Genomic DNA, 119,145 nt, shown 5'->3' on the forward strand with positions numbered 1-119,145 from the left:
AACTATGATTGTATCACTGCATTCCAGCCTGAGTGACAGTAAGACTTTGTCCACCCCCACCCAAAAAAATTACCATCATGATCACCCCATAAAGCTTTCTTGTGCCCTTCTCAGTTGCTTTCAATTTTTGCTAATAATACACAACTTGTTGCTAACTTTAAAGACCTGATTAAATAAAATATGGCACCTGCTTTGTCCTCCTTTGACCATGGGGGCAGAACCCTTGCCTGCAAAGGCCCCCAACTGTGGTGAGCAGACCTTATGATGAGTTCAAGTGTAGACTTTGGCTGGGGGTTCTGGGACAAGAAAGCAGCACCAAGCCGTGGGTTATTGTGGGCTAAAGGACAACAAGGTACAGAGAGTGGTCCTGGCTATCTCTGGGCTTGGGATTAGGGTTGCAGTTTTGGGTTCTGACAGTGAGGTTAGAAACAGGCCAGGGCAGAGGAGATGGAGCAGGGGTCCCATGAGTGGTGAGCACTGTATTGAGGCTTTGTATGTCCTTGTCTATCCTGAGGGCCTCGCCTGAGCCCCCATGGACCCTGAGGCCCAGTGATGGGTGCCAAGCTGTTCCCACAAGAGTTGTCCTCGTATTTCCTGCTGTAGTCCAGACTAGAACAGGCATTGGAGGCAATGCATGTGCCTTTCGCGGGCAAGATGAATACAAAAACAACACCAAATAGACTGCAGGTAGTGTTGGGCAGATGTGCTTTCAACCGTCTGAATCGCTATGTTGTTATGAGGCAGAGAGGGGGAGGGTATAGACACAGGCATTTCTGGCTCTTGCACACTGCTGTTCTTTTCTTCCCATTGCAGAGGGTGTGTGGGGCACTGTGGGCAGGATGGAGCTGAGGGAAGGCAGAGCTGGTATTTGTTGAACGTCCACTGTATTTCAGGCAGTGAGAGCATTCTGTATGTCTTATAATAACCCATTTTACAGATGAGGAAGCTGATGCTCCGAAAGAGGACTGGCTTCTCTCAGGTCACACACTAGTCAGCAGCAGCCCAGGGGATAGGAACTCAGGCCGCTGGACTCCTGGACCAGTGCTCTTTTTAATGCAAACCCTGCCTCCTGTGACTAGGGTGTGCACGTGCATATGTATGCCTGTAACAGGTTAGATCCCTGTGTTGATGTGTCTATATTGTATCTGTGTCTATGCATCTGATCACAAAGAATCCCTCTCTCCCTCCTTCCTTTGCCCTTCTTCCTCCCTGCCTTTTTTTCTTCTTTCTCTTCCTCTTCTCATCCCTTCCTCTAACAGCTACTTAGCATCCAGTTTGTGTCAGGTACTACACTCAATACCAGGGCTACAAAGAAGGATATGGCACAGCCCCTGGCAGCAAGGCTTTATTCCCTTACTGGATAAGGCAGACACATGGATGCGAGAGCTCAGCATGGACTGCTTTGGGAGGACAGAAGGGCAGCTCCTTATTTATTTCTTATTTATTGAAACAAGGAGTGCATTGGTGTGATCAAGGCTCACTGCAGCCTTGACCTCCTGGCTTAAGCCTAGACTTAAGCAATCCTCCCACCTCAGCCTCCTAAGTAACTGGGACTAGAGGCACATGTCACCACGCCAAGATAATTTTTTTTTTTTTTTTTTTTTGAGACGAAGTCTCACTCCATCACCCAGGCTGGAGTGCAGTGGCCGATCTCGGCTCACTGCAACCTCCACCTCCCGGGTTCAAGCGATTCTCCTGCCTCAGCCTCCTGAGTAGCTGGGATTACAGGAGCCCGCCATCATGCCCAGCTAAGTTTTGTATTTTTAGTACAGACAGGGTTTCTCCATGTTGACCCAGCTGGTCTCCAACTCCTGACCTCAAATGATCCACCTGCCTCGGCCTCCTAAAGTGCTGGGATTACAAGCATGAGCTACTGCACCTGGCCCATACCAAGCTAATTTTTCATTTTTATTTTTGTAGAGACAGGGTCTTGCTGTAGAGACAGGGTCTTGCTGTAGAGACAGGGTCTTGCCCAGGCTGGTCTTGAACTCCTGGCCTCAAGTGATTCTCCCGCCTCAGCCTCCCAAAGAGTTAGGATTACAGGTCTGATCCACTGTGCCCAGTCAAGGCAACTCGTGATTTAATGTGTGAGTTGGGAGGAGGTGTCAGGGAAGTCTTCCTGGAGGAGGTGATTCTGAGCCAAACCTTGAAAAACATATGAGAGTTCACTGGAGGCAGGGCTTGTTGAGGCCCTTGCTTAGAAAGGGCAGAGTGTGCTGACATGTGGAGGTGGAAGGACGCACGAAGCATCTGGAGGAACTTCAAGCGTGGGGGAGACAAGCCTGTGTCCTTGGGCAGGGATTTAAAATTTTTACTTATTGAGTCAGTCATGTCATGACAACAACAAATTAAGAGAAGAAAGTAGGGATTTCTTAATCTTTAAAAATGTTGCTTTCTGATGCAAGGCAGGAAGCGGCGTTCCTCAGATACTTGTGTGGGCGGAAAGACTGAAAGCGTGGGACAAATAACTGCTTTGCACAGCCGGGCACCATCCACCTCGAACTCCACCCTTGTCCTGTCTGAAGCCACGCGGGCCAGGGCCCCTGGCCAGGGCATCTCGGACATTCTGTGACAGCCAGAAAAGACGAGGGACTCAACTGCCTCCACACCCTTGTAAAAGGCAAGACCCCAAACTGAACACACGGTTCCTGCCAAAGCCTTGCTGAGTGGAAACATTCTCCCCCTTCTCCCCCCGGTGTGGCATTCATTAATACCTGGCCTTTTCTCGTTGCCAGGTGGTGCTGTGCAAACCATCCTAATCTTGGCCTTAAAAATAGCACCACCCAGGCACTGACCACTCCCTCCCGCTGTGGCGTTTAACCCTTTCTAAGCCCACCCATGTGATAGGTCTGAAGGGGATGGGTAGGGATCTATAGATGCTCAGCAGGGCAATGTTTACTTACTCAGCTTTTGTTACAAGGACAAGAAGTGACTGGATTTTGTTGTCAGATAATCCTGGGTTAACATCCTGGCTCCGTACTTTGGGCTTTGAGTTGTTTTACTCTCTGTGATGTGTCTTCCTCCCTTTCTTATAAGAAAAAGGAGAAATCATTATGGTACCAACCCTCCAAGTGAATTGGGGAGCTGGATACTGTGTGGATGGTACTTAGCTTTGTGTCTAGCTGTTCCATGGTGAGCAGGCCTATGCAAACCGACCCCCAAAGGCGGAGGAAGTTGAGGGGCCAAAGAAAGAAGCTGAAAAATCCAGTTTCTTAGAAAGAAATGTTGAATAGGGACTTATGACCAGAAGCCACATCTGTGTCTAGGATGGCGAGACAAGATGGTGAATCCCCACAATTACACCCCAGACCCAGAGTTTATATATCATAGGAGAGGGGTACAGTGCTTCAGAAGGAATGGGTAGGGTGATTGCTTAAGGTCAGGATTTATGGTAAGTACAGTAACATCAAGATTGTTTTGACCTAAGGGCAGGATAAGTACATGCTCTTATACAAGGAACAGTAGATAGACCAGAAACCTTCCGAGACTTTCCTGGAACTGGAGTTAATCAGAATCCAACATGGGGGATTAGCACCTGAGATGGAGTTGCCTCAGCCTCCACACTGGCCCACAGCAAGTGCTGCACAAATGCTTGTTGTTGCTGTTATTAATCAGCCAAGGTTCTATATCTCTAAGTATTTTTTCTTTGTTTTAGAGCCATGAATTAAACCAAGTGATTCTTCTTGTCATAACCAGAGGGTCATGAATGCTCTTGGAAGTAAACTCTCTTGCCTTGGAGAGAACATTCTGTTTCCTAATCTGTGGCTTCTAGGAGCTAAGAGAGATACTGTGAATATGTTTTTTAAGTTCCATTTAAACCTGGGCCTAATCACATAAATTACGCTAAGGAAATGTCTGGAAGAGCTCTTTGTAAACTCGAAACTACAAACAAATGTAGAAACTCATTACATGGCATTAGTCATTTATTATTCTTTCATTTATGCATTGATTCACTCAGTAAATGTTTATCAACCCTTTATGGGCCAGGCATGCTCTGGTGCTGGGGACCCCACAGTGAACAGGCTGATCAGGTCCCTGTGTGGGACCTAGATGGGGCGGATAGGTGGTATGCAAGTACCCAAGCAGACTAACAAGACAGCTTCAAATGCTGGCAAGTTCTATGAAGAAAATAAAATAAGGAGAGGTAACGGTGAGTGCCTGGTTTAGGTTGAGTGGTCAAGAAAGATCCCACTTAGGATGTGGAGTCAGGGAAGAGCCAGCCATGTGAAGACCTGGAAGAGGACCTTTCCTGTAAGAGAAAACAGCTAGGGCAGAAGCCTTAGGGTGACATGGGCATGGCTTATTCAAGAGAGAGCCAGAAGGCCAGGGTGGCTTTGGGATGCAGCGAGCAGGAGAGGCAGAGGTGGAAGCTGAAGTTTGGGAGATAAGGGTGAGATCATTTAGCTCCTTTGGGACACTGTAAGGAATTTGGGTATTATTTTGAAAAACAATGCAAAGCCTTTGGAAGGGGTGGAGCACAGGGCATTTTTAGGGCAGTAAATACATCCCTCTGTATGATACTACAGTGGTAGATCCATAACGCTACGCACTTGTCAGAACCCATAGAACTGCACAACACAATGGGTGAACCATCACGTAAGCCATGAACTTTAGCTAATAATCATGTATCAGTATTGGTTTATCAATTGTAAAAATGTACCACACCAATGCAAGATGTTAATAGTATGGGAAACTGTGTGTGTGGAGAGCGAGATCAGTATTTGGGAGTTCTGTACTTTCTGTGCAGTATTTCTGTAAATCTAAAACTGCTCAGAACAACCAAGTTTATTAAATTTTTTTAAAAGTGGTTGGGTGCAGTGGCTCATGCCTGTAATCCCAGCACTTTGGGAGGCCAAGGAAGGAGGATTGCTTGAGGCCAGGAGTTCGAGACCAGCCTGGGCAAAATAGACCATGTCTCTACAAAAAAAAAAAAAAAGCCAAATGCGGTGGCATGTGCTTGTTGTCCCAGCTACTCGGGAGGCTGAGGGTGGAGGATTGCTTGAGCCAGGAGTTTAAGGCTGCAGTTGCTATGATCATACCACTACACTGCAGCCTGGGCCACAGAGCAAGATGCTATCTCAGAAACAAACAAACAAACAAAAAAATAGTTTTTAAAAGTAATTCAAGCCCTTGCAAATGTTATGCTGGTGAATGTCATGATCCAATTTATATTTTCAAAAAGCCTACCTGCTATTATGTGAAAAATGGGTTATGAAGGTCTACGTAGGAACCAGAATCCCAGTTAGAAGGTGAAAGCCATAATCAGGCAAGAGGCACTGGTAAGAGGAGGGTGGCGGCAGTGAAGATGGAGAGAAGCAGAAAGAAAGTGGGATAGCTTCTGGGGATAGAGCCAACGAGAATCACTGATAAATTGGATGTGATGTGGAAGGTCAGAGAGACAGAGGGATCAAGATGAATAAAAACTCACAGAGGGCTTATTCTGGCAGGCACTCTTCTAAGAACCTTACAAGTATTACCACATTTAGTCCTAAACAAACCTTGTGAGGTGGATGTTAGTGCACTAGCCAGCCTATAGATGACAAAACCAGTCCACAGAGAAGTGCCTCTTTGCCTGCCTATGATCATGCACTTGGGCAGGGACAGACCTGCGAGATGAACCCAGGCATTTTGGCTTCAGAGCCTGTGCTATGTTCTTCCCACCTTGATACTGAGTATTTTGGCTTGGGAAATTGATGGATGCGAGTGACAACTACCAAAATGTGGAAGTTTAGGGAAGAAACATTTTGTTAGGGGGAAATCAAGAGTACTATTTGGCAATGTTCCTTTTTTTTTTTTTTTTTTTTTTTTTTTTTTTGCCTCACTGAATAAGAGCCAGGCAATGTTACTTTTCAAATTTAAGTTAAACCCCAGCTGAAGATGTTAGGCAAGTGGTAGGAAAAAACAGTCAGAATTCAAGGAGAAGTCCAGGGCTGGCGAAGTGAACTTGGGAGTTGCTGGCATGTGCGTGGTATATTTGCCTGTGGACTGGCTTCAGTTGCGTGTTGTAATTGTATAGTACCTTAGTGATGGAATATTACTTTGAAAGGATGCAAGCCCGATGGACAGTTTGAAAGAAAAAAAGGCCAGAGAGAGAGGGCAGCATGGTCTAGATGGAAGTCAGCTAGAATTTTCGTATGAAGTTAAAACCTTTGGTTTGAATCTATATGTTGCTGTGGGCCAGGGAAAGAGGGGAAGAGAGCCCGGGAGCGGGAATCAAGGGATCAATGGCTTCTGACTGCACAGCCTTGTACGCACACTTTTTGGACATGTAACTTCTCTGAGTCTCAGTGTTTGCATCGGTAAATGGGAACGTACAATAAAATCGTCCAAGTTTTGGCCTCAACCTTCTCTCTAAGTTGAAAGTGCTAAATGCAGAGAGAATTTATTATCATCATGTTGTGATGTTACATTACTAGTTAAAATTGTTAAATTGTATTCTGCATCATGATAATACAGTTCGCATGACCGAAAGTGTACAGCATAAAAAATTCCCAAGGCATTTTATAGATTGTGAGACAGCTCCTTGCTCAGACCTCTGAGCAGCCCTGTCAGATTATTGGGTTATTGTTTCCATTTTGTGGACATGGAAACTGAGACTCAGTAAGGTAAAAGGACTTGCAGTTGACAGAGCCGCTTAGTACAGAAGCTGGGGCTGACTGGTCTGACTCTAAGCTCTTTATTTTGCCATTGTTGGAACAGAATAGGAGATGACCCTGTTGTGTCATTTTAAGGACAGACTTTCTTTTTGCCTTCTGAATATTTTTACTTGCCACAACAAACATGTATTACTTTTATAATTAACATTTTGAAATTAAAAATTTTTGTAATTTTAATTTTTTTAATTAAATTTAAATTTGTAATTTTAATTTTAATTTTTAAAAATTAAATTAGAATTTTTAAAAATTTTTAATTAATTTTTTAAAATTTGTAATTTTAATTTTGTAATTAAAATTTTTGTAATTAAAAATTTACTTTTGGAAATAAAATCTTGTAATTAAAAAATAGGAGAATTAGAAGGAAATACAGGTTATTGGTTATGAAACTTTAGCAAGCATCAGAATCACTTGTTGAACAGATTTCTCAGTTCTGTGGGCTGGAAGGGCCAACAAGGTGAGCAGGCTTCTGCTTAGTTAGCTGTTGGCAGCATGCTTCCTCCTCTATTGCCTCATTCTCTCAGTAACACTGTGCAGTAGAAGTTTCTAATTTCATCTGGCAGACAATTAATTTCATCTAATTTTCATCGTAGCAGACTAAGGCTGTGAATGACCAAGATCACACAGGAAGCTCTTGGTTGAGCTTGAAGTGGTGCTTGAACTTCCTAGTTCTAACCAGGGCGGGGCTCTCTCAGCTGCGTCTTCCTCCCCCTCTCTTCTGGCTTGCAGTGAGCCTGGACTATGGAGTGTTGGGCAGGGTGGAGACTCTTCTTTTTCTGCAGGATGCCCTGAAGGGCAGAGGGGTGATAAAGTTTCCACCTGGAAGCACAAACCACCCGTATTAGGAAAAATCAGGGCCAAGTCTCAACTACACTTGGAATAAATTTACCTTCTGAGAGTGAGAAAGAACAGATCTTTGGAAAATAGAGGGAGAGGCGGGAACTGGATTCAGGTGCTGATGACAAGAGAGAGCTTAGACTTAGTGGAGGAGGGAGGCTGTGGGGCCCTCCCAGGCTTCAGGATCCAAGAAGGGCAAGGCCAGCCTCCATAGCCCTGGGGTGCTGAATTGCTCCTCAGCCCCTCTGCCAGAGCAAGATGGAAGTGGGGCCTGAGTCTGTCCTGGCCCCACTGCACCCAGGCCATTGTGAGAGAGATTGTGGGTGTGAGCTGAGCAGGCGACACTGACAGAGGCGCTCACTCCCTGCAATTTAGAAATTCCTTCACTGCACTCCAGACTCAGCCCTACAATGTCCCCTGTGCCTGCTGACAAAGGCAGCTTTATCCCCAGAGTGCTCCCTCCTCCCATGCTTCCCTTGCGACCATGGGCCTGGGTTCTCCAGCAGCAGCAGCTAAATCTTTGCAGCTTTGCATGGAATTTCAAGGGCTTCCTACAGTTGCACCTACACCCTCATTAAAGCCCCCAGGAAGCCCTGAAACATTTGGTGCTGAGCACTGGGAAACAATTCCATTCTTTAGAAGAGAGGTCCATACAGAAACCTCAGGCTAGCATGTACACACGGCTCACAGAGACTGAGCTTAGGAGAGATGTGTGGGATGCTCTTTGTGGGGCAGATGGGTTAAATGCCACCCTACGATTCTCCAAGGGGCTACGTGGGGGAAAGGCACTCCGGTCTCATGACAGTAATGCCAACAGGACACACACAAAAGTGCCCCACTCTTTTATGCTGCAATTTTCAACATGCTCTGTATACGTCAGGTCATGGACTCTCACACTTGAGCACGCACCAAAATCACCCGGAGGCTTTGTGAAAACAGAGTGCCAGAGGGGCTGCTTCAGGAGGTCTAGGCCAGGGCCTGTGAACTTGCATTTCTAGCAGATGCTGCTGATGCAGCTGGCTTGAGGACCGCTGAGTTACATACGCCTCTGAGAGCCAGTCTGTTGTTTTGGGAAAGGACGGCACAGACAGGAAATGAGATGCTATGGGAAAAGCCTGGGCTTTGGAGACAGGTGGATTTTGGCTTGCTAACTTGCTAACTGTGTGACCTTGGGGAAATTGCATGGCACGTAGTAGGTATAGGCTTTAATGAACGTTTGTGCAGTGGCTTTCTTTGTCTGCCAAGTAGGTGATATATTTACCAGATTGATGGCAGGATTGTATGTGATGACTTTTTTTTCCTCTTTTTATTAAATTTTTATATAATTTGAGATGAGTTCTCACTATGGTTTGCCCAGGGTGGTCTTGAACCCCTCCAGCTCAAGTGATCCTTCTGCCTCAGCCTCCTCAGTAGCTGGGATTATAGGCTGTGCCACAGCTCCCAGCATGTAATGAGGTTTATGGAAAGCTCCTAGCAGTGTGCCAGGCACATTGCAGACACCGAGTCATGTTTGCTACCTTTCTGCTCTCCTAGTCATTTCTGTGTTGTCCAAAGAAGGCAGGGGCAGCTGGGCTGGACCAAGGAACCTCACTGTGGTTCTGTAGCTCTGCACTGGGTTTGCCTCCTGGGTGTTGCCGGCCAGCCCAGCAGATGGTGGACCTTGTTCTGAGGCTGAGCTTCTCAGCACTGGCAGCCCCCTTTTTTGGATCAAGCCTTTTCACGTGGAGCAGTCAGATGGCTCAGATCGGGAGTCTTCGAGCAAATCCATGCCAGGTGGGACACATTTGTCCTGAGTCACCTGTCCAGAGCAGGTGGTGAATATTGTGTCCTACTCACAGCATCTCAACTATCGGAACCTGGGATCTGACTCAAAGGCCGGCCTCCGTCTGAGAACTTAGCGTCCATTTCTCAATCCCTGCCGGCTCTGACCGAGGCCTGGGCCACAGGCTGTCCGGGAATAAGTGGTGCTGCAATCCCTGCTGGGCAGCTGGAGAGAGGAGCAAGGGAGGTGGCAGCCCCGGGGGACTGTGCATAGGGAGGTAGGTGGGCACCAGGTGAGTGAATGTGTGTCAGGCAGCTGCTCTGTCCAGGTGGCCGTTACCGGAGGGAGGAGGCTGGCCTCTCTGACCTGAATGGGGAGGGTCTTGGTTGCTAGGACGTAACTTCATATTTGGAAGTGGTGCTGGGGTCAGGGGCAGGAGCGGAAGCCAGGATTGTGTTGGTAGGAATCTGTGTCACCATGTCACACAGGTACAGGAGGAAGCAGCTTCAGAAGGCCAGGGCGGGCAGAGGGATATCGCTTGACCTGGCTCTGCAGCACGGGGAGAATTCGGTCCTGAGATTTCGGACTTTTCAGCCTAGTCTCATCCTTGGTAATGGGGTGTGGAAGGAGGTGGAGGAAAGGAAGGCAGCGGGAGAGAGAAAGGCCACGGGCACCTGATGGTGGCTTCTCTGCTGCCTGGCCAGACTCCTTTTCTCCAAAGTGGGCACAGCGGGTGGGCATCTCTGCAGATCTGCAGATTGACCATGGGAAAAGTGTTCACTCTGCTTGCTTTTTGATAATGGTCCCGTGACTAATTCCTGCATTGGTAGGTCCCAGGATTGGTGTTTTTTTGTTTTTTGTTTGTTTTTTTCTTTTTTGGTCCATAGCAAGTTTGCTTTCTGTAGCTGGAGAATGAGGTAACAGCACAAGAATAGAGGTTCCCTGGGGAATACAGGGAAGCATCTGCTCCTACTACCCTTATCAGGTGAAATCCTCCCACTTCAGGCTGAGCCACACAAAGACGACCCCTTTGTCCCAGGAGGCCAGTTCAAGCTCCCACCGGGTTCCTGGAAGCAGCCTGGGAGCTGCCGTCTCTGTGGCTCCCCTTCCTATTTCTCCAGTTTCCCCTGGAAGGAGAAGACTGTTCAGCCTGTTTCCTCCTCTCTGTTCTCCTTCTTTACCCTGAAGTTAAGTGATGGTCAACATTTATGAGCACAGTAGAAGGCACCTCCCCTGCTACAGATATGATGTGGGCATGAGCTGTCAGGTGGGTCAGACCCTTGAGGCCTCTACTGTTCATTTATTCAATCCCCAGTGAGTCTTTTTAATAAAACTTAGTACCCCAACCATCTCCTGGCCACTCTTCATGCCCCAGGCACCACGCTAAAATATTCACATACCTCATTTCATTTAAACCTCACAACAACCTGGAGCTTAGGGAGTGTATCCCCAAACTGAGAGGTGAGGAGGCTTGCACAGGACCACTCCGCTAGACATTCCCAGGACCCGAACTGAGCCTGTCTGACTCCAAAATCCATGCTTTTACTGGCTTTGTGGCATGTCTCAATAAATACTTAAGTTTCCTAAACACAAAGATGGTCATATATCCATAGGGTTAAAAAAAATCTCCGTTGGATGCAATTAACTATAGAATTATTATTTTCTAATTCTTTGTATTCATGGAAACCTTTTTAGAATTAAAATCTATCATGAAAACTCATGTATAATCAGTTAAGGCAGAAATTATTTTGGCAGAGGCAGACCAGGACCTTGAGACCTGCCCTTTTGTCAACCCCTCCCCCTTTCTGGATCCCAGCAGTGGCCCAGGCGTATAGGAGTGAGAGGGAGGGAGGTACACTTTGAATTGAAATCTACTGGCCGGGCACAGTGGCTCACGCCTGTAATCCCAGCACTTTGGGAGGCCAAGGTGTGTGGATCACCTGAGGAAGGGGGTTCGAGACCAGCCTGGCTAACATGGTGAAACCCCATCTCTACTAAAAATACCAAAAATTAGCCAGGCATGATGGCAATTGCCTGTAATCCCAGCTGCTCTGGAGGCTGAGGCAGGAGAATCGCTTGAACCCAGGAGGCGGAGGTTGTGGTAAGCTGAGATCATGCCACAACACTCTAGCCTGGGCAACAGAGCCCGACTTCATCTCAAAAAAAAAAAAAAAAGAGAGAGAAATCTATTCACCAGTAGGAGAAGGTCCTCATTCCTTAATTGGCCTGAATTGGCTATTCATTTCTCTCCTCTCTGCTCACACTCCAGGCTCCACTGCTCTGAAGAGATTTGCTTTGACCCGAGTACAGAAGGATCTCTTCACCTCAAAATGCTCATTCAGCTTTCAAGCCCTAGCTCATGGGTTTCAAATTTTTATGGATTTTGCAATATTTGCATTATATACTTAGCCTCGGTTCAGCATCTCTAATCTGAAAATCCAACATCCAAAATCTCCAGTGAGCATCTCCTTTGAGTGTCATGTGGGTGCTTAAAAATTTTCAAATTTGGGGGCATTTTGGACGTCAGATTTTTGAATCAGGGAGCTCAACTTGTAATACCTTAAATTTGTATTGTGCAGGCTAGGCACAGTGGCTCATGCCTGTAATCCCAGCAGTTTGAGAGGCCGAGGCGGGCAGATCACTTGAGATCAGGAGTTCCTGACCAGCCTGGCCAACATGGTGAAACCCTGTTTCTACTAAAAATACAAAAATTAGCCGGGCGTGGCAGCACATGCCTGTAATCCCAGCTACTCAAGAGGCTGAGGCAGGAGAATTGCTTGAACCCGGGAGGCGGAGACTGCAGTGAGCTGAGATCATGCCACTGCACTCCAGCCTGGGTGACAGAGGGAGACTCCATCTCAAAAAAAAAAAAAAATATATATATATATATATATATATATTTGTATTTGTATTGTGCATTTGAGTTGGTAATACATTTTCATATATAGGTTATGTTTTGCTATTAAAAAGCAATTCATTGTGAATAGCAATATGCTCATAAACATGGGGAGAAAATAGGCGTGGGGGCAAAATAAACAGTTTCAAGAACTTGGAGTTTTGGTTAGCTAGGAAGGCAGCTTGAAATCAGGAATTTACTTCAAGTTCTTCTTTCGAATTCCTGTTGAAATAAGGACGAATCTATGTCAGTCTTGTTAACTAGACAGGGTTGCTCAGTGTATGCCAGAAACACTGAGAAGTCTCAGTGGATGTCTCAGGTGGATGTGAAGGACGCTGGGTGGAAGAGCGGAGCCCATCAGGAGGGAGGCGCTGTTCTTGCCACAGCTGGAGATGCTGGAGGAGAGGTCTGCTTTGAATGGGAGCAACTGGTAATGCTGGACGGTGACCTTATGCTGGGATCTAGCATGGAGATCTCCATCGGTCTTGCCCCTGGCTTAGTCTTGGCATGTGCAGCTGGGATGGAAATGCTCCTCCAATGGACAGTTACAGCAGCTAGGACATGGCTACCTCGCTCAGCCAATAGGAGGCGGTCACCTACAAACATCCCTTCCAAAGGTCCAAGGCTCCCCTGAGAACTTGGATGCTGGGGAATGATGCACCTTCCCTGCTGCTCACTGCACCTCTCACCTGGCAAAGAAAAACCACAGGAAATCTAAGCCCTTTCTGCAGTCTGGCATGAGCATATGAAAGATTCCAACGAGGAATTTCAGAGCCCATCCCAGCTCCGAATCTGAGTAAGCACAGACCTCTTGAGTAGGGCTGAGCAAATGCGGCAAAATCAACGCACATATGAAAAGATTCAGTGGCCTGAAGAAGGGAGCTAAATGAGGAATCAAAGCAAATACCCCATATGGAATTGCTATAAAAAATCAGAGAAAACCTGAAAGTAGTGGTTTTCAAGCATGACCCACTAGTGGACTGAAAATCAAGTTAGTGGGTTGGAACCAACTTCCTTTTTCTAAAACAAAAAAAGAATAGCATACATCAGATTGCATCAGGTTCTTAGCAAAATCATATTTTATATTATCTTTTTCATACCAAAGATATTTTATATTATTTTTATTATACCGTAGTAAAGGTATTGTTTCATGAAAGATTTTGGTTATATTTATTTATTTATTTATGTATACATATAAATCTTATGTGTATGTGATCCATGTACTATGATGTAAAATGTAAATTATTATTGTAAGTCAAGATTTTTTAATTTTTAAAATTCTTTAAAAATTATTTTTATTTATTTATCTATGTATTTATTTTTTGAAACAGGGTCTCACTCTGTTGCCCAGGCTGGAGTGCAGTGGTGAAATCCTGGCTCACTGTAGCCTTGACTCTGTGAGCTCAGGTGATTCTCCCCCTTCAGCCTCCCAAGTAGCTGGGACTACAGGCACATGCCACCACACCTGGATAATTTTTTGTATTTTGATTAGAGATGGGGTTTTGCCATGTTGGCCAGGCTGGTCTCAAACTCTTGAGCTCGAGTGATCTGCTCGCCTCAACCTCCCAAAATGCTGGAATTAAAGTTGTGAGCCACCATGCCGAGCCTAGGTCAAGATTTTAAAAGTTTCATAAATAGTCCTGTAGAACACTGGGTGGAGTTTAGGATGGTGAAAATGTGTCAGAAGAGTATTGTAACTAAAATATTCCTGATCTTGTCTTTCAAAAAGATGGCCTTCTTCCCATTATCCAAGGCAAGGATTTCAGCCCTGAGTCAGCCATAAGCTGATCTCTCTTTTTTTCTGTACTTACCTCCTCATAAATGGATTAAGAGAGCCTCAAGCAATGGTGAGGGTTGGAGAAGGTGGGCAGGTGGCCCAGTCCTATGCACTTTCTCTCTCTTCCTTCCTTCTCCTCATCCTCCGAGGATGGTTGTAGCCAACTCCAGCCAAACTGCAGATGCCAGAGAATCCTGCGGCAGTTGCTGAGAACACAGGATACCTGTCACATTTACTGAAGCAATGGCTGGACAATGCATCCCCTGCATTGAGCTAGTTGTCAGAAGCAGAAAATAAAAAGTGTGTGTGTGTCTCTGTGTGTGTGTGTGTGTATGTGTGGTGAAAAAGAGAAATATATCTAAAAATAATCTTAAAAGAGATGATATATAATTTCTTACCAAAACCCAAGCCAAAGCAATCATACATACACCCACACTCATGCACGCATTCCCCCCAACCCACACACACACACAGAAGTAAATGACAGCAGTTGGACCATCAAAATCTGAAAAATTCTTTCAGGCCAAAGACTCCATAATGCTCTATAGCTGTTATTTTGCATTTCTTTGAATTTCCTGTCAGTTCTATTGAGAGATCATGAGATGTCAATTTAATGCCCCTGCCCTTAGTTCTCCAGGAAGGAGATCTTAGTTGTCCATCCATGAACAACTTTTTGAGCTGCTTTCCTACTTCTATTTCTTCCAGTAGGCAGATCATATTTTGGGTTTCTTTGTTTTCAGTTTGTGGTTTTTGTTTTTGTTTTTCCCTCTTTTTCTTTTTAGGTTGTAGTTAAGTGGTGTATGCAAATTTATTAGCAATTTATTATATTGCCACTTTGTATTTTAATCTTTAATATTAAATCTTGCTTTTGGTAAAAATGCTGTAATTAGTAAAATGTAATCAGTTTTGACCCATTCTCTGCTCTTCAATAACAGCTTGTTGAGTATTCTTTCTGATTTATTCTAGCATCAAACACACACACATGCACACACTGTGCTGCAGCATGTTTTGTTTTCCAATTCTATGTAGCACAAAACGATTTAACCTCATTCTTCTCCAGGTCTCAACAGTATTCCATATATCTTGATGATCAATTACAACATAAGGCAAGTAAGCATAGGCAATTCATCAGATTTGAACCAGAGATGGGGTTACTAAGTGAACTATTAGTTCCCCAGAAGAATTAGCCCAAGCAAAGGTGTTGTACAGTATGTAAAATGCCTTTTCCTACTTTATACATTTTATCTGGCCAGAGAACACCTTTAAACATTAAATGCAATCATCCTTAGTCATTCAACAAATATTTACTGAGCAATTGATAGAGGCCATTCGCCAAGCTAGTCCTCATGGATCAACTTGAAATATGACAGACATAGACTCTGCCCTCAGGGAACTTAGAATTCAGTAGACATGACCAGTGGTGACACAAGCCACTGCAGTAGCATCAGATGAGTGCTTTGGTAGCAGAAGAACCTGTTCTCAGAGCACGGACAGCTTTGGGGGTCTGTCTTGGTATGTGATTTCATTTTAAAGAAGTGTTATCCAAAAACAGGGTTTGAAGAGTGATGAAAATTCAGCATCGTCAAGGACTATAGAAAATTTGGAAGGCATTGGAAGCAGCCTGCGCCAAGTCCTGGAACCTAGAGAGTGCATGGGACATTCAGGGGACTGAAAAGGTTTAGTGCTGTAGTAGAACGGAGTTCAAGATAGGGCAGAGCAAGAGCCTGGAGAGGTTGGGGGAGCAGACCATGATGATAAAAAAAATTGACAGGCCACAAAACAAGACAAACTTTAAGTTATGTCTCAGTGATGGTTGTTAATACAATTTTGAAATAAAGCAAATGATAAAAATAATCTTAGACCGGGCGTGGTGGCTCACACTTGTAATCCCAGCACTTTGGGAGGCCAAGGTGTGTGGATCATTTGAGGTCAGGAGTTCGAGACCAGCCTGGCCAACCTGGTGAAATCCCATCTGTACTAAAAATACAAAAATTAGCCGGGCATAGTGGCACATGCCTGTAATCCCAGCTACTCAGGAGGCTAAGGCAGGAGAATGGCTTGAATCTGGGAGGCAGAGGTTGCAGTGAGCCAAGATCACGCCATTGCACTCCAGCCTAGATGACAGAGCAAGACTCCATCTCAAAAAAAAAAAAAACTTGAGAGATGATATATAATGATATATGATGTCCCCTAAATAGTCAATCACTCTGAGAGCACCTAACACCTCACCTCTTGCATAGGGAAGAGGCATTAGTGCCATTCTTGCAATCAATGAAGAGGAAAAATACAGGCTTAAATGTTACTTTGAAAAATTGTTTACATAGCCACCAGTAATATCAAATACAATGAATGAAACCTATGATTCATTAAGAAGGAAAAGAAAGTGTGAATAAGTTGACTGGAAAACAAGAAAAGGAATAATTAAGGAGCCATAATAAGAAAAACAAAATATGTGAGAAGAAAGATGAATCAATGAAGCTCTGTAGTAAGATTACACATTAAAATAAAAGAGAGTCTCAGATTCAGTTTAAAAAAGGGAAACAAAAAAAGCCTAAAGAAACAAACTTTCTCTCCCCAGTCCAATTATATCCCACTTTCAAGAAACACATTTAAAACTTAATCACATAAAGTTACAAATAAAGGGATAAGAAAATACTGTGCAAATGCAAATTAAAAGAAAGTGAGGTGTCAGTGTTAATTTTGTCAGACAAAATAAAAATTGAGGCAACTATTAAATAGATCAAGAATTACTTTTTACAAAATGATAAAAAGAGCACTCAATGAAGGCATGAAAATCAGAAAACTTTGGGTAAACATAAATGTAAAACAATGTTTTGTTTTACATTGAAATACATAAAACAAAAAATTAGAGATATACTCCAAATATGGTGTTAGATTTCAATGTACACCACTGTTAAGATTTTTTCAGATTAGACAAAATGTACATAAAGAACTTGAATTCTATGACTTATAAAATTGAATATGTGCTTACATATATATGCAGTCATGTGTTGAATGGCAATGGAGATAAGTTCTGAGAAATTTCATCATCGTACAAACGTTACATAGGGTACTTAAACAGACCTGGATGGTATAGCCTACTACACCCCAAGGCTATATGGTATAGCCTACTGCTTCTAGTCTACAAACCTGTACAGCATGTTATTGTAGGCAATTGTAACACAGTGCTAAGTATTTGTGTATCTAAACATTTATAAACAAAAGGTATGGTAAAAATATGGTATTTTAATCTTATGGGACCACTATCATATATGCAGTTCTTTGTTGACCATAATGACTGCATTTTAATATCACATTTGAATATATACATATTTGAAACTCAAAACACAGAATAATCATTCTTTTCAAATGTGCACAGAACATGTAAAACACTTAGTCACATCACATACTGGCTAACAAAGTAAACCTTAATGAATTCCAACAAATAAAAATATCTAAGACACATCCTGTAGCACGATGCAATTAAACTGGAATTTTCTATTACAAAATTATAAGAACAGCAAGACTAAATCTGGGAAATTTAACTACGTGAAATTAACAATAACAACAAAAATCTCCTGAAGAACTGACTTTAAATTGGGAATCAAAACTGCAATTACAGACCATTCCTAAAATAATATTTAGAATATTATATTTCAAAATTCCTGGGTTGTGGCCAAAAGGATGTTTAGAAGAGAATTTTGGGCTTTAAATAATGATGATGATGACATGGTGGCAATAAAAACCACCCAACAAACCATGCTAAGAAATTTACATCCAGGCCGGGTGTGGTGGCTCATGCCTGTAATCCCAACACTTTGACAGGCTGAGGCAGGCGGATCACGAGGTCAGGAGATCAAGACCATCCCGGCTAACACAGTGAAAGCCCGTCTCTACTAAAAAAAAATCACAAAAAATTAGCCGGATGTGGTGGCAGGCACCTGTGGTCCCAGCTACTGGGGAGGCTGAAGCAGGAGAATGGCGTGAACCTGGGAGGCGGAGCTTGCAGTGAGCCAAGATCGTGCCACTGCACTCCAGCCTGGGCAACAGAGCAAGACTCCATCTCAAAAAACAAAAAGAAATTTACGTCCAATATTTCAATTTATAATCACAATGTTGCTGTGAGATGGCTAATCATCCCCGTCTTACAGATTTTTAAAAAGTGAGTCACAAAAAGGCTAAGTAGATTTTTTTAAATTTCAACTTTATTTTAGATACGGGGGTACCTATGCAGGTTTGTTACATGGGTATATTACAACTACTAGTGAGCATAATACCCCATATGTAGTTTTTTTAACCCATGCCCCACCTCCCACCCACCCCCTCTAGCAGTCCACGGTGTCTGTTGTTTGCATGTTTATGTTAATATGTGGCCAATCTGTAGCTATTACTTACAAGTGAGAACATGAGGTATTTGATTTTCTGTTTCTATGTTAATTTGCTTAGAATTATGTGTGGTCTCTAGCGCCATCCATGTTGCTGCAAAGGATGTGATTTCATTCTATTTTATGGCTGCATAGTATTTCATGGTGATATGTACCACATTTTCTTTACTCCACCGTTAATAGGTATCTAGGTTGATTCCATGTCTTTGCTATTGTGAATAGTGCCACAATGAGCATACGAGTGCATGTGTTGTTTTTGTTTTTGTTTTTTTTTGGTATAGTGATCTGTTTTTCTTTGGGTATATATGCAGTAATGGGATTGATGGGTCAAATGATAGCTCTGCCTTAAGTTCTTTGAGAAATCTGTGAACTGCTTTCCATAGTGGCCAAACTAGTTTACATTCCCATCAACAGTGTATAAGCATTCCTTTCTTTCTGCAACCTCACCAGCATCTGTTGTCTTTTGACTTTTTAATAATTGTCATTCTGACTGGTGTGAGATGATATCTCATGATTTTTATTTGAATTTCTCTAGTGATTACTGATGATGAGCATTTTTTCATGTATTTCTTGGCTGCTAGTATGTCCTCTTTCAAAAAGTGTCTGTTCATGTCCTTTGTCCATTTTTAATGGAGTTATTTGGTTTTTGCTTGTTGATTTGTTTAAGTTCCTTATAGTTTCTGGATATTAGACCTTTGTCAGATGCACAGGTTGTGAATATTTTCTCTCATTCTGTAGGTTGTCTTTTTACTCTATTGATAGTTTCTTTCGCTCTGCAGAAGCTCATTAGCTTAATTAGGTGGCATGATCTCAGCTCACTGCAACCTCTGCCTCCCAGGTTCAAGTGATTCTTCTTCCTCAGCCTCCAGAGTAGCTGGGATTACAGGTGCCCACCACCATGCCCAGCTAATTTTTAAAATATTTTTAGTAGAGATGGGGTTTCACCATGTTGGCTGAGCTGGTTTCGAACTCCTGACCCCAAGTGATTTGCCCACCTTAGCCTCCCAAAGTGCTTGGATTACTGGCGTAAGCCATCGAACCCGGTCTGTATTTTGGTTTTAAAAATGTTTTCGCAACTCTTATCTCATTGTCTCCTTTTCCCCCAAACCCTGGGAGGAAGGTAGTATAATATGTTAATGATGCATATTATCAAATATATGTATAATAGCAGTATTGCTATTTCTGAAGGGCAATATGGCACAGGGGTTAGGGGTGTGGGCTCATTAATCTGACTGCCTGGGTTGTGGTCTTTCTCAGTTACTAGCTGTGTAATCCTAGACAATCCACTTTACCTCTCTGTGCCTCAGTTTTCTCACCTGTTAAATGGAGAAAGTTAAAAATAGTATATATCTCATATGGATATTATAAGGATAACATTATAGGCACTTACATGAGAAAATTCACCTAAAACAGAACACTGCACATAGTAATTGCTTGATAAATATTATGATGATGATTATTTCTATTTTAGCCTGGGGGCACTAATTCTGAGGAATTAAGCACTTAATGAATTCAATCACATTTATTGAGTCTCTTCAATGTGCTGGACAGTGTGCAAGAGTTAATCGTTGATGGTGCTCAGAGGATAATGATGGAGACAGGGACAAACCAGATCATTCTTATTTCTGATGTGGCCGAAGTACAGGCACAGACTTGTCAGGGAAATCATGGGTACACCGAGGAGGGCAGACAGTGTGGGGAGGGGCGTCCTGGGGCAGGTGGCTGTTGAAAGCAGGATATTCCAGGAAACCAGTCTGGATGGTGGTAAGAGGTGAGAATGGGCAGAGGGATATGGGCTCGCAGGGGCTTGCAGGAGCTCACAGGGGCTTGGAAGAATTTGCTGGGGGTGGCAGAAGAGGTGATGAGCACAGTGGAGTCAAGTTTGAGGCAGGGATGAACTGGGACAACAGAGAGGGGCATTGTCCAATTCAGAACCTGAGCTCTCTTGTTCTTTTTTTAAGGAGCACAGGTGATCCTTAAAGATCCGAGAGTGAATTCTAAGCAAGGGAGGGTTTCAGTTGTCTAAGCAAGTCCTGCAGTCAAAGGTGCCAGGTTGGCAAGGCCAAAGGCAACAGCAGGTCCTCATATCCTTTCTGGAGAAGCTCAGAGTACTCAATAGCCCACACCCACTCACTTCTCCCTTCTCACAGGGACACTCTAGTCCATGCCCTGTCTGCCTCTCTCCCTGCCTCCCCTCGCCAGAGTGGCCCTGCACCTAGGCATGACTCAGTTGGCCCAGATGAACTCTGCAGCCTCTAGCAATGCCATAGTTACACTGATTTCAAAACAACATCTGGAATTGTCACTTTTTGTTTTTGTTGCAATTGCTTTTGGGGACTTAGCCAAAAATCTGCCAAAGCAGATGTTGACAAGGGTACTTCTTAAGTTTTCCTCTAGGCTTTTTATAGTTTGAGGTCTTATATTTACGCCTTTAATCCATCTTGAGTTAGTTTTTGTATATGGTGAAAGGTAAGGTTCTGGTTTCATTCTTCAGCATATGGCTAGCCAGTTTATCCAGAAACATTTATTAAATAGGGAGTCCTTTCCCCATTGCTGGTTTTTGTTGGCGTTGTTGAAGATCAGATGGTTGTAGGGGTGCAGTTTTTTTTCTGAGTTTTGTATTTCGTTTCATTGGTCTGTGCGTCATTTTCTATGCCAGTGCCATGCTGTTTTGGTTACCGTAGCCTTATAGTATAGTGTGAAATTAGGTCATGTGATGCCTCTGGCTCTCTTCTTTTTGCTTAGAATTGCCTTGGCTATTTCTGTTCTTTTTCGATTCCATATGAATTTTCGAATAGTTTTTCTAATTCTGTGAAGAAGGACACTGGTAGTTTGATAGGAATAGCGTTGAATCTTTAAATTGCTTTGAGCAGTATGGCCACTTAAACAATATTGATTCTTCCAATCCGTGAGCATGGAATATTTTTCCACTTGTTTCATTTCTGATTTCTTTCAGCAGTATTTTGTAGTTCTCCTTGTAGAGATCTTTCACCTTCTTTGTTATTCATTTTCTTTGTGGCTATTATAAGTGGGATTGTGTTCTTGATTTGACACTCAGCCTGGACATTATTGGTGTATAGAAATGCTACTGATTTTTGTACATTGATTTTGTATCCTGAAACCTTGCTAAAGTTGTTTATCAGTTCTAGCAGCCTTTTGTTGGAGTCTAGGGTTTTCTAAGTATAGATTCATATTGACAACGAAGAGAGATAGTTTGGCTTCTTCTTTTCCTATTTGTATGCTTTTCATTTTTTTCTTTTGCCCGATTGCTCTGGCTAGGACTTCCAGAACTATGTCGAATAGGAGTAGTGAGAGTGGGCATCCTTGTTGTATTCCAATCCTCAAGGGGAATGGTTCCAGCTTTTTCCCATTCAGTATGATGTTGCCTGTGGGTTTTTCATAGATGGCTCTTATTATTTTGAGTTATCTTCCTTAGATGCCTAGTGTGTTGAGAGATTTTTTAGGTTTTTTGTTTGTTTGTTTGTTCTCATAGACAGAGTCTCACTCTGTCACCCAGGCTGGAGTGCATTGGTGCGATCATTGCTCACTGCAGCCTCGACATTCTGGGCCTGAGTGATCTTCCCACCTCAGCCTCCTGAGTAGCTGGGACTACAGGCACGTGCCATGCCTGGCTAGTTTTGTGTTTTGAATTCTTTTTTTTTTTTTTTTTTTTTTTTGAGACAGAGTTTCACTCTTGTCACCCAGGCTGGAGTGCAGTGGTGCAATCTCTGCTGACTGCAACCTCCACCTCCCGGGTTCAGGCTATTCTCCTACCTCAGCCTCCCAAGTAGCTGGGATTACAGGCATGCACCACCATGCCCAGCTAATTTTGCAGTTTTTAGTAGAGACAGGGTTTCGCCATGTTGGCCAGGCTGGTGTCAAAATCCTGACCTCAGGTGATCCACCCACCTCAGCCACCCAAAGCACTGGGATTACAAGCATGAGCCACCGCGCTCGGCCTAGTTTTTGTATTTTTAGTAAAAACAAGGTCTCACTATGTTGTCTTGGCTGGCCTTTAACTCCTGGGCTTAAGCAATCTGCCCCTCTTGGCCTCCCAAAGTGCTAGAATTACACGCATGAGCCACGGCACTTGGCTATGTTTAGGTGTTTATTATTATTATTATTATTAAGGAATGTTGAATTTTATCAGAAGTTTTTTTCTGTGTCCATTGAGATGATCATGTGGTTTTTGCTTTTAATTCTGTTTATATGGTAAATCACATTTATTGATTTATGTGTATTGAACCAATCTTGCATCCTAGGAATAAAGCTTACTTGATCGTGGTGAATTAACATTTTGATATGCTGGATTTGGTTTGTTGAGGATTTTTACACCTATGTTCATTAGGGATATTGGAGTGGAGTTTTCTTAGTTCATTGTGTCTCTGCCACATTTTGGTATTAGACTGATTCTGGCTTCATAGGATAAGTTACGGAGGAGTGCCTCCTCCTCAATTTTTTGGAATAGTTTCGGTAGGATTGATACCAGTTCTTTGTACATCTGGCAGAATTTGGCTGTGAATCCATCTTGTCTAGAGCTTTTTTTTTTGGTTGATAGGTTTCTTATTACTGATTCAATTTCAGTGCTTGATATCGGTCTATTCGGAGTTTCAATATCTTCCTGATTCAATCTTTGGAGATTGTGTGTTTCCAGGTATTTATCTATTTCCTCCAGATTTTCTAATATGTTTGCATAGATTTGTTCATAGTATTCTCTGAGGAATGTTTGTTTGTGGGATCAGTTATAATGCCATCTTTATTTATTTATAGATACATCTTATGTGTGCTTATGTGATCTATGTACTATGATGTAAAATGTAAATTCTTACTGTAAGTCAAGATTTTTTTTTAATTTTTAAAATTTTTTAAAAATTATTTTTATTTATTTATTTTTTGAAGCAGGGTCTCACTCTCTTGCCCAGGCTGGAGTGCAGTGGTGCAATCCTGGCTCACTGCAGACTTGACTCCCTGGGCTCAGGTGATTCTCCCACTTCAGCCTCCCAAGTAACTGGGATTACAGGCTCCCTCCACCGCACCCAGCTAAGTTTTGTATTTTTAGTAGAGACGGGGTTTCACTATATTGGCCAGGCTGGTCTTAAACTCCTGACCTCAAGTGATCTGCCTGCCTCAGCCTCCAAAAGTGCTGGGATTACAGGCATGAGCCACCATGCCCGGCCCTTCTCTTTTTAAATATAGCTAACTCTCTATCAATCTTATTTATTTCTTGAAAAAACAATTCTTGGGTTCACTGATCTTTTGTTTGGATTTTTGCACCTCAATTTCATTGAGTTCTTCTCTAATTCTATTTACATCTTTCCTTCTATTAGTGTTGGGGTTAGTTTGTTCTTTTTTTGTTCTAGTTCATTTAGGTGCAAAGTCAGATTGTTAATTTAACATCTTTCTAATTTCTCGATGAAGGTGTTTAGGGCTCTAAACTTTCCTCCTAACACTACTTTAGCTGCATCCCAGAGATTTTGGTAAGTTGTATCCCTATTTTCATTAATTTAAAAGATTTTTTTTAAATTTCTGCCTTAATTTCTGTGCTCATCGAGGAGTTATTTAGAAGCAAGTTGTTTAATTTCCATGCATTTACGTAGTTCTGAGGAACCTTCTTGATACTGATTTCTATTTTTATTGCACTGTGGTTTGATAATGTGCTTGGTATGAGTTCAATAACTTATTTGAAGTTATTGAGACTTGCTTTAGGACTTAACATATGGTCTATGTTAGAATATGTTTCACGTGCAGATGTGAAGAATATATATTCCATGGTTGTTGTGTGGAGTTCTATAGATGTCTAATAGGTCCAACTGGTCAAGTGCTGAGTTTAAGTCCAGAGTGTCTTCGTTGGTTTTCTGCCTTGATGATCTGTCTAACATTGTCAGTGGGGTGCTGATGTCTCTCACTATTATTGTATGGTTGTCTAAGTCTTTTTGCAGGCCAAGAAGGACTTGTTTTATGAATCTGGGTGCTCCAATGTTGGGTGCAGTATATATTTAGGATAGTTAAATTTTCTTGTTGGATTGTATCCTTTATTATTATATAATGCCCTTCATTGTCACTTTAACTTTTATTGGTTTAAAGTCTGTTTTAAAAATAGTGACTCCTGTTCTTTTTTGTTTTCCATTTGCATAGTATATCTTTCTCCATCCTTTTATCTTGACTCTATGGGAGCTACATGAAATAGGTCTCTTGAAGATAATAGATGGTTGGGTCTTGTCTTTTTATCCAGCTTGCCCCTCTGTGCCTTTTAAGTGGGAACATTTACAATGTTAGTATTGATATGCGTGATTTTGATCCTATCCTCATGTTGTTAGCTGATTGTTATATAGGTTTGATTGTGTAGTTGCTTTATAGTGCCTATGGGCTATGTGCTTAAGTGTGCTTTTTTTTTTTTTTGTGGCAGTAGGTATTGTTCTTTTGATTCCATGTTTAGCATTCCCTTAAGAATCTCTTGTAAGGCTGGTCTAGTTAAAACAAATTCCATCAGCATTTGCTTGCCTGAGAAGGATTTTAGCTCTCTTTCACTTATGAAACCTAGTTTGCTTCACTTGTAAAGCTTAGTTAGCTATATGCTTAAGTGTGTTTTCCGTGGTAGCAGGAGTCATCCTTTTAATTCCATGTTTAGCACTCCCATAAGGACTTCTTGTAAGGCTGGTCTAGTTTAAACAAATTCATTAAGCATTTGCTAGTCTGAGAATGATTTTATTTTTCCTTCACTTATGAAGTTTAGTTTGGCAGGATATGAAATTCTTGGTTGGAATTTCTTTGCTTTGAAAATGCTGAAAATAGGCCCCCAATCTCTTCTGACTTGTAAGGTTTCTGCTGAGAGGTCTGCTGCTGCCTAATAGGATTCTTTCAGTTTATGATTTACTCTACTCTCTAATTGCCTTTAAGATTTTTTTTTGTTTGCATTGACCTTGATGAATCTGATGACTATGTGTCTTGGTGATGGTTGTCTTCTGTAGTATCTAGCCAGGGTTCTCTATATTTCTCATATTTGCATATCAACCTCTCTAGCAAAATTAGGGAAATTTTTGTGGACTATATCCTCAAATATATTTTCCAAGGTGTTTATTCTCTCCCCTTTTCTCTCAGGAATGCCAGTGATTTGTAGATTTGATCTTTTTACATACTCTCATATTTTTTAGAGATTTTGTTCATTTTTCTTAATTCTTTTTTCCTTCCCTTTGTCTGATTGAGTTGATTCAAGGAATCAGTCTTAGAGCTCTGAGATTCTTTCCTCAGCTTGATCTATTCTGCTGTTGATATTTCTGATTGTAGTATGACATTTTTGTAGTGAGTCTTTCAGCTCTAGAAGTTCAGTTTGGTTCTTTCTTAAAGTGGCTATTTTGTCTTTCAGCTCTTGTAACATTTTACTGGATTCCCTGGATTGATTGGGCTTCAACTTTCTCAGGAATCTCAATGAGCTTCCTTGCTATCCAGATTCTGAATTCTATGTTATTTTAGTCATTTCAGACTGAGCAAAAAACCATTGCTAGGGAACTAGTGGACTCATTTGGAGGTAAGGGGACACTGGCTTTTTAAATTGCCAGAGTTGTAACTGGTTCTTTCCCGTCTGCAAGGGTTAGTGTTCCTTTAACTGTGGTATAAGTTGATTATACTCAGTTGGCTTTGTTTCTGGATGTTTTCAGAGGATCAGAGCTCTGCACAGGATCTGTGTGTGTGGGTGAATTCCTGTGTTTGGTTTCACAGATGCATATATTAGTAGGATAATTTTTGGTGTTGCAGCTTAGGCTGTGATCCAGTAGATGGTGTGGAAGAGTGATGGCCAATAGCTAAGCTAATAACCAGTCACACTACTCTTTTGTATTTCCTCATGTTGGCAGGTGTGCTCTGCAGTCAGGGGTAGAGACAAATGGCCCCTTCACCAGGTCTGCTCATGAGCCTTGGGGAGACCCTTTTGATCACCAGTTATGTGCCCGTGTTTCTTTTGTTAGGTGTTCTGGGATGCAGGGCCCCCTCTGGGAAAGGCTGTAACTGGAAGATGTTCTTCACCCTTTCTGGATTGACCCTGTGGAGGGAGGCATATCTTGTTCCCACCCTGGCCCAGGAACCCATTTGTCTCACCCCTTGCCACACTCTGAGGGTAGGGGATCCTCCCTCACTCGGGTGCCAACCACAGATCCTGGCTTTGTATTCCTGAGCTGCTGTACTGTAGCCCTGGGGCGCCAGGACATCCCATGGCTCTGTCTGAATCCATGGTTGCATTCTGGCTGCCTGGGGATTCTATGTGCTCCAGATCACCAGGAAAGTACTCAGGTGGAGCAATGCACTCAGGCTGGGCCAAGGAGGCTGTGCTGTGCACCTGCTCCTGCAGGGTGGCTAGGCATGGGCCCTGGGAAGGGCTAGCACGTAGGAAGGCTTGCAGAACAGATGTGCGTCATTCCCAGGGAAGCCAGCCCTGCTCTCTCCTGGCTGGAAGGTCAACTGGGGCCAGCGCCTCCCAGAGGGGAATAGAGAGTCCTGGGGGATGACCATCTATGGCTGCTCTCTGCTGGAGCTGTCCAGTGCACACAAACTCCTCAGCTCCATGCTGTCTGAAGTCCTGTCTTTGCCTGTTCCCTGGGGAGATCCCCCTCCAGCTCCCATGTCCTTGTGTGATGCAGGGTCCCCTGTAGCTAGAATCACAGAGGCTGGTGGCAAGAGTGAGGCATCCTTCAGTTCCCTCACTCACCCCTTTCCCAGGAGCTGTTTGGGCCAGGAACTAGCCCTAATAGCATTTGGGTACCCCTGCAGGGTTCCCAGCTTCCTCCCTCTTCAGCCTCAGCTTCAGCATCACCTCTACCCACCCTTGGCTTTTTCTTTTTGAAGAGCTGCCCAAATTATGGTGGCTTACTTGATAGTTTGGTCTCTCTCAGTGGGAGCAACACTTCCTGGCTGCATGTAGTCGACCATCTTGTTTCCGCCTCCTGCTGTCTTTGAAGAATGCTCAGCCTCCATCCGGCTGGGCCACCTCTGTCTGTCTTAGCAGCAGCAGCAGCAGCAGGAGGAGGAGGAGGAGGAGGAAGACAGCAATGATGAGGCTGCCTACCGAGCATTCATGAGGACCTCCTATGAGAAGAACCCAAAGCTGCTCACATCCCTGGCTGCTGAATAGGTCTACTGTGCCTGGCACCCCAAGCAGCCCTCCTTATAGCCTTGCAGCCGAGCCTCTTCCAGCCTCCCTCCTCTCCACTGCATACTAACTAGATTTCTTCAAGGTCAGGAATAAAAAATTGTTGGAGTGGGATTGACACCTAGGTCTACTTAGGCTGTAAAGCTACAGCATGTAACCATGACATGATATGCTATCATTTCTAAAATAGAATAAATTTAAGGAAACTAAATATTCAATTCTTGAAGATAGAAAAAAAACAAAAGCAAGAAGGAAAAAAGTAGCTAAAGCAGAAACAAATATGTTGGAAATCAAACCCCAAAAAGCAGATGTTTTCACTGCTTCTAAGAATGAGTCCTTGGAAAGGACTGATAGAACAGATAGTCCTCAGTGAAGATAAAGCAAGGCAAACAGAAGGGGAGGCCAACAGAAATGCAGAGCACTGGTTAGGAGAGCATATGCACAGATTTTAGAAAATATTTAAAATTATGAGTCTGTGATGGACAACTCTATACTAACAAACCTGAAAATCTGGATGAAAGAGTACTTTTATGACAATGTAAGTGATCAAAATTAACAGAGGAAATTTTTTTAAAAATTAAAATAGACCAACCAAGGAAGTAATGGAAAAAGTTTCAAAGAACTACCTAAAGGGGATGCCAGGACCAAAAAATTTTATGGAAAAAATATTTCAAGCTTTTAGGACTAGGTGTACTTTAAACTATTAAACTATTTCAGAAAGTAAAAGAAATGTCCAGCTTTTCATTGCTCTTTTTATAAAACCTAAGGCAACCCAAATGAGATGGCAGACCATTCCTATTTGTGAATATAGATATAAAAGTCCTAAATAAAATGTTAGCAAACTCAATCCAGTTATCTATTAAAAGAGATGCACACTGTGATCTAATGGGACTTAAAACAATAACAAAATATAGGTAGCTCAATTGTAAGAAAGGCATTAGTATATTTCTTCATTTTGACAAATCAAGAGGAAAGACACCTGATAGTGCCAAAGAGCTAAAAAAGCATTTAATGAACAACCACCCATTCTTGATGAAAATGCTTCCAAAATTATCATTAGTAACATGTATTTCCTTAATATGATTAAAAAAATTACGTCTCAATATATCTACACACCAGAAAACACTGCAGGAATTTCCATTAATGTCTGGAAAAAGAAATGAAAATTGTGTATTGTCATCATGATTTACTAAGGTTCTAGGAACTTTAGTCAGTAAAATTAGAAAGCAAAATGAAATAAGTGACCCAAATATTTGTAAATGAAGCAAGTTTGTTAATGTTGAGGTTACATGATTGAAAATTCAAAATAACCTACTGAATAGTTATTAGAATTAATATGAGATCTGCAAGTTTGCAAGTTATGAAGTAAATATGCAAAAGTCACTTACATACATACAAAGACTAACCAATTAGAAAATATATTTTACAAATAATTCAATTCAAACTAGAAAAAAATGTTCCGGAAAAATGTAATTAAAAATATTTAGAGCCCAAATAAAGAAGAGTATAAAATGTGATTGAAAGTCTGAAAAGAAAATTTGAATGAATATAAAAACAAAACAACAATTTTCTAAAAAGTCCCTGGATGGGAAGACTTTCTCCCCTAATTCATCTATAAATGCAAAGCAATTCCAATCAAAATTTCCACCAGGCATTTTAGAACCTGATAAAAATTATTTCATAACTACTAGCTGACAAAAATTAAGCACAAATTTCTATTTTGTTCCTGCAAATAGAAAATCTTTATTTTCTCATCATAATTGTGACATAATTGTTGTAAAAAGAAATCAAGTGTAGAAAATTACACAGAAAGGAAAGACTCCTTGTAAATATCATCCCCCAGCACCTTGCTGTACCTTAGTTATTAATAGTTTGATTTTATTGATGTAAGTAAGTTTTTTGTAAATAAAACTCAACTCCAGCTATTTTATGGTTTTTCAGTTTTACAATATATTGCAGACATATTTCCATATCTATATATGTATCTATTTTATTCTTGTGATTGGGTGCATGATATTCCATCATACAAATGTATCATAATATATTTAACAAAATCTCCCATTCATATACATTTAGGTTTTTTCTCCTCTTTTACTGTTTTTTGAGTAACAATTTTTTTTTAATCCATACTACATGCAAGGCAATAAGCTAAGTATCTCTCAGAATTATTTTCTTTAGCCTTCACTGTTGTTAGCATTGTCATCTCTAAGCCATAAAGGTGTTAAATACTTTGCTTAAGTTGTCCAGATACTAAGCAACAGATCTGGCGTACAGAGGAAGGTCAATTTCAGAGCCTAAGTCTTTAAGCAGTATATTTATAATCCTGCTTGTCCATCTTCCCGATTATTAACAATTACTAATTGACGACACTGTGTGGACATCCCTGTGTGTAACTTTGTGCAGTTGACCTCTCATTTCATTCTGCAATGACGCTGACTGAGTGCGTCCTAAGTGTGAAGTCCTGCTCTGGGTGCTGGGATTCCATGAGGAATGAGCTTTAGCCAGTCTTTCAAGAACAATGATGAGTGGATATGCCCTTATTTATCTGGGTGGAAATGCCTTTATTTATCTAGCTCCTTCTTGTGATTGACTATATAGCAGGGCTTTACCATATTGGAGGTAATATATACTGAGTGGGAAATCCCTTTCCTGACTTATCCTGTGCCCTAGGGGCCTGGATCTTGTTGAGGCCCTCCTGATGTCCCACTCATGCCTGTGCACTGATGGTTAGGTTCTCCTTCCAGGATGCTGAAAGTGCAGTGGTCCCTGTGAGGGGCTTCTCCAGGATCTTAAGGACTTTTCTGAGGAGCAGCATTGAGAATCTTCCCTGATGGCTCTTGACTTGTGTTCTGCTCTGAGGTCAGCCCACTGTGGCTCCTTGTCACTCTGATGTTGGTTGGTTACCTGGAGCCCATCATTCTGTGGTCCTAGCTGAGATGGTTTCCTTGAGAACACTTCACATGATGTTGGTGCAGGAAAAGTCTGTTGGAAAGGGCCTCTGAAACACTCCTCTACCATTCATTCACTGAACATGCAAATGCCCCTTCTTTGTGTCAACCCCCATCAAAGCTTTGGGGACAAAAAATGAATAAGACGATATCTATCTCTCCTCTCCAGGAGGTAACAGTATAGAGGAAGAAAGATGACAGATACGAAACTAACTTCAACACAACTTGCTTAAATTACCAGTTGGGAAACTGAGGTCCAGAGACATTGTCTTCCTAGTCCTCTGTACAGTGTATAGAGACATACACAGAACTACTCCCAGCTGCAGATCCAATGGAATCCTATTAAAGATACTTCTTTTTTTTCGAGACAGGGTCTCACTGTTGCCCAGGCTGGAGTGCAGTGCTGTGATTTCGGCTCCCTGAAGCCTCCACCTCCCAGGCTCAAGCAATCTCTCCATCTCAGCCTCCTGAGTAGCTGGGACCACAGGCACATGCCATCACGCTGGCTAGTTTTTTTTGTTTGTTTTTTTTTTGTTTGTTTTTGTATTTTTGGTAAAGACAGGGTTTCACCAGGTTGCCCAGGCTGCCCTTGAACTCCTGAGCTCAAGCAAATCACCTGCCTCGGCATCCCAAAGTGTCGGGATTACAGGCGTGAGCCACTGTACCCCACCTAAAATATTCTTTTAGAAAGAGAAAGAACCATACATTTATTCATATCTTATCATTGAGTTATTCTTTAATTGACAAAGACAAAAATTACCCCCTGGGCTAGAGTGACCAAACTTTAAAAATTGCCTTTGATGTAGGACACTGTTGGAGAATTCAGCAATCGGAAACACGTTTTACCAGCTAGTTCTTCTCTCTCCATATGGTTATTTACCCTCCCAGAGATCTCCAGTGAGTTAAATGTATTTTATCCAGATGGAAATACTGTGGCCTTTCCTCTAATAGGTTAGCTTTGCCTAGCACAAAAATAGGCACATGACAGTTTCTCAACAAGTGCTTGTGGAAAGAAAAAAAAAATGAAAAGGAAGGAAGGAAGGAGGAGGAACGGAGGGACAGACTAACGGATCCTGCTTCACAGTACATATTCTGCAAGTTTTCTGAACTTCTTTAAAGGGGAGGAACTATCCATTTCTTTTCAATTCAGCTCTATCCTTTTGGCTCTGCATTTTCTAAATAAATGACAGCTCTGCCACGGTAAAAACATATACTGATAACCATGATGATGAGTCAGTCCTGTCCCACTTTTTTTTGGCACAGTGTCCTTACCCAAGATGTGATGGGGAGACCCCTTCCAGATCTAGTATTCTGTGGAAGATATTAAAGAGCAAATACACTAGCCCAGTTGGGGAGGCGTGGGGAAGCCTCCAGGGAGTTGGAGAGCAGTTTTCTAGGGAGTTGCAGTTCTTCTCAGTTTTTCTGCTGGGAAGTAAAAGCAACTGATCTCATTAGCTTAGCCATGTTAGAAACCTTCATTGTGCACCCCCCCGCCGGAATCCTCTGGAGGAGACCCACAAGGCTGTCTTGTGGAGGGTCCACCAGAGGCAGAGAAAATCTGTCAAGAGTTTGACAAGTTGTCATAGAGCCTGGGGAAAAATAAGGGAAAGCTCATTAGTTCCAACCTTTCGAAGGCAGCTGGACTAGAGGAATGGCATGGGCTTGCCCCCCAGCTCTGCTGACATTTGGTTCCATTAGGGAGCAATAGCTGGTTCCAATGTCCTGAGCTCAATTACTGAAGCTAAGCTGAACCATGTGACCACAGCACTGTGTTTTCAATTATTCTCTCTCCCTTCCTCTCTCTCGATGCCAGGCCTGGAGGGAAGGCAATCTCCCACAGAAGTCCAATTCTGGCTTCTCTACTACAGCTCTTTTGCAATTGTTCTCTTCCTTAAAAAAAAAAAATTCCATAATGACAAGGCCGATTTTGAAAACTGCCTTCACTCTTAACCAAAGGATTAATGCCTTGCCCCCTGGTTCATTGCCATCTCCCATCCCATGGGCCCTGCCATCCCACATGAGAGCCTAGGTCATGAAAGTGGTGATTCTCTTGGGAAGAGCTTATTTTTTCAAAGCTGCCAGTACTCATCAGACACTCCTGCAAATGGTGCATTGGGATTAGCACAGTTTCCACCAAGGAATTTGATCCCTCTGTTCTCTTAAATGCTACATGCAGCCAACTATTCCACCACTGAGTGAAGCACACAGCCTTGCACCTAGCCCCAAAGGTCCCCAAATGTTTCTTTTGTCCTGGAAAATGCCTAGTGAGTGACCTTGCTATTGCTGGGACAGTTATTGTACGTTGGAAGAGGATGTGGAAGAGAAAAGGAATTGGGTTTGCATTCCAAGAACCCATGCAGACTGTGGCAATTCTTGGTGGGACAAGAATGCAAGAGGCTGTTATACCAGAACCTGGCACTGGGGGATGGAGGGGGCAGAGTTGAGGCCTTGACTGGGTATGACTGGCTTCTCTCCTAGGCTTGGGGTGGGATAAGAGAGTTTCAAAAACCCTCTCGGCCCTTGGATGTCATTGTTTTCCATGCCTTATGCCAGCAACGGCAGAGAGAAGAGCTACTATTCCAGGAGGGTTTTTTTAAAAAAAGCAAAAAGAAAGTCTATTGGTTTGCATAACTGCATAGGTTGATGTGGTTTCAGGCATGGCTGGATCTAGATGCCCATATGATAACATCTGAACTCAGTCCCTCTCAGATTTTCTCTCTGGCCTCCTTCCTTTATCTCTACCTCTCTCCCCATCTCTATGAGTTCTGTACCTTCTGTGTTGGCTTCACTCACAGGCAGCCTCTCTACATGGTGGCCCTCAGCATCCCCATGTTTATATCTTCCATGTTTAGCACCAGCAAAGTCCAGAAGGATTTTAACACAGCACTGATTATCTTACAAATTTCCAAATGCCTAATGGACCAGTGTTAGCTGTGACCAACACACACACACACACACACACACACGCACACACACACACTCACATACACACACATATCTTTCCCCGTGAAACCCTGGTGAACTATGGGAACTCCTAAGGAAGTGATCAAAATGGAAAGATGTTTGGACATATTTATAGCGACGCTGGTGTGGAGAGTCACTAGTTTTGGGAAGTGGAATTGGCAGGATGCAGAGAAACTCTTGGGTTGGGGATGGGGGCAGAGGAACATTCACAATTTGCATTTGGAAGATGACATCTGGAACTAAAGGCAATAATGAGGTAAAAGAGAAAACTACTCTAAAAGCTTGAAACGTATGTATTCTTCTGCCAATGGATCTGAGCATTGATATACTGGTTAACAAATCCTCTCAAAATGTAGCAAGTTTTTTAACCAAGCAGATTTGGCCTCTGGACTTTGGTTCATGGCACTGGGGTTTGTAAAAGGCAGACCTGATACAACAGTTTCAGTGGCTGTAGGGAAAGGAAGCTGACTCTGTGGGCTGAGGCTTGGAGAGGAGGTAAGCATGAGGGGAGGAAGTACAAAGTGCAGAACAATTTGCTCAAGAAGCCATGAAGGGGATAAAGGAAAAGCAAGTGACAAGAGGAGGACATGGAGTTAACATGTAGTGTTTGAAAGACAGAAAAGATTTGAGTGTGTTCATGTGCTGAGGATAAAGATCCAGCACAGAGGAAGAGACTGAGGCTAAAAGTGAGAAAGGCAATAATCAATGAGACGGTAGAGCCAGGGTAAAGCATGCAGGCTTAAGAGCCAGATTGCCTGGTTTGCTTCCTGCTTTTACTGAGTCCTAGCTGTGTGATCTTGAGAAAGTCACCTAACCTCCCTGTGCCTTAGTATCTCTTCTGTAAAATGAGGATATTGATGGAGCCTACCAGAGAGTTTATGAGAACTAAATAGTAAAGCAATGAGAACAATGCCTGGCACACCATAGTGAAGTTTTCGAACAGATATTGTTGGAAATGTATTATCAAGCTGATTACTGAAACAGTACTACTGTTGGCCAGAGCTGGAGGCCCAGTTGGTGGCCACAAATGTTTCATGGTGCCAATCTGTTCAGGAGTGAGAGTGTCTCCTTCAAGGCTTAGAGACCCACAGTCAGGCATGAACTCTGCAGAGGCTTGGATTTGTCTGTGATTGGAGTTTTGCTATCATTTGAGATGGAAGGACATAGAGTACAAAACTTAGGCATGTTGACAAGAGGGTCCTTGATAAAATGGATCAAAATCGAATTAATTTATACTAAAGCATCAAGCACAGTGCCTGATATATTGTAGACTTTCAATCAATCATTAATTCATTTTTGTTTATAGCTATTGATTACTGGGATGGTTGGTGAATAAATTGATAAAATCAAAGAGCTAATACAGAAAACAATAAATGTGTGCAATTTGTTGAAAAACTGTCTACTTTTAGGCAGAAATTCTCTTTTTGGAGGATATGTGAAAGGGTTTTGATGTAATGAAATGTTACTAGGTCTCTGCTATTCCTTATTCAATACTGGATGTGCGCAAACAGCAGTACCAATGGGCCAAGAGCATCCCACAATTTGTTGTTCCGGCCACAGCCTCTCTTTTGTGGCTTGGGCCTGAGTCAGAATTTTTTAGGATACAGCATCAGGGCCCCTTTCGCCACCTGCTTCATGGAAACTGAATCCATGGGAGGCTCCTCTTGGCAAAGCTGAGCCAGGATGTTGGCCTGACTGGAAAGCCCATCTTTGGTCTCTCTGGCTGTGAGAATTTGACCCAGTGGGGATAGGTGATGAAGCAGGAGCCCCTGGGCCTGACCGTGACTCTGGCCAAGTGTTTGACTTTAGGCCTGGAGAAAGGCACTCATGTTTGCCAGGAGCCTGTTATGTGCTCATCCCTTTGGCAGGCGCTTGCCAAGTGTCACCTTCTTTTATGCTCACATCAACTCTGGCAGGTCAGTGTTAGGTAAGACTTCCAACCTTCCTAGCCTTGGGCTCTTCATCTGTCAATGGAGGACATAAGACATTAGTGGTCTTCAGACTCAGCTCCATGGATTCTGGGGTTTCTTTGGAGATGCCATGGGAGTTACCAAGGGTGGAGTTACCAAGGGGACCAGGGAAGTGGAACTTAGTCTTCGGTTTTCCCATCTTTGGTCTGCTCTATAGACTGGAGTTCACCGCACACTTTTGTTTAAAGAATGGCTTCCAAGTTTAAAAACCTCACAAAGTACTAGGCTCTATGATCCCTAAACTGTCTCCTGGAACTTATTACTGGCTCTTCTGCTAGTGCCTTGGGTTGGTACTTCCCCTCCTTGCACCTCAGTTCCCCTGTCTATAGAATGAGAAGCTCTGGGGCTAGGTCTCCGTGACACTGGGAGTGGAGTGGGTGTTAACCGCTTGGGTTAACTGAGCCCCATTTGGCTGGCACACTGGAAGGGCCAGTGATCTTAAAGGATGATCTGCCCATCTGTCCTGCTTCACGGGCACCAAGAACCTGTGGCTCAGATCCAGGACTCGTGTGCAGCTCCACTTGTCAGCAGCAAGTCACATTGCTTCTTCCCATTTCTTCTTTCCTCTAGGGACTCATGAAGTGGCAGCTAAGCCCTGTCCAGTGGCCACCCGTCAGCCAAGGGCCAGAGACCAGGAAAGGAAGAAAGGCAGCTTCACTTCCTCTTTGAGGATGGAGTCGCACAGCCGCACTGGAAAGAGCAGAAAATCCGCAAAATTTCGGTCCATCTCCAGGTCCCTGATGCTCTGTAATGCTAAGACCAGTGACGATGGCTCTAGCCCTGATGAGAAATATCCTGATCCCTTTGAGATTTCCTTGGCCCAGGGCAAGGAGGGAATTTTCCACTCATCTGTGCAGCTGGCAGACACATCGGAGGCTGGGCCCAGCAGCATTCCTGATCTAGCACTGGCCTCTGAGGCTGCTCAACTCCAGGCAGCTGGGAGTGATCGAGGCAAGACCTGTAGGAGGATATTCTTCATGAAGGTATGCCCAGGCTTTGCAGGCCTGAAAGAGCCTGCAGTTGGTTTCTGGTGCTGTGAATTAAAGTCTTTGAATCCATTTATTCAAAAATCAGGAAGCTGCAGAGTTATAATTCTGAAAGAGAGCAAGAAAAAAGTTGAGGCAGGGCCCAGTGGAACTATAACAATGAGTATGGGAGTGAATCAGGCTCAGTTAACCTTCCTGCTTGAGAGGTTCAGGGAAGCACTATGTCACTCCAAGGTAAACTGAGTCTAGATCCCTGATGGAAAATGCCAGATGCAGTAGTCAATACACTGGGAAGCTCTCTTCTCTAGACAGGCATTAATAGAGCATACCATAGGCAGGCCAAATCACATCTTTCTTGTAGACTTATAGAAACAGACTTATAGGGCCTGGGCAGAGAAGGAGGCCTTATGGCAAGCAAGGTAAGGGGTGCTGGATGAGTGAGTTTGTTCCCTGAATGCTGACTGTGAACATTTTCCAGGTACCCTCTGCCATTTTCAGCATAGGTGTAGATGCTGAAGGTGGCAAGTGGAGCCATCAATAGGGGAGAGGGAAATAAGCAGTGTTTGGGGACCTGCCAGAATTCAGAATGTTTTCCTTTCTGTTATATCATATTTCAATTTTTGTCATCATAATGAGATGGAGATTGCAGAATACCAGAAATCTAGACTGAGTAAAATATTTTGCTATCAAGTGCTGTGGCTTCTAGCAAAGGTGAGATTTCTCAAGGGTCCAAATGGCCCTGAACCATGGGGTCAGTGCTGCTAACTCAGTGATGAGCCCACATAGAGACATTTCTCCTGTAGCCTACTGCCAGTCTATGAATATAAATAGGGAAGGCATTCCAGTACCTTTGAAAGGCGTCTGTCACCTCTGTACAGCTTGCCTTCTTCAGGAGGGAAATCACTATTTAACACGCATAATAAACAACATTTGTGTTAAGGGCCTTAAGGACTCCACAGCATCCTTAAGAACCTCACCCAGCCCAGTCTGCTCTATAACCCATGATGTGACTTCTATTAATATGTCCTGCACTCACTTAATTGGGTAGAAGGAGAAGCCATCAGCCCAGTGGGTTTGGGGGAGGCTCGCCAGGCTCCCGGGCTGCCGTTAATGATGTGAAAAAATCCAATCCACCAACTGAGAGTCAAATGTATTAGTGACATTATGAATATATCTAGATTAGTGCTCACCTAAATGAAATTCAAAAATTATTTCAAGACCTCAGCAGAATCCTAGAATGGATTATTCACATGCTTCCATTTAATATCGTAGGTATTTCCTGAGCACCTATTATCTGCAAGGCACAGTGGGGGTCCAGTCTCTGCCCTGAAATAACTTAAAATAGAGTGAAAAATACACTACAAGAGGGGTGTAGGAGGGCTGTGGGAGGCTCAAAGGAAAAAGGCAGCACGTCTCTGGGGGTGCTGTCATTCCTTCCTTCATTCAGTAAATACTTAAGCCAGGCATGGGAGTGAGCAAAACAGACTCAGTCCTTGCCCTATTGCAACTTTTGTTCTGATTTGGGGATACAGATAATAACAACTTGATATATAATATAATATTATATTAAATAGTGAAGGACTATGAAGACATATTAAGCAGGATAAGGGGATAGAGAGTGATGAGGAGGGGTTACTGCTTTTTGTTGAAAAGGTAATCACAAAGCCTTCTCTAAAGATGTGACATTTTGGCAAGGACCTGAATGGAGGGGTGCATCACGTGACCACCTGGGGAAGGGCATTGCAGGCAGTGGGAACAGCATGTTCAAAGACAGGAAGCAAGAGTGTGCTTGGGAGCATGAAGGAGACCAGTATGCCTGGGGTAAAGACGAAAGAGGAGGATGGTGGAAGACCAAGTTGAGGTGGCAGCCAGGGACCAGAACAAGGGCTGTGGCAAGGACTTGGAATTTTATTCTACGAAGGATGGGAAGCCATTGGAGGATTTTGAGTAGGAAAGTGACATGCTCAGATTGGTGCTTTAAAAGGAGCTCTCTGACTGCTCAGTGGAGAATGGAGTGTAGGGAGACCAGTGAGGGGGACTGCAGCAATAACCCAGGCCAGAAATGACGTGGCTTGGACTGAGGTGGTGGTGGTAGAGGCGCTGAGAATGGCCAAGGTAGGGATTTGTTGATGCAAGGATGTAGCATGTGAGAGAATGAGAGACATAAGCTTCAACTGCAAGTTGCAGCCTGAGCACCTGGGGGTAGTAGGGGAAGGAGGCGCCCTGTCCCAACATGCAAAACAGGACGGGCTGGCAAAATGGTCAGGAAAATGGTGAGCTGTGCTCTTAAGGGTGCGCAATTGTACTAAGCAGAGGTGGATGGGAGAGAATTCCAGGTGAAGGGACATGCGTCTGCAAAGACAGGAGAAGAGAGGTCTGAGTGCTTATGCTGGGGTCTCCGGGCACAGGTGAGCACATCTAGCACTCTGTCCTTGTACCTATTCCACAGCAGGAGGTTGGATACTTGGGAATGGCTAGATGGCACAGGGAAGGGGTGGGCATGGGGAGGGACCCGGGCAGGGGAAAGAACAAACTTCACCTTTTCATCTCTTTGTGATTCACATGTGCACCACATTTTTTTTTTTTTTTTTTTGAGACAGAGTCTCGCTCTGTTGCCCAGGCTGGAGTACAGTGGTGCGATCTCAGCTCATTGCAACCTCTGCCTCCTGGGATCAAGCGATTCTCCTGCCTCAGCCTCCAGAGTAGCTGGGATTACAGGAGCCTGCCACTACGTCCAGCTAATTTTAAAAATATTTTTAGTAGAAATGGGGTTTCACTATGTTGGCTGAGCTGGTTTCAAACTCCTGACCTCAAGTGATCTGCCTGCCTTGGCCTCCCAAAGTGCTTGGGGGAGTGAGCCACCGCACCCGGTCCATATTTTGGTTTTAAAAATGTTTTCACGACTCTCATCTCATTGTCTTCCTTTCCCCCAAACCTTGGGAGGAAGGTAGTAGAATATGTTAATGATGCATATCATCAAATATACATATACTAATATAATAATAGCAGTATTGCTATTTCTGAACAGCAATATGACACATGGGTTAGGGGTGTGGGCTCATTAATCTGACTGCCTGGGTTGTGGTCTGACTTTCTCAGTTACTAGCTGTGTAATCCTAGACAATCCACTTTACCTCTCTGTGCCTCAGTTTTCTCACCTGTTAAATGGAGAAAGTTAAAAATAGTATATATCTCATATGGATATTATAAGGATAACATTATAGGCACTTACATGAGAAAATTCACCTAAAACAGAACACTGCACATAGTAATTGCTTGATAAATATTATGATGATGATTATTTCTATTTTAGCCTGGGGGCACTAATTCTGAGGAATTAAGCACTTAATGAATTCAATCACATTTATTGAGTCTCTTCAATGTGCTGGACAGTGTGCAAGAGTTAATCGTTGATGGTGCTCAGAGGATAGTGATGGAGACAGGGACAAACCAGATCATTCTTATTTCTGATGTGGCCAAAGTGCAGGCACAGACTTGTCAGGGAAATCCTGGGTTCACCGAGGAGGGCAGACAGTGTGGGGAGGGGCGTCCTGGGGCAGGTGGCTGTTGAAAGCAGGATATTCCAGGAAACCAGTCTGGATGGTGGTAAGAGGTGAGAATGGGCAGAGGGATATGGGCTCGCAGGGGCTTGCAGGAGCTCACAGGGGCTTGGAAGAATTTGCTGGGGGTGGCAGAAGAGGTGATGAGCACAGCGGAGTCAAGTTTGAGGCAGGGATGAACTGGGACAACAGAGAGGGGCATTGTCCAATTCAGAACCTGAGCTCTCTTGTTCTTTTTTTTAAGGAGCACAGGTGATCCTTAAAGATCCGAGAGTGAATTCTAAGCAAGGGAGGGTTTCAGTTGTCTAAGCAAGTCCTGCAGTCAAAGGTGCCAGGTCGGCAAGGCCAAAGGCAACAGCAGGTCCTCATATCCTTTCTGGAGAAGCTCAGAGTGCTCAATAGCCCACACCCACTCACTTCTCCCTTCTCACAGGGATACTCTAGTCCATGCCCTGTCTGCCTCCCTCCCTGCCTCCCCTCGCCAGAGTGGCCCTGCACCCAGGCATGACTCAGTTGGCCCAGATGAACTCTGCAGTCTCCAGCAATGCCATGGTTACACTGATTTCAAAACAACATCTGAAATGAGGCCCTGTGACGTTAGCCTCTCCTCTGGAAATGCCTAGTATAAAAATTAAAGAAGAGGAAGTTATATAAACAGCCAACTTTTTTTTTTTAAAGCCTTATTGGATGGGTTGTGTTTGGCCCAGAAAAGACTGGGTAAATTAATGCCCCAGGATGTGCCAAAGCGGGGCATGGGCATGAAGAATCCAAACTAATTAAGCATTTGAATGTGTGTTGTGCATTAAAGTACTGATTAGGGCTGTTTGTTCTGGGGGAGCTTCTAGACCCCTGGAGTTGAATTCAAATGGAACAATGTCAAAAGGCAGGCTTCCTAAGTTAACAAACAAAAGCAAATACAAGTTATCAGACTTAGAACTTTGAAAGAAGGAATACAGGGACTCACTGGCTACTCCAGCCCCTGTCTGTTTGCAAATGGGAAGAATATTTTTAAATGCTCTTAAAGTAGGATGTTAAGGCCAAATGGAAGGCAGCTCAGTTAGAGGGAACGAAAGCTTAAACTCTCCCTCTCCTCTTTCCTCTCTTCCTTCTCCTTTCTTCCTTATTTCTTTCTCTTTCTTCAGACATTGGCAGGGACCTGTTATGAGCTATCCTCTGGAGATAAAGAAATAGATTTGATATTATACCCTCAGGGAACTTGCAGTCTAGAGAAGGGGGCAGGTGTAAGCATAGTTAATCCTGTCCCTTATCTCTTCCCCAACCTGAATGGCGTTCCTTGCTCCGTTTTCTTAAGGAAAGGTCTCATCCAGAGAATGAGTAGTGGGGGAATTATATCCTACAAAGAGACTTCTAGGTTACCTTTCGTTTCCCTAGAACATTCCACAATAATAGGATTTATACCCTTCGTTATGGAGCTTCCCTAGAAGGAATGGGTACAGTTAAGATTTCTGTGAAATCTAAGCAATCTTAGAAATGAGCAAATGAGCTCTGGTCAAGCTGACTCTCCTGCCTACCTCTCCAGGAGGCTCAGTATACATGGGTGGCGGACAAAGGTAGGATTCCCTGGAGAGTTAAAGGGCATCAGAGCATGGGGGGTGCAGGTGAAGATGGAGGTGAAAATGCAGAGGGAGACAGTGGAGGAAGGGGAGAGAAAGCTGGAGGCAGGAGTGAGAGGGATCACTCCTACATCTCAGAAGTCAAACCTGGCCCCAGATTCACAAATAAATCATTTTCTGGCTTGGCACAGTGGCTCACGCCTGTGATCCCAGAATTTTGGGAGGCTGAGATAGGTGGATCCCTTGAACCCAAGGAGGTTTTGAGACCAGCCTGGCCAACATAACAATATAACATAATATAACAATAACATAACATAGCAACATAGCATAACAATACCTTGTCTCTGAAAAAAGGAAGGCAAGCAGGTGGGCAGGAAAGGAGAGGAGAGAAGAAGAGAGGAGGGGAGGGGAGGGGAGGGGAGGGGAGATCTACCCCAAGGTCGGTCTCTCTCTCTCTCTCTCTCACGACAGGGTCTTGCTTTGTCACCCAGGCTGGGATGCAATGGCATGAACACGGGCTCACCACAACCTCAACCTCCCAGGCTCAAGTGATGCCCCCTTTCAGTCTCCTGAGTAGTTGGGACTACAGGCACATGCCACCATGCCTGGCTAATTTTTGTATTTTTTGTAGAGGTAGGGTTTCACCATGTTGCCCAGGCTGTTCTCAAACTTCTGCATTCAAGCAATCCACTCACCTTGGCCTCCCACAGTGCTGGGATTACAAGAGTGAGCCACTGTGCTCGGCCTACCCCAAGGTCATAAAGATATTTCCTCATGTTTTTTCTAGAAGCTTGGTTGTTTTATGTTTCACAATTGGATCTTTAATTCACATTAAATAAATTTTTGTATATGCTGTGAGTTAGCTGCTAACTTTTTTCCTACATGAATATCCAATGAAGTCAACACCATTTTTTGGAAATCCTGTCATCACCCCACTGCACAGCAGTGTCATCTCTTTTATAAGTCGAGGATCACATATGTATAGATTTATTTCTGGTTTCTCTATTCTGATCCATTAGTATTTTATTTTTCCTATTTTTGCACAGTTCAATTTACTGAAGCTTTCTAATAAGCTTTATGATATTTGGTCATGTAAGTCCTCCACATTTGTTCTTAAAACTAGACTTGGTTTTTCCATTGGAATTTTTATTGGAATTGCATTGGCTTTATAGATCAATCTGAAGAAGACTAACATCTTTACAGTACTTGATATTCCAATCCCTTTACATGATGTATTTCTGCAAAGTTTGATTGGAGATTTTTTGTTGTTGTTGATTTTTCAGCATACCCAATCATTACCTACCATTTCTGAATAAGCAGAGCTCTATTTCTCCCCTTCCAATTTTTATACTTTTTTCCCCTTTATTTTACAGGCTAGGGCCTACAGTGCAATGTTGAATAGAAGTGGTGATAACAGGCATCCTTGGCTCATTCCTAATCTCAAGGGGAAAGTTTCATTATTACTATGTCAGTACATATGATGTTTGCTGTAGTTTTTTTTGTGGCTACCCTTCATTGGATTAAGGAAGTTTGCCTCTGTTCACAATTGGCAGAGGTTTTATTTTGCCCCCCCCCCCCCAACATGAATTGTTGAATTTTGTGAAATGATTTTTTTCTGCATTTATTGAGAGGCTCGTATGGAGTTTTATACTTTACTTTTTCATGTAGTGAATTGCACCAATTGACTTTTTTGAATGTTGAAACAACCTTGTCTTCCTGGAATAAACTCAATTTAGCTATGAAGTATTGTCCTTTTAATATAACTCTGGATTTGATATGCTAATATTTTGTTAGTAATTGTTGCCACTTGTGTTTATGAGAGAGATAACCTAACACTTTCCTTTCTGGTAATGTTTTGATCTGGTATCCAAACTATGGGTATTTTTACCTCATGAAATGAGTTAGGAAATACCTTCTCTTTTCCATTTTCTGGAATACTTTGACTTACATTGGTGCTATACTTTTTAAAAATGGTTGAAGAATTCACCTATGAGCCATCTGGGACTAGAGATTTCTTTTTGGAAAGGTTTTAAATTATCGTTGTATTTATTTAGTAGAAATAGGACTATACAAATTTTCAACTTCTTTTGATATCAGTGTTGGTAAGATGCATTTTTCTTCTGAGAATTTGTTTCATCTGAATTTCCAAATTTATTAGCATGAAGTTGTTAATAAAAATCTTATATTTTTACTCAAATTTTGAGATTGTTGTAGATTTACATAAAGTTATAAAGAATAATAGAAAGATCCTGTGTACCTTTTCCCAGTTTCCCCCAAAAGTAACATTTTGCATAACTCTAGTACAGTAGCACAACCAGCATATTGATTTTGATACAAACCATTAATGTTACTCACATTTTCTCAGCTTTACTTATATTGATTTGCATGTGTGTGTATACTTGTTATTTTTTAGGCATTGGTAAAAACCATAGTGATGTTCATTTTTCATTCCTAATACTGATACATATGTCTTCTCTTTCTGTGTGTATATGTGTGTGTGTGTGTGTGTGTGTGTGTGTGTCTTGATTGATTCCTAGACTAATTGTTCCATAGTTAAAGAAGAGAATGTATTGTGAGTGATTTTAATCACTGGAAATTTGTTGAGAATATATATACATGTATATATACACACACACATATATACACACACAAAATGTGTATATATGTCTGTGTATGTGTATACATATATATATCTGTATATACATATATATTTGTTGAGTGCCATCTTCTACATTTGTCTATTAGGTCAAATTCCACAATAACCATTAATTTGCATGAATAGTCAAATAGAGAAGATATTTTTCTACCCATTTCCCCTATGAATAGCTTGTTAGCTATTTTCCCAATCTTTTTTAACTTTATCAATTCCAGCTCTCAATTATTTACTGAAAGAAGCATGTTAAAGCCTCTCATTATTATTGTAGATTGGTCTGTTTCTCCTTTTAGTTCTGTCAATTTTTGCCTTATATATTTTGAAGCTATACTTTATATGCATAGACTTTTATAACTTTTTATGTTTTCTTTGTTGATAAATGCTCTTACAATTTTGAAATATTCTTTTGACTAGTGCTGGTTTTTTCTGAAAAAATTGTCTGTTACTAGTATAGCTTCACCACTATCTTTTGGTGAGTGGTTGCATGGTATATCTTTTTTCCTCCTTTATCTTCAATCTGTGTTCACATATTTAAAGTATATCACATGCAAGCATCATATAATTATGTTGTTCTTCCTTCAGTCTTTGTCTTTATAATTATAGGTGTTTACACTATTTACATTTAATATCATTTCAGATGTGTTTAGATCTATGTGTACTCTCTTATTATTTGGTGTCTAATTGTCTCAAGTGTTTTATATTCTGTTTTCTCTCTCTTCTTGCCCTCTTTTGGACTAACATAAGTTTTATTATTCCATTTCCCCTATGATTAGCTTGTTAGCTATAATTTATTTTACTTTTTTAATCATTAAAATATACAACATACAGTCTTAATATATTAGTCTTATATAAATTTGTACTTTTTACTAGTTCTCAAATAATGCTAAAACCTTCAGACACACAACTCCATTTATACTTGCCCACTTTTTGGTATTGTCATGCATTTTAATTCTACATATATTTAAAACTCCAGACTATATCATTATTATTCTATAGAGTCAATATTCATGTACATTAACTTACATGTTTACATTTTCCATCATTTTTCATTCCTTCCTGCATTTATGTGTTTCTCAGTAAGATCACTTCCTTTCTGCCTGCAGCAGGCTGCCTCTAACACAGATAGGCCCTGGAGTGAAAGTACACATGAGATCTACATGTTAAGTGTCTAAAAAGTTACAAGTCAAGGTAAAATATGTTAAAAATACATGTTCTACCTTCCTACATTGACAAATATACCTTTGTAAGAACTTGGATGGCCAAGTTCAACTGATTTCTTGGACTCCTCAGAGTTTTGCACTGGAAGGTGATGGTGTAGGAAGAGCCATTTCATGGCTCCTGGCTGCCAGCTAGGATCCCTTTTCTTGTACCGCTCTCAGCACTGTTCATCACCAGTAGGGGCCATAAATGCATGTATGTGAACACCTGTAGTTCTCTAATCACTGCCCCCATGCCCAGTAAACAGCTACCCTGGCACCCCTCCAGCCTTGAACTGTGCATACCAGTGGTGTGATTCTCCACTGATAGTACAGACCCAGAGAAAAGATAAGGTTGGAGGCTGTGTTAGTCCATTTTGCATTTCTATAAAGGAATGCCTGAGACTGGGTAATTTTAAAAGAAAAGGGGTTTATTTGGCTCACCATTCTGCAAGCTATACAAGCACGGGACCAGCATCTACTCGGCTTCTGGTGAGGCCGCAGGAAGATTTTACTCATGATGGAAGACAAAGGGGGAGCAGTTGTGTCACGTGGCAAGAGAGGGAGCAAGAGAGAGAGGGGAGGTCCCAGACTCTTTTTAACAACCAGATCTCATGTGAACTCATGACCGCAAAAAGAGCACAAAGCCATTCATGAGGAATCTGCCCCCAGTGACCCAAACACCTCCCACTAGGCCCCACATCCAACACTGGGGATCACCTTTCAGCATGAGATTTGGAGGAGACAAACATCTAAACTGTATCAGGGGCACAATCTCTCCCAGTGGAGTCTGATGCCTCCCATTTCTCAGTTTCTCTCCAGTTGAATGTTAGCAGGTCACAAAGTAGACCTGGAACCCCATGTTTACTCACTCTGGAGCCGGTACTCTTTTTACGACTCGGTGGAGCACAGAACTGAATGAGACCGGGAACGGCACATAATAATGGCTCTATAAATGTTTGTGAAAGGAGTGGCATTATACCCATAAATGGGTATAATGAGACCACCCTTAAGGCAGAAAGTCTATTCACATGGCCCAAACTTGCATTTGTTTATTTGAGTCAACACATGGCTTTACACTGGATATTGCTTTGGGCATCCCCATTGGGTGGGATATGGAGTTACAGGGCACTAGATCTGGAAGAAAGACAGCAGCAGATGAGACCAAATGTGTAGGAGGTCCCCACTTCAGAGCTGCCCTCCTAAAAAGATGTGAAATGCTTTATCCACATGAGAATGACCTCCACAGAGTGGAAAATCTTGCTTTCTTTAAAAATTCAAAGTAATTGGTCAGATAGTGTCACCACTCATATAGCATGACTCAGGATTTGATGAGGTCAGATCAGTCGTCTGAATCTCTGGCATGTGCTGTGGTTGGAGAAAAGGTGGTCAAGGCCTTCCTTCAGCAGACAAAAGCCTTTGCTTTGCTGCCTGTGAGCAACTCAGCCTGTGGCTTTGGGGCCTGGGCCTTCTTGGCAAGCGGGAAACCCAATCTTTTGGCTGCCTGCCTCTTCCTGCCACAGAAGAGCGACTTATGGATGCTGAGAGCAGCCACTGAGGGGGAAGCTTGGGGCTCTAGGACTCCCACAGAGCCAGCTGTATCCCCTGAGTGTGTGGGAGGATGAGGAGGGAGGCAAGGGTGGCCCATGTGCAGGAAGCAAGGAGGGGCTGCCCACAGGTATGATTAATCTTCACTTGCTGACTGTCTCCCCAATTCCATGTGATTTCTAGTTGCTGTTTTTATTGCCAGAAGACATTTTGTACTATTCCTGAAAGCTAGTTTTAGGAGTTGGCCTTTTGAATTTCATTAGCTCTGGCAGAACATCATTTGGTTAGTGAAGAGGAGTTAGGTAGAAAAGAAGAGGAGAATAAGGCCAGGCGCGGTGGCTCATGCCTGTAATTACAACACTTTGGGAGGCTGAGGCGGGTGGATCATCTGAGGTCAGGAGTTTGAGAGCAGCCTGGCCAACATGGCGAAACCCTGTCTCTACTAAATACACAAAAATTAGCCAGGCCTGGTGGTAGGTGCCTGTAATCCCAGCTACTCGGGAGGCTGAGGCAGGGAGAACTGCTTGAACCCGGGAAGTGGAGGTTGCAGTGAGCCGAGATTGCACCATTGCACTCCAGCCTGGGTGACAGAGGGAGACTCCATCTCAAAAAAAAAAAAGGAAACTGGGAGGAAGTAGTAGTAAACCATCTACCTTTCCAGCTCTATTTCTCAATATGGGCCTTTATTTGTACATTACAACTCATGTAGGCCTCTCCCTGTTCTTCACATATAACGCATTGGTTACTGCCTCCAAGCCTTTGCCCTTGTGGCTCTCTCTGCCTGGAATATCTTCTTCACTCTCATCTTTACGAACCCAAGTCTTAGTTATCCTCTAAGGCTCAGCTTCAGTGGAACATCCACCGTAAACCTTTTCCTGATCCTCCTCTTCTCCTGCACTCTTAGTTTCCACCATCCCTACTTGAAACAAAAAACAATTAAGAAACTTATATATTCCCCTGAAGAATGGCAACTAGCTGCAGGTAGGAGGAATTTACTGTATCAATTTGTGTTTCCACCCCCAGTTTAGAAGAATGCCTGAAAAAAGGTTTAAGGCTGCATGAGATACTATACATCACAGTTTATTATTTTAAGATCTTCAAAGTATTTTATTAAATATTGAACATATAAAAATGAATTTATAAGATGTATACACACTCTAAAAAATAAAGATGCCCTATACACCTGTGTGTCAATTATCAAGTTTAAGAAACAAACCTTACCATTAACTTTGAGATTATTTGAATGTTCCTACCTGATGCCTTTCCATTCTCACTCCTCTCTAAGGTAACCACTTAATTTTGGGTATATTATTCTCTTGCTTTTCTTTATACTTTATCATTACCTGTTTGTATATCTGAATGTTGTATTATTTAGTTCCACTTATTTTTGATTAGCATTTACATGGTGTCTATATTTTATCATTTTACTTTCAACCTACTTGTTATGTTTCAAGTGAGTTTCTTATGGATGGCATATAATTGGGTCATTTAGAAATTTTTATTCACTCTACCAGTCTCTGTATTTTATTTTTTAAATTTTATTTATTTTATTATTTATTTATTTATTTATTTTGAGATGGAGTCTTGCTCTGTCACCCAGGCTGGAGTGCAGTGATGCAATCTCAGCTCACTGCAACCTTCACCTCCCGGGTGCAAGCAATTCTCTGCCTCAGCCTTCCGAGTAGCTGGAATTACAAGCACCTGCCACCATGCCTGGCTAATTTTTGTATTTTTAGTAGAGATGGGGTTTCACCATCTTGGCCAGGCTGGTCTTGAACTCCTGACCTCGTGATCCACCCACCTCAGCCTCCCAAAGTGCTGGGATTACAGGTGTGAGCCACTGCGCCTGGCCTAGTCTCTGTATTTTAACTGGTGTATTTAAGCAATTTATATTTAAAGTAATAACTTGTATGTTAGAACTTAAGTCTGTCATTTTATTATTTGTTTCCTGTTTGTTCCCTTTATTTCTTGTTCCTCCACGTATTTTCTTTTGCCATCCTGTGTAATCCTTGAGCATTTTAAAGAGTTCCACTTTGATTTATTTATTATGCTTTTGAGTATATCACTTTTTATAGTTTTCATAGTGGTTGCTGTATGTATTACCATATATGCACATAACTTGTTACACAGCCTATTGGTACTGACATTTTACTACTTCAAATAAAGTGTAGAAGTCTTACTTATATTTAGATCCCTTTACTCTTCTCATTTCTTAAATATTATTGTTTTAAGTACTTTCTCTGTATCTATTGAATACCTCATTAGGTGTTGTTATAACTTTTGCCCCAACCATAAAATATAAGTAAAAAAACTCATAAAGGGAAAGATGATCTATTATGTTTACTTATATTTTTACTCATTCTATTGTTCTTCTTTCCTTTCCAAAAGTTCCAGACATTTTATCATTTTCTTTGTATTTTCCTTTAGCCATTCTTTAAGGGTAGGCCTGTTAGCAATTAATTCTTTGTTTTTTTTTGTTTGTTTGTTTTTTACCTGAGAATATCTTTATTTTCCATCATTCCTGAAGGGTAGTTTCAATAGATATAGGATTTATGGTTGACATGAATTTCTTTGTGCTTAAAAAAATGTGTCCTAACTTCTGACCTTCATGTTTTCAGATGTGAAATCTGCTGTCATTTGAATTGGCGTTCTTTTTTTTTTTCTTTATAGGTAATGTGTCATCTTTTTGTTATTTAAAAAAATTTTCTTCTTTGTCTTTAGTTTTCAGAAGCTTAATTATGATGTGTCTAGTTGATTTATTTGGGTTTATTTTAGTTTGTCTTTTCTCATTTGACTTGCGAATTCTCAGTTCTTGACATTATAAGTGACTTTCAATTGTGTCTTGGACATTTTGATTATTATGTAAGGAGACTCTTCATCTGACTTAGATCTTTTGTTTTAGTAGGCAGCCACTCTGTTTAGGATTAGCATGTAGTTCTAGCCTACTCTTATGAGCTTTTGTTATAATGACATTTCAGTGTTCAGAGCCCTTGCAGTGCTATTCTGATATGCTTCATTTTTCTGGTACTACCAGTGCTCTTGCTCAATCTCTGCAGTTCTGCCTACTGGGGTGAAAAGACCTTTCCTGGGCTGCCTGGTACCACTGGGTGACCATCTGCTGCTTAGGTTTTGGGACAGAAAAAGCCTGCAGGGCCTGGGCCTCTTTTCCTACTAGGGGGAGAGCAGAAAAAAATGAAGAACTCAGCTGATGCTGTACCTGAAGGTGAACTGGACCACTTGCCAGTGCCCCAGTGATAGAGTGAGGCTGAGTTAACCTAGGATTTTGCTGCTGCTAAAGTAGACATATCAGACCACATCTTGGCACCCTCATTGTGGAACAAAGGCTGGGATTCCCCACTAGGTCTTTACTGGTCTTCCGCCTTTCCTGGTGTTTTAGCCAGGCTGCAGAGAACAGGCTTGTCTTGTCTGTTTGTTTTTGGCTCTGCCTATTGGCAGTTCTGGGTTGCGGGCCTCTCCAGCCTCTAGTTTGGGGTAGATAGTAGATAGAAAGAAAATCCAGGGAACTCACCCTATTGTTGTTTCTCAAGTCCTGAGGTCCCTAACCAGTTCATTCTGACTTTCGGAATCCTTATATTGTTGTCTATTAAATAATTTCCAGGGTATTTAGTTGTATTTAGCAAAGAGGAGGAAAGTCAGTCTCTACCATCTTGTCCTGGAATTGGAAGTCTCAGTTCTTCTTATTTGTGAACATGATATAAATGCAATTGCACTGTGATTCCTCTTTGGTAAATTTGTTTATGTTATTCAATATTATGTTCCAGGAACTCATTCATATTATTTCATTTTGTAGTTCATTGATTTTTCTCTGCTCTAGAGTTTTCCATTGTGTGAAAGCCACTCAATTTATCCATTCTACTATTGGTGGACATTTGAGATATTTCCGCTTTCCCCTCCCCTACTTTAAATTAGAGACTATACTTCTATGGGCATTCTTGTACATACCTCCAGCGGCATCTGTGCAAGATCAGTAGAGTATAAATCTAGGTTAGTAAATGGTGAGTCAAAGGGTATGGGAATTTTCATTTATACTAGATAAAGCCAAATTATTTTCTTAAGTGGTTATACCAATCTACCCTTCCATCAGCAGGTGTAAGTTTCTTTGTTCCTTTGCATCCTCATCAATCCTTGATAACATCAGATTTTAAACTTTCTCCAATCTCAGGGCAATGAAATTTTTCTAATTTTAGTTGTAACTTGCATTTCCCTGATTACTAATAACGTTGTACACATATAAAACTTTTTTCATATTTTATAGAATCTTTTATGTGATATGCTCATTCAAACCTTTTTCTATTTTTCTTTTGGCTTGCTAGTCTTCTTCCTTCTTTTCCAGTTTTTCCCTATTTTCTGCCAGCTTTTAATTTGTCATTTTTACTCTTTTAATCGATGAGTAGAAGTTCCTAACTTTAATGTGGGATTTATCAATCCTTTCCTTTATACTTTATGCTTTTGTGTCTTATTAAAAATTGTTACCATTTCCTAAAGTAATAAACATTATTTTATAATGTCTATTCTTTTTTGTTGTCTTCTAAACATCTTAGAGTTTTGCCTTTTGTGTTTATGTTTTTAGTCTACCTGGAATTTATGTCTGTGAGGTATAGGGGTACATTATCATTTTTTTTCATACAGTTAGCCCATTGTTGCAGTGCCCTCTGTTGAAAAGTGTCTCTTTCCCCACAGATCAAAATTATTAGTTTTGGAACAATTCAGATTTCCTCTTATGAACATGGGGTTGTTTCTAGGCTCTCTATTCTATTCCATTTGGTCAGTTTTTAAGATTTTTATGCCAATAAGCCATTGTCTTAATCACTATATTTTAAAACAAGTATTGTTCTCTTGTATGAAAGTATCTCCTTCCTAGTGTTTATTTAGATGTGCTTATTTATTTGAGGCCTTTTGCTTTTGATAAATATTTAAGGATAAGCTTAAATCTAAAAAAAAAAGACTTGAAAGTTTGATACTATACTAAATTTGTAGATAAATTTGGGGGAGAATTGACGTCTATTAAGCCTACCATTTTAATAGATATGATATATTGCTGCATTATTCAGGCCTTATTTAATATATTTCAGCAATTTTTATAATTTTCTTCAGCAAGGGCTTACATATCTTTCATTAGATTAGTTCTCAGGCATTCCTCATTTTCTGGTGCATTGTAATTCTTATCTTTTTAATAATTCTATTTATGAACTGCTATTTCCTGGCATATGGAATGCAATTTTTAAATAGTTACTTTAATTAAACATTTTATTTTGCAATTATGGTAGATTCACCAAAAGTCACAAGAAAACAATACAAAGAGATCTGTGTATAATCCAGTTTCCCCCAATGGTAACATCTTGTAAAATTATAGTAGAATATTACTGATGTTGATGCAGCCAGGATATAGAATATTTCCATCATCACAAGGTTCCCTCATGTTACCTTTATATAGCCACAGTCACTTCCCTCCCAACCCCACTCCACCTTTTCTCCTATTTTTTCTAGAAGTTTTATAGTCTTACATTATACTTGTAAGTCCATTTTGAGTTAATTTTTGTGTAAAATGTGAAACTTAAACCAAGCTTTTTTTTTTATCTCCTGTGGATATCCAATTATAGCACCATTTGTTGAAAAAAACTATCTTTCTTCCATGGAATTCCTGCTACATCTTTGTCATATGTCAATTCAGTATATGCTTCAGGCTTATTTCTGTGTTCTCTATTCTATGTATATCTCTTACCAAATATCGCACAGTGCTGAATTCTGTAGCTATACATTAAGTCTTAAAATTGGGTAGACTTATTCCTCCCATTTTATTCTTCTATTTCAGTCGTTTTAGCTAATGTAATCCCTTTGCATTTATATATAAATTTTAGAATAATTTTGTCCATATCTACAAAAAGTCTTACTGAAATTTTGGTAGGAATTGCATTAAACCAGCATATCAGTTTGGGAAGAATTAATCTTTACTATGCTGAGGTTTTCAATCTATGAACATGGTATGTCTCTGTATTTATTTAGATCATCTTTGATTTCTCTCATTAGTGTCTTTGTAGTTTGTAGCATACAAGTCCTATACATGTTTTGTCAGATTTACGCCTAAGTATTTTGCTTTCTTTTGAGTGATTATAAATGGTATGCATTTTAATTTGGGTGTCCATATATTCACTGATAGTAGATATAAATACAATTGATTTTTATAAGTTACTTTTATGTCCTGTGAATTACTGAAACTCATTAGTTCTAGGCATTGAGTTTTTCTGTGTAGACAACAACATCATCAACAAACAAGGACAGTTTTATTTCTTCCTTTTGGATCTTTATGCTTTTTATTTTCTTTTGTTTCCTTATTGTAGTAAGTAGAACTTCCAGTAGTATGTTGAATAAGAGTGTTGAGATTGGGCATTCTTTCCTTGTCCCCAGTCTTGGTGAAAACATTTGGTTTTCATTATTAATTATGGTTTTAGCCATAGGATTTTTGCAGATGTTCTTTATGAGGTTGAAGATATTCTCCTCTAGTCCTAGTGTACTGACAGCTTTTAATCATGACTGGGTACTTAATTTGGTCAAAAAATTTTTTTGCATTCATTGATATAATCGTGTGATTCTTCTTGTTTAGCCTATTAATAGGGTGAATAACATCAATTGATTCTTGAATATTGAGCCATCCTTGCATTCCCAGAATAATTCTACTTGGTCATCATGTATAATTCTTTTCATATATTGATGAATTCAATTTGCTAACAGTTTGCTTATATATTATCTATATAAGTATATATATATATATATATATATATATATATATATATATATTTTTTTTTTTTTTTTTTTTTTTTTTTTTTTGCGGCAAGGTCTTGCTCTGTCACCCAGGCTGGAGTGCAGTGGCACAATCATGGCTCACTGCAATCTCCACCTCTCAGGCTCAAGAAATCTTCCCACCTCAGCCTCCCAAATAGCTGGGGCCATAGGCATGTGCCACCATGCCTGGCTAATTTTTATTTTCTTAATTTTTTTTTTTTGTAGAGACAGAGTTTTGCCATGTTGCCCAGTCTGGTTTCAAACTCCTGAGCTCAAGCAATGCACCTGCCTCGGTTTCCCAAAGTGCTGGTGTTATAGGCATGAACCACCATGTCTGGCCATGCATCTATATTTATGAAGACTGTTGGCTGGTAGTTTTCTTTTTTTGTAAATCTTTGTGTGGTTTTGGTACCAGGATAAGAGTAGCTTAATAAGATGAATTGGGATGTATTTTCTGCCATTTTCTGGAAAAGACTGTGTACAATTTATGTTAATTCTTTAAATGCTTGGTAGAATTCTTCAGTAAAGCCATCTGACCCTAGAGGCTTATCATTTGGAAGTTTTGAAATTACAAATTCAATGTCCTTAATAGTTACAGAACTATTCAAATTATATTTTTCATATTTGCATAGTTGTGGTAGTTTGTGCTTTTTGAGGAATTGGTACATTTCATTTAGTACATTTATGTGTGTAGAGTGGTTGGTAGTATTTCATTATTATCCTTCAGAAGTCTTCAGGGTTTGTAGTGATAGCTTCTCTTTTATTTCTGATATTAGTAATTTGTGTCTTTTCTATTTTTTATTGTATTAATGTTGCAGTCTTGCTAGAGGTTAGTTTCATTGATTGTCTCTATAAAAAATCTTGTATAGCTTTTTTAGTTGTTGTTGTAGGCTTTACATTATATAGACATAACTCATTACAGTCTACTAGTGATCATTTTACCAATTCAAATGAAGTGTAGAAAACTTATTTCCATTTACCTACCTCGTTTATACTATAATTGTCTTAAAATATTTCCTTTGCATACACTTAAAACTACATCACAGTGTTAACATTTTTTGCTTCAACCATCAAATAGAAAACTCAAGAGGAGAAGAAAAGTCTATTGTATTTACTCACATTTTGTTTGCCATGTGTTTTTCCTTCCTGATGTTTTAAGATTCTTTTTGTTTGTTTTCCTTCTGTTTAGTGAATGTCCTTTAGATTTTTTTTGTGATAGTTCTGTTGGTGACAAATTCTATTCATTTTCCTTCATCTCAGAATCTCTTGATTTCCCTTTCATTTCAGAAAAAAATATTTTTTGCTAGATAAAGGACCTTGGGCTGACAATTTTTTTCTTCCATTACTTAAAAATATAGCACATCCTTCTGTCCTCTTTCAGATAAGAAATCTACTGTCATCTGAATTGAGTTTCCTTTATAATTAATGTGTTATTTCTTTCTGCTTTTTTTTAAGATAATTTTATGTGTCTAGTTTTTAAAGTTAAATTATAATGGGCTTTTATGTATGTTTCTTTGGATTGATTGTTTGGAATTCTCTAAGCTTCTTGGATCTGTAATTTCATATCTTTTCCTAAATTTGTGAAGTGCTCAGCCATTATTTCTGAATCCCATTCTCTTTCTCTCTCCTTCCGCAACCCTATGACACAAATGTTAGCTCTTTTGTTATAGTATCACAGATCCCTGAGGCTTGGTTCATTTTTTTCCCAGTCTGTTTTTCTCTGTCTTGTTCAGAGTGAGTAATTTCTGTTATTCCATATTCTAATTTATTGATTCTTTCCTCTGTCCCCCGAGTTCATTCCTTTAGTTTGTTTATTTTGGTAATTATATGTTTTAGTGCTAAGGTTTCCACTTGATTCTCCATATCTTCTATTTATTTGTTGAAACTTTCTGTCTTTTTCATTGTTTTGACCATATTTGCAATTGCTTATTTAAAACATTTTATGATAGCTGCCTTAAAATCTTTGTCAGATATTTCTATATTTTCTATCATCTCAGTGTTGGCATCTATTGATGGTTTTTCTTCTATCCTGTTCAAAATATTTCTGGGGTTTGCTATGATTAGTAATTTTCAATTGAATCCTGGACTTTTAAAAATTGTTATGAGGCCCTGGATCTTATTTAAACCTTCCATTTTAGCTGCCTTTGACATTATTCTTGCAAGTGTGGGGAAGGGGCCACCATTTGTTACTGCCGGGTAAAGGTAGAAGTCCAGCTTCCCCATTAGGTCTTCATTGACACCCAAGGTGAGGGGCTTCTCATTAATGTTGTATAGAGAGGTGATTTACAGTTCTCCACATGTTTTACACTAAAGCTGTGGGTGAAAAGGGCTTTCTACTGTATGGCAGGGATGAAAGTCCCATCACTCTACTCAGCCTTCTCTGACAGTACCCCAACAGCTGGGTTGGAGTAAGTTGTTACTACCTGGGAAAGATGGAAGTCTAGGTTTCCCATTCAGCCACTTCCCATTCAGCCACTGCTGGCATGGGTGGGACGGGGCCCCATGTTTCTTTGGTGGAGTGGAGCACTTATTGTCTAATGTTTTCTGTCTTGCTGAACAGTCCCTTCATGGTCATTTGGCTAGAGAGATCAGACTTTGGTTTTGGCTTTTTTTTTTTTTTTTGCCTGTACCTGCTGGCAATTTCAGATTGCCAGCTACAATTCTGGAATACATGTGGCAAAAGAATTCCTAAAGAAGTCATCTTGTCATTCCTTGGGTACCAAGGTTCCTATCTGATCTGTCTTCTCTCTACCTTTCAGAGTCTTCTTATGTTTGTTTAACATCAAATATCTAGCATTTTTAGTTGTCCTTACTGGGAGAAATAGGGAAAAGTCTGTGTACTCCATCTTCCCAGAGTGGAACTGCAATTTATTTTTGTTCATTGTTGTTATATTCAGCATCTTCAGGCTCTTTGCAAATCTTTTACCTTAGATTTTATTTTCTACATAATAATATCATCTATGAATAATAATGGTTTTGTTTCTTCAAACCCCCTTTTAATTTTTTTAATTTTTAAGTTAACATACTGTAAAAATGACTTTTATGTTTTTTCAGTGATAAGAAGATATTACAAATAACTATATAGCATAAATTTGAACAACTAGATAAAATGAGAAAGTTCTGAGGAAAATAAACTATCAAAATCAACTCAAGAAAAACAGGGAAACTTTTACAGGCCTGTAAAAATTAAAGAAACAGAGCGATTTTAACTCTTTCCACAAAGAAGTTTGCCACCCTTCTAAAATGCAAGAGTTTTATGAATTTTAACATATGCAGGGTCATGGAACCACCACCACAATCAGGATACAGAAGAGTTGGTTCTGTCACCTTTGAAAGTTCCCTTAGGCTGCCCTTTTGTCCTCCAACCATCTCCCCACCCCTAACCCCTGGCAACCATTTTTCTGTTCTTTCTTTTTCTGCCTTTTCCAGATAGCGTATAAAATGAATTCATACACTTTGTGATCTTTTAAGATAATTTTTCTTCTTAATCTGTTAAAGTGGTAAACGATTTCATTTATTTGCCAGTGTTCAACAAATCTTTGAATCCCTGGATTCAGTCGACTATGATTTTATTTGTAATTTTTATGTTCATGAGTGTGATGGCCTTGGAATTTTTCTCCTGTACTGGCTCCAAGGTTACACTGACCTCACACTGATACCATGCTCATCTCTTTTACTGATATCAACGTTTTCTTTTTCCTTGCCATGTAACTAAGTTTGCCACCCTTCTAAAATGTGAGGTGTGGTTTCTCATTATCTACATCCTGGAATTTGTATTCCAGGTTTGGAATTATTTATTTCTTCAATGACTTATAGAACTTACTGTTTAAAACCATCTGGTACCAGTGTTTTCTTTGTGGAAAGAGTTAAAACCACTCTGTTTCTTTAATTTTTACAGGCCCGTAAAAGTTTCCTTGTCTTTCTTGAGTTGATTTTGATACAGTTTATTTTCCTCAGAATTTTCTCATTTTATCTAGTTGTTCAAATTTATGCTATACAGTTATTTGTAATATCTTCTTATCATCTTTTAATCTTTACTGTATCTGTAATTGTGTTGCCTTTCAACCATCATTTTATTTGCGTTTTCTTTCTTTTCTTTTTCTTTTTTTTTTTTTTTTTTTTTGGTCTTGAGTGACCTTGCTGGAGCATCATCAGTATTTTAAAATCTTTTCACAGAACCAGCTTATAATTTTGTCAACTCCCCTATTATATGTGTATTTTTATTTAATAAATTTTGTCCATATCTTTATCATTTTCTCTACTTTCTTTGATGATTAGCCCATTATTTTCAGCTTTTCTTCCTTTTTAATATAAGCACTTGAGATAACTTTTCCTGTAAGCACTGTTTTATCTTTAGCTGCATTCCACAATATTTAATATGTAAAATTTTATCATTCAGTTCTAAATGTTTTAAATTTCCAGTATGATTTCTTCTTTGACCCATGAGTTATTTGGAGGTATGTTTCTTGATTTTCAAATATATAGTTATTTTCCAGTTACCTTGAAGACAAAAATCAAAACCTTTTTCTTTTCGAGTAACTATATATTCACAAGAAGTTGCAAAGATAGTACAGAGAAGTCTAATGTACCCTTCACCCAGTTTTCCTCATTGGTTCCCTCTTACATAACTATAGTAAAACATCAAAACCACAAATTTGACATTGCTACAGTGTGTGTGTAGTTCTATGTTATTTTATCACCTGTAACTTCCACTTCAGCGAAGACACCAAAGTGCTCCCTTGCCACTAAGATCTCCCTAATGCCACCCTTCAGAATCACACCCCACCCCTCTTCCCAGCATCCTTAACCTCTAGCAGCAACTCATCTGTTTTCTCTCTCCCCAGTTAACATTTTTAAGTGCCTTATAATTAATTGTGGTGTTGTCAGAAAGCGTGGAGTGGGTCATTCCAGTTATTCAGAATTGTTGAGAATTATTTGATGACCCCATATAAGATTATTTTCATATTTTGTTTATGTTTAAAGAGACATTATATATAGCTATTAACCTTACTGCTTTTTGTCTGCTTGATCTATCAGTTTCTTAAGGAGTCAGTTAAAAATCTCATGCTAGATTTTCCTTTTAGTTATTTCAGCATTATGAGGCTATGTTATGAGGTGTGAACACATTTAGAATTGTTATATATTCTTTATGATTGAAAGCAGTTATAATTTGTATCCTGAGTTTATCTCTATTATTTTTGTTTGAGTCTACCCTGTCTATAAAGTGGTACTAGCTTTATTTTTATTAGCAGTTGTCTGAGCTATCTATCGACCCACATATCTATGTCTATATCTATCTACTTGTATCTAGTTTTTATTCTTTTGTTTTCAACTACACACACACCTACATATGTATGTGTGAATGTGTATGTGAATGACTGTTGCTTTTTGAACTTTTTGTCTTCTTTTATTTTACCTGTATATTTCTTAAATGGTTTATGGTTGGATTTACAATGTAAATCTATCTTGACAATCTTTGCCTCTTAGATGAATCTCTTTAAAATTATTTTTATTATTATATTTAAAATTATTAAAAATTATCTTTAAAATTATATTTATCTTTAAAATTATATTTAACCCCTTAAATTATAAGTAAAATTATTTCACATTTAATATTTATTCCATTTTCCCTGTTTTATTCTCTGCTTTATCTTTTTATTGATTATATTTTCTCATTCCCTTTCTCCTCCTCTTGATTCTGTTTCTAATTCTATTTCTGTGATTGTTTTTCTTTCTTTTTTCTTTTTTTTTTTTGAGACAGAGTCTCACTGTATTGCCCAGGCTGGAGTGCAGTGGTGCAGGCTCCGTTCACGGCAAACTCCACCCCCTGGGTTCAAGCGATTCTCCTTCCTCAGCCTCCCAAGTGGCTGGGATTACAGGCGCCCACCACCATACCTGGCTAATTTTTGTATTTTTAGTAGAGTTGGGGTTTCGCCATGTTGCCCAGGCTGGTCTTGAACTCCTGAGCTCAAGTGATCTGCCTGTTTCTGCATCCCAAAGTGCTGGGATTACAGACAGACATGAGCCACCGCACCCAGACCTATCTCTGTGATTGTATGGTGAACTCAGAAAATTTGGCATGTATATGAAGGTTTTCAAAGTGTAAAATTTATGAATTTTTACTTTTACCCTCTTCCTGAATAACAGAAAAACCATTGAATATTTTCACCCCAATAGTATGTTTTCCTGGCTCATATCCTTTTGTTAACAGGTAAATTGCTCCATTTTTATTTGTAAAACCATAACATATTATTATTACTTCAGACAGTCACTTTTTGTTTAGATTTACCTGAATATCAACTCTTTCTTTTAATCATCATTCTTTGCCTCACAGGCCTTCATCTTGGGTCACTTCTCTTCTTTCTAAAGAAAAACATATTTTTGGAATTTCTTTTAGTAAGAGTATATTGGTGGCAAACTCCCTTGGGATTTTTTTTTTCTGTCTGTAAAGACCTTTATTTTACTCATTTTTGAAGATATTTTAGCTGGTATGCAATTCTATGTTGGTGATTACACTGAACTAATCATTACACTGCTATTTGACTTATACAATTGCTGTTGAGAAGTGAGCTTTAAGTTTGATTTTTGCCCTTTTGAAGTTAATCTGTCTTTTCTCTCTGGCTGCTGTTTTAAAGTCTTCTATATGTTTTGGTGTTTTGCAGTTTTGCTAAGAACAATCTAGATATGCTTTTTTTATTTATCTTATTTGGGATTTGTTGGGTTTCATGAATTGATGCATTTCTTCAGGACTGAAAGATTTTCAATAATTACGTGAAGTATACTTCTACCTCATTATTCCTATTCCCTTCTTGTGGAACTCTGATTAGATGTTAGGCTTTGTCACTCTATCTTACATGTTTCTTTACCTCTCTTTTATGTTTTCTTTATGTTACCATCTGAGTATTTTGTCATATATATATTCTAATTCTTTCATCCTCTCTTTAACACTGTCTAATATACTTTTCATCCATCTATTTAATTTTTAATAAGAATAATTTTTTAAATTTTGTGCTGCTTTTTCAAGTTGGCTGGGAAACCTTATTTTCTCCCTTCTCAAATTTCTCAGTCACTTCTTTTTTGTTTTAAAAATATTAAATATGTTTATTTTGTATTCTGTGTCTGCTCACTCCATAATTAGAAGTCTTCACAGGTCTGATTATGGTGTGTTGCTCCTTGTAGTTCTCTCTCTTAGAACCTTGTTTTTTGTTTTGAGACAGTCTTGCTCTGTCGCCCAGGTTGGAGTGCAGTGACATGACCTCGGCTCACTGCAACCTCTGCCTCCTGAGTTCAAGTGATTCTCATGCCTCAGCCTCATGAGTAGCTGGGATTATAGGCATGAGCCACCACTCCCGGCTACTTTTATTTCTTTTTTGTTGTAAGTAGAGATGGGGCATCACCATGTTGGTCAGGTTGTCTCAAGCTCTTGGCCTCAAGTGATCTGCCCACCTCAGCCTCTCAAAGTGCTGCAATTACAGGTGGGAGCCACCACACTTGACCTAGGACCTTGTTTCAATGTGTGTTTTATCTTTTGTTTTGTTTTGTTTTGATTTTTTTTTTCTGTGACAGCTCATATGTTTTGTCATTTTGTGGGAAGTTTTGTGACCGAAGTCAAAGCTGGTTCCTGCAGAGAAGATTCAAATTTGTTTCTGCCAGGTAGTGGGGCACCACCAGCCTGGAATCATTTTAAACTAAATTCTTATCTAGAGGCTTTAAAAAGATGTCCATATGTATTAATTAGGGTTGCCAACTCTTGCAAAAGCCATCTGGTAATGATTATTCCTCTGGGGGGAAGATTTTCCTCCTTCCATTCAGGGTCATTTCCAGATTAATTGTTTTCATGCATTTCCTGAGGGAGGGGATTGATTTATTTCCAGTTCAAACTTAAAATGAAGATATATCCTTTGGGGCTCCCTTTTTATCCGAGAGAAGTATCCTGTTAAACTCTCTTTCTTAGGAAGGAACTGGTATTTCTCTTCTGTTCCCAATATCCCATAAAGCTAAGAAAGACAGAGTTCAAGTTTAACCAGTTCATCAAATTATCTCAGAGCAATCTCCAGCTTCTGGGCTCTGCTTGTTTCTCAGAAAAGCTATGGTACAGCTTTTATTTACTTTTTGGCCTCCAGGTATTCCTTACCCATTTGCTATTTTATTGATACATTTACATCCCATGCAACACTTCCACTTGTTTTCGTTTTTGTGTTTCTAGAGACAGGGTCTCTCACTGTTGACCGGGCTGGGATACAGTGGTGTGATCTTACCTTACTGCAATCTCAACCTCTTGGGCTCAAGTGATCCTCCTACCTCAGCCTCCCAAGTAGCTGGTACTACAGGTTCGTACCACCACACTGGCAAAATTTTAAAAATCTTTGTAGAGATGGATCTCACTTTGTTGCCCAGACTGGTCTTGAACTCCTGGCCTCAAGCAATCCTCCCACTTTGGCTCTTTTACTTTTATTTAGTAGAAGGATCCACTATACTACCAGACATGGAAGTCTCCTGTCATGACACCTTTAGTCATTCTCCTATCATTGAATGTCCCCCTCCATGTTTTCTATTACAAACAATGTGATGATGAACATATTTGTATAGACATCTTTGTGTACCTTGTCCAGTTAGTTTCTATAATAAATTTCTAGAATATAAAAAGAAAGTGACAGAACTGAGGAATATTTGGAAAATAGCTTGGCACTACTTATAGACTAACTAGATTCTTAGGGCTCTTGATAGTCATTGCACACATTACTTTGCTTACTCCTTTCAAAAATCCCACTGGAACTAGCATAATGAAAACTCTACTGAGGGTCATTTCTATTAAGTAAATAAAAATATAGACACTGTTTCTGGAAACAAAAATAGCCAATTATTTTAATATTACCTAGAGTTTTTTTTAAGAGGACCTTCTCCCAAATTATTAACAGAAATAATTTCTTAACTAAGTAACATAATTCTGTAATGTGTTTGGAAACATGTAAGATGAGTCAAGATGAAGACCAATGAAAAACTGGTCCTATCAGGTTTGAAAACAACTGTAAACAACCGTGGATATTTTAATCCTTCCTAGGGTCTGATTGGTGGAGAAGTCCATGGTTTTCTCAGGAGACAGCTATTTGTCTGGGGACATCACTACAAAGGTTCTGTAAATCAATTCTAAATTGATTCCAGAAGGATGAAGGAGAGAATGGATGGGTAACTACATAAACAGCAGGAAATACCAGGATCCACTGGTAGGAAGTGGACTAACAAAGTGCAATGGAGATTTGGGGCTATCTGGGTAGTGTCAGAGGAGGAGGGATGTTGAATGACATACCAAGGGGTTTGGATTTGGTCTTGAATTCATGAAAGACAGAGCCATTAGTTTTAATAGAAAGTTTCACGGGTAGCATTTGCATTTTTATAAAATTATGCTGGCAACAAGGTACAGAGGAATTTAAGGGAGAAAAGATTAAAGGCAGGGAAATTAGGAATAGATGAGTGAATATTTTTAATGGTTTTATGAAGATATTAACTCACATACCACACAAACAATTTAAAGTGTAATGTTAAATGGTTTTTAGTATATTTACAGAGTTGTACAACCACACCACTGTCTAATTTTAGAACATTTTTGTCCCCCAAAAAAGAAACCTCCCACCCATTAGCTGTTACTCCTTATGCCCCTCATTCCTGCCCGATCCCTAATTACCCACTAATCCACTTTCTGTCTATAGATTTGCTTATTCTGGACATAATATAAATAGAATTATACAATATGTGGTCTCTCATGACTGGCTTCTTTCATTTCATTTAATGTTTTCAAGACTCATCCATGTTGTAGCATGTATCAGTTCATTCATTGTAATGTCTTAATGTATTAATTCATTCATTTTAATTGGCAATCTTCCATTATATGGATATACCCCATTTTATTCATCCATTTATCAGCTAATGGACACAGGTTGTTTCTATGTTTTGGATATCATGAATAATGCTGCTTTGAACTTTTTTGTACAAGCTTTTGTGTGGTTGTATGTTTTCATGTCCCTTGGGTATATACCTAGGAATGGAACTGCTGGATCATATGGTAACTCTATATTTAACTTTTTGAAAAACTGACACTGTTTTCCAAACCCCCTGCTCCATTTTACATTTCCACCATCAATGTAAGAGCATTCCAATTTCTCATCTCCTCCTTATACTAGCAGGTATGAAGTGGGTGTGATTATAGCCATCCTAGTGCGTGCGAGTGGCATCTCACTGTGGTTTTGATTTGCATCTCCTTGATGGCTAATGGTGTTGAATATCTTTTTATGTGCTTCTAGTCTTCTTGTATATCATTTGAAAAAATGTCTATTCATATTTTTTGCCTATTTATAAAAATTAGATTATTTGTCTTTTTATTTTTGAGTGGTAAGCATCCTTTGTATATTCTAGATACACAAGTCCCTTATCAGATATATGATTTGCAAATATTTTCTCCATTTCTATAGGTTGTTTTTTCACTTCCTTGATGGTGTCCTTTGAGGCACAAAAGTTTTAAATTTTGATGAAGCTCATTTATCTGTCTTTTGTCATTTGTGCTTTTTGTATCATACTGAAGAAGCCTCTTCCTAACCCAACCCAAGATTTACTCCTATATTTTCTTTAAGACTTTTATAGTATTAGCTCTCACATATAGATCTATGATCTATTTTGAGGTCCTTTTTGTGTATGGTGTGAGAAAGGAGTCCAGCTTCACTCTTTTGCATGTGAATATCTGGTTGTCCCAGCATTATTTGTAAAATATATTTTTAAAATAGTTTTTCTATACCCCCTAGGGCATTGTATTAATAATAGTCCAATCTAAAACAAATATCCTGAGCTATGCCATTGGCAGTGGGAATGGGTGTGCTGGGGAAGGTTGAGAAGGTAAGATTATAAGGACTTGGGAACTGCAGTCATGCAGGGGTCGGAGAGTAAGAACTTGAGAAGCTTTAGATTTCTGGTTCCCAACCTTCCCCTCCATATCAGGAGATCTGTGGCCTCATCATCCCACATGACATGTGGCCATCCCAGAACCAATCTGCTGGGGCCTACTTGTTTATCCTCATGACTGGAGGATCAAAGCCTGTAGCTGTATGATCAATTCAACCACAGGAAATAAGCCTCAATCAGGAGGACAGTTGAATTCTATTTTGTGGTTCCCTTAGACTGGAGCAGCTATGGCATCTCAGTTCAAAGAGAAAATGGTAAGGTTTGGATGGAAGGGGAATGCAGTAGCCAACTCCAGAAGCATCAGGCTTCTGTCAGTAATGCCAGTGATGTCAGCCAGGGCTGGCTACATAAAAAATAAACACTCCAAACAGAGCAATGGAATTGTCATGATCTTTGGGGAGAAGTTTAGGCTTTGGAATCACCTTGTTTGTAGGACACAATGCCCCAGAATTCTCCATCTTCATTCTGGATCCATTCCCTGGTTGCATGAGAATCTTGTTTGTTTTTGTTTTTTCCCCCATTTCTTGGAGTTGACTGTTCAGCCCTAGCAGTTACATGACCAATCCTAACTTTGGAAAAAATATTTAAAGAGTTCTCTGGACAGTTGACCCCATTTCTCGCTCAGTCGCCATGGGGACTGGCAGATGGAGAGACTGGTACCCAGGTAATTACAGGGTGTATCACCCATAGAACCTCTGCCCAGGGCCACAGTCTCTGATGAGAATAGGGAAAATGTGTTTAGAAATGATTTTGACAGCCCCTGACCTCGATGACAAATCCTCAGCTCTGAGAGCAGCCCCACCTTGAGAGCAGAAACAGAAGAGTTCTGTTCTGTGTGCTGGGAGGGAGTCACACTGTGCAGACGTCCGTGGGGCTCCTACAGAGAATCCTTTGATGAGAAACCTCTCCACCCAGGACATACTTGCCAGAGAGAGACCAGATGCTTTGTTCTTATGTAAGATGTTCTGACATGTGATCATTTGAGAGAGGTGCCCTTTAAACATAACCATCAGTTACTATTAAAAGTAAAGAGCTGAAAGTGATTTTAGAGATTGTTTAGTTCACCCCTCAGCTTTACTAAAGAGGAAACTGAGCCCAGATAATTGACAAGCTCAGAGTCATGAGAGAGTGAGTGCTGCTGGTCTCATGACCCTTTCTCTACTGCTCATTTCTGATGAAGAAACTGTTTAGCTTGAACAATAACTTGAAATAGTCCCAGAGTATAGATGAGTACTAGACCCTTGTTGGTGTCGAGAAAATAGAAGGTCCAAAAATGTGTTCACTGCCTGTGTTTCAGGAACCTTTAGGAGTCATATGGTTTTCTATGTGTTTGATAGAAAATTGCTACTTAGACCTCATCTTGGGTCATGATAGAACATTTCTATTCTCTCCTAGTAGCCATCTCATGAGCCACTTCACACCATGGCCATGTTGAAGTGAAGCACATCAATTTCACAAAACTCTTAAAGAACTTGATTATAGCCTAGTGAGATACACCTTACTGGAGCCTCCAGCTACTTCAGAGACTGGCTGCATGGCAGTGGGAAGGGAACAGCCTTCTGTCATCTATGTCTGAGATGGCTTTGGTTGGAGGATACAGACTTGTGAAGGAAGGAGAAGGACTCATCTGCATAGCCTTGCGCATGCACAAGAGGCTACACCTCCCTGCATGTGGAAACTGAGATTGCTGTTCCCAGGTGCCATAGAAAGAAGAGACTGAGCCACTGAAATGTGGAGAACTGAGGGGCCAAGTGGGGTCCCAGTTGGTTCAGTGTCTTTTGGATAAGGCCTTCTACAGCCAACACTGAAACCCCCAGAGAAAGCTTTCCCTCTAACATGGCATTAAGCATTTACAGCTAATCTGGGTGGGCGGGGCAGGGAGAGGCTCCACTTCCTATGATTCTCCTGCCATCAACTGGCTTTACAGGCCAGGCAATTTCCAAATGTGCCTTGGACTCAGAACTTACAAAGAGGATTAAAAGAAAGACGTTTAAAAATAAACAGGCTTTAAGTCTACCAATGTGACAATTGAAATAAATGTAAAAGTAATCATTTATTTTTGGTTTGATTCTAAAAGTAGCATATACTCTCTATGGAAAATATAGAAAATCCAGAAAGGTGTGAAAAAATAGTATCCATAATTCCATCACCCAAACCGACTCTTGCTAATTCATGAGAGCAGGACCTTGTGTTTCATGTCTGCTGTCACATCCTCAGTACTTGGAACAGTGCCTGGTACAGAGTAAGTGCTTAATAAACATTTGTTGAATGAATGAGTGTTACTGTTTTGGTATACTTATTTCCAGCCCTTTTGCCCTTTTTCTGTGTATATTTTACGTGATTGTAGTCAGTCATCATCATTAGATAATATCTTTTTTTTTAACTTACTATGATAACACAGGTATATCTATGTCACAACTCTTTACAAACTTTTTTTTTTTTTTTTGAGATGGAGTCTTGCTCTGTCACCCAGGCTGAAGTACAGTGGCAGGATCTTGGTTCTCTGCAACCTCTGCCTCCCAGGTTTGTGTGATTCTCCTGCCTCAGCCTCCCAAGTAGCTGGGACTGCAGGTGAATGCCAACATGCCGGCTAGTTTTTTTGTATTTTTAGTAGAGATGGGTTTTGCCATGTTGGCCAGGGTGGTCTTGAACTCCTTGAACCCCTGAGCTCCAGTGATCCCCCCACTTTGGCCTCCCAAAGTGCAGGGATTACAGGTGTGAGCCACCGCGCCCGGACTCTACAAACATTTTTAAAGGTGCTTAGTATTCGATGTATTGTGTACACATCATTTACTTATTTACGTTCATGCAGCTAGATATTTGAGATAAAATATCAATTTCAAAGATCCTTTGCACATAGGGCTTGCTCCTCATGGATAAGTAGACCAACTGGCTGTTTTACTAGGCTTCCTTATGCTCAATGGACCCTAAAAAGTTCATAAAATCACATTCTATTTTTTACTTTCATAGTCTCACTGGATTTACATAAAGAAGCTTTCACTTCTCCGTGCCAGAGGGAGGTCTTGAAATTAGAATCAGGACATTACCCTGTCAATCTACTGTAACTAAGAAATATATTTTGAATATTGTGTTTTATGAAGCATTGAATTCAGAGAACTACTCATTATGCTAAGTTCTGGCAATACAGAGTCTCAAGAATTCAACTGAACTCAACTACCTTCTCTATAGAGTCACTGCTTTCTCCCCTTTAAAAGAATTCCCTGGTTAGCCTGGTTAGAGAAGGTAATTTTGTCCAAGTTAATGTAGCACCATCTGCTGCTGAAAAGGAGTCCTTCAGGATGAGTTCTCTAGTTTTAAACATTGACTTGTATAAGAAATAAAAGGGAATTGACATGTGGTTTCTTGCAGGATCCCCTTGTGTCAGAACTGGAAACAATCTTTTTCAAAAAGACTGAGTGGACTTCTGGCTCCAGATGGCGACAGAGTACACTTGATTAACTCCTCCACCTGTTAGAAATTTCTATCAAAATTTAAAAGGAATATACAAATAGGGAGAAATGCATGTCAGAAACAGGAAACCATGGAAAGGGGCCAACACATTCTGGAACTCATGAGAACTTTCTGCACAACAAAGTGCAGGTGAGATTGGATTGAGGGAAGGGCTCATTAGCCTGCCATTGACCACATAAGAGGGAAAAGCCAAGGGAATGAGGGAGACAGATTCCAGCAGAGCCCCTCAATACCTACTAGCTCACAGTGGCTGGGGCTGCAGCTGAGGGTGGGTTATTTGGCACATAGTGCGAGGCAAGCATAGATCCTCCCTCTGTTCTGGAAAATGCACCAGGTGCTGGGTTCTGCAAACCCTTGGCACATGAAATTAACCAGGCATTACTAAGCCTGGCTTCTAAGAAACGCAGTTAAGTCAGTTAGGATAGAGTTATAATACAGTGTCAGTGTCTCCAACAAACTACCCTGAAACACTAAGTCCCAGAAAGCATTTAAACCATCTAGTTTCCAGGTCGAGTAACCAATATCCAAAGATTCTATACTCAGCCAATCATTCACATGTGCCAAACACAGAAAGACATTCCTAGACATGCAGATATTCAGAGAGCTTTCCTGAAAGAAAACACACACACACACAGACACACACACAGACGTACACAGATACACACAGCATGTGCACACACACACAAGAATTATGGTAGAGTAATAAAACCAATATAACTCAAGAGTTAAGTGAAGATCATTGTGGCTACCAAAGTTACAAAATAGAATAATCAGAAAACAACTTCAGAAAGAGAAATAAAGTAATTAATACCATCATCCTCATTATCAGTCTCTATCCCTATACCCATCCCTAAAATCTCAGGATGAGGAAAGGGAAGAAAGTAAAAGTTGTCTCCAAATCTCATCTTAGATGAGGGAGAGTCGTGTTTTCTGTTTCATTACTGACCCTGGTATGGAAATGAGTCCAAGTATGTTGTTTAATATACTGCTTACATACTCAATACTATAAAATATTTTCTAAATTATTAGTATAAAAAGAGAGCAAAGAAAATTTGACTGGCTAGGCACGATGACTCACACCTGTAGTCCTTACACTTTGGGAGACTGAGGTGGGAGGATCACTTGAACCCAGGAGTTTGAGATCAGCCTGGGCAACATGATGAAACTCCGTCTCTACAAAAAATACATAAACTAGCTGGGCATGCTGGCATGGATCTGTAGTACCAGCTACTCAGGAGGCTGAGTGGGAGGGTCTCTGGAGCCCAGGAGGTCGAGGCTGCAGTGAGCCGAGATCACACCACTGCGCTCCAGCCGGGCAGCAGAGCACCACCCTGTCCTGTCCTGCTCTCCCTCTGTCACTCGTGCTCCCTCTCTCTCTCTCTGTGTCACGCTCTCTCTCTCTCTCTCTCTCTCTCTCTCTATATATATATATATATATATATATATATTTGTGCATATACGCACACACAACATGTGCACGCACACACAAGGATTATGGTAGTGAGTAATAAAACCAATATAACTCAAGAATTAAGTCAAGATCATTGTGGATAACAAAGTTATAAAATAGAATAACAATCAATCAGAAAACTGTTTCAGAAAGATAAAATAATTAATACCATCATCCTCATTGTCAGCCCTCATCCCTACACCCATCCCTAAAATTCCAGGATGAGGAGAGATGTATAATAAATTAATATATATATTTGATTAATATAGCAAGGTAGAAAAAGGATAAGAGAACCATAAACAAGTTTAACTATTGATTTTTTAAAGCCCTAAATTAAATATTTTCATATAGTAATCAGCAATATAGTAAAATCATAATACCCTTAATAATGCATGGATAGTTCAATATTAAGAAATCCATTTATATAACATTCATTCAACAAATATTTGCAAGTGCCTGTTATGTGCCAGGTATGCCAGAACAATGTAACTTGCTCAATCCTTTTCTCTAAAACATACCTGCCAGGCTCCCTATCCACATCACTCTTTAGTTCTTTTCTTCAGAGCACTTATCATTCTCTGTAATTATCTTTCACCTTTATTTTGCTTGTTTATTGTCAGTCATCTTTCACTAAAATGCATTTTCTCCAAGATCAACATCCTTGTCTCTCTTGGTCACAGCTATATGCACAATGTCTAACAAAGAACTTGACATGTAATAGCTGACGGATTCATTCAATCTGTGTCACATTAGTTTACTATTAATGTAATTTATTCATTCAATATTTGTAATTAAACGAATGTATGTCTATGAGTGAAAGGATGATGGTGATTCTAAATCCCTGCTCTTATAGTACTTATCATTTAGTAGGGGAGACATAATCTGAGTACTTCTATGGTCAGTGTCAAAATCCAATTTTGCTAAGCACGGTTTTCTATTCTAACTTGCTGAATAAAAAGACGGCAATTGTTTTGCAGGAATCTTCCACAGCTTCCTCTCGAGAAAAGCCCAGAAAACTAGAAGCACAAAGTAGTAACTTCCTGTTTCCTAAAGCCTGCCACCAAAGGGCACGCAGCAACTCAACCAGTAAGTGTTTCCCCAACACGTCTTCAGGAACAGGGCTCAGCTGTTCCTGGAGAGCAGGAATATTGGGAGGAGGGTGGATCTCTTCTGGTCCAGTTGGAGTAAACTAGCATTGGAGTCTGCTCAGCTTCTTCATAGTGTGTGCATGTTCTGGCTAGCCAGAGCTCTGTGTGCTCTAGCCAGCTCTCCTCATGGCTCCAAGTGCCATGCTGGAAAGACCTGGGTGTGGGGAAGAAGAGACCGGGCTTTACTCCTGCTCTGTCTCCTGACATGCTCCTTGGTCTTGGGAAGGCTTCTGTCTCTCAGCTGCAACACGATGGAGGTTGAGGTTGGAAGATCTCATAATTCTTATTTGCTGAAAATAGAGGATGGCTAATACAAAGTCAAGAGAATGTGAAGAACGCAAGAATACAGAAAAACCTGAAGAAATTAAAATCACACCAAATCATAATATTAGAGATCATCTATGTTAACATATTCAGTTATTTCCCTTCTATGACTATATATACTATAAAAAGCTTCACGCTCGCATTTATTTATATATAACTATTTCATGTCATCAGAAACTCTTTTGAAAACACCATTTTTAGTGGATCCATGGTATTTTATTATATGAATTTATGAAATCTAGTTAACCAACTCCCTATTATTAGATATTTATAAAATCTACTTAACCAAATCCCTGTTGTTAGGTATTTAAGTCATTCTCAGGTTTTCACCAGCCTAATCAAGTTGCTGAATATGTACATGAGATTTTGTCCGAGTTCGTGATGATCTTTCAAAGAAAATACAGAAGGCAGTGGCCTGGTTAAGAGCTCACATTTGGGAGCTAAGGCATTTGGATCTGGGTCCTGCTTCCAGAACGAGTGACCTATACGATCTTGGGCAAGTCCCCTCTAAGTCTCATATGATTCTGCTGTATGATGCACCATCCTTAGTGATTTCCTATTACTGGAAATAAAAATATTTTTAAAAAGTTACTTGCTTTTTTATCATAAATTTTTACTTATTCTAGCATAATTTTCTAGAAATAGAATTTGGGGTCAAATGGTAGATATAGTTTAAGGCTTTTTATCTGTGTTGCCAAATTTCAGTAGCTAATATTCTTTCAATAATATATATGAATACCTGTTTCTTCAATCATAGCTCACACGGGATTATGGTTTTTGATAAATATTTGCTTTACAGCAATTTACAGATTTACAGGTTTTTCTCCTTTCCCTTTCTCCCTCACCCATTCTTTGCTTTTTTACTGTTTTGTTTGGCACACAAGACCAGCTATACAATTGGTAGGACTCACTGTAAAATGAAAATGCAGGATTGCTGTTCAAAAAATATATTAATAATTTCAAAAAGGTAGAAGAAAATCTTTGAACCAAGTTGGGATTCTTCAATCACAGGGCCCCAGGTGACTGTGCAGGCCACGTGTCCCTGAAGCCAGGCCTACTTGCCCCCCTGGGAGCTGACACCCTCAGAGCTCCCTGGCTCCCTGGCATCCCCAGGGCTCCTTGGCTCTCTGGCTTCTGATTGACTTCAGTCAATGACAGGCATCAATGGAGGACTGGCAGGGGGAAGAGAGCCACCAGGGTGTTTCTTCCCCTGCTCCCCCTACCTTGGTGCTGCAGTGCTGGCGGTGGCTGTGCCCCTCTGTGACAATAAATCATGTCAGGGTGGCCTGTCGGTTCCAGTGCCCACTGGGCTCTGGTAACACCATTTCCCCACCTTACTTCTTCAAGCCTGGGGTGGTAACAGCATCTGATACCTCAGTAGGCCTCATTATTTTTCTAACCCTGCCCACCCCTCTGTGCATGGCTCCTTTACCCAATTCTCAGAATCCCAACTGAGTATGCCTTTTGTTTCTTCCCAAACCCTGATGGACACACTGATAAAAACAGATGAAAGAAAAGTACCTAGGCTGGCTGCCACAGCTTATGACTGTAATTCTAGCCCTTCGGGAGGCCGAGGTGGGAGGATCGCTTGAACCCAGGAGTTTGAGATCAGCCTGGACAATATAGTGAGACCACGTCTCTACAAAAAATTTTTTTAAAAAAACCCACCAGGCATGATGGCTCGTACCTGAGGTCCCAGCTACTGGGGAGGCTGAGGTAGGAGGATCTCTTGAGCCCGGGAGGTTGAGGCTGCAGTGAGTCATGCTTGTGCCACTGCACTCTGGTCTGGGCAACAGAGTGAGAGCCTGTCCTGCCCCCGCCGAAAAGAGTACCTCTTCATACAGGTGAAGTTAAACATTCCTTCATTTATTTATTTTGTTTTTGGTGAGTTTGCCTATAATTTATTGGAATATCTTTTTATCATTAATTTATAAAAAGCCTCGATTAAATTGATATTTGACATCATACTTGTTGAAAATACTTTCTCCAGTTCGTTGTTTTTATTTTAATTTTTTAACATTAAGGCGTTTTAATCTTTATGTAATCAAGTTTACTGATCTTTTCTTTTTTAATGTGAAAATTACTTCCACATTCAGATAACTATTAAGTCTGTGACTATATATTCTTCTAATTTGTAAGTGATTTATCTTTGTTCCCTCAAATTTACTGTATTATCTGTAGTTTATTTTTGGTGTTTGATATGATGTAAGAATCTAGGTAGATTTTTTTTTTCTAAATGAATAGAGAATGATTCTGGCCTCACTTATTTACAATCAGTTCCTTTTATTTTGCCTTTTTTGTTTGTTTTGTTAATCTCATGCAAATGATATGCAGTTTGGTCCCTGAAAGCAAATTTGGCAATTTTTTTAAGAAGAGAAGCTCAAGGCTGGGCGCGATGGTTCACGCCTGTAATCCCAGCACTTTGGGAGGCCGAGGTGGGCGGATCACCTGAGGTTAAGAGTTCGAGACCAGCCTGACCAACATGGAGAAACCCTGTCTCTACTAAAAATACAAAATTAGCTCAGTGTGGTGGCGCACGCCTGTAATCTCAGCTACTCAGGAGGCTGAGGCAGGAGAATCGCTTTAAACCTGGGAGGTAGAGGTTGTGGTGAGCTGAGATTGTGCCATTACACTCCAGCCTGGGCAACAAGAGTGAAACTCCGTTTTAAAAAAAAGAAAAGAAGCTCAAATAGTTGAAATCAGTGTTATAGATCATATTTGTTTTTACTTAGCTCTTTTTATCCTTTTTATTTTGATGGTTCCTTGCCATTTGTTTGTTCTTGGCCTCTTGCTATAATGATTGTGAAAGGTTTATTTAATTGTTGTCTCTACTTCTGATTTCCTTTGTTTTAATTAATTACCCAATTAAGTTTAATCAATTAATACCTGACATAACATTTTCCAAATTGTCCCCCTCATGAAAGATGAGGAAGTTAGCTTGGTGTTATTCATCCCTTTTCCATGGACTTTTCCATTTTGTAATTCAACATAACTTTAAATTATAAACTCATGACAATATATAGCTCTAATATAGCTTTTTTTGTATATAATCATGACAATATATAGCTCCCCTTTCAAAAACTATTTTGTTTTGTTTTTTTGCATCGGGTTGTAATAACCAGTTTTCAGTTAACTCACTTAATACTCTGCACTTAACTGGTTTAAACTTCCCCCAATGGAGATGATAATTTTGGTACGTTTCCTAGTTGGCTGGAGAGCATCAACAAGCAATGTTCAGAAACAGTGGGCTGAAGTGGGCACGGAAATCGACCCCAGACCAGGGAGAGTTTTGGAGAACCCACTCTGTCCAGACTCTGGCCTGTGTCCCCGCAGATCTGAATGCCTAGTGGGACCTGGAGCCCCACACAAGTGGAGCTGGGTGTGGCCTGAGCAGTTGCACTGGGCTTTCCTGTGGCTCTGAGGTCAGGTTGATCTGCTCTGTGAACGATTCCAAGTTGGCAGCCTGTTTGTTCATCCTCATTCCCTCTGAACCCAAACCATGCACCACTGGCCACCTTCAAGTCACAGGTCACCTCTGCACTGCTGTGGATGGAGAGAATGCAGGGAGACTGGGATTCTGGAGGCCGAAGTCATGCCTCAGACTGTTTCTTCACTGATCCGGAACCCTCTGGGCTTCCATTTCCTCACTGACAGAGGAAGGAGTAACTCCAGCAGGGTTCCCAAAGGACAAATGACGAGCTGCCTGCATCACCTGCACAGGCTGACAAACATACAGGTTTCCCCGAGACCCGATCCATGCAGATATGGATCAATAGGTCGGGTGGAGCACTGAAATCTACCTTTCTATTAAACACTCCAGATAAATATAACGCACAGGCAGAGTTGGCACTAGAGGATCTCTAGCCTCTCAACCCCCTTTCTTGATTCTGTGTCCTCTTTTTGCAGCGTGTGGTTTTCTGAATCTTCTGGCTTCGTCTCCCTCCTGGTCCATCTGGGAGGAATTGGTCCCTGTAACTCAGAGAGGGCCACCTACTCGCGCTGAGGCAGCTGCTGGGAGCAGCTGTCCTTGCAGGGGCAGGTTTCCCCAGCCACTCTCCGGCCCGGATGGACCAAAACCTCTCCCTTCTTCACCTTGTCTTTGTTCCTTTCCTCGTCCCTCTTTGGAGATCTCACACCCTCAGGGATACCACTCCTCTTTTCTTCTCAAGCTACCCTGGCCAGTGGCTTCCTCTCTTCAGCCTATAAATAAGCTTAAGTCTTTCCCATCCTGAAAATAAAAGCAAACCCAACCCTGCTCCATCCTGTGTTTCCTTTGAACTACCACCAGTCTTACCTTTTCCTCTAGGGCAATTTTTCACAAAAGCCTGTCCATTCACTTGAGCCTCACTTGGCCCTCAGGATACTAGGCAAACCCTGCCCCTCTCCTGGCCTCTAGAGCAGAACTGCCCAACACATTAGCCACATGTAGTCTTGAGCACTTGAAATGTGACTTATTCAAACAGAGATATGCAGAAAGTATCAAAGACCCACTGGATTCAAAGACTAAGTGCAAGAAGAAAAGGATGTAAAATATCTCACTAATAATTTTACATATTATTTATATGTTGAAAGAACAATAGGTTAGATATAACAGACCAAATAAAATATATTATTAAAATTAATCTCTCCTGTTTCTTTTCACTTTTTAAATGTGGCTACTAGAAAATTTTTCAATTACATAGGTGGCTGGCATTATATTTCATTTGGGAAGCACTGTTGTAGACAGTGACAGGTTAAATCAGATCATCTGTGAAGGTTTTCCCAGCTGGACGTGGCAGGGTAGCGAGGTAGGGTAGAGTTCCCGGTTGGATGAAAGGAAGTCTGTCGCTTTGCATTTTTTGCAGATATCCAAAGAATCAAGAGTTGTCTCTATGTGTGTATATCCCTGTGTGTGAGTGCCTGTGTAAGAGGCAGTCAGATGGGATCTCCCCTGCCCCCGTTCCTACTGGGTCTCGCCTGTTTGTGCTTGTCCTCGGAAACCTTTGTGTTTTCCTCCTTTCTCTCCTTGGCTGGGATTGAAAACACCGGGGCCTAGATCTGATGCAGCATCGTGGTTTCTGAGAGCTCAGCACACTGATTGACTTGCAGGAGATGGCTGTCAACTCTTGTTGCATTGAATGGAGGTAAAATGGAAGTGAGAGTCCTGTCTGCACCCTGCAGTACAGACAGCATGCGTGGAGATCATGAACATACTGCTCATGTCTTCCGCGGCCACCTCTCCCCACCACACACCTGGCACAGGGTGTTAAGTGGTTTACAGTCACACTGGCCCCTGGCTAATGAGGGGCTGGCAGGTGGTGGGGGCTGATACTGTTCTCAGTTGAACTTTGCATTTTGAGAGCACAAATGATTTCTTGCTGTTTTTCCTCTTCTGGTTTAGGTGTTAATCCCTATTGCACAAGAGAAATTGATTTTCCAATGACCAAGAAATCTGCAGCGCCCACAGACCGGCAGCCTTATTCTCTCTGCAGTAACAGGAAGTCCCTCTCTCAACAATTGGACTGTCCAGCAGGAAAGGCTGCGGTAAGAATGGAAGGAGGGAAACTCGAAGAAGAGTTTCTCCCGGGGAGAAGGGAGGGGCCCAACATTAACAGTGGCTGAAGAGCACTTCCCAGTAGTTTTTTTGTCCACAGAACTACAGAGGAGAGGATCTCGCTTAGTAGCTGCAAGAAGGTACAACCATCTCTGGGCTGAGAACCGTATTAGAAATGGTCATCCATTGAGCACCCACTTGTGCCAGGCACTTGCAACTGCTGCCACGTGTGTGCTGTTAAGAGCTAACATGTAGACAACACGGCACGTGGGGGGACCCTGAACTATGGCTTTGCGTGGATCGCTTTATTTCATCTGCACATACTCCTAAGAGGTAGAAGAGGGAGCTACAGCTTAGGCAAGTTAAGGGATTTATGCACATTCACATTGTTGAGGAGAAACAAGGCTGGGACTTCAAGTCTGATCTTTATGACTCTAAAGCCTGTGCAAAAAGGCTTTTCACTCTTATAATACAGTGACTTGCTTTACCAATATTGCCTCCAATTCTTAAAACAAGCTTAGAAAGGAATATGTTGTTAGCCCCATTTTATAGTAGGACACTGAGGCGTGGCAAGGTGAGGAGCTGAGTTTATGCATCTTAAAACCTATAGGACCAGAATTTAAACTGCCCTCTGTGCTCCTCAGTCCATCACCTTCCCACCACAGGTGTCAGCTTGCAGGCAGAGAGCTAAGCAGATATAAAGCACAGTGTACCCCACACACATCCCCCCAGCTTGCCTTTCAGTCCCAGCCAAAGCACGCTGTGCTGCACGCTGCCACTTTTGGTCACACAGCGCCCTCTGTCTGTAGCATCTTACCCCTCCTTCTCTGATCTCTAGCTCTGGAAACTGCCCTAGCCTTCAAAAGCCTTTCTAAGGTTCCCTTTCTTCTGGGAACTTCCTATGTGTCGGGCACCGTTCTAAGCACTCGCATAGATTTATTCTTCAAAACGACACTATTAGATAGGCCCCATTAGGACCATGCTTTTACGGCTGAGGAAACTGAGGCAGAGAGGGCTAAGTCACTAAGCTAAGGTCACCCACCAGCTGATAATGGGCAGAGTCAGAAGAACCCAGGCAGTGGGGTTCCCGAGTCTAAGCTCTCACCACAAACCTGTATTTCCCCACTGCAGGGCAGCTTCCTGTGGCACACAGCTCTGCTTCTCATTCGCAAATAGTTAAGCCTGTCTGCCTACCCCAAAATTACATTCTGAGTTTTGAAGTCTTTGGGCTCTACCCCCTTGCCCACCACCTCCTGCCTGGCACAAGGGGAATTCTCAGTAAATGTGTCTTAGATTGAACCTAAGTCTCAGGGCATTCTTGGTAGCTGGCTTCCCAAATTCTGCCTGAGACCTCGGTTGTGAGGACTTGTCCTGGAGGCAGTGTGTTCTATGATGTTAATTTATAGAGGAAAGAGGTTTAATGGACTCACAGTTCCACATGGCTGGGGAGGCCTCGCAATCACGGCAGAAGGCAAAGGAGGAGCAAAGTCACATTTTACATGGCAGCAGGCAACAAAGCACGTGCAGGGGAACTCCCCTTTATAAAGCCATCAGATTTTGTGACGTTTGTTCACTATCGTAAGAACAGCACAGCAAAGATCACCCTGTGATTCAATTATTTCCCACCGGGTCCCTCCCATGATACATGGGAATTAGGGGAGCTACAATTTGAGATTTGGGTGAGGACACAGCCAAACCATATGACACATTCACTTGTTCATTTTCTCCTAGTCAGCTTTATAGTGGGCAGTAACATACAGAGGAAATAATGATTAAATTATATTTACTAAATTTCCCTTTTTTTTATTTCTAGGAAATGGTTACTAATTGGCAGTTGGACCTTTGAATATACTGCAGTGTGATGAGATTTTTATGGAGTTAGTCTTTTAATCCCATACCAAGTATGCCTGAAAGTGTCAGTTTAATTTTGTTTTTATAGTATTCAAACTGTCCATCAATAATTTGGGAAATCAGATCTCTTTTTTATGATATCAAATAACACTCAGTTTTATGAAGAGGAAATAAGACTCCAGTTTATGGTTTCTTCTTCCAATTTGTCAGTTGGCGTTTTTCAACATGTTGCCCTTAGGAGAAAGAGGACTTGGTTCCTCTCCTTGGCTGGGCTTTTCCCCTTCCTGGTGAGGCGTGTGCTGCTGTCCTACGTGGCTAATCTTCTGCCCACTCTGGTTGCTTGTTGCAGGGAACTTTGAGACCAACACGGTCCCTGAGCACAGCTCAGCTCGTGCAGCCATCTGGGGGCCTCCAGGCTTCAGTCATCTCCAACATCGTGCTGATGAAGGGCCAGGCTAAGGTGAGAAGAGACTGTGGCCAACAGGAAGTCCTGGGGGACGGCACCAGTCTCCAAGGAGCTTCTGTGTCCAGGGAAGGATGGGAATAGGACTACTCGGGTGTCCTGGCGCATCAGAAGAGACAAACACAAGAGCGGCTAGTCTTTTAAAACGCACAACTGGCTGAGTCCAAGCAGCACACATTTTTCTAATTAGACAAAGTGATCGTTTTCTTGTAAAGGATGCCAGTCCCTGCCAGCTGCCTTAGCACTTTCAAAGCTTGTTCTCTAATTCATTCCTGGCACAGTAGTTTCCAGGACTTAATTTTACCTGATACATAAACCCAAATTGTTTACATAGATTTCTGGATCCTGAGTTTACCTCTGCCATTCAGATGTTGGCATAATAAAGCAGGGACCCACATATTAATTTATAAAAACATATGCTACCTACTACATGTGGGAAATTCAATGGTTGATAGTGCTTTTGGCTGTCAATTGGAGCATCTGGAAGAGTCAGAACTAACTCTACCTCTCTCAAGATGATGAGGCATCATACTGATCTCTGCTTCACAATTGAGATATATCCAAAGGGGATACAGAAGTATTGGTGGTGGTGGTGAGGTAGGGGGTGTACACAGGTTTGCACTGCTCCCAGAACATGCCACCGTGTGCGTGAGGTTGACTGCAAAGCTCTCAGGCCAGCCCAAGCAACCCAGGTGCTAAAATAATGAAAGGGTGGTTTCTTTATGTAATATAATTTTTTGTGTGGTGTGAGGGGAGGACCCAATTGCTACTTATGGTCTGCCCAGGGGGAGGGGCCCCACCATACACCTCAAGTCCTCTTTCCCTCCATCTCCTGTTCCTTCTGTCTGCTGGGAGCTTAGCAGGAAATAAAAAAGGAGACAAACATGAGAGATGCTGGGATGAATGCTCCTCTGATCACAAGGGGTAACTGTCTTCTATGCTGACTTTCTCTGAACGACCCCATTTTCTGATTAGTAAATTACTATGCTTTTTCCCCTTCAATTTAGGTAGTAGTATTTTGTTGAATCGACTTTTAAATTGTTTGCAGTGCCCAAAAGAAGGTGAAATGGTAAACGCCACCAAAACTCATGCAAAGATGACCAAAAATGGTTCAAGTTATCTTGGTGTGCACAAAATGTGCATTCAATGAGTAATCTTTATGAGGCCAGGGGGTGGAAGAAGATGAATCATTTGACATAGAAATCCTCATGTACAGAGCAGTGATGATGAGTTCAGAAATAAAGCAGGCTTCCCACTATCTGGCGATACAACCTACACCCCAAGATCTCGTCACTAACAGGATGACAAGTAGCAGTGAAGCAGGGGGAGGAGGAGTTAGACCCAGAAGGATCAGTAAGTGCTTGAGGTAGAGTCAAAAGCAAATCACACAATAAAACCAGCCACCAAAACCCGGGCATTGTGCTATGGGCTTTGCAACCCTAACTCCTTTAATCCCCGCAACAACCCTCCTATTATCTCCCTTTTATAGACGTGGAGCCGGGCACACTGGCTCACGCCTGTAATCCCATCACTTTGGGAGGCCTCCTGTTTGAGTCCTGGAGTTGGAGACCAGCCTGGGTAACATAGTAAGACCCTGTCTCTACAAAAATAAAATAAAATAAAATAAAATAAAATAAAAATTAACCTGGTGTGGTGGCACATGCCTGTAGTCCCAGCTGCCCAGGAGGCTGAGGTGGGAGGATTGCTTGAGTCTGGGAATTTGAGGACACAGTGAGCTGCGATAGAGCCACTGCACTCCAGTCTGGGCAGCAGAGGGAGACACTATCTCTAATGAATATCTATGTGTGTATGTGTGTATATAGATACGGAGATGGGGGACCTGGGAGGTTGCAGGACTTGTCCAAGGTCACTTGGTTATTGAGCAGCTGAACCAAGGCAATGACCCCAGGCTGCCTGACCCCTGGGCCTTGTTCTTAACCATGATGCCATCCTGGGTCCCCAGGGTGGGTGAGACTTTGAGTCTAGAGCAGCCGTCTCAGCCAGGACAAGGCTAGGGGCCTGTGGAGGAGCCCTGAAGGGGCTCCTACCTCACCTTTTCCTAAGCCTGTGCTACTCCTGGCCACCATTTGTCCTGCCCATCCTGGAACACACACCACCTTCACCAGAGGCTTAGAACAGCTGCCCATCCCCACAGCTATCCCTACAGTGTCAAGAAGATGGCGGACAGTGTGTTGTCTCTGTGGCACAGGGTGATGCTCCTAAGAGCAGTGGCCATCACTTTAAAGGGTCTGTCTAGGAGCCAAGCTACTGGCCACTGCCTGGCATGCTTGTAGGTTGGACCCAAAAGGCTGGCCTGCAGGTGCATTTATGCTTTTATCCTGTAATACGTGCTTCTTGAGCACCTGCCTGAGGCCAGACACAGAAATAAGATGCATTTACTGTCTTCAGAGAGCTTATAGTCTAGAAAGCTGCTTAGTAGACTCAAGCTGTGCCCTCTAGGGCAGGATGGGGTGCCTTAGTCCTCAACAAAATTGAGCAAGTCACATGCATTTCCTTTGCTGCTTTTCAGGTCTGCCAGGCCATTCTGTGAACTCACTGGCCGATTTGCAGGGGAAGCTTTGCCCACCCCAGGCTGGCCTTCAGGCCGCTGCTCTTGCTATTTTTGTTGTTGTTGTTGTTGTTAAGTTCTGAGACCTCTGAGACCAAAGGCACCTTCTCTCCTTCCCAATCCCTTTGTTCAGGGCTGAGGCAGGCCCTCAGAAGGCATCAGCCCAATGAGAAGCATGGGATACTACCCCTAAATCAGACCTTCTCTTTTTTTTCCCCAGGGTCTGGGCTTCAGCATCGTTGGGGGAAAAGACAGCATTTATGGCCCCATTGGGATTTACGTCAAAACCATTTTTGCAGGGGGAGCAGCAGCAGCTGATGGAAGGTTACAGGAAGGTAGGCTTCCCAGCCCTTTTCAGACCATGGTGGAGGAATCAGAAGCAGAATCCAGAATTGCTGGGGCCATAGAAGATGTTGGGAATGCAAAATGTGTCTTGAGCTGTCAGGATATGGCCAGCATGCATCCTGGGGTCTGCAGGGAGTGGGGACACAGCTCCCCCGAGGGGGTCTTCATTATGACTGGCAGGTTGGTTGTGCATGTTTGCACATTTAGCCCCTGGCACCATTACCTCTTAGCTGGTTCTGGGGCCAGCCTGGGTGGGACTGAAGTCTGAGGGGTCTGTTTCTGACCCTTCCCTCCTCTCACCCATTCTCTCAGCTGTCTTTCCCTTTCCATCCAAGATCCTGTCTCAGTTGCTGAGATCTGCTAACACCCCCTCTCCCTCATTATCCCTGTCCTTCCTAACCCACAACCATAGGGAAACCAGGTTCAATGCTTCCAACCCTTGTAACAGATGAGTCTGATAAACATTCGCTACGAGTCTACTGAATTCTAGAGTCTAGGAATACAGAGAGAAACAATCAGGCATGATTCCTGAAGAGCTCATGGTCTGCCACAGGGACTCTCTCTTCCACTCCCCACCCACCTTTCTTCCATCGACCCACCCCCTCTCAACTCTTTCATATCCTCACAGGACAGAAGCCTCAGCCATCCTGGGATTGAGGGGCTGGGGAAACAGAGCTGCCTGTCTTCTTGTCCTGGAGAGTCAGGGTTCCCCCCACCCCCAACTCCACCCTAAAGTCATGCATGAATTATTGAGCAGCAGGTTTGGCCCAAAGAGATTGCCAAGTTTCAACTCAGGAGGCAAAGTTCAGGGGCTGGAAGTCACAGGGCAGAGAGTACCCACTGCAGGTCAAGGACTGGGTCATACACCAGAGGTCTGAAGAGAAGTGACTTCATAGCGTTTTCACTCTTCTCTGTCAGCTGGGTTTCTGTAAGCTATGCTGGGAGCCTAACCACCTTTAATCATCTAACTTGCTTAGGGCAGGGTAGGCACACTACAGTCTGTGGGCCAGATCTGGCCCACCACCTGTTTTCAATATCTCATGAACAAAGAAAGGTTTTTACATTTCTAAATGGTTGAACATTTAAAAGTGTTTTTGATTATTTTATGATATGTGAAAATGAAATGAAATCCAAATTTTAGTATCCATAAAAAAGCTTTCTGGGGATTCGAGCACGCTCATCCACGTACCCGTCATCCAGGGCTGCTTTCATGTTATGGCATAGTATGGAATGGTTGCAGCTCACGAAGACTAAAACTTTTACTATCTGGGTCTTTACAGAAAAAGTTTATCAACCCCAGCACTATGCAGAATTACACATACGGATTTTAGGGTGTGGGCAATGCCGAGCCTCTGAAGGTTTTTATACTATGGGAGGGACCTGCTGTGACCAGGGTTTTCAGAGGCTTCAGGAAGCAGAGTGTAGGGTGAAGTGGGCCATTGTGAACCCCAGGCTACAGCTCTAAGGACTGCCCAGAGGCGGTAACCCTGGGAGGAGAAGGGAGCAGATGAGCGAAGTGACAGAGGCTGAGCAGAGGTCACAAAGGGCGGGGCGGGTCAGAGAGAACTGGAAGGTTTCTGGTCTTAGTAAACTAGAGAATGAGACATTGCCTTACATAGAGGAAGAGGCACTGGAGGAGGAGGAGGAAAAGGAAGGCAAACCAGGATGTGTAGGTTTGAGTGGCAGAAGGGAGAGCAATGTCCCAGGATGACCACGAGATGGCGATGTCCAGCAGAGGAATGACATCCGTTCTCTCTCCGTTCAGGGAGTTAGAAGTGAATGCAGGTATTTGGGGAGCACGGACGTTAGAAAAACAGCTGAAGTTACCAAGCAGATGAGGGGAGGGGAGGGGAGGGAAGGGGAGGGAGGGGAGGGGAGGGCCCAGATGCAGTTCTAGGGGAATAGCTAAATCAAGACGGTAGGGGAGGGGAGGGTGGTGGAGGGGAGGGGAGGGGAGGGGAGGGGAGGGGAGGGGAGGGGAGGGGAGAGCCCAGATGTAGTTCTAGGAGAACAGCTAAATCAAGAGGGTGGTGGAGAGGAAAAGTCGAAGAGAGGAAAAAAGAACAGTGGGATCAGAACTGGGACAGTGTGCCATCGTGTGTTTTATTATCTTTTGTACTTTTCTGTGTTTAAACAAAGGGTGGGGGAAGGGTTAAAGTGGCAAGAAAAGAGAATATGGTGTTTTGTTTTCTTTCCTGAACGTAAGCCTGCCCGAGCCAACCTTTTTATTTTTTCTGAGCATTTGCCTCCCTCAGTTAACAGCAATCATAAAAATTGAAGATTTCAATGAGTCAAGACTCTCAGCTAGTATACGGTCCCTGATTCTAGCCTCAAACATTGACCAAATCATCTTTTATAACTTCTTTTAAAAGTAAATATTTGAATCTTGAATTCAGGGCAAATACATTAGTTGCAACAAAAGTTTGGTGTACAGATCAAGGCTACTAATGTTTTACTTTTATTCCCCTTCCAAGAAACTATTGCGTAAGATTTATTTGGCAAAACCTAATCAACCAGCTTTTACCAGATGTAGCCAAATAAGGACAGGACATTCCAAAAAGCCCAGAGCTGGGCTGTGTGGCCCCAGTAAGATGGACATTCTAATAACTTAAAGAGAAGTCTAGCCCCTTAGGTAATTAAGAATGGACATTCTGAATTTTTGTTGTCTATCCTTCCTTCAGCACACATGTAATTATATTCTGATATTTTAAATGTATCTATTTTCCTTCCCAGACTTGGAGTCTCCCAATGACAAGGACTGGTTCCTTTTATTTTTCACTTTGGCTCCAGCAACCTAACAGACGGAACTGATTTGAATACTCTCCCCACCCTGCCTCCAGCCCCTGTTTCCAATACGTAGACTTGTGAAATAATATAGCACATCCAAAATCAAAATAAAGATGTGGAAATGTCCAGCTGCTAAGAAACAAAGAAACAACTTTAAATCTAAGAATGGCAAACTCAGGGGTTGATGATATGGCGGGGAGGGCTGCTGGATGCTTATAGACCTTAAGGGCTGGAGCTCAGATTTGAATGCCCACATGGGCAGAGGGGACAGAGCCTTGGGTCCCTGTGAGGCTCTGAGAACCTGCACACAGCCTTGATAATGAAAGAGTTTCCCCTCAATAAAGCCAACAGGCCCCAGGGGAGCAACAAGGAAACTTAACTTTACCCATGGCTCCTCAGTGGGCAAAAAACATCTCTCACCGAAAAGTGAATATCAAAATTGTGTCATATATGGGCATGCAGTTTACATTTATAGTTCCTGTAAAGCAAAGGTAACGCCAAGGTAAGAAATTAATATGAAAACTAGTCCCAAACCAGTGAAAACCTTGGGGTGCCAAATGGAAATAAAGGAAAAACTGGCAGTGACCTGGGGTATATGGGAACCCCATAGAAAAACAGAATATCCTGAAAATGAGTTTATAAAGATTACATACTATAATACCTCAGGAAATGTCCACTGTTGAGGAGAGTCAGCAGAAATAACAAAGAGGAGTGTTAGCCCTTAACAACTTAACAGAACAATCTAAAAGAGACTATAGAATTTCTATGTTTAAAATCATTTTAAAAAGATATAAAAAGGAATATAAACTGTAAGACAAGACCGGAACACAGTAAAAAAAAAATAAGTGGAAGTGAAAAAAATAACTTTTGGAAATGAGCAAAAAAAAAGCAGTCATTGAAATAAAAAACTCAATGGATGGCTTAAACAGAAGATTAGATGCCGCCGTAAGGAGAATTAGTGAACTGGAAATTATCCAGTACGCCACAAAGATCAAAGAAGAAAAAGATGAGCACTAAAGAAATATGGAGAATAGGTTGAAAGGGTCCAAAATACATGTAATAGGAATTTTAGAAAGAATAGAGTGAAAGGGAAGAGATAATATGCAAAAAGATAGTGGTTTATAATTTTCAAGAACTGACTTAAGGCATGATTTTTCTGCTTGAGGAAACACAAAATGTTTCCTTTCTCTGTAGCACATCATAATGAAACTGCAGAATATCAAAGACAAAGGAAAAATCTTTACTTTTTTTTTTTTGAGACGGGATCTCATCCTGTAGCCCAGGCTGGAGTGCAGTGGTGCAATCACAGCTCACTGCAGCCTTGATCTCCCAGGCTCAGGTGATCCCCCACCTCAGCCTCTGAAGTGGCTGGGACTACAGGTGCATGCCACCACATCCAGCTAATTTTTGTACGTTTTGTAGAGACAGGGTTTCACCATGTTGCGCAGTGTGCCCCCATCTCAGCCTCACAAAGTGCTGGGATTAGAGGTGTGAGCCACAGTGCCCAGCTAGAAAAAGGAATCTTAAGAGAAACCAGAGAAAAAGGATGGATTATATACAATGGAACCATGATTAGGTGACAGCAGATTCATCAGTAACGACCAGGTCCGGAAGTCAGTGTAAACATAGTATTTATATCTGAGTTGCTTGGTGCAATGTTGAATTCAGAGAAAATGCTCCCTGTTTGTGTATTGAACAAATTGAAAGAAAGGGAGAAAGTGGTTTTCTATTCACATAGAAATGGATTTTTGGTTACAGGAAGAATGATTCTCCTACAAGTATACTGTTGTGAAAAAAGGACTTGCAGTCAAAAGATTCAAGTCCTATTTAATTATTTATTTATTTATTTTTACCATATGACTTTGGACTTCTCTGAGTTCACTTTTCTCTATTGTAAAATGGGGTTTACATTGCATTCTGGAAAATCGTATCCAAACCACATCCACTGAGCAATCTGTAGACCTCATTCAGCATTGGTCCTAGGGATATATCATCTAATAAGACAAAATCCCTTCCCCAACAAGCTGCCAGCCTGGCCAGGGAGTGACTCAGGGTGCAGGCCATTGATCACCACCCAGGGTGACAAGTGCAGTAGGTACAGTGTGACATGAACGTACAAAGGAGCTAAAGGTAGCAGGGGCCTAAAGATTAAGAAGGGATAGGAGGAGAAAGTGGAAGTACATTTTATTTGAGAAAATAGCATGGACAAGCATTTAACTGCACAGACCATTGTGGAAAATGCAGGTCGTGTTGCATCAGAAAATGATGCATGGGAGCAAATGGTGTGAGGGTCAGGGAGACAAGGAGGAAGGAGGTGAAGCAAAGCGGTGGGCAAAGACCATATCTAGCCAGGACTTGTGTGCCTGGCTAAGAACCCTGGGTTTCACCCTGGAAGAGAGTGAGTGCCAGAGAAGGCCCATGTTGCTGCCCTGCCTGCTTTGCAAGGGGAGAGCACAAAATGAGAAAATGTTCTTCCAGAGCTTCATGCATCATACAAAAAGCTGGGCAGGTGGGGAGCCTAGAGTTAAAGGTAATGATAATGCCCTTTGATTGAGCAACACTCTTCTTAGCTACACTTTCTCTCTCTCAACAGGTGATGAAATTCTGGAGCTCAATGGTGAATCAATGGCTGGACTAACACATCAGGATGCTTTGCAGAAGTTCAAGGTGACCATTTCTTATCAACACGTGGCCAAACTCTGGGGCCTTCAGGCAAAGAAACCAAGCTCTCAGCATCCAAACCTACAAATTCAAATTGTGGAACCCTTCACATGAGGCACCTCACTGATGCTGCTCTTGGTGCAGGGTTAAAAGAAGACCTGACTCAGAAAATAATAGTGTGATCGGGATTGTTGTGGGGGATTTTAAAACTCTTTAATATTTATAAAATTGTTTTAAAACACTCCATGTATTTATCATGGTATATTTACAAATCTGTTTTAAGTTTTTAAGATAATTGCTAAATGATATATTTAAGTCTCCATCTAGTTAGTTCAAGTCATGACTCTATCCATCCATCTACCTATTATCTATCTGTCTATCTATCTATATCTATTCATCCATCTATCCATCCATCTATTCATCCATCTATCTATCCTTCCATGTATCTATCTATTCATCCATCTATCTGGCATATGTAGATATATATAGTTGTTGTGTGTATATATACAAATATGTCATAATATAATTTGTAACATGTATGAATATATACACACATTTATATTTCAGACACATACACACACACAGAGGTGTGTTTCCTTAAACAGTATTTCTTCATCTCACCCTGGATTGCTGCTGGGTGTTGTAGCCTTCTCTCTTTCCTTTCAGCAAGCCAAAAAGGGGCTCCTCACCCTCACCGTGAGAACCCGCCTGACGGCACCCCCTTCCCTGTGCAGCCACCTGTCTCCCCCACTGTGCCGCTCCCTGAGCTCCAGCACTTGTATCACCAAGGACAGCAGCTCCTTCGCCTTGGAAAGCCCCTCGGCTCCCATCAGCACTGCCAAGCCCAATTACAGAATCATGGTGGAGGTTTCTCTGCAGAAAGGTAGGAGTGCTGCAGCTGCATCCCCTGCCTGGGTCTCCCAGCACTGGCTGAGTCTCCCAGGCTTTCCTCACTTGGAATCAGTCCAAAGGCAGGGCAGGATGTTGTCTTTTAGCACATTTTACAGCTATTGCGTGGAGCCAGGTCTAGTCGTCTGTTTATAGAAGCTCAAGACATATCATTTGAATCTAGTCAATGTGTTCTGGGTCAGTGGTTTAAATAAAGCAAAACAAAGCAAACAAAAACTCAAACACAAAAATACCCAGAGAGAGAGAGAGAGAGAGAGAGAGAGACAATGGGCCAGGAGTGGTAGCTCTGCAGTAAATATGCTAAGACGCCCTGGGCAGGCTGCCTCCCCTTCCCTGGGCCTCTGTTTCCCTACCTGTGGCAAAGAATTGAGATCCTTTCTACCTCTGACATTCACGGACAGACAGCCATTCCCTTTGCCACCCCAGGTGGGCTGCTGACTCCAGAGGGCTCGGAGCCCTCTCTGCCTGCATGCAACCGAGATGAGGCCTGGAGGATAAAGAGGAGGCGGCGAGGCACAGAGCTGGGCTCCAGCACAGGGGCCAGCATGTCTTCTAGGAGCAGAATGAAGGCCAGCATGGCTGGAGCTAGGTGGGCAGAGTGAGAGCTGACATCAGGGTACTTGGCAGAGGCAGAGAGACCCTGTGGGGCTTTGCAGCTCAATTCTCTTCTAACTGGAGTTGGAAATCCTTTAAAGATTTCGAAGCAGGGGAGTGACACATCAGCTTATTCTTCAAAAAATGTCTCCTAGGGTTCTCCATGGAGAATGGCCCATAGTGTGACGAAAGTAGAGGCTTGGAAACCACTTGCAGCCATTTGGGTCAGAGGTTGGGAGTAGTGGATTTGGAGAGAAGAGGATGGGCTTGAGATATATTGTCAAAGTGGAAGGGAAGCACACATAGTTAATTCCTAGCTAGGTGGATGAATAGATGGATGGATAGATGGATGAATAGATATAGATAGATAGATAGATAGATAATAGGTAGATGGATGGATAGAGTCATGACTTGAACTAACTAGATGGAGACTTAAATATATCATTTAGCAATTATCTTAAAAACTTAAAACAGATTTGTAAATATACCATGATAAATACATGGAGGGTTTTAAAACACTCCTGCTAGGTCGGAAGCTCCCTGAGGCCTCAGATGCCTCTGTGTGCCTGCAAGCCTGGCACAATGCTTGGCATAAGGACTGGGGCAGATAAGTCTGTGCTGGCATGGTCCCAACAGCTGTAACCAGGGCTCCCGCAGTGTATTCGCTGAGCAGGCATAAAATGGGAAAGGCATGGCCTTGGAGTGGTGTTTCCTCTGATCACTGGCATCAGAAACACCTTAGGGAGGATTTTTGTTTGCTCATTTTATATAATGCAGCTTCTAGACTCTACCCCCAGAGATTTTGCTTCAACAGTGTTTGTTCAACAAGGTGAGGTGAGGCCGAGGGATCCACATTCTAAACAAGTAGCTTATGCAATTCTGACACCCATTAGACTGAAAAACTCTTGCTCTAGTCAGGACACCTGGGCTGTGGGAAGGGCTCTGACTTTTACCAAATTCTTCATCCATAAAATGGGATTGCCAACAACTGTCACGACCTCCCTTATGGGACTGCTGCAAGGACCAGCATGAGAAGGTGAAAACATTTGCCAAAGTGCTCTGTAAATCATACGTGTCGAAAGAAAACTGTAAAGGGCTTTCCCCTACTCTGTGCTCACTCCATCTGGTCCTCCTTGCCGACAGCTCCTCGTTTTCCAGGCGTTTCCATGTTGGTGAGCCCCAGGTCCTCTCCCACACACTGGGGGATCCCATCCAGCCCCATGGCCCTAACACCACCTACATGCAGCTACGTTCAAACTTTCAGCTTCCACCCTGCTTTCTCCTCTGGGTTTCGGCTTCATCTGTGCAAACATCTGCTCTACATGTCCCTGGGATAGTCCCAGACATCCTGACAGCACCCCCTTGCCTGTGCAGCCACTTGAAGTAGCCATTCCTCGCTTTCCAGCACATTGCGCATGTCATTTGGGCAAAACTGAACCCCCCAGTCTTACCCTCATAGCCCCGGGCCTCCATAGCCCTCCCTGCTTTGGTAAGTAACATCACCATCCGCCCAGTTACTCAAGCCAAACAGATCTCCGAGTTATTTTGATTTTATTTGTTAAGTTTCTATACTTCATCCATCAGCAAGTCTATCTTCAAAATATCTTCCATGGGCATCCGTTTCTCTCCATCGTCACTAGAGGTGAAGTCCAAGGCCACCACTGTCTCTCTCAACAGAGGCCTCTTAGCTTGTCTCCTTGCTTCCGTTCTCCATGATCCATAGTTCTTTCCCTTCACAGTAGCCAGATATGTTCATAAAAATAGGAGTGAGATCATGTCACTTCCTTGTTCATAGCTCTCCTATGGCAACGGTTCTCAGTAGAGAATAAACCCGTTCACTGACATGCCCTTGTTGACACAGCCCCACTGAATCTTCACTTGATCTTGATCCCTCTCTCTCACCGTCACGTGCTGCTCTCCCATGCAGGCTGTGTCCCTGCCACACTGGCCTTTCTGGTCCTGCAACATGGCATGCTTGCTTTTGCCCTTGGGCCTTTGCGTTGGCTGTTTCTGCTTCTGAGATGCTCTGCCCCATCTCTTCACCCCTAACTCTTGCCACTTGTATCTTAGCCTAACTAGTGTCTCCTCTGAGGCCTGAAGTAGCCATCCGTCACTTTCCAGCACATTCTGCATACATTCACCATATAATACTTATCAGTCTTAGATACTATCCTCTCTTCTCATCTAGCTCCCTCCTTCTCTTCTTCCCTTCCTCCCTCCTTCCCTCCTTCCTTCCTAGTCTTTCCCCACTATTCCTTGCCTGCCTTGGTCACTGTTCTGGCCCTAGAACGGTGCCTGCACACAGCGACTACTCTGTGAATACAGGTGGGATGAAAGCTGTAATAACCAGGGGGCCATCTCTGTGGCACCCAATCGACGAGTAGGCCCCCTGGGAAAGTTCAGTCCCGGTCTCCCCACCCCGCCCTGTTCTGCTTCCAGAGGCCGGCGTGGGCCTGGGCATCGGCCTGTGCAGCGTTCCCTACTTCCAGTGCATCTCTGGCATTTTCGTGCACACGCTCTCACCAGGATCCGTGGCGCACCTGGACGGACGTCTCCGGTATGTCCTCCCTTCTGTTTCTGAATATACCCCCGACTTACAACCAGGGCAGAAATACCGTAGAATGTCGGGAGATTGATTTGGACATGAGCTATAAAGAATGATCTTGCGGTGGAGGTCAGCCGCTCCACCCGCCAGGACACCCCCTGTTGTGGGCACTGGCTGGGGAGGGACAGGCCTCCTTCCTGCCCCCCAGGACACTCTTGGGAGATGCATTTGCAATCTGGCTCAGAGGGAGGGAGTGAGGCTTTGCACCCCAACCCCTCTCCAGGCCACTGGGAGGGTGGGTGCTGGCTGAGCCCCCAGGGCTAGCAGGAGTGGGGTGGACAGGGTCTTTGTTCTCAGCTCCCACAGCACAGCCAGGTGTGGGTCCTGCCGGGACCAGACTGAGGTGGGGTGGCCTAAATACCACATCCTGCTGTGGCCAGCACACCCCCAACCCTGCACACATTTGTGACCCTGAGAAATCCCAGGGCCGGGCCGGGAGGCAGAGAAGCTGGTGGGAATGTCTGAGGCCATGCCCAGGGGGCTGGTTCAAGCCTGTGGCTGGAGCTGGGGTCTGTTTAGCTAATAAAGTCCCACAGGTGCCTCAAACAAAAAACAAAAAACAAAAAACAACAACAACAAAAAAGAGAATGATCTGGGCATAGCTCAGAGCCATGTTCCTCAAAGTGTGGTCTGCACCAGCAGAATCAATGTCAACTGGGAACTTGTTAGAAATGTGGAATCTCAGACGTCCCACCCGGACCTGCTGAGCCAGGACCTGCATTCTAACAAAATGCCCATGAACGTGTATGCATGTTCCAGCTTCAGAAGCATCGTCTCAGAGAACGCCAGTCCAACATAGAAAACGCACTTTAATTCAGATTTAACTAATAGCGAATTTACAGTGACATAAATAGGAGCTTTGATGAGGTTAATCTATGAATTCTATATGGAAATGGTGGCTTAATGACAAAAATATTAGTAAGCTGGGCACCATGGTTCACACCTATAATCCCAGCACTTTGGGAGGCCAAGGCGAGTGAATGGCCTGAGCGCAGGAGTTCAAGACCAGCCTGGGCAACATGGCAAAACCCATCTCTACTAAACATAAAAATTAGCCGAGTGTGGTGGCACCTTCCTGTAATCCCAGCTACTTGGGAGGCTGAGGCAGGAGGCTTACTTGAGCCAGGGAGGCAGAGGTTGCAGTAAGCCAAGATTGCACCATTGCACTTCAGCCTGGGCAACAGAGCAAGACCCTGTCTCAAAAAAAAAAAAAGAGAGAGAGAAAATATCAGTAAGAGGAATACAGGTTCTTTCTCCCATAAAATATTTTTGGGTACTCCAGATATATTTTTTATAAATAATTTCTAAGAGAAGTTCAAATCTAATTTTTTTCAATAACTGATCTGAATTTGATTTAAAAATTTATCCTATTTAATTTGTTACAATGCTTTGCACTCTAACATTCATGTATAGTGCAAATATATCTTCTCTCACTGGTTTTGGGTTTTCCTAAATCAGGAGAGTTTTGCCATCCTGTTAAAGGGTTTCCTACAATTGCAGTGTATGGAAAGGCCATCCCTGCTTATGATGCTGTCTCTCTGGAGCTTCTGAATTAGAAAGGGATTTGCTGTTATCTGCAGGAGGGTGGCAGGTGATTTGCTGAGCTGCTCTGCTGGTTCGTAGGACATAACTGCAGGTTCCATGTGGTTGTCTTGGTCCTAGTACCCTCAGACAGAGAGCACCTCCTTCTTAGATCTGCAGTGGGGTAGGGATTGTTCTGGAAGCTTCTGCTTTCCTTAGCATCTGGTGCTATATAACCATGGCCTTCAGTTACAGCAGTAAAAAGGAATACGCTCCTAGCAAGGGTGAAGGAGGATGAACTCAGCAGAAGGAAGTCACAGAACACAGCAGGGGAAACAGGGAAATCAGCCTCAGGAGGCTAGAGTTCCAATCCTGGACCTGCTGATGACCAACTAGGCCAGCGGTCTGCAAACTGGAGCCTATCACTGTTTTGGTTTTGTTGTTGTTGTTGTTTTAATAAAATTATATTGGAACAAAGCCATGCTTATTTGTTTATGCCTCATCTATGGCCACAGCTGTCATGCTATTAATATAACAGCAGAGTTGAGTAGTTTCGATAGACAGTACGGCAAAGCATGCAACACCAAAAATATTTACTCTTTGGCTCTTTGCAGAAAAAGTTTGTCAATTCCTGAGCAGACCTAGATCAGGGAAATCTATTCAACCTCTGCAACTCAATTTCCCTATCTAGATCGGGAAGGGGACTGGATTATACAAATCTTCCATGTATCTATGTGACCCCATGTTTCCTTTTTTTTTTTTTTTTTAAAGGTTTAGGTTGCTATTAACTCCCTTCCCACCTCACAACTAGAATGAATGCCATCACCTTTTCTCCTTATTTCTTTTTGCAAGAATCTCAACTGCTCTCCTGCTGAGTTATTTTTTCTGTACCATTTAGCACATATAGGATGTTAGGTCTGATATTCAACATCCTGTGTGTGCTATGTTAAATCCAATCCTTCCTCCTAACTAGTCTACTTATGGGAACCTGGAGGCCCAAGGAGAGGATGTGGTGGATTAAATCCTGGTTAATTGGTTATTTAGTTGAATTGGCTAAACCACACCCTCAGTCTTTAATGGGCATAGTTAAATGTGAAAAGAAGGAGGAAAGTTACAGATGAACTTTTGTTAATGTTGACCCACCGTAAGTGTGAAATGTCTGCTGCTTTGTGGTTGTACAGTAAGAGGGTGTGGGATATGCTACTTTGGTCTGCCCTGTTCTGAGTTTTGGTCTGGTGGCTAGCAGGGTCTACTTATTCATGTGATTTTTAGATCTCATCAAACAGCCCAGCCAGGAGTGGGCCCCTGGGGCAGTGACTGTTCAAATGTCTCATTGATTCACTTACTGATGGCTTCTTGTTGATGCTTGCACAGGTGTGGGGATGAGATTGTGGAAATCAGTGATTCCCCTGTGCACTGCCTGACGCTCAATGAAGTCTACACCATCCTGAGTCACTGTGATCCCGGTCCAGTCCCCATCATTGTTAGCCGACATCCAGACCCACAGGTAACACCCACTAGGTTATCCTCTTCTTCTCAGGCTCACTCGTTCAGTACCAAAATTGCAACAAGAAATAGATGAAAACAGAGATGTTGCTGGCTGGGTTTGTACCTGAATTCCCAAGAATCCCTTCCAAGTTTCTGTAGTAAGAATTGTCTGCAGCAGAGGTCCATTAACAAACTCCTAGATATCAGAGGCAATTGACATTAACTTAGGGAAGCTCTTACAGCTGAGTAATAAGCTCTGGGGTAGGAAAATAGAGACCCAGCGTCCCAGCTAGTAGACCAAGAGATTTATTCATTTATGCATCTAGTAGGTACCCACTGTGGGAATGTCTGGAGGTAGGTAATGAAGATACAGAGACAAGTTCATAGCACACAGTCCTGCCCTGCAGAAGCTCACAGTATCAATAAAGAGTCTGACATACAAATAATTGCAAAACAGAGATGGTAAATCCTGTGGGAATACAGGAATATAGCAGGGAATTGTTGATAAAGTAAAAAAATACCAGAGGTTAGTTTTCTCCAGGCAAAGAATATAAGGAAGATCATTCCAGGCAGTGGGAACACAAAGTTCAATGTTACAGAGTCATGAAGGGACCTGACATGGAAGGAGAGGAGTGGGTTCTGTGGGGCTGGAATGTAGGGTACCAGGTAAGAGTGACTGAGAACACAGGCTGACAGGGCATTGGGGTTACACTGCAGAGAGCTTTCAACAGGATACCAAAGAGTTTGCATTTTATTCTGCATAGTGAGGAGCTATGGGAGGTCTGTAGCTGTAGATGGAGCATGTTCATATTTTAATTTTTAAACCTTTGATTGCACTGTAGAAGACAGGATAGAGTGGGTGGAGTGTGGGGTTTGTAAGAGGAAGGAAGCTGATGGTGAGAGCCTGAACTACACAGCAGCCATGAGAAGAGAAAAGAGAAGGAGCAATGTATTAGTCTGTTCTCCCGCTGTTGATAGAGACATACCTGAGACTGGGTAATTTATAAAGAAAAAGAGATTTAATGGACTTACAGTTCCATGTGGCTGGGGAGGCCTCACAATCATGGCAGAAGGTGAAAGGCACGTCTCACATGGTGGCAGACAAGAGAGAATGAGAGCCAAGTGAAAGGGGAAACCCCTTATAAAATCATCAGATCTTGTAAGACTTATTCACTATCATGAGAACAGAATGGGGGAAACTGCCCCTATGACTCAATTGTCTCCCACCAGGTCCCTCCCACAACATGTGGGAATTATGGGAGCTACAACTCAAGATGAGATTTGGGTAGGGACACAGACAAACCATATCAGGCAACATAAGGCAATGCTTGGGAAGTCTCAACAAGAGCTGCTGGGCAAGTGGCTCTGGGGTAAGAGAGGGAGGAACCAAAGATATCTCGAATATTTTTAGATTGGAAGACTGAGCAATGGTCTTCCACCAGAAGAGAGAAGAGGAGAAGGTAGCAGGCTTGGGAGGGAGTGAAGAGCATGATCTTAGTGTGGGACATAGTGAGGTGGAGGTACCATGGGGTGTTCAGGTAAAGATGCCCAGTAGGCAGGTTAGACTTAGGGCTGATAGCAACTATAACAGGGACCCAGGCTGGAGCTGGACTTGGGGGTTGAATCCCTGCTGTTGGTGAGAGCTCTGGGGAACCTGGAATAATCACCACAACTAGTTATTTAATCCCAGTATGCACCAGGCATGTTTTCCAAAGATGTGACCCACACAACTGCATTTAGTTGTTGTGCAGCCTCCTGAAATCGGTGTGATATTTCCCCCCCAACTCACAGATGAGGAAACTGAGGCTTAGAAAGGACAAATAAGTTTCCCAATGGTGAAGCTGCTAAGTAAAGAAGCTAAGATTTAAATCTAGCAAAGCCTGTGCTTTGAACTCACTGACTCCCAAACTCCCAGTGACACTTGGACAGAGTGGAGTAATGAGGAAAATCAATATATAATGGTGTGGTAGAATTCAAACCCAGCCCCATTCTATGGATTGCACACTGGGGCTAAACACACCAGAGACAAGCAAACTTCTTAATTAAGACAAACAAATAATTGGCCTAAATCTCTGGACAATACAAGAAAAGAAAGAGGTCCCAATTAATTTATCATTTCCTCTTGCTGCTTTTAGGACTACAGCAGAAAATCAGTGGAGTAGGGGTCAGGTTGTGGGCAAATGCTGTAGCCCTGGGCTTAAGGAATGTGCATTCTCCCAGAGAGATGGGACACACACAGAGAGGCCACAGAGGTGAGGGCCTTGAGAGTGAGGGAGCTGGAGTTCCAGCTGCTCAGATAAGGAAGCCAGGCCAGAAAGGACAGGTAAGGTTCAGAGCAGCAGAAAGGCAAAGACACCCTAGGCAGCGGAGATCCAGGGGCACAGGCATAGGGCAGAGAGAAGAGAGCCAGGCCCAGCAGCAGAATGCCTGGCAAGTGTCCAGTCTGCTGCTTGCTTACGGTTAATTTGGGCAACTCATCTAACCTCCAAGAGCCTCTGGTTCCTCAACTCTGACATGGGGGAGTGGTCTTTACCTTACAGGACTGTTGTAGATAGTAACTCTCCTCTATTAGGAGTTTACCATCTGCCAGGCATTGTGCCCAAGACTTTAAATGATTTATTTATTGTTGTTTATTGTGGTAAAATACACATAACATAAAATTTACCATCTTAACCATTTTTTAAGTGTACAGTTCAGTGGCATTAAGGACATTCTCATTGTTGTGCAACCATCGCCACCATCCGTCTCCAGAACTCTTTCCATCTTTCAGAATTTAAACTCTACCAATTAAACAAGTCCCTATGTTCTCCTACCCGCAAGTCCTGGGAACCACCATTTTACTTTCTGTCTCTGTGATTTTGACTACTCTACGTTCATCGAAGTGGAGTCATATAAAGTTGGTCCTTTTGTGTTTGGCTTATTTGACTTTGCATAATGTCCTCAAGGTTCATTTCTTTTGTTTTTTTCTTGATCATGAAATAATGCATCCTCCTTAGGGAAAACTCAGCCACAAGAAGGATTTCCTTCCTTTTTAAGGTGGAATAATCTTCGTGTGTGTGTGTGTGTGTGTATGCACGTGTGCGCATGCACGCGCGTGTGAATCACATGCTGTTTATCATCTGTTTTGGGTACTTGGGTTGTTTCCATCTTTTGACTATTGTGAATAATGCTACAATAAACATGGCATACAGATTCCTCTGAGATACTGACTTCCATTCTTTTAAGGTATATACCCAGAAGTGGAATTGCTGGGTCATATGGTAATTCTATTTTTAAGTTTTTGAGGAGCCTTCAAACTGTTTTCCACAGTGGCCACACCATTTTACATTCTTATCAACACAGCCCAAGTGTCCCGATTTCTCCATATCCTTGCCAATACTTTGTTATTTTCCTTTCTTTTCTTTTTTGAGATGGAGTCTCACTCTGTCACCCAGGCTCGAGTGCAGTGGCACGATCTTGGCTCACTGCACTGGGTTCAAGTGATTCTCCCGCCTCAGCCTCACTAGTAGCTGGGATTACAGGTGTGCACCACTACACTGGCTAATTTTTGTATTTTTAGTAGAGATGGGGTTTCACCATGTTGGTCAGCCTGGTCTCGAACTCCTGACTTCAAATGATCTGCCTGCCTCAGCCTCCCAGAGTGCTGGCATTAGAAGCATGAGCTACCATGCCCAGCCTCTTTTCTTTTTGTTCATAGTAGCCATCCTAATGTCCTAATGTGTGTGAGGTGGTAACTCAGTGTGGTTGTGATTTGCATTTACCTAATCATTAGTGATGTTAAGCATTTTTTCATTTGCTTTTTGGCTGTTTGTATATCTTCTTTGAAGAAATGTCTATTCAGGTTCTGTGCCCAGTTTTTAATCAGGTTGTTTTGTTGTTGTTGTTGTTGCTGAGTTGTAGGTGTTCTTTATATAATCTGCAACTCAACCATTTATCTGAAATATGATTTGTAAATATTTTCTCCAATTATATGAGTTGCCTTTTCAATCTGTTGATGATGTCCTTTTGATGCACAGAAGTTTTTGATTTTTACACAGTCCAATTTATCTATTTTTTTGTTTCCCATACTTTCGATGTCAAATAATTTATTTTTAAAAAACCTGTCCTCATTTTGAAATTGGTTTTATTATTATTATTTTACAGAAGGAAGAAATGGAAGCTTAGGAGGTTAAGTAATTTGTCTAGGTGTTTACACCTAGACAGTAGAGGAACTGGGACTAGAACACAGCCTTTTGGACTCTAAGACTCCTACTCTTAACTATTACTCCAAAGTGATAATGAACTGTGAGTCACAGCTCAGATGGTATAATAGTGATTGTGATGATTATGACATTGTTGATAATGATGATGTCATGACAGCGTTGCCCAGAATGGACTAGCTCATAGAGATAACCTGTGAAGTGGTAACTTTGTCTAGAATTTTCCTGCAAGTAGTGGGAAGAAGGTTGGAGAGTTGAGGGGGCTTCCTTGGGAACCCCTGCATTGATAGACTTTGGACTTTATCTAGAAGATACTGAGGAACCATTGATTCCTGGGGTATGTCTGGAAATGGAATTTGTCAGCTATTTGCAGAGTGGGTTGAAAGGAAAAAAATTTAGAATCCAGTGGCCCAGCTTTGGAGCTGGTACAGGGCTGGAAGCCTGATGCAGGAGCTTCCACTGTTTGAGGAGATGATTGATATTTTCTAGGTCTCTGAACAGCAACTCAAAGAAGCTGTGGCCCAGGCTGTGGAAAACACCAAGTTTGGAAAGGAGAGGCATCAGTGGAGTCTAGAAGGTAAGACAAATGGTGAACTTTGATGTAAAATATCTTTGCCTTCTTAGAAAGCTTAGGATTTATCCATTAACTCATCGTGTATCCAAGGAATAGTAACAGCATTTACCATAGACCAGCATAGTATGTAGACAAAGGCTGAAAACTAGCAGCCCACCAGCTAAATTTAGCTTATATTTTTGCTTTGTTTGGAAGACACAAGATTTTAAAAGCATCTGAATTTAAATTGCTACAAATGTGCCAGGCTCTCTCCAGCTCCCTATGGTCCCCACCATTCCCTTTATCCTGTACCAAGTTGCCATTCACACAATAGCCCCTGTAGACATTTGAGTTTGCAACCCCTAGTTTATAATAATAGAATATTGGAAAAATTAACATTTGGGGATATAATTCTGACATTTAATTCTTATAATGTCAGAGACTGTGCTAATTCATGCATTCACACATAATTTTTATCCACATTTTATAAGACAAAGTGAGGCCCTCAGAGACTCTCTTACTCAAAGTCATACCACTAGAGCACAGAGGCTTTGGAAGGGAAATCCAGCTGGCTTGACTCCCGTGCCTAGCCATTGGGCATTGGTCACGTCTACCATGGAACATCCTTAATGATAGAACATGCAACCATTGGCACTGATAGTGACAAGAAATTAAATGATCTGGGGAAATGTTCAGAGAAAAGAACAGAATACAACATTTTATTTCAGCTCTGGTCTATTATTTCTACCCACCCAACATGCATATATGCTTGGGAAAGCATGACAGAGAAACTCACCAAAATTTTGACAGTAGTTATTTCTGGCTGATAGGAACACAGGTGAAGTGAATTTTTACTTTCATTCCTTCCTTCTTGTGGCTGAGTTTTCTCTAAGGAGGATGCATTATTTCATGATCAAGAAAAAAACAAGAGAAAACTTTTCATTTAAAGAGAAAGTGAGTTAGGAGCTTGGCTGGCCTTGGTTCTCTCTCATGGGGCTCCTCTGGCTTTCCTGGTCTCTCAGAATGAGCTGGAATTTGAGCAAGAGACTAGATTTCAATCCTCTCCCACCCCCTCCAGCTGTGATTTTAGGAAAGGGGCACCCTTGACAGCTTACCACTAGAGAGAAGGGCCTCTCAAGGATACGTGGGTAGCCCTAGTGCTGGAAACTAGGGTAGGAGGTACTGAGAACCAGGAAGAAGGGCTAATGGGAAGGGAGGGAGGAAGGTGCAATGGCTAAGAAATAGCAGCTTTCTGCCCTCACCTCACCCTCAACTGGAAAGAAATGGTGACTTCTTCATGTAAGATTCAAAGTGCCTTGACAGGTAGTTTCTCTCTCTTTGTTACTGAGCCTCAAAATAACCCCAGTGACTTTAAAATTATCATCCTCATTTTATAGATGCAGAAATGGAGTTGGGTCCCCCAGGAAGCCAACTCTGAGATGGAGTTTGGTCTGCAGCGTGTTTATTAGGAAGCGTCCTGGGGATCACTACCTGTGGCAGGGAGGGGAGCAGGCAGGGTAGATAGAGGGAGGATGGAGCTGAGATGCACACCCAACAGCTTCAGCCAAGCCCTGGAGCTCTGCAGCTGAAGTCCCCATTAGAGTTGTCCCGAGTTGGCCAACATAGCTGGGCCTCTGTAACCCTATTTCCAGCAGTCCCTGGAGTTGGGCTGCCCCCTTGGACAAGGCAGCTGTCGGCAGCTGTGGCAGCCCCTGGAGGGACCCACAGCTGAAAGCAGTCTGCCAGCAGCACTCCCCACAGCTGGGACACCAAGCCCTTCCTCGTGGGTGATCTGGGTGGCATATCTCCATAGACATTAGTCACAGGCTCAGAAAGCTTGAACGATTTTCCCAACCCAAAGTCATACAGCTTGATGGGGACCAACACCAAGACTGCCATACTCCAGATCCAGAGTGACTTCAGATAAGAAGCAGATGGCCGGTGTGCAGTGTGCTGCCTGCGGCATTCGCAGGCGAGGCCAGGGGGTGTTTCTGTTTTCTGAAGCTCAGCTGTGAAGATTCCCTTGTGCTTCCCACACAGGTGTCAAAAGGCTGGAAAGCAGTTGGCACGGGCGGCCCACCTTGGAGAAGGAGCGAGAGAAGAACTCAGCACCCCCGCATCGCAGGGCTCAGAAGGTCATGATCCGCTCCAGCAGTGACAGCAGCTACATGTCTGGGTCCCCAGGGGGAAGTCCTGGGAGTGGCAGTGCTGAGAAGCCGTCCTCTGACGTGGACATCAGCACACACAGCCCCAGCCTGCCTCTGGCACGGGAGCCAGTGGTGCTTTCTGTAGCACCCTCCAGGCTGCCCCAGGAGAGCCCGCCCCTCCCAGAGAGCCGGGACAGCCACCCGCCGCTAAGACTGAAGAAACCCTTTGAGATTTTGGTGAGAAAGCCTACGTCCTCCAAGCCCAAGCCTCCACCCAGAAAATACTTTAAAAGTGACAGTGACCCTCAGAAGAGTCTGGAAGAGAGAGAGAACTCCTCATGCTCTTCTGGGCACACCCCACCCACCTGTGGCCAGGTAAGAGGATGGGTCCACAGGTCGAGTGTTTCCAGGACCAGACTCAAATCTTGAGCATGGGCAAATTAGCAAGTTAGTGTTAGCAGGGCCAGAATGAAGGTTTCTCCTGCTCCACCAGAGAGAAGCTGTTGCTTAGGACTCAGCTGAGGACTGACCATGGAAAGATGGGTTTGAAGGTTGACAGATAATTGAAGTCCCAGTCCTGCTTGCTGGCATCTGGGTTCCCACCCATAACACACTGGAATTTAAGGTGTCATTTTCACTCACCATGAAGGAAAAATACCAGGGCCCCTGTAGGGTCATAGTCTTTGCACGTGGATCTTTGAGTGTCCTGCTTGTAGGGAGAATAGTGGCTTAAATAACTAAAAAGGGGCCTGGCGTGGTGGCTCAGGCCTGTAATCCCAGCACTTTGGGAGGCCGAGCCGGGTAGCTCTTGAGCTCAGGAGTTCAAGAGCAGCCTGGCCAAGATGGTGAAACCCTGTCTCTACTAACAATACAAAAATTAGCCAGGTGTGGTGGCAGGTGCCTGTAATCCCAGCTACTCGGGAGGCTGAGGCAGGGAATTGCTTAAACCCAGGAGGCAGAGGTTGCAGTGAGCCAAGATTGCGCCACTGCACTCCAGTCTGGGCGACAGGGCAAGACTCCGTCTCAAAAAACAAAACAAAACAAAAAGCAACTAAAAAGGGACAAGAGCTGCTTACCCTGCTTCCTAAGTGAGGGGACTGCTATCATTTTGAGAAACTGGCTCCTATTTATTCCCCAGTTATCTTTTCCTCCTCACTTCCTTAGGCGTGGATCCTTGGGGAGACCCCACCAATCTGTTAATTGGGGCTGCATGTAGTGGCTCCTTCCAAGGGCTATTGTGAGGATTAAAGGTAACCACTTAAGGCAAGTACCTGACAGCATCTCAGGCATATTAGCATTCATTGCCCTGATCTTTCCATCAGGCCCCTTAAAGCCCTCCTTTCCACCCCTTGCATAAAAGGCAGACTGACTGACAGGCAGCTGCTGTGTCTGGAACCATTTTTATGCGCAGGCTAACTACACTGACTACTTTCATGTATATTGTGTCAATTACATCTTACAACCACCTGATGGTGAGAGTCCCAGTTGTGCAAAGAGGGAGCTGAGAAACTCGCTCAAGTTCACATTGCTAGTGGGTCACGGTTACCCACTATGCCACGCTGAGTTTCCCATCCTTACCCAGAAGCTGCCTCCCCCATCACGGAATGGCCCTGCAGGGGCCCTGGCCCTTCCCTTAAGCACACCGTGGGCAGGTGGGAGGGGGCCTCTGGAAGCCCCCTAAAACAATCTACAGTGAGGGTTGGCAAGCTTCAGGAGGCGTAGTGGAGACGGGGTGTTGAGTAGGAGGGGTGAAAGTGAAGGAGGGAGGAAGCCAGGTTACTAAAAAGGAAGTGCAGTTTTGCAGAGTGCTGGCAGGATGTGGCTGGTTAGTAACACATGATGGAGTTCTCAGATGGATCTGTTCTCCCACCCCCTCTTTTAAGCCCATATTTCATTTTCCCTTGGGCCTGAGAACTATGAGTCCAGAAGGGCAAATCAGGAGCAGCCAGCTGAGAAGCCAGTCATTTTGCCTTCCTCCTGGAGGCCCAGAAAAGAATGAATGCAGTTGCTACAGCAGGTCTGTCCCAGTGATGCCCTCGGCAGAGCCACATAGGGTCAGGGGGTATTCCCAAGTAAGGCATCTGGAGAAAGAACTGGGGTGTCCTCAGGGAAGCCCAGGCAGAGAACTTCCCCACAGGTTATCTTTCCTGCCCTGTGTGCGTCAGCAGAATACCGGGCTCCCTCCCATACCCGCCCCCAACAGCACTGTCTCCTGGAGACAAGGCCGTTCTGCAGCTGCCCTCCTCTGTCTGCTCTGCTCTGTCCCATGTGGCCGGCAGATCCTTCTCCCACAAACATTTCCATAAAAGCAATCAGCATGACATACTTTTATTGGGTACTGGGGGGTCACAGAAAAAGGATCCCAGCACGCAATAGAAAACAGGAAGCAATTTGCTTGAGGTCGCTCTCAAAATTTCCTTGACCATTCCTGGGGATTTCTCACTGGGTGTTTTCTTCCGTGGCCACGGTGTCCACTGTCTCACCCTCCCACTTTTCCCTCCCTGTAGTCTTTTCTCTACAGGGTCCCAAGACTGTTGTCAAGCTGCTATGGATGACCCCCAAATCTTTCCCATCTACCCTAATTCAAGGGGACTTAACTCTCACAACCAATATGAACTTTGGGATATTTTCTTCGACAAAAAACTAACATCCCTCTTATAGAAAATCAGCCTAAACTCTCACCCGTGCTTAAAAAGCTTCCAACACACAACAGGATTTTGTAAGAATCCTTTCTTAGAAAACAAACAAAAACCAAACAAAAACATACTTTCTCCCCTCTATGCTGAATCCACTCTCTCCCTCTTTCCTTCTTTCTCTTCTCCCTCCTTCATCCACCAAGCACTGTTCCAGGAAACACTAGTAAGAGAGAAATTTGTGTAAAATCAAATTTATTTCAGGGGCTAATTTTGAAGTCTCCCATGAAGAGGATGCAATACTGGATGTGTTGATGAAAAGACAAAACACATTTGTGTCTGTTCTAAGATGTAAAGCTGCATTGACTGAAGTTGGTATCATATGTGGCTGCCTGTAAAAAGCTAACAATTCATGAATGTCAACAGATGTCAACTTACAGAGCTCCCAACCGGGTGAAATTAAATTTCATCCACATGTCATTTCTCTTGTGGACAAGAGTCTTAGAGATCAGGCCAATATTTGAAGCTTCTAATGCCATGACTCAGCCTTACTTTTTTAAGGGCTAGTTCGAAAAGCCCAATGATTCCTTTGAAATTGGTTGATCTCTCAATATTTCATAATGCTCTCCTAAAGCTCGGTTCTACAGTAGGGAACTTGAGCTGAGGCAATGCTCTGTGAATACATTTCTAACTTTTGTAGACCTTTCCTTCCCCCAAAATGTTTATTGCCAATGTAGATCTTAAATTTCAGGCCATGGATATTTGCCATTTCTTTTTTAGTCCCAAAGGATGCATTTGTTCCTTCCTCCCTCCTTCCTCTCTGGAAGGAAGCCTGTAGCCATGTCAAATGGCCCATCATTACACAAATCTGGAATGAACCGGATGTGGAGGCCACCACAGTATAGCAAAGCATTTCTCTTGCAGACGATCAAATACAGGTGGCATCGTTTTGATGATGTCTGCCTTCTCAATCTGTTTTTTCCAGATGGGTATTATGTTTGGTCGGGCTATGTCTCTGGAACACTATTCTTCTGCCTCTCTGCCTGGAAAATTCTTACTCTGTTTATGAAGCGGACAGAAAGCACTTCTCTAGGAAGCTTTCTCCACCTCTGGGATGGAACTGGTTTCTCTGTTTCCTCTGGGCCCTGACAGCACCTTAAGCACACTGTGTGATAATCCAAACTCTTCAAGTATTGCATAGCTATTCGGAGCCTGTCCATCTTGTCCCTAGGCTGTTTTGGGAAGGACCCCAGGGCTGCATCCAGGCTCAGTGGTGGAAACAATTCTGCAACAGATTGAGGATGTCACCCTAGGTGCCACAGAGGGGAGCAATGGCACAGGTGCTGAGTATCTGCCATCTTTTGCAGAACACTTACTAAATATTTGAAGAGTGCTTAACAAGTGACAGCAATTGACAAGCATTTTCCTGAGTGCTCTAACCTTAGGGAACACTAGCTGCCAGGTTTTTTGCTGCCTTGTTTCTACGCTGCTCTATACCCTCCTGGGGTGGGTAGTTCACCAGGATGCAGTTGTAACTGAAGCAATGCCAGTCCCTCCACACTCAAAGCCTTTTGTTCCTATCACAAAGAGCCAGGGTCTTCACGTATGTCAACAGTATGAGCCCATGACCTGGACACAAGGTTGCTGGAAGTCAAGGGATGCTCTGCATGTCTAGGAGGTGCTGGCTCTGCCATGTCAGCACCAAGGAGAAAAGAATCCTCTTTACATGGCTGCTGATGAACTTCTCATTGAAAGCAGCTCAATATCCGTTTTTCCGTCCCAATCAAAGCGTGTCTCGCTTTCTCACAGCTTGAGGCTACCGTTTTGACATGGTCTCGCTTCCTGTTTACACCACAGGAAGCCAGAGAGCTGCTGCCACTGCTGCTACCACAGGAAGACACAGCAGGGAGAAGCCCTAGTGCCTCCGCCAGCTGCCCAGGACCTGGTATCGGCCTACAGACCAAGTCCTCCACAGAGGGCGAGCCAGGGCGGAGAAGAGCCAGCCCAGGTAAGCTTTCATTGAGATCTTCCAAAAGGAAGGGTCTTTTGAAAAAAGGTGCAGGGATAAGTTAAGAGCACAAATTGGCCTGAGGATCAGAGTGCTCTGCATTGACATCACCACCGGACCTGGCTGATCAACAGTCAAGGGTTCCAGGTGCTGGGCAGCAGCACTGTGGAGGTGCTGTCCAGGGTGGGGAGCCTCCTGGGTGGACGGGTGATGCTGTGGGGGTGGCAGCAGGAATGCAGGCCATTCTGGATAATTGGGAGGATGCAGCCCTTGGAAGAGGTCCAAAGACACACCCACCCAGCCATCCTGGGCAGCTGTCTCTAGGGTGCCAACATTCCAGTTGCAACAGTCCTGCTGCGTTCAGGATTTCTGAGTCAGAGAATGCAATGCCAGAAAAGTATAAATAGCATCTACCAGTGGTCACCTCCTCCATGAGGTGGATAGCAAAGGTCTGTCCACATGGTACACCTGACAATGCTAAGACATGACTTGAATATTTATTTGCTTGCTAGAGAGAGCACAGGACTTGAAGTCAGGGAATCCTGGATCTGTCTGTCATTAGTATGATTCTGAGCAACCTACTTTGCCTTTCTGAGCCCAGATTCACTCATCAGCAATGTGTGGAAGAGCACGTAGACCCCAGGCATATGATGCATTCAGCAAGCACACACTGAATGCTGGCTTTGTGAGGCCCTGTGCTAGATGCTGCGGGGAGAGAGAAAAAGGGATAAGACCAGGTAGTCAGGTCCTGCCTCCAAGGAGCAACTAGTAGTGGCAGGAAATAAACATATAGGCTATGAACCATATGACTGTTTGAGAAACACTACAGAAAAAGCTCATGAAAGACTTTTGGAGGGCTAAGGGACATTTTGGAAAGATCTAGCACATCTCACCCAGAGCAGAGGCCCTGTGGGTGAAGGCTCCTCTCCCTTAGTCACCCTAATTGAGGAACATACTAGCGAAAGCAAATGCCTCAGTGTTTAACTGACAGGAGGTTGTCACTCCAATCTGCAAAGGGCTTGCCTGTGGAAACTCTGCCTCCTGATTCTCACAACAGCACCTTACAGTCAAGCCATTCAAAAATGCAGAAACAGGCTGGAGGCCTGGGCTCACTTGCCCAAGGCCAGTCTCTTAGATCGTGCAGACTTTCTCTTTGATATCATCAAGGTGTAATACTCCATGATTCACTTCTTTTGAAACCTGGCATTGAGACAAGGGACAGGAGGGATCAGAGTTCCTTAAACTGGGTTGCGTTCCAGTAGCAAGCATCCCCCAAGGCACACAGGCCAGCCTCCCTCTGCCCCTGGGAAAGAGAGCCAGGACACACTCTCCCCTACCCATGCAGATATGATGCTGGTTCAATGCTGGCTTCTGAGAAAGACTCCTATGTGCTCCAGGGCAGGCCTGAGGTCCTGGTTGGCACAGAGCAGGTTGCACATTGCAATCCCCTGCTCATCACATTCCCAACACGCAGGCTGCATCCCAGGTATCTTCAGTCAGTACCTAGTGGTGGGCGTCAGTATTTTTCAGGGCTTTCCAGATTCCAGTATGTAGCCAAGGTTGAGAATCCTACTTCACAGGTTTCTTTCTACCTGGAACATTTTCCTCAGCTTTCGAGGGAGGGAAAACACTCCTTTGCCGAGAGCAAGCTGATCAATGACCTGTGTATAGGCAGAGCAGCAAACACACGGCTTCAGGGCCAGGCAGGTACATACATGGGAAATGCTGGCTAGGTGAGAGGGAGCATGAAGAGCTGTGGGAAGCTGGGGTGGCCCCACTGGAAGCCATGCACAGGCACCTTGCTTTTTAATGACATGGGTAGGTCAAAGCACAAACAGCTGCCAACTCATGACCTTTGTCTTAAAAGTTTAAACGGCAAGAGAATTGCTTTGGCTTTTACACATTTAACACGGTTATCTTGGAGGCTCCTTAGTGCAGTAGAAAGGACATGAACTTCGAGAGTCAGGAGACATGGAGTCTTGCCCGAGCACTGCCATCAGATGGCCCCTTACCCTTCTTGAAATGTAAAATGCCAGAGGTCGGCCCAGATATTCTCTGAGCACCCTTCCAGGCCTAAAACACTAGGATACTGTGAGATTAACTCCTACTTCTGGTTCTTCACTCCTGCCTGTTGGCAGCTCAGTCAGGTGACAGCACCTGGAGTTCACCCACCTGGGTGTCCCCCACTTCTGCTAATCTCCTCCTCTTGAATCCTTCTTGCTATTCAGCTTGGAAACTAGAATTTAGGAAGAAAAGTCACTGTATGATGTAATGCACAGCTCTGGCCTTGTTTCTGCACTGTAGTGACCCAAACATCCCCGATAAAACACCCACTGCTCAAGAGGCAGGCTCGGATGGACTATAGCTTTGATATCACAGCCGAAGACCCTTGGGTTAGGATTTCTGACTGCATCAAAAACTTATTTAGCCCCATCATGAGTGAGAACCATGGCCACATGCCTCTACAGCCTAATGCCAGCCTGAATGAAGAAGATGGGACACAGGGCCACCCAGATGGGACCCCACCAAAGCTGGACACCGCCAATGGCACTCCCAAAGTTTACAAGTCAGAAGACAGCAGCACTGTGAAGAAAGGTCCTCCTGTGGCTCCCAAGCCAGCCTGGTTTCGTCAAAGCTTGAAAGGTTTGAGGAATCGTGCTTCAGACCCAAGAGGGCTCCCTGATCCTGCCTTGTCCACCCAGCCAGCACCTGCTTCCAGGGAGCACCTAGGATCACACATCCGGGCCTCCTCCTCCTCCATCAAGCAGAGAATCAGCTCCTTTGAAACCTTTGGCTCCTCTCAACTGCCTGACAAAGGAGCCCAGAGACTGAGCCTCCAGCCCTCCTCTGGGGAGGCAGCAAAACCTCTTGGGAAGCATGAAGGAGGACGGTTTTCTGGACTCTTGGGGCGAGGGGCTGCACCCACTCTTGTGCCCCAGCAGCCTGAGCAAGTACTGCCCTCGGGGTCCCCTGCAGCCTCCGAGGCCAGAGACCCAGGTGTGTCTGAGTCCCCTCCCCCAGGGCGGCAGCCCAATCAGAAAACTCTCCCCACTGACCCGGACCCACTCCTAAGGCTGCTGTCAACACAGACTGAGGAATCTCAAGGCCCAGTGCTCAAGACGCCAAGTCAGCGAGCACGGAGCTTCCCCCTGACCAGGTCCCAGTCCTGTGAGACGAAGCTACTTGATGAAAAGACCAGCAAACTCTACTCTATCAGCAGCCAAGTGTCATCGGCTGTCATGAAATCCTTGCTGTGCCTTCCGTCTTCTATCTCCTGTGCCCAGACTCCCTGCATCCCCAAGGAAGGGGCATCTCCAACATCATCCTCCAACGAAGAGTCAGCTGCAAATGGTTCTGCTGAAACATCTGCCTTGGACACGGGGTTCTCGCTCAAGTGAGTTTCTACACCTGGTGTTTCTCTTTACCTTTCTCATCTTTTTCTTTCTCATCTTTATTTTTAAAAATAATTCTATATATCATTTTAAAAATTCTCAGATATATTGATTAAAGAATTGTTCTGCCTCTTTCTTTCCATGTGTGTGCAGATGTCTGAGTGTGTGTGTGTGTGTCTGTCTGTAGGTATTACACCTCTGCCTTTCACATTAAGGAGGAGTTTTCACAACATCTGGCTTCAGGAGGGCTGGGAGGTAGGAGGTGGGACTGGCTCCCTGGTGAATTGCTCATGAGGGCTGATGCACGCCTGTGGAGATTTGGAAGGTTGATGCACATCTGAAATGTCCTGCGGTTACTCAGAAAGACCAGAATGAGGCCAGGAGATTATCCATCAGGAATTCTTACTGCTCTCCGAATGGAATCCACTTGTACTCTGCACGTGGGTTCAACTCCCTGGTCAGGGAGTTAGGATATCTGGGTCCTAGTCTCAGCTCAGGCACTGATTTTGACAACAAGCAGGTTCTCTTTCCATGCTCACCCTCAGATTCCTTGTCAGCTGAAATTAGGAGATGGATGAGACCTTCTATGCAGAACCAAGAGGATGTCAGACGTGCCATGGGGTTCCTGCTGTAAGGCTGGGGCTTGGTCTTCCCTCTGATCAAAGTAGCTCTGCATTTATTAGTTTTATTTATTGTTCTTACGCTGCTGGGAAATATCTGTAGAGTGAAGGGATGCTAGTATGTACTCATAGATTTGTTGCATCAAATAATATGCACATAAGTGCTTGGCACCACACCTGGGACAGAGTAATTATATAATCACTGTTATCTCTTTTAAATATTATTGTTCATACCGTGTGTTGTTTCTCCCTATGAAAGCCTTTCAGAGCTGAGAGAATATACAGAGGGTCTCACGGAAGCCAAGGAAGATGATGATGGGGACCACAGTTCCCTTCAGTCTGGTCAGTCCGTTATCTCCCTGCTGAGCTCAGAAGAATTAAAAAAACTCATCGAGGAGGTGAAGGTTCTGGATGAAGCAACATTAAAGGTAGGTTTCCTTTGTAAGCATCTGCAGTAACCAATGGCTTATTATGGCTGTGTGGCCACCTTAGTTGGGCCAGAGGGGAAGTAGCTTGAGTAGCCTGCTGACATCAGACCCAGGTTGTGTCCTGTGATGGTGGGACATTGTAGCACTTGACCACAGTAAGACCTTCCATTTGAAGAAAGCCTTTTAGCTTGTGAACCACTTTCAGTAGATTGACTTCTTGCATCTTCTTTTGTCATTTTATAAATGAGAAAGGTAAGGCTCAATCAAGGTTACAGAACCTAGGTTTTCTGTCTCCAAGTAAGTTCAAGTTCAGTGCTATTTCCACATTCCATGGGCTGCTGTCCTGGCATGTGTCTGTTGTGGGATGCTGTCCATTGTAAACAATGTGGGTTACAAGAGCTCTCACCTGCAGCTTTCATTATTTCCACTGTGCACGGAGAGGTGGTTGATCCCAGGGCTCATAAGGCCCCCACACTTCAGTCAAGTCATTCTGAAAGTCTCACTTCCCATATGTTTTCTGAGCATGACCCAAAGGGGTGTGGGGAGGAAGTGGCCAGGCTGAGCTGGGGCAGCAGTCAGATGAGCTCGGACGAATGGGTCCTGCACCCTCTAGGTGCTACCCCAGGCCTATGCAGGCTTTTGGCACTAGAATGATCCAGACTAGGTTGAGAGGATAAGGGGGTTCTCGTTTTCCATACAAGGAGGCCTCATAGCTGCAATTTCCACATCTGATGAGCACAAGGTGCTGCTGTGCTAAGATTCTTTCTCTGTGGTTTTCACTTGTCACCTGGGACCATCATCCCCCAGGACCTTACTCAGTGCAAATGAAGTAACAGAGGCAAAGCGTGTAAAACACAAAGAGCCATCCTGCCTGAGCTGCTCTGGGGAGAGTATTTGCTTTCTAACATGAGAAGAGCCTTCTACAAGGCAAGTAACCTGGGTAAAAGTTGAGAGATTTGGTCTAGTGCTGGGGCTTGGACGTGAGGGTGCAGTGAGGTACATTCATCCTTCCATGCCTTTGGGTCTTAGGGGCTCCAAGTCTTAGGATCATAGGGACAGCTGCAAGTCAGGTGCTCTAGTGACCCTGAGCAGGTGAATTCTTTGACATAAGTTTACTTCTTAGTGCCAAGGTACAAACAGGTGGCACAAGAACCTGTAGGTGTGCTTTATTTGGTCTGCATGGTGATGAAAAAAATATTGAATTCTATATATGATAAAACCTGAATTGAAACCTGGACTTTTTTTAGGGAAGTGATCTGGTAGCGCTAGGTCTGTATTCCTACGTAGAGCTGACCCTTTGAGCAGATGTACTCGTTGGCTCTCTGCAGTTCCTATCACTCACATCTGCCCATTTTGCTCATTTTAGGGACCTGCCTGACTCCTATAGGCATCTGAGTTTGAGACCCCTGCTCTAGACTGGAATAGGAGTCTCTGTGTCCTGGCTCCATATGAGTCCCCGTCTAGACTAGGAAGTACCGTAGTAATGTGTGTGTGTGTGTGTGTCACACTTGCACACTGTGCATTGGGGCAAGATGTTAGCTGGGCTTCCTTAGTGCTGCTGCTGTGACCCATGGAGAAGTAGAAGGGAAGAAGGAGCAACCAATTCCTGCAGAACAGCACTGACCCCTGCTTCGTTGTTTTTTTTAACCTGAAGTCCTACAACCTGACTTCATCTCACACTGCCCAACATGCTGTGATTTCTGGCTGACTTCATGGCACCCCCCGTGCCCGGGTGTGGACAGGGTGAATGAGAGAGGAAAATAATTATGCTTGCTGCTTTACATACATTTTTTTTTTCTTCTAAGCTTCCTATGACTCCTGAAGAGTCCATTCTTTACAGATGAGGAAACTGAGGTTTGAGGAGGTGATGTAACTTGGAGGCTGGCCAAGCTGGGGTTTGAGATAACAAATCAGTCTGATGTGAGTCTGATGTTAAATTGTTCATCCTCTGCAGTAAAATGTTTTTGAATGTATGTATTTCCTCCTGCAGCAATTGGACAGCATCCATGTCACCATCTTACATAAGGAGGAAGGTGCTGGTCTTGGGTTCAGCTTGGCAGGAGGAGCAGATCTAGAAAACAAGGTGATTACGGTGAGTGGCCAAGTGAAGGGGCATGTCAGAGCCAGAGGCAATGGTTCTGGGGGAGGGGGACACACTTGCCAGGAAAGGGCCTTGTGCTGGGGAAATGAGGAATGCATGACAGTAGGCCACTGGGCAGGTCCTGTTCACTCAGCACATCCCAGAGCCTGGGGCCGCGTGGAGAGGGTAGCAGGGCTGGCCATGGGCATCTTTTCCTGTGGGTCCCATTATTCTGGCTCATCCAATCTGATCAGCACTGGCTGCTGCCTTCAGGTCACCTGTACCTGACCCACATGGTTTCTGGTTCTGCCGGTTTTGTGGAGCCATGCTGTGGCTGCTCTGTCTCTAAAGCCGAGTGCATTGTTATCATTCTCATGGCTGTGTTGTCTCCGGGTATCCTTTGTGTAGGCTGTGCTGGGCTCATTTGAATTTCCATGCCCAACTGAAAACAAATCCTCCAGTTCATAGCATCAGCCAGCATTAAACATACCACACCCCCTTGCAGTGGCAATCTGGCATGTTCCTGCATGTCACTTCAGGGTCAATCGTGTCAGTGGTGACTTCCTTGATTTCTTGATAAGTTCCCTATCACATAAAAAGCACTTAAAACCGATAAGTCTCTATTTCTCTCACTGAGCGCAGCTGAGTATTACAAAAAGATTCCTGACCTTGTAGTTTACTTTCTACTTGAAGAGGAGGAAAGAGAGCTTGCCTGTGGGAATAGCACTTCGGGTGTTTTTCCCTGTCCATGAGTAGCAACTTCTGTCCATGTCATCTGGCCAGTCACCCCTGAGACACTGCAGACAACAGGAAACTAGTAGGAAGGCGCACATGTTGGCTGAGCACATGCACAAAACTTCTTTCTCCTGTGTTTGAGCATTTCTGTTCCTTTCCAGATTGATTAAAAGGGAACTAACATAGAGCACCGTCCATGGCCATGCTGAGCACTCATTGACCTGTTGTCTAAATTCATCCTACCCACACTTTGGATTGATAAATTGGTGGCATTTATGCTTCTTTTATAGAGGAGGAACCTGAGGTTCCTCCTTTAATTAACTTTAATCTTCATTGGCCTAAAAATCCTCTAGCATTGAGGAACCTGAGGTTCAGAGGAGAGGTTCTGCTTCATGCTTGGATGTTACAGCCTGGGGATTCTAACCACGGAACAGAATTTTTCTAACACCAAAACAATTTAGAGAAGCAAAGAGCTTTGCTCCTATCGTAAAAGCAGAACTACAGGTACCGCATTTTAGTGGTTTCCATGCATGCTATCACTCAGTCCTCTTAATTATAACGGACCTCACTAAAGAGGCTGAGGCAGAGATATGAGACTTTTTTGTGTGTTTGTTTATCCCACGTATCTTGCAGAAAGGGGACCAAGAGGTGATTGATTGGAAGTAAAGAGTCAGAATTTCTAGGGGAGGAGCTATAAAAATGTCTAGACTGCCTCGGAGAGTGTTTCTCAAAATGCATTCTGCCAAATGAGACCGAGAATTTCTCTATGAGAAAAGAATTCTTTGTTGAAACACTTTGGGAATCCCCATAATACCCTGCCAATACTTAGAAATCTGCCATGCAAATTTGCACTGTAGACCCTCTAATGCCTTTTGCTTTTTAAAAGTAGACAATGTCAGAGCTTTTGTTTAACCCAGTATTCCTCAAGTTTCTTTGATTTTAAAAAATTTTTCTTGGCCGGGTGTGGTGGCTCATACCTGTAATCCCAACACTGTGTGGGGCCAAGGTGAGAGGACTGCTTGAGCCCAGGAGTTTGAGACCATCCTGGGCAACACTGGGACACCCTGTCTCTATTTTTTTAAAAAAATAGGAAAAGCCTTTTTCTTACACAATACCCATTAATATGCCGTAGAATTGGTGCTTTGAGAAAACTACTTTGGGGAATTCTGACCTAGGGCAGGTGAAGCAAAAGATTTTATATGCAATCCCAACTAGAATTGTGGTGATACAGTATAGGACATTGTGTTGGGATAGATTCTGAGGGCTTACCTGGTCATTACTGCTGGTGATCTCTGCTCTGGATGGAGAAGGAGGGAATGCTGGCCTCTGCGCCAGCAGCTCTAATCTGGGACACAATTATCTTTAATCTTTGTTGGCCTAAAAATCCTCTAGCATTGACTAACTGGTTCAATCCTCCTCCAGCAAGTATGTGGACTGGACTTGTGTGATTTCTGGTCCTGACTTCCTTTGGTTTGCTCAGGTTCACAGAGTGTTTCCAAATGGGCTGGCCTCCCAGGAAGGGACCATTCAGAAGGGCAATGAGGTTCTTTCCATCAACGGCAAGTCTCTCAAGGGGACCACGCACAATGATGCCTTGGCCATCCTCCGCCAAGCTCGAGAGCCCAGGCAAGCTGTGATTGTCACAAGGAAGCTGACTCCAGAGGCCATGCCCGACCTCAACTCCTCCACTGACTCTGCAGCCTCAGCCTCTGCAGCCAGTGATGTTTCTGTAGAATCTAGTAAGTTCTCCCAGCTCAGTGGAAGCCACATGGGCCACATCCTCTTTGGCCATTTGGGGCCAGACCTGATGGGGCTACTCAGTAATTTCTGACCCCCAAGAATGTGTGGCTGCCTAGTACGCTGCCTGAGACGTGTTTACGTGTGCCTGTGTGCAAACACGGGGGCTGCATCACCCCGGGCTCACTTGAAGCCCAGGGCATCTGTGACCTGGGAGAGGAGAGGATCCCTAACAGAGACCTTGTGTTTTTCTCAGCAGCAGAGGCCACAGTCTGCACAGTGACACTGGAGAAGATGTCTGCAGGGCTGGGCTTCAGCCTGGAAGGAGGAAAGGGCTCCCTGCACGGAGACAAGCCTCTCACCATTAACAGGATTTTCAAAGGTGTGGGGTGTGTCTGGTTCTTTGCGTGCTCTCCAGTTGTGGGCCCGTGGCCAGGCCCCCAAAAGGCTTCTGGGCACTTTCTGGGCTATGTTGTTTCCCACAATTCCATGTCCTCTTCATGGGCATGCTGGTCTTTTTAGGGCTCAATTCTGCTTTTTCGACTTTTTCTCTTTTGCTCGGACATCCCCTCAATCCCCCCTCCGTTTTGATGGGTCTTCATAAACACCTAAGTCCTGGGCTTGGTTCGGGTTGGCAGGGCCAGGACTCTAGAGTGGGGCAGGGAGGCACTGGCCTGTGGTGCAAAGTTTTAAAGGGGTGCCAAAATAGTAACTCAGATCAATACTATTTTAATGCAGCATGTTTTTTTAAAATTAATTTTAGAAAAACATGTTGAACAAAATATCAAAGTTTAAATAAAGACAGAGTCTGACTTTGTACTGCACAGTCGACCTCATTTGCCTTACCTTAGTCCTGGACACATCAGCTCCTGCCTTTATTTAAAATTTTGATATTTTGTTCATCAGGGATTGGAGTACAAACCAGTCTGATATGGGGGTCACTTGGATTTCCCTGTGAAAATCATGAATGACTGTGGCTACCATGTAAAACCACCCCTGATTCTTTGGTGTTCCTCAAATTGGAGGTCTCCAAGCCACAGAGCAAGGGGTTGTAGAGAGAGGAGTACTGGACAGGGAGGCAGGTGGGCTGGGTTCTAGTCCCAGCTCTGCCTGTAACATGCTGAGTGACCCTTACCTTCTGGGCCTGAGGCTGTTCATCCATAAAAGGAGGTAAAGAGGTACAGGTGTGTGTCTGAGGGCTCTTAGGACTGAGACCCAAAGGGACTCTTCGCTCTGTCCCTCTCCCACCATGAGCTCTTGCTGCTGACTGGTTTCGTTAGAGGAAGTTCTGCTGCAGCTGCAGAAACCCAGAAGGTAGAGTGAGGCTTACATGGCATTCCCCCCAGAATCCATGTTAACCCCAATTCTGGGAAAGATATTTCTGATTTTTGAAGGTCAATTTGGAAGGAGCATTGGGTTCAACGTCAAGAGGACTAGATTCTAGTGTTAGTTCTGCCACATGACCTTGGTGGCAGAACCAAGAACTTCAGTTCTTGGTTTCCTCACCTGTTAAAAGGAAACACGAATAATACATCCCTCATAGGATTACTATCATAAATGCAAAACATTAGCACGATGCCAGTTAAAATAATTGCCCAATACACTTAGCTATATTTTCATTAGTATCATTAGTATTATCTGCTACTCTTATTCAGGATTTGTGAAGATCACCGTGTCAAATGGATGGGAAATTTTCTTTTAATATAAACAGTAAAATAGCATTGTTTTCACATGCCGCTTTGAAATAGTGGGGGCTGCCATATATGGTTGTTTCCTTTTTTATGTGGACACAGAGGACTTCGTGCCACTCAGAGGCAAGATCCCTGTAAAGACTGTTGCACAAAAATCTCACTAGCTCTCTTCCCATACCACTCAATACTGATGTCCTCACCAGATGCAGAGAACAAATGTGAAGGGGGTAGGGTATTGGGTCAGTGTCCAAAGCAGGGTCTGGGCAGGACTCAGTTTCCCAGAGTCCTCTATGAACTATGGACGGTGCTCCAGCCAGGCTAAGGCGTGGAGCTGCCTGATATTTCCCTCCCCTAGGGACAGCATGGGCTATCCCTTTCCAAGGGCCATGGAGAGCTGGAGCCTGGTGCCCTAACCTCTGAGTCACCATCTTAAGAGATGCCTCATTTTAGAACCACCAACAAGCAAGCTCCCAAGGGATGGTGCCCCATTCTCTACCAAGCCATCCTGGCTCCTTGAAGATCAAGGAGAGGAGGCAACTTTCCTTGTTCCCCATCATCTGTGGAACCCATTGTCTTCTCCCTCATTTCAGGAGCAGCCTCAGAACAAAGTGAGACAGTCCAGCCTGGAGATGAAATCTTGCAGCTGGCTGGCACTGCCATGCAGGGCCTCACACGGTTTGAAGCCTGGAACATCATCAAGGCACTGCCTGATGGACCTGTCACGATTGTCATCAGGAGGAAAAGCCTCCAGTCCAAGGAAACCACAGCTGCTGGAGACTCCTAGGCAGGACATGCTGAAGCCAAAGCCAATAACACACAGCTCCCGTAACTGCTGATTCTCAGGGTCTCTGCTGCCGCCCCACCCAGATGGGGGAAAGCACACGTGGGCTTCCCAGTGGCTGCTGCCCAGGTCCAGACCTTCTAGGACACCACCCAGCAAAAGGTTGTTCCTAAATTAAGGGCAGGGTCACACCGGGGTAGCCGATACAAATTACAGACTGTGTAAAAAGAGAGCTTAATGATAATATTGTGGTGCCACAAATAAAATGGATTACAATTTCATATGACATTCATGCCTGGCTTTGCAAAATGTTTCAAGTACTGTAACTGTGTCATGATTCACCCCCAAACAGTGACATTTATTTTTCTCATGAATCTGCAATGTGGGCAGAGATTGCAATGGGCAGCTCATCTCTGTTCCACTTGGCATCAGCTGGAGTCATTCAAAGTCATGCAAAGGCTGGGACCATGTGAGATCATTCACTCATACATCTGGCCATTGATGTTGGCTGGGAACTCACCTGGGGCTGCTGGCCTGAATGCTTATAGGTGGCCTCTCCTTGTGGCCTGGGCCTCCTCACAACATGGTGTCTGGAATCCCAGGATGAGCATCCCAGGAGTGCAAGAGCCATGCAGAAGCTGCATCTTGTTTTGTTTATACCTTTGCCTTGGAAGTTGCATGGCATCACCTCCACTATACTCCATCAGTTACAGCTGACACAAACCTGCCTGGGTTTAAGGGGAGAGGAAATATTGCTGGGGCCATTTATGAAAAATACAGTTTGTCACATGGAACATTTGCAAAAGTTTTTGGTTGGAGAAGTAATCCTAGGGAAGGGTGGTAGAGCCAGTAAACAGAGGAGTACAGGTGAAGCACCAAGCTCAAAGCGTGGGCAGGTGTGCCGATAGAAGGAACCAGCGTGTATATGAGGGTATCAAATAAAATTGCTACTACTTACCTACCACACGCCAAGCACTGTGCTCAGGGCTAAACGGACGTTGCCTTTAGTGATCACAGCAGCTTCTGCAGTGTATGGTTCTGTGCCAATGTATTGATATGAGGGCAAACACTGTGTACAGTGAATGGCTTATCCAGCTGATGAGTGATGCAGCAGATTGAGTCCTTTCTGCTGTGATTCGGTAGAGACTATCAGCCCAAGATGCTTTAAGTGCACAACATTATAGGGAATGCCTGAGTGCCTGGCCAAAGGGATATTTGGTTTGGCCATCTCTGGATGCCTGATTGCCAAGCTCGGACCAGGCAATGTGACTTTGCATCAGCAACAACCAGCATCCCTTGACCAGGCCTGGGCCAGAGTATTGGCCTCTTCTCAGCCCCTGATCCTGTGAAGTAAGGATGTGGGGGAAGACCTGGCAAGGACACAGATGAAACACAAAAAGTAGGAATTCTCAGGCCATCATCAGTGGAGCCACGTTAATGTAATCTGATGGCTTCTCTAGGGTCCACAGGAAGTGAAGAATCTGTTTCCCAGCAGTGGACTCAAAACCCAGCTGGGCTCCTAACCTTCCTGTAAACCCCTTTAGTGGCTTCATTAGAGCAGGCGTTCAGCTCACTGTTCTATTCATCCCAAGGAATAATGGGCTTAGAGCAGTTTCTGTCCTGCTGGTTAAATTGGCCCATTCCATTCTGGATTTTGTCAAGCAGTAGACAAGCAATTAGACAAGAACTTGGAGGCACCATTTGTATCCACTTTTTAGACTTAATAGAAACATTGAAGATGAACATAATCTACCAACGAAAGATGTGATTCAATTCAACACTCCCTCCCCATGACCCAGGCTGGGCAAGGAGTCCACGTGATG

The 119,145-nt window shown here is 42.9% G+C and overlaps 1 protein-coding gene across 7 annotated transcripts; it reads left to right on the forward strand.

Annotated features, from left to right (window-relative positions):
- The first annotated feature begins 9,254 nt into the window (after positions 1 to 9,254).
- On the forward strand, positions 9,255 to 117,610 carry IL16 (interleukin 16). 7 transcript variants are annotated; one of them, XM_030814904.1, is made up of 19 exons: positions 9,255 to 9,544; positions 35,902 to 36,314; positions 70,498 to 70,606; positions 76,373 to 76,515; positions 78,726 to 78,836; positions 81,629 to 81,743; positions 87,134 to 87,207; positions 87,868 to 88,084; positions 91,144 to 91,261; positions 94,205 to 94,337; positions 99,007 to 99,094; positions 101,111 to 101,592; positions 105,708 to 105,858; positions 108,163 to 109,252; positions 110,130 to 110,298; positions 112,289 to 112,390; positions 114,594 to 114,852; positions 115,107 to 115,232; positions 117,132 to 117,610. In XM_030814904.1, the coding sequence occupies exons 2-19, from the start codon at positions 36,003 to 36,005 to the stop codon at positions 117,323 to 117,325; spliced, it is 3,993 nt and encodes a 1,330-aa protein (XP_030670764.1). In that variant the 5' UTR covers positions 9,255 to 9,544; positions 35,902 to 36,002; the 3' UTR covers positions 117,326 to 117,610. The 7 variants fall into 7 exon arrangements, with proteins under 7 accessions (XP_030670764.1, XP_030670766.1, XP_030670765.1 ...); XM_030814906.1 differs by having other exon boundaries at positions 115,110 to 115,232; XM_030814905.1 differs by having other exon boundaries at positions 9,255 to 9,529.
- The last annotated feature ends 1,535 nt before the right edge of the window (positions 117,611 to 119,145 follow it).

This window comes from Nomascus leucogenys, chromosome 6, assembly GCF_006542625.1.
Source record: "Nomascus leucogenys isolate Asia chromosome 6, Asia_NLE_v1, whole genome shotgun sequence".
In the NCBI taxonomy this organism is placed as follows: Eukaryota; Metazoa; Chordata; class Mammalia; order Primates; family Hylobatidae; genus Nomascus; species Nomascus leucogenys.

Excerpts from the sequence above, each read along its gene's own strand:
- IL16 (XM_030814904.1), top strand. The coding sequence starts at position 36,003 with ATGGAGTCGCACAGCCGCACTGGAAAGAGCAGAAAATCCGCAAAATTT. Across the intron at positions 81,744-87,133 it reads TGATGGAAGGTTACAGGAAG|GTGATGAAATTCTGGAGCTC; the intron begins GTAGGCTTCCCA and ends CTCTCTCAACAG. Across the intron at positions 112,391-114,593 it reads TAGAAAACAAGGTGATTACG|GTTCACAGAGTGTTTCCAAA; the intron begins GTGAGTGGCCAA and ends TGGTTTGCTCAG.